This window comes from Lagenorhynchus albirostris, chromosome 6, assembly GCF_949774975.1.
Source record: "Lagenorhynchus albirostris chromosome 6, mLagAlb1.1, whole genome shotgun sequence".
Taxonomy (NCBI): Eukaryota; Metazoa; Chordata; class Mammalia; order Artiodactyla; family Delphinidae; genus Lagenorhynchus; species Lagenorhynchus albirostris.
This window is the reverse complement of record NC_083100.1, coordinates 104,180,182-104,324,360: the sequence shown is the minus strand read 5'-3', so window position 1 is coordinate 104,324,360 and position 144,179 is coordinate 104,180,182. Positions and strand designations below refer to the sequence as shown.

Here is a 144,179-nt window from a genome sequence, read left to right as displayed (position 1 = left end):
ATATTTTTTTAAAAAGCAACCTACAACTAACATCATACTTAATAGTGAGAAACTAGACATTTTCTCTCTAAGATCATAAATGAGACAAAGGTATCCCTGCTCATCAATGCTTTCAACATGATACTGAAAGTCCTAACTAATGCAATAAGACAAGAAAACAAAAGAAAAAGCATAAGAATGGGAGAGAGAAATAAAACTGTCCTTGTTCACAAATTACATCATCATCTACGTAGAAAATCTGAAAGAATCAACAAAAGACCTTCTGGAACTAATGAGCAATTATAGCAAGTTCACAGGACACAAGGTTAATATATGATATACAAAGTCAATCACTTTCCTATATACCAGCAATGAACAAGAATTTAAAATTAAAAATTATTATTTACATTAGCACCACTCAAAATGAAGTACTTAGATATAAATCCAACAAAATATGTCCAAGAGCTAAATGAAGAAAACTGAAAAACTCTGATGAATAAAATCAAGGAAGGACTAAATAAATGGAACAATGTTCTATGTTCATGGATAGGAAGACTCAATATTGTCAAGATGTTAGTTCTTCCCAACTTGACCTATAGATTTGATGCCAAAAGCTTGGCCTCTCTGCACCAGTGCTGAATCGAATCTCAGAGATAGAGTTCCGGGTGAAGTAGAAAAGAATGGCTCCTTCCCTCCTGTTTCAGACTCACAAAAATCTAGTCAACTGATCTTTGACAAACAAGCAAAGGCAATATGATGGGGAAAAGGTAGTATTTTCAATAAATGGACATGCACATCCAAAAAAATAAATCTAGACACAGACTTTACACCTTTTACAAAAATTAACTAAAAAGAGATTACATATCTAAATGTAAAATACAAAACTATAAACCTCTAGAAGATAACATAGGAGAAAAATCTAGATGGCCCTGGGGATAACAATGACTTTTTAGATACAACACCAAAGGTATGATCCATGAAAGAAATCACTGATAAGCTGGACTTCTTTACAATTAAAAATTCTTCTCTGTGAAAGACACTGTCAAGAGAATTAGAAAGGCAAGCCACAAACTGGGAGAGAATATTTGTAAGAGTCACATCTGATAAAGGACAAAATATACAGACTGTCATACAGAGTGAAATAAGTGAGAAAGAGAAAAACAAATATTGTATATTAACACATGTATGTGAAATCTAGACAAATGGTAAAGATGATCTTATTTGCAAAGCAGAAATAGAGACACAGACTTAGAGAACAAACGTATGGATACCAAGGGGAAAGGGGGGATGGGATGAATGGGAGATTGAGATTGATATATATACACTGCTCTGTATGTATAAAATAGGTAACTAATGAGAACCTAAAAAAAAAACACAAAAATGTACAAAGAATTCTTTAAAACTCAACAATAAGAAAACAAACAACCTAATTGAAAAATGGGCCAAAGACCTTAACAGACACGTCACTGAAGAAGATGGAAAGTATGCATGTGAAAAGATGCACCACATCATGTCATCAAGGAGATGGAAATTAAAACCATAATGAGATATCACTATGCACCTATTAAGATGGTCAAAATCTGGAATGCTGACAACACCACATGTTGATGAGGATGTGGAGCAACAGGAACTCTCATTCACGCTGGTTGGAATGTAAAATGGTACAGTCACTTTTGAAGGCAGTTCAGTGGTTTCTTATAAAATTATACATTTACCATTTGACCTAGTAATTGTGCTCTTTGGTATTTACTCAAAAAGAGCTGAAAATTTATGTCTACACAAAAACCTGCACTCAGATATTTATAGCAGCTTTATTCATAATTGCCAAAACTTGGAACAACCAAGATGATCCTTCAGTGAAGGTGAATGAGTAAATAACTGTGATACATCCAGACAATAGAATATAATTCAGTGCTGAAAAGAAATGACAATGAACTCATGGAAAAACATGGAGGAACCTTAAATATATATTACTAAGTGAAAGAAGCCAATCTGAAAAGGTTACATACTATATGATTCCAATGATATTCTGGAAAAGGCAAAACTATGGTGACAGTAAAAAGATTTCTTGTTGCCAGGGCTACAAGGGATGAATAGGCAGGGCATAGAGGAATTTAGGGCAGTGAAACTACTCGGTATGATTCCATAGTGGTGGATACCTGTCATTATCAATTTGTTCGAATACATAAAATGTACACCAGGAGTGAACCCTAAGGTAAACTATGGATTCTGGGTGATATGTACCACGGATGGGGGGTGTTGATAATGGGCAAGGCTACATGTGTGTGGAGGCTCAATTTTGCTATGAACATAAAGCTGCTCTAAAAAGTAAAGTCTATTAAAAACAAAAGCCAAAGCCTTGTCTTTGTGAAGCTGTCAGGAACTCAGCTGAGCTGGGAGAGAAAGCAAGCTGTCCTAGTAGCTGTTTAAAACAAGCTGAAAATCAGAGTTAAACCTTTAATCACTTCTTGTGATGGAATAAGCAAGAGTCTAAGACTGGAGAAAGCGCAGACTCCTTCCTCTTTTATTTCTCCCACGAAATGGTATGCCAGTGGGGGTCAGGTGGATCAGTGTAGATGTGGAGGTCTCCTGCAGTCTTATGGAAAAGTGGGGGGGATGGTGAAGTGAGGTAGGGGGCGCTGGGGTTAAGAGTGGAAAAGTAGCTGGTACCGAGTCTGAGTGAAGAAAGAGTATTCAAGGCTTTCCCCTCTTCCCCATAAGGAGGTCACAGCAGAGGTGCCTGCATATCTCTGCCCAAGGCCTTAGATAAAGAAATCTAGGAATGAAGACCCCAGAGCTAGGAATGAAAGAGCATGACTTACCGGGGGCTCTGCATCCTTGAGACTGTGTGGGGAAGGGCAGCTTCCCCCTACTCCCTCCCCCCACCCCGTGAGGCCTCCTGGCTTAAAGCATTTGTAATTAACTATGGTCAGGCCTGAAAAGTCACACATAGGTTTTTAATCAGGAGCTGGACTCCTCACTAACATGGTAGACCATAAATAGAATAAACAAGTAAAATATATGGCTATATTAGATAGTGATAAGTGCTGACCAAAAAATTAAATAAATAAAGCAGGGAGGCAGATAGGGAGTAAATGAGAATTTGCAGGTAAGTGTGTGATAGCAATTTTATTTACTTTTTTGAATTAATTTTTATTGGAGTATAGTTGATTTACCATGTTGTGTTAGTTTCTGCTGTACAGCAAAGTGAATGTTATACGTATACATATATCTACTCTTTTTTAGATTCTCTTCCCATGTAGGTCATTACAGAGTATTGAGTAGAGTTCCCTGTGCTATAGAGCAGGTTCTTATTAGTTATCTATTTTATATATAGTAGTGTGTGTATGTCAATCCCAATCTCCCAATTTATCCCTCCCCCCCCCATATAGCAATTTTAGACAAAGGAAGATAAACGAGGCCTCCCTGAAAAGATGGCATTTGGTGAAAGACTTTAGGAATTGAACCTTGCAGGTACCTGGGAGAAGAGTGGGTCTTGCAGAGGAACCAGGAAGTACAAATTGCCTGAGGTGGCAGCTTATGTGTTGTGTTGGAGGATGCCCAGTTGTCTGGAGGGAGAGCAGTAGGAGATGAGGTCATGGTACCTAGAGCTAATGAGGGGTCCAGTTCTGCAGGGCCTGGTAGCCTCTGTAAGGATTTGGATTTTTTTTTCTCTGAGTGGAACGAGAAGCCACTAGGGATTTTGAACAGAGGAATGACATGATCTGACCCTCTTGAGGATAGATTCAGGAGGAGAGGAGGGGACATTAAGGGCAGAAGTAGGGAAACCCATTAGGAGGCTACTATAATAATTTAGGAAGGAGATGGCGTTCACTTGGACCAGGATGGTGAACTGGAAAAAAGGAGAAATGGTTGGATTTTGTATTTATTTTTAACACAATGCTCCACTTTATCAATTCTAAACACACCATTTTTCCTTCACACTTTGACATATCTGAAATCCGAATGCAGCTTCTATTGGGGTGGCATATTATGACTGCTGTCAGCCACGTGGCAGTCATGATGTCGTTGTTAGCTAAAAACCCTCCAGTGAGAACACCTGGTAATTGCCAAAATCAATGCACAGATACGGGTATGTTGTGACAAATTCTGATTTTAAGTAAGGAAATTTTGAAGTTTAATGTATTTGCTCAGAAACACATCATAAACGTGGCTTCTCTACATAACAATACCTTTGTGGTCCTCATCCATTTGCACCTGGACATTAATTGTGTCCACATTTCTCCAGGCTTCCAGTCTGTGGCCTCCAATAAGCGTAGCTGGCTGGTGCCAGAGTTAACTTCCTAAAAATCAAAGTTAACCATGTTGCTCGGTGCATGTAAGTTTCTGATGCTGCGGTGGCTACAGAATCCATTCCAATCTCTTCAGCTTCACACAAGACCCTCATAATCTGCTTCTCACCTAGTTTTTCCAGGCTTGTATCTCACACTCCCTAACTGGTACTTTCTACTTAAGCTATGCTGAGCTCTCAGTTTTCAGTGTGGTCAGAACGTTGTCCTAGCTGCACCCCTTTACTCCTGTTTCCTCTGCCTTTCTTCTAACAGCTGCTCATCCTACAAGCTCATATGTCACCTCCTTTTCAAAACCTTTTTGACCATCCAAGCAAACTTAATTATTCATCTTCTCACAAAACATGCTGCATTAAAATGCAGGTCATCTGTTTACTCGTTTATCTCCTTCAGGAGGCTATGAGTTGAGGACCTCATTCATTTTTACCACACAAAATCCCCTGAACGTAGTAATATACTTGGCATGGAACAGGTATGCAATATTTGTTTGAGTCTATTTTTATTACGTTGGATTTGATGAACCAAGGTTCCCTTTTCTGCGTAATGTAGATAGTACCAGAACCTACCGCATAAAGGTGTTTTAGGAGTTTTGAAGTTTACGTAAGATAATATATACACTGGGTACAAAGAGCAGTGCTTGGTACGTAAGTCCTCAATAAATGCTTGCTCTTTTAAAATTTTGTACTGCAGGGACTTCCCTGGCAGTCCAGTGGTTAAGACTCCATGCTTCCACTGCAGGGGACACGGGTTCCATCCCTGGTGGGGGAACTAAAGTACTGCATGCCGCACGGTGTGGCCAAAAAGAAAAAATTGTATTGCAATGTGAATAATGTTACTATTACACTTTAAATCATCATAATGTATTTTTAATCTCACCTGAAAATTGTAACATCTATTTTTAAGTCTGAGAATGGGATCTGTCGCATCACAGAAACTTCTGGTGTGTTCAACAAGAAAGAAAAGCAGTGAAAAGAGGAGGTAACCCCATTCTATTTCTCTCTTGGTGACCAAGTGCTGGGATCTACGATTATTTAAAGATTCTAAATATAGAGTGCTGATGACCCAAAAGCTCTTCTCAAATTTCATTTTTTCTAATAGCTTCTGAAAAAATACTCCCAGGAGTATCAAGACTTAGTGTCAAGTTAGGTAGTTTATGCAATTTACAGTAGTGTATTACATTTTATCACGTTGACTTTATCTCACAGGAGTCTATTCATGTCCAGTCTGCTTTGGTCATGCGAAATGCATTATCCAATTACTTATTTAGTCTCTTTGCTAATTTAATTCATTTGGTTAAATCACTAGAACTGACGTCGTTGGGTCTCTGTTAATTCTGACTAAAATGCATGACCCTGATCAGTACTTTCATGTGTACTTCCTTCTATGACTTAGGGATTTTCCTGTTGCTGAATTGACACTGATGAATTTTAATACAAGATTATGAAATTCCCCTAAGGCTTTTAAATAAAACTCCTCAATAAATTCATCTTGACTGGTGCTCTATTGTTCTTGGTGCTTACAGAGGCTTGCCCTTCACTCTTTTTTTTTTAATATTTATTTATTTTTATTATTTATTTAGGCCGCGCCGGGTATTAGTCGTGGCACGCAGGCTCTTAGTTGTGGCATGCATGCTGGGATCTAGTTCCCTGACCAGGGATCGAACCCAGGCCCCCTGCATTGGGAGCATGTAGTCTTACCCACTGGACCACCAAGAAAGTCCCTCCCCCTTTGCTGTTTTTCTTGTTTGGGATCCTGAGAAACTGCAGAGTTTATTGGGTGTGTGAGAGTCTATAACATGTATAATTTTCAAATTAACATGATCAGCATGAGATGTAAAGTATACTTGGGGAACCTGTGTCTAATCTCCCCCTTCCTCCTTCTCCTTACTGATGGCTTTGATTCATGCTTCATGATAAATAGAAGTGAATAGGCAGTCTCTCATCTTCCTTCCACTGTGTCTCTGCAGCCTCTTGAATCAGGACCCACTGTCTTTCATCTGCTACTGTGGGAAGAAACAGCCCTGCTCCTAGCTAAGGCCAACCCTTCCCTCGTGCTGTGGACCTCATGCCCTTTTACCTCCTCAAAGACTTTACTCCTACAAATAGACCCCCCTTTCCAGCATCTTCAATTTCCCTCTCTCTGGGGGGCTGTTTGCATCAGCCAGCAAACCTGCTCTTCACCTCCCATTCCTGTCTTCTAGCTGCTGCCCCATTTTCCTGCTCCCTCCCAGCAAAACTTCTCAAATAAATGGCTTTCCCACTACATCACGTATTTTCTTTCCTCAATCCATTTCGATTAGACCTTTGTCCTCCCCACTACATGGGAAACTTCTCCTAAAAGATTCATCAGTGACCTTCATGTTACCAAATGCCGTGGTCACTTTTTGCCTTTATCTTTCATAACAGCTCAGTGGTATTTCTCCCAAGTGACCACGCTCTGCTTGAAACTATTTTCTTGGCTTCTGTGATAGCCCACTCCCCTGATTTTCTTCTTATACCACTGCCTAGTGACTATAGACTTGTAACTCTGAAGTGTATATATCCAGATCTAACCTTCCGCAGCATCCCAACTTGTGTATCTAAATACAATTTGACATCGACACTAGGAGGTCTAATGAGCATCTCATACCTGTTTATTATGATCACATTTCCATGTAAATAAATATACATTTAGAATCCTTCTGCTGTTCGCTCTGCCCCGTACTCTCTTCCCTCATCCTTTCCCTTTATTTCCTGCCCCTTCTCCTAAACGAGCCCTTAGTAGTTCAGATCCCTTGGTGATTCCATAGCACCCAGTAGTTTTCCTTTGTAGTAATTAGCACACTTATACTCAGTTAGTCAAAAGTATGATTATCTGTTTAATGTCAACCTTGCCCCTTTAGCCTTTAAGATTTCTGAGGCCAGAGATTTTCTGTGTTGTTCACTATCTCCTTAGGGCTCAACTCAGTGTCTTGCATATATTAGGACCACAATAACTATACTTATTTCTTATCTTTGTACATCTAGGTTGTATCCTGTTTTTCACCATTACAAGCAATTCTACAATAAACTTTCATGTAGCTAAATCTTTGACACGTCTTTACTCATGTGCTTAGAAAAATCCCCAGAAATAGAATCACTGGTTTTATAATGAGATGCACATTTTCAAGGCTTTTGTTAAGTGTGATAGTCTGCAAAATGACCATCATTAACTTCTCCCCTCCCTGTACAAGCAAGCCACTCATCCATCAAAAAGTGACATCTTTAAAGAACAGATTTGTGTTGACAAGGGAGAGGGGGGATGGGGGAGGGATGAAGTGGGAAGTTGGGGTTAGCAGATGCAAACTATTACATATAGAATGGATAAACAACAAGGTCCTACTGTATCGCATAGGGAGCTATAGTCAATATCCTGTGATAAACCATAATGGAATAGAATATAAAAAAGAATGTATGTATATGTATAACTGAATCACTTTGCTGTATAGCAGAAATTAACGCAACATTGTAGATCAACTGTACTTCAAAAAAAAAATTTTTTTTTTAAAGTGATGTCTCCTTTCCTTATCCTTGAATGACTCGCTTTGTCCTTCAGAATGTGGTGAAAGTAGGATTGCCAGATAAAATACAAGATGCCCAGTAAAATCAGAATGTCAAATAAACAGAAAAATGGGACATACTTATGCTAAAAAAAAATTTGTGATTTATCTGACATTCAAATTTAACTGGGCAACCTATACTTTTATTGACATATAGCTGATTTACAATATTATATTAGTTTCAGGTGTGTAGCATAGTGATTCAGTATTTTTGCAGATTATACTCAATTATAAGGTATAAAAAAAATGGCTATAATTCCCTGTGCTATACAATATATTCTTGTTGCTTATCTATTTTATACATAGTAGTTTATATATGCTAATCCCATATCCCTAATTTGTCCCTCTCCTTCTCCCTCTCACCTTTGGTAACCACAGTTTGTTTTCTATATTTATGAGTCTGTTTCTGTTTTTCCCATGCATTAATCTGTATTATTTTTTAGATTCCACATTATAAGTGATATCCTATAGTATTTGTCTTTCTCTGTCTGATTTATTCCACATTGCTGCAAATGGCAGAATTTCATTCTTTTTATGGCTAATATTCATATATATATATATATATATATGTGCGTGTGTGTGTGTGTGTGTGTATGATGTGGTATATATACCACATCTTCTTGATCCATTTTTCTGTTGATGGACACTTGGGTTGCATCCATATCTTAGCTATTATAAATAGTGTTGCTATGAACATTGGGGTGCACGTATATGTTTGAATTAGCATTTTCATTTTTTCCAGATATATGCTCAAGAGTAGAATTGCTGGATTATGTGGCAGTTCTATTTTTAGCTTTTTGAGGAACCTCCATACTGTGTTCCACAGTGGCGGCACCAATTTACATTCCCACCCACAGTGTACAGGGGTTCCGTCTCTCCACATCCTCACCAATATGTTATTTGTAGACTTTTTTTTTTTTTTTTTTTTTTCCGTACGCAGGCCTCTCACTGTTGTGGCCTCTCCCGTTGCGGAGCACAGGCTCCGGACGCGCAGGCTCAGCGGCCATGGCTCACGGGCCCAGCTGCTCCACGGCATGTGGGATCTTCCCGGACCAGGGCCCGAACCCGTGTCCCCTGCATCGGCGGGCGGATTCCCAACCACTGCGCCACCAGGGAAGCCCATTTGTAGGCTTTTTGATGATAGCCATTCCGACAGGTATGAGGGGATATCCCATTATGATTTGCATTTCTCTAATAATTAGCCATGTTGAACATCTTTTCATGGGGCATTCTGAATTTTTATTTGCTAAATCTGGCAACACTAGGTATGATGACACTATTTCAGTTCCAGGACTAGCCTTTAAGAGATGTAGCAGTTTCTACTTTTGCTCTCTGGAAACCAGCTAACATGCTGTAAAGAACTTTGGGCTAGACTCCCGAATGAAGAGAGGTCAACTAGAGAAGCCAGGGGGATGATAAGTCACTTGGGATATTTCAGCCCTAGCTGGGCTCCCAGGCCCGGGAGTAGAGGATTTCACAACTTATGTCCAGGTAGATTTCAGAATTGCTATAGACCTGTTCTCTGTGTTGTTGAATGGGAGCACCTATTGTGGCTTTCCTGTCCCTTTCTCACCATTGTATGCCTGGTAGGGATGGAAGAGTTGGGGGAAATTGGAACAGAAGGCAGTTCACAGCTCTCTAGGTCCAGAGGAGCTGCAGCGACATCTGGACATGATGCAGATTATGAAATACTGAACTTTGAGGCTGATGCTTTCATGGGAGGAAACTTTGAGGTACCTTGGGAGGAGCTCTGTTTTGTTTTGCCTCAGAAAAGAATATAAATAATTTGTGGCCAGAGGGAAGACTGTGATGGATTAAATATCACCACAAATTCTTTGCCACTCCTCAGATCAAGAGGTGGGGTTTGTTTCCCCTCCCACAGGGACTCTGGGCTGACCTTGAGATTTGCTTGAATAAACAGAATGTGATGGATAGGAAGCTGTGTGACTTTCAGGAAATAGTGTTCTGGAAATTCAGCTCTTTGAAAAAAAATTACAAGCCCTGATTTATAGCATCTAACAATTTCTGTGGTATAAATACACCCTACATGACTGATTTCAGGCTGCCAATGCGATATCACCAAGCATGGAGCAGGAAAGAGATACGCATAAATGGCCGTCATAAACTTGTACAAATGGGTTCCCGCATACCATCACTTCCAGACTTACTCCTTGAGAGATCTGTCAGCTTCCTTTTTTGCTTTCTTGGAATCTACCTGACACGAAGGATGCTTGGACTAGGCTCCTGAATGATGAGAGGCCAAATGGAAAGAAAAGTAATGTGGAGAAGAAAGGAAGCCTTGGGCATTCCATCCCTGGCTGGGCTCCCAGCATGCGTGAGTGGCCCCAGCCAACGTTCCATGACACGTAAGACCACATAGCCAACTCACAGAAATGTGAGACATAATACATGGCTGTGGATTTAAGCCACTACATTTTGGAATGCTTTAATTAGTCAGCAATAGGTAGCTGAACACATATACTGCCTAGTTGTCATAAAAAAGTTTCAAATTTTACTCCTGACAACAATGTATGAAAGTGCCCTGTTCTTTGCACATCAGCCTGCACTTTGCATTATCATTGCCAGGCTGATAAGTTAAAAAAAAAAGTATATTGCAGTTTAATTTGTATTCTTTGAAAATGAGTTTGAACATTTTTTCAGATGTTTATTGGCCATAAATTGACTCTGCTCTCTGCCCATTTTTCTATTGATTTGTAAGGGCTCTTTATATTTTAATAATAGTAACAGGAAATGGGCAATATTGTGCAATGTATGTGGCTACCCAGTTTGCATGTGTGCTCTTTGCAGTAAAAAGCTTAAACTATTTATATGAAAAAATGATGCCTAAGGCAGCTTTCTGCAAGTTTCTTATAACATGATTATATTCAGTTTTCGGCTTGTTTGTTTCTAGTATTCCTTAAAGTATTCTAATATCTTCACTGGATTTTCTTATTAGTGATATTCTTCAGATGAAATCTTCAGCTGAAACCCAGTACAAAATACACTCTCTCCATTCCCCTCCTCATTCCAGTTTGAACAACACTGGCTTAGGCCACTGCAGTAGGTTAATTCTTCAGCCATCCTTGCCTTAAACCCTATTGAAAGTCTTTGGATAAACAGCAGTTATAGTTCATACCAATTTCAATTTCACAAATTTGAAACAGTGTGACTTTAAAATGTTATCAGTTTGCACAAATTTTGAATAATGTGAATCCTTCCAAAATTAAAAAGTATTTCAGGGCTTCCCTGGTGGCGCAGTGGTTGAGGGTCTGCCTGCCGATGCAGGGGATACGAGTCTGTGCCCCGGTCCGGGAGGATCCCACATGCCGCGGAGCCGCTGGGCCCGTGAGCCATGGCCGCTAAGCCTGCGCGTCCGGAACCTGTGCTCCGCAACGGGAGAGGCCACAACAGTGAGAGGCCTGCGTACGGAAAAAAAAAAAAAAAAAAAAAAGTATTTCAAATTGTATTGGATTCTGGAGCAAAAAAGAAAGGAGCATTAATGGGAAAATTAACAAAAACTGAGTAAAATCTTGAGTTCAGTGAATAGTACCCAAGTTAGTTTCTTAGTTTTGGCAAATGTGCCTTAGTAATGTTAGGTATTAATGATAGGGGAAACCGGGTGAGGGGTATATGGAAACTCTCTATAGTATCTTTGCAAAACTTTTCTATAAATCTAAATTATTTACAAAGGAAATGTTTATTTTTGAAAAAAAAGCGCTAAAAACTTACTCTAAGAAATACTCTGTAATTTACAGGCTTATGTATTCTGAAACTGCTATTTCTTACATTATATTGATTCCTCTGGGGTAATAATCTGTTTAGAATTATGCAAGTTTTGAATTATGTTAGCTTTTTAAGATCTTATCCCATATGAATTATATATTTATATCCCGTTTTGAAAACTGAAATAGGAAAAACTGAAGATTTAAGTCTGAATCATAAGCTAAAAGAAATTCCTCCTCCCAATAAAAACCAAAAACAAAACTAAAACACTCTGTATTCCAGTTTCTGACATCAGAATTGTAGCAGCGAAGCCTTATCACTCTATGTGATCTTTGGACAAGTATGTGATTAAAGGCTTGGCTTTAAGTGTGGAATCTGGAAACTAGGTCACCAGGGAGGGCTTTGTCTGTCTCTGTAAGGCAGAAATGTAAGCATGGGCATCGGAACCTTGCAGGCACAGTAATAAATTTTTATTAGAAATTTGGCTTTTGCCCATGCAGTTGGTAGGATTTCCCACCTTCTCCCTGCCACATTTTTGAGTTCTCTTCCATCACAGCAAGTGTCTTGGGAGTGGGGTGTTTTAGTTAGTCATCATTTCACATTCCTCTGTAGGTTTCTTTGCAGATAAAAATTATCTTTTTATAGCCTTCACAGGTGTAAAAGAAATTCCAATAATTTAAATTCTAGATGTTTCCTACTGTTTTCCTCTATATTTAGAATAGATACCTTAAAATTCTATGATACAACCCCTGTGCCTCATTTCTTTTTTTTTTTAATTTATTTATTTTTGGCTGCATTGGGTCTTCGTGCGGGCTTTCTCTAGTCGTGGCGAGCGGGGGCTACTCTCTTCGTTGCAAGTGGGGTGCGTGGGCTTCTCATTGTGGTGGCTTCTGTTGTTGCGAAGCACAGGCGCTAGGTGCACGGGCTTCAGTAGTTGTAGCACACGGGCTCAGTAGTTGTGACGCACGGGCTTAGTTGCTCTGCGGCATGTGGAATCTTCCTGGACCAGGGCTTAAACCCGTGTCCCCTGCATTGGCAGGCAGATTCTTAACCACTGCACCACCAGGGAAGCACTGCCTCATTTCTTATAATAGCCTCTCTCTGATATTGAGTGGCCTTTGGATAAACAGTGCAGTTATATTTCACAGTAATTTGAATTAGCAAATTTGAAACAGTGAGCAATGAAAATTTTTTTTTTTTTTTTTTACGGTATGCGGGCCTCTCACTGTTGTGGCCTCTCCCGTTGCGGAGCACAGGCTCCGGACGCGCAGGCTCAGCGGCCATGGCTCACGGGCCCAGCCGCTCTGCGGCATGAGGGATCTTCCCAGACAGGGGCACGAACCCGCGTCCCCTGCATCGGCAGGCGGACTCTCAACCACTCTGCCACCAGGGAAGCCCTAAAAATATTATTAAAGTCTTACTTTATGCACACACATTGAAATATTGTGAATTCCCCTCACTAAAAACTATTGATTGTGCGTTAAACAGTAAGTTGGATATAAGAAATGCATTACATTGGCCGAAATTTATGTGCACTGAGACTGTTATTTCTCACATTACATTTATTCTTAAGGGAAAAATCTATGTGGATGTCTTATGCGTGTTTTGAGTTATGTGAGGTTTTCAGGAGCCATTCCCAGAGCAGCTCTCCAGTGACTTAGATGATGTAACTCCCCTGCTGTGAATCTGATGTGATTGCTAATGATAAAAGTTATTGATTGCTTAATCCTGTACTAGGTACTGTGCTGAGTACTGGTGTACTCAACAACGTGTATTACTCCATTATCTATGAGGTAGAAATCATTATATCATCTCCATTTTGTAAATGAAAAACTTCATGTTTGGCAAATTTAAGTAACGTGTTCAAGGGAATATCTTTGGATTCCCAAGGGCTGGAATAAAGATTTCTTTCTCTGTCTGTGCCAAGATCTTTGCTAACCAATTCAATATAAAATATTTCACAGACCCCTCCATTATTTCAGCCCTGTAGAAAGGTAGGTAAGTTTTGTTTCTGTGACCATGGTCTTCCAACTTTAAGTTTTGATATGCTTCTTGGTTCCCAGAGCACTTGTCTGCCTTTTAGGAAGGCAGGCCCACTCCACTGAGGTGGAGTTGACAAATAGAGTAAACCACTTTACCTCTAATTATTCAAGACTGAAGAAGCTGTTTAAACTTTTTTGTTTGTTCATTTCTTTTTGCTTATTTCTTTTCATGTTTGAATTTTCCAAATTAGTTGAAATTTCTCAAAATCTTTTTCTAAGAGGTGTTACTTACCACTTCTTTAAACAACAGTGTCTCTAAACATGATTTTCCCTTTTCCTAGAAGTAGTTGATGTTGTTGATTGTAAAATGACAATGAATAGCTTTTTTCTCCTTTTACGATTAAAAACAAACTACTCATCTTGAACAGAGGCTCCAGGTCATCTGAGGCATTCCATGGTCTGTGATGTAATTTCCTTCCATAAATCTTTCAATTCAAGGAGGCAGTGTAACCCCATAACAGGGAAGAAACTAAATCTTTTTAATGTTTTGTAATCTGTGGGTATGGTGAAACACCTGGAATGCAGGAAGGTGAGTTGAGCTGGAAATAGGACTTTCTCACTCCATGCAGTTTTATACTTTTTATTTAGAAAAGTGTTATCACTTTCATAAATTTCTGTTCACCAAAGAACCAAAGTCATGCTTCCATTACTACAATAATCTTCTAGAACCTTCATTATTAATTCATTTTCCGTCACTCAGCTGAAACTGAGCTTCATGATGGCAGGGGGTTTGTCGTAGAAGACTGTGTGACACGTAGTAGGAATTAAGTTCACTTTCAATGAGTGAATTATGGTTTAATAACTGAGATCTTGGGGATTCCCTGGCAGTTCAGTGGTTGGGGCTTGAGCTTTCACTGACGAGGGCCTGGGTTCCCACCTTGGTCAGGGAGCTAGGATCCTGCAAGACGCATGGTGTGGCCAAAAGACTCAACATAGTAAAGATGCTAATGCTCCCACAACTGAGATCTAATTAAAGAAGTTGCAGATGAATTTGAGGAAAGCTGTAAAGAACAGCAAGATAGAAGGAGCGCTAGAAGAGTTAGGAGGGCTGGGTTCTACTTTCAGTTTTGCTCTCAGTTGATGAAGGGTATAACTTTGCGCAAGTCCCTAAACCACTCTGAAAGGCTTTCTCCCTCTAATTAAACCTTTTCTATAGTGACTCATGCTTCACTTTACTTTCTAAATATTAGTTCTGATTCAAGGTTCTTACAGATTTAGTTGTTGGAATACTAACGTATAATGCACTTAAATAGTCTATATTTGATGTCATAGATTATATATTAGCATACTTAACTAACATATTAAGGATTGTGACATACTACAGACTTAGTATCTATTGAATTTAAAAATTAGTGTTGTATCAAATGTCACTTGTTAAATTAAATCCAATATCTTAAAAAAAATTTCCATAGAGCCTTCAATATTTATGATTGTATCTACATATTTACTTTATTTTATTTTTTTAACATCTTTATTGGAGTATAGTTGCTTTACAATGTTGTGTTAGTTTCTGCTGTATAACAAAGTGAATCAGCTATACATATACATATATCCTCATATCCCCTTCCTCTTGCGTCTCCCTCCCACCCTCCCTATCTCACCCCTCTAGGTGGACACAAAGCACCAAGCTGATCTCCCTGTGCTATGTGGCTGCTTCCTACTAGCTGTCTATTTTACATTTGGTAGTGTATATATGTTTTTATTTGCATTTCTCTAGGAGGTGGGTCAAAAAGGATCTTGCTGTGATTTATGTCATAGAGTGTTCTGCCTATGTTTTCCTCTAAGAGTTTGATAGTTTCTGGCCTTACATTTAGGTCTTTATTCCATTTTGAGTTTATATTTGTGTATGGTGTTAGGGAGTGTTCTAATTTCATTCTTTTACATGTACCTGTCCAGGTTCCCAGCACCACTTATTGAAGAGGCTGTCTTTTCTCCACTGTATATTCTCGCCTCCTTTATCAAAGATAAGGTGACCATATGTGCGTGGGTTTATCTCTGGGCTTTCTATCCTGTTCCATTGATCTACCTTTCTGTTTTTGTGCCAGTACCATACTATCTTGATTACTGTAGCTTTGTAGTATAGTCTGAAGTCAGGGAGCCTGATTCCTCCAGCTCCGTTTTTCTTTCTCAAGATTGCTTTGGCTATTCGGGGTCTTTTGTGTTTCCATACAAATTGTGAAATTTTTTGTTCTAGTTCTGTGAAAAATGCCATTGGTAGTTTGATAGGGATTGCATTGAATCTGTAGATTGCTTTGGGTAGTAGAGTCATTTTCACAATGTTGATTCTTCCAATCCAAGAACATGGTATATCTCTCCACCTGTTTGTATCATCTTTTTTTTTTTTTTTTAACCGGTACGCGGGTCTCTCACTGTTGTGGCCTCTCCCATTGCGGAGCACAGGCTCCGGATGCACAGGCTCAGCAGCCATGGCTCACGGGCCTAGCCACTCCGCAGCATGTGGGATCATCCCGGACTGGGGCACGAACCCGTGTCCCCTGCAACGGCAGGCGGACTCTCAACCACTGCGCCACCAGGGAAGCCCCTGTTTGTATCATCTTTAATTTCTTTCATCATTGTCTTACAGTGTTCTGCATACAGGTCTTTTGTCTCCTTAGGTGAGTTTATTCCTAGGTATTTTATTCTTTTTGTTGCAATGGTAAATGGGAGTGTTTCCTTAATTTCACTTTCAAATTTTCCATCATTAGTGTATAGGAATGCCAGAGATTTCTGTGCATTAATTTTGTATCCTGCTACTTTACCAAATTCATTGATTAGCTCTAGTAGTTTTCTGGTAGCATCTTTAGGATTCTCTATGTATAGTATCATGTCATCTGCAAACAGTGACAGTTTTACTTCTTTTCTGATTTGGATTCCTTTTTTTTTCTTTTTCTTCTCTGATTGCTGTGGGTACATATTTACTTTAAATGGTTTCACCTTGTTCCTTAACTAATCTAAGGGCTGCTCCTTTCAGGAGAGGTTTATTGTTGTTGGAAGGCTATGTCCAGTAGGGGAAGATTTATTAGATTAACCCTACAAACCAAAGAAGCTAAGTGTGTGATTCATACTGCCTATCTAGAATTGGAATTACATTTGTCAAGCAGCCAGAGAGACAATGTCCCTACTGGAATTCAACATTTTCTTATCTTCATGATCACCTGAAAATGCCAAAGGCAAAGGATAAGTTGGATCCTTATGCTCGAGAGATACAAACGTGTTTATTCGGCTATAAACTTAGAAGATGAAGTAACTTGGACTCTTGATATCTGTAATTCCAGCTGCCCTTATCCAACAAGTGCATTCCTAACAAAGGCAAAACATCTAAAGGCAAAGAGAAAGCAATCTTTGATACTTCTTTTATTTTTCATTTATTACATATTTTGAGGGAGATGCTGTCTTCCAGATCAGTGTTTTCCAAGTTTATTTGTAAGTTTACAAACTGTAAAATGTAAGAAATATACTTTCAATTTCAACCTAGTACACCTACGTATACACATGCAGGCATGCGCACGCACACACACGACTGAAGCTATGTTTCCTCAAAATAATGTCTATCCTAACCACAGTTGAGCCATCTTATATTTTTCTATACTATTTCATTTTTTAAAAAGTAGTTGTTTCGTTTTTTAAAAAGCACTGTGTTACTGCCATGACCTTCTAGATTGGAAGAAAACAATCTAAATGCTTTTAGGAGATTCAAAAATAAATTATGGCCCTTGACCAATAGAGAGGCATATAGTCCCACAAATAATCAACAGAAAGCCAAACATAATAAATGCTGTCCTGGGTGCTGGGACCAATGGATATCCTCATGCAGAAGAATAAAGTTGGACCACTGCTTACACCATATTTAAAAATTATTTCAAAATGGATCAAAGACCTAAATGTAAGAGGTAAAATTATTAAACTCAGAAGAAAACATAGAAGTAATCTTTATGACGTTGGATTGGGCAGTGGTTTCTCAGGAAAAACTAAAAACACAAGAAACAAGAAAAACAAAGAGACAAATTAGACTTCAAATTCGTTAAAAAACTTTTGTGCTTCAAAGGATGCCATAAAGAAAATAAAAAGACAACCCGCAGAACAGGAGTAAAATATGTATCAGATAAAGGACATATATCTAGAATATATAAAGAACTTTACAACTCAATAATAAAATGACAGCTCAACTTAAAAATGGGCAAAGAGGGCTTCCCTGATGGCACAGTGGTTGAGAGTCTGCCTGCTGATGCAGGGGACATGGGTTCGTGCCCCGGTCTGGGAAGATCCCACATGCCGCAGAGCGGCTGGGCCCATGAACCATGGCCGCTGAGCCTGCACGTCCGGAGCCTGTGCTCCACAACAGGAGAGACCACAACAGTGAGAGGCCCGCATACCGCAAAAAAAAAAAAAAAAAAAAGGCAAAAAATCTGAACAACCACTTTTATAAAAAAAAAAGATATACATATGATCAATATGGACATGAAGGTATTCTCAACCTCAGAAAAATACAAATCAAAGCCACAATGAAATACCACTTCATTCCCACCAGGGTGGCTCTAATAAAAAAAAAGACAGATGATAACAAGTGTTGTTGAGGATGTGGAAAAATTGGAACTCTGATATACTGCTGGAGAGAGTGTAGAATGGTGCCACTTTTTGGGAAAACAGTCTGGACATTCTCAAAAGGTTAAAAAGATTTACCGTTTAACCCAAGAATTCCGCTCCTAGGCTAGGGAAATGAAAACATGTGTCCGTGTAAAAACTTGTATGTAAATGTTCAATAGCAGCATTATTCATATCATCCAAAAGGTGGAAACAACCCACATCAACTGATGTGATGGATGGATAAATAAATGTGATATATCAACACAATGGAATATTATTTGGTAATAAAAATGAATGAAATACTGATTTGTGCTATAACATGGATGATAATGCTACGTGAAAGAAGCCAGGCACAAAAATTTACATATTGTATGATTCCATTCATATGAAATGTACTGAATAGGCAAATTCATAGAGAAAGTAGATTTGTAGTGGTTACCAAGGGCTGCAGGCTTAGGACAAACTGGAGAGTAAATTGTAGTTTGTTTCTTTTAGAGTGGATTGTCATCACATTCTTTTTTTATATAAATTTATTTATTTTTGGCTGTGTTGGGTCTTCGTTTCTGTGTGAGGGCTTTCTCCAGTTGCGGCGAGCGGGGGCCACTCTTCATCGCGGTGCGCCGGCCTCTCACTGTCGCAGCCTCTCCTGTTGCGGAGCACAGGCCCCAGACACGCAGGCTCAGTAGTTGTGGCTCATGGGCCTAGCTGCTCCGCGGCATATGGGATCTTTCCGGACCAGGGCACGAACCCGTGTCCCCTGCATTGGCAGGCGGATTCTTAACCACTGTGCCACCAGGTAAGCCCTGTCATCACATTCCTGATAGTGTTCTTTTAAGGATAAAAGTTTTAAATTCTGATGAAGTACAAGTTACCTATATTTTCTTGGGTTGCTTGTGCTTTAGGACCAGTGACTAAATGAAGGTCCTGAAGATTTAAGCCTATGTTTCTCATGAGTTTAGTAGTTTTGCTTTTCACTTTTTAGGTCTTCAACACACTTTGAATTAAATTTTGCATATGATGTTATATAGGCATCCAGCTTAATTCTTTTATATATGGATATCCAGTTGTCCCATCACCATTTGTGTTAAAGACTGATTTTCCTTCTTTGAATTGTCTGGGAACCTTTGTCAAAAATCAATTGACCATGGACATAGGACTGTAAAGTGTGAGGGTTTGTTTCTGTACTCTCAGTCCTATTTCATTGATTTATGTGTCTGTATTTATGCCAGTACCATACTGTCTTGATTATTGTATCTTTGTAGTAAAGTTTGATATTGGGAAGTATTAGTACTCCAATTTTGTTATTGTTTTTCAAGATTATTTTGGCTATTCTGTATCACTTGAATTTCCATATGAATTTTGGGATTAGCTTATCAATTTCTGCAAAAAAAGAAAAAGGGGGAGTTTTGATAAAGATTGTGTGAAATATGTACATGAATTTATTACTTTCCCTTTACTTAGGTGTTCCTTAATTTCTTTCAACAGTATTATAGCATTCGGTGTGTAAGTTGTGTGCTTCCCTTGTTAAATTTATTCTTAAGAACTTTATTCTTTCTGATACTTTTTTCTTTTTTCTTTTTCTTTTTGCAGTACACGGGCCTCTCACTGTTGTGGCCTCTCCCATTGCGGAGCACAGGCTCCAGACGCGCAGGCTCAGTGGCCATGGCTCACGGGCCCAGCTGCTCCGCGGCATGTGGGATCTTCCCAGACCGGGGCATGAACCCGTGTCCCCTGCATTGGCAGGCAGACTCTGAACCACTGCGCCACCAGGGAAGCCCCACAACTAATTTTTATATATTGATTCTGTGTCCTGTAACCTTGCAGAACTTGTTTATTAGCTCTAATAGTTTTTCTGTGGATTCCTTAGGAATTTCTATAGATAAGATCATCTGCAAACAGAGATAATTTTACTTCTTTCTTTCCATTCTGAATGCTTTTTATTTCATTTTCTTGCCTAATTGTCCTGGCTAGAATCTCTAGTACAAGGTTGAATAAAAGTGGCAAGAGAGGACATCCTTATCTAGTTCCTGACCTATGGGGAATGCTTTCAGTTTTTCACCACTAGCTTTCATAGTAGCCATGTTTTTTCAAAATGCCCTTTTCCAAGTTGAGGATATCCCCTCTATTTTCCAGTGTCTGTTGAGTGTTTTCATCATGAAAGGGTGTTGGATTTTGTCAAATAACGTTTCCATATTGATTGAGATGGTCATATGGTTTTTGTTCTTTACTCTATTTATGAAATTACATTGATTGATATTCTTATATTGAGCCAACCTTGCATTGCTGGGATAAATTGCACTCAATCATGGTGTATAATCCTTTTTATATGTTGCTGGATTCAGTTCGCTAGTAATTTGTTAAGGATTTTTGTGTGTATATTCTTAAGGCATATTGGTCTGTAGCATTATTTTTTCTTGTGATTTCTTTGTCTGGTCTTGGTATCAGGTAATGCTAACTCCATAGATTGAATTGGTCAGTGGCTCTTTCTATTCTTTCTTTGGAAAAATTAGTGAGGAATTGGAATTAATTCTTCCTGAAATGTTTGGTAGAATCCACCAGTGAAGTTGTCTGGGTCTGGGCTTTCCTCTGTTGGTAGATTTTTGATTACTCACTGAAATTTTTACTTGTTATAGGTCTATTTCAATTCTCTATTTGTTCTTGAATAAGTATCAGTAGTTTGTGTCTTCTAGGAATTTGTCCATTTCATCTAGGTTTTCTACTTTATTGGCACACAATTATTCACAGTATTTCATCTATTTCTGTAATGTCAGTGATAATGTCCTCGCTTTTATTCTGGATTCTAGTAATTTGAGTCTTCTATCTTTCTTTCTTGGTCTATCTAGATAAAGGTTTATCCATTTTCTTTAGTGTTACAACTAACCAACTTTTTCTTTTTGTTGACTTTTTCTGCTGCCTTTATAGTCTCTATTTCATTTTTTCCTACAGTAATTCTTTTTATTTCCTAACTTCTGTTTGCTTTGGATTTAGTTTGATATACCCTCTACCTGGCCGTTTCTTAAGGTGGAAGGTTGAGTTTTATTTGAGATCTTTCTTGTTTTTTAATGTAAACATCTACAACTATAAATTTCCCTCTGAGCATTGCTTTTGCTACATCCCATGCATTTTGGTATGTTGTGTTTTTGTTGTTATTCTTCTCAAAATATTTTCTGATTTCCCTTGTGAGTTGTTCTTCAACTAATTGGCCATTTAAGTGTGCTTTTTAGTTTTCATATATTTGTGAATTTTCAAAATTTCCTTATGTTATTTATTTCTAATTTCACTCCATTGTATTGGAAAATATGCTTTGTATAGTTTCAATCCTTTTAAATTTATGGGCACATCTAATGGCTTATATATGTTTCATGTGCACTTAGAATGATATGTATTCTGTTGTTGTTGTGTGAGGTGTTCTATAAATGTCTGTTAAGTCTAGTTGGTTTATAGTGTTGTTCAAGTCTTCTGTTTCTTTCTTTCTTACATCATAATATCCAAATCTTTATTGTTTATATTCAGAACTGCTGAGAGTTTGGAAGACTATTAGAATCTAGATAAACATGTCAAATACATTTTCTTTCTTTCTTTCTTTCTTTAATATTTATTTATTTATTTATTGTGTGTGTGTGCTGTGTCGGGTCTTAGTTGCAGCACGCGGGGTCTTCATCGTGGCATGTGGGATCTTTCATTGCGGCATGGGCTGCTTGTTGCCGCACGGGCTGTTTGATGCAGGGTACAGGCTTCTCTCTAGTTGTGGTGTGTGGGCTTTCTCTCTCTAGTTGTGGCTGGCGGGGTACAGAGCACATGGGCTCTGTAGTTTGCAGCACACAGGCTCTCTCGTTGAGGCGCACAAGCTCAGTAGTTGTGGTGCACAGGCTTAGTTGCCCCATGGCATGTTCCCCGACTAGGGATTGAACCTGTGTCCCCTGCTTTGGAAGGTGGATTCTTCACCACTGAACCACCAGGGAAGTCCCTCAAATACATTTTCAAAAACATTTTTCACATTTTTCTTCGTTTAATCGAAGTCTTCTATTTCTTTGTCAATCTGTTATTTTATCCATTATGGATAGTGGAGTATTGAAGTATCCAACCATTATTTTTATTTATTTTTATTTTGTTTTATTTATTTATTTTTTGGCCACATGGCACAGCTTGTGGGATCTTAGTTCCCCAACCAGGGATTGAACCTGGGCCCCAGGCAATGAAAGCGCCGAAGTCATAACCACTGGGCCATCGGGGAATTCCCCAACCATTATTTTTAATTGTGTATTTCTCCTTTCATTTCTGTCATTTTTGCTTCATATATGTTGGGGCTGTGTTTCTAGGTGCACGTTTAGTCTTCTTGGGAACCATGAGACTGGTCAAATAATGACAGTTCTCTGAGAGTAAGCTTTAGAAGGAGCTCCAACCCCCCAGTTGTTTCCTGGATACTGGTTTTCACCTCAGATACAGGCTCTTAATTTTCAACATTGCTTCAGAGGTGAGAGTAGAGAATGGGACTACAACAAGTTAAAACCCCACAAACTAATGTTCTTACCAAAATTCAACCACTTTTCTTGTGTGAATGCTGGATTTCTACAAGACTTTGGTTAATTTCCAGAGTTCTGAACAAGTTGATTCTGACAATTTTTCCAGTTTTTTTCATTATTTTTATGGAGGAGAAAATTTTCAGAAATCAATGCTTCACCATTTTTATTAATGGCATTTCATATTGTTTCTTTATTGTTTGTGTAACAGATTCTTAATGTTCTTTAATGTTGTGGTACTACTAAAATTTTCTTTTTTGTTTTTGTTGTTTTATTTTTAATTAATTAATTAATTAATTTTAGTTTTGGCTGTGTTGGGTCTTCGTTTCTGCACGAGGGCTTTCTCCAGTTGCGGCAAGCGGGAGCCACTCTTCATCGCGGTGCGCGGGCCTCTCACCATCGCGGCCTCTCTTGTTGCGGAGCACAGGCTCCAAATGCGGAGGCTCAGTAGTTGTGGCTCACGGGCCCAGCCGCTCCACGGCATGTGGGATCCTCCCAGACCAGGGCTTGAACCCGTGTCCCCTGCATTGGCAGGCGGATTCTCAACCACTGCGCCACCAGGGAAGCCCTAAAAAAATATTTTTGAAGTTACTAAGGTTGTGCCTTGGGAACATAATTTAATTTCTTATGGAAATATTTTTCATAAACTATTTTCCCAATAGATTTTCTGCAAAGTTTCTTCAGAATATAATAGAAAACCCAGGGAATACATTAGAAAATGCTTTGCTGTCGAATTTTTGGTATTACTGCTGTTTGTATTAATCTAATTTGAGCACCTTACATAAAACTGCAGCTCTCTCTAGAACACTCTATTTTCCCCGCTTTATATTTTTCCACAGCACATATCACCATTTAATAATATATTTCACTTGTTTATTGTCTGTCTTCCCCACTCCTATGCAAGTACCATGTAAGGATTTTCATCTGTTTTTGTTTGTTTATTTTCCACTGCTTTAGTTTCAAGACTTAGAACTTTGCCTATTTCATAATAGGTACTCAGTAAATGAATAAATGAGCTAATTATACCCTTATTTGGGGTACACGCTGAAGACTTTTTACAGCTCAAGTGCTAACTATCCCTCAGACCCACAAACATTTCCTGAAGACTTGTCTGCTAGGTCCTGATATACAAAGATACAATTCCTAACCTCCACATGCAAGCCAAGGATTGCAATACAAAATGAGTAAGGCCATAACATAGGTCTTTACAGAAACAGAAGTAGCTGGAGGAAGGGAAGAGAAGGAGGAAGTAGATAGTGTCTGAGGTCTTAATGGAGAAGGAAGGACTGAGATTTCCCTAGTTTGGTCTGAGAGTACAGGGCTGGGATAGCAGAAGACCTAAAATAATTAGCATTCATGTTTAGTGGCATTAGGTCACTGGGAGGGTAGCTGTTTGGATGTGGTAACAAATGAGGTTAGGGAATTCCCTGGCAGTCCAGTGGTTAGGACTCAGTACTGTCACTGCTGGGGGCCCCGGGTTCAATCCTTGGTCGGGGAACTAAGATCCCACAAGCCAGTTGGTGCGACCAAAAAGCAGAAAGAAAGAAATGAGGTTATAGGGTAAACAAAGGTAAAATGTTGAAAGGATTTGTCTGCCATTTTAAAGAGTTTGACCTTTATATCAAGAGCCACAAACACACCCCTTCTTTTTTAATCCCGGGAGAGTGATGTTTGTATTCTTTTATGAGATGGTCAGTCAGGTGTGGCCATAAGAGGAGATAGAAGAGAGGCTCAGAAGAAAACCCAACAAAGTTTATTTTACTCACCAGTCCTAGGCACAGGAGACACAGCAGACCATGCAGGGCCACATGGAAAAGCCCAAGATGGTCAGGTGGCAGAAGTCAGGAGTGAGGGGAAGGTTTAGGCCATGACCTTTATTGGGGTTTCCATGGGAAAGGCAAGCTAGGGCAGCGTAAACACTTAGGAGTGGCTAATTTGAATAATTTTGATGGTCTCTAAGCTATAGGAATTGTCCCTAGTTGTCTGGCACCTGGCCCTGGGATGGTTAAGGCAGAGGAATATTACTCCCTGGGGTACACAAACCAGATAGAGGAGGTATGGCTCTGGATTGGTTAGTTTTTGTATCAAAGATGTGGTCCCAGCTGGGCCCTTTGCTATCTCTAAGAGTTGACTAGCCCAGGGAAGGGCAGGCTCTTCCCAGCCAGAAAGGTTTTTCAAGATGTCAAAGCATCACAATATACAGGAAATACGAAATATTTACAATACAGTTTGGTTTGGGTTATGTGGAGAATGAGCTGCTCCAGATACATCTCTGGGGGTTGGTTGATGATTATTTCTACCCTTTCACTTGAAATTTTTTAAATTATTGTTTTCTAACCCCAAAAGGAGCTTTGTGCTCCCAAGTTCTTGAAGATCATTATAAGTAGCAGTTATATACATATAAAGTATAAGATACGTAAAATGTCAGCTGACCTGTTCTGGTTTTGTGGAAAGAGGCAACCACAAATCACTGCTACTGTTCAAAATTATTTTGCAAGTTTTGTATTTCAAAATGAAACCTATATTTATTGTGCCTTCAGGTAAGAGTTATATTAAGGAAGGAGCAAAATTTTGGTTAGGAAGAACTATCATTCTCATGCAGAAAAATTGGGTACCTGTATCTTTTCCTGTAGTTCAAAATGTGTTGAAGATCTTCAAAAAGGGTAGGTAACTAAGTGGGTGTTTGTAGCACCTGCTACACCCAAGAATTATGGTGTCTGTTCTCATGAACGTCACTGTCATCAGGATCAGGTGACTAGATGCCTGTTGGTCAGGTCACCGTCCCCAATACAGCACTTTATGGGCTCAGGAATTATTCCTGATCTATATTGCTATTCCTTCTGATGTTGCTCCAGCCTTTCCAGCTCTGTTCTTTCTTCCCTTTTTTTAAATTTTATCTTTTCTTTTCTTTTTCTTTTCTTTTTTGGCTGCGCCATGCGGCACACGGGATCTTAGTTCCCTGACCAGGGATAGAACCCACGCATCCTGCATTGGAAGTATGGAGTCTTAACCACTGGACTGCCAGGGAAGTCCCTATCTTTTATTTTTTTTATTGAAGTATAGTTGATTTACAGTGTTGTGTTAATTTCTGCTGTACAGCAAAGTGATTCAGTTATATATATATACATACTTTTTAAAATATACTTTTCCATTATGGTTTATCTCAGGATATTGAATATAGCTCCCTATGCTATACAGTAGGACCTTGTTGTTTATCCATCCTATATATAATAGCTTATATCTGCTAACCCCAACTTCCCAGTCCATCCTTCCCCCAAACCTCCACACTGTTGGCAACCACAAGCCTGTTCTTTATTTCTGTGAGTCTGTTTCTGTTTCATAGACAGGTTCATTTGTGTCATATTTTAGATTCCACATATAAGTGATACCATATGGTATTCATCTTTCTCCTTCTGATGTACTTCACTTAGTATGATCATCTCTAGGTCCATCCATGTTGCTGCAAATGGCATTTTTCGTTCTTTTTTATGACTGAGTAATATTCCATTGTATATATGTACCACATCTTCTTTATCCATTCGTCTGTTGATGGACATTTAGGTTGTTTCCATGTCTTGGCTATTGTGAATAGTGCTGCTATTAATATAGAAGTGTATGTTCTTTTTGAGTTATAGTTTTGTCCGGATATATGCCCAGGAGTGTGATTCCTGGTTATATGGTAATTCTGTTTTTTTGAGAAACCTCCATACTGTTCTCCATAGTGGCTGTACCAATTTACATTCCCACCAACAGTGCAAGAGGGTTCCCTTTTCTCCACAACCTCTCCAGCATTTGTCATTTGTAAACGTTTTAATGATCACCGTTCTGACCAGTGTGAGATTGTACCTCATTGTAGTTTTGATATGCATTTCTCTAATAATTAGCGATGTTGAGCATCTTTTCATGTGCCTATTGGCCATCTGTATGTCTTCTTTGGAGAAGTGTCTATTTAGGTCTTCTGCCCATTTTTCGATTGGGTTGTTTGCTTTCTTTCTTTTTTTTTTTTTTTTTGTTTGCTCAGCAGCCATGGCTCACAGGCCCAGCCGCTCCACAGCATGTGGGATCTTCCCGGACCAGGGCACGAACCCATGTCCCCTGCATCAGCAGGCGGACTCTCAACCACTGCTCCACCAGGGAAGCCCGGGTTGTTTGTTTTCTGTTGTTGTTGTCCAGCACTGTTCTTTCTGTACTCAAATCCCAGGAACAAGAATACTGGCTTCAGAATTAGCCACTTATTAGCAATAAAAATAATAATAAAATCTCAGCTAACAATTACCAAGTTTTCCCCCGTGCAAACCTCCTTAATAAGCCTTATCTCATGCAGCCCTCATAACTCATGAAGTAGGTGCTATTATAACCCTCACGTTTTAGGAAACTGAAGCATAGACCTTGAACTTTGGTGAAATTTTTACCTTTCATTTTTTTCTTTTGTAAAATGGAGATTATATTTATTGTCCGCTTACTTCACGTAAGTGAAGAAATGTGTGTACAATTCTCAGCACATGCTTTATGAAACATAATTGCATTGGGTAGTAGCCTTTCGGTGTAACCTTGATATGCATGATGGAATTACTTTTCAGATGGATAAAAGCAGTTTCCTTTCTAGGCTCCCAAGAATTTCTTTATCTTTTCATTGCTTTCTTAATTCATTATCCACCCCAATTGCTTCCTGAAGTGCTTCCCTGCCATATTTTTACTTTCTTCTCACTGAAAGGTAAAATGTTGTCAAGAAGAGCTCAGAGGACCTCTCCAGAATGAAATTACACCTAAAAACACAAGTTATTTGACAGGAAACAAAGGAAACCCATTGCTACCAGGACCTCTGAATCCCTAAATACCATTCTTTTCTTCCCAGTGGAGTCACACAGATGACATTTACACATGAGAACTCTAGACTGTTTTTAAAAAGTGGTGGCTAGAAGTGGATAAGGATCAGAGGAGAGTAGACAAGCACTTCAGTGACACTGAACCCCAATGAAAGGCGGAAGCCCAGAGGACAGCTCCCTAGGGTAAGAGTGGCTCTGGGTTTTAGTCTCCAGTCCCACAATGGCAGATGTGGGTGGAAGGGACTCCATGGTTGACTCAAAGGCATGTTAACCAAGCCCCCTTCAATGAAAACGTGAGTGGCTGTCCACATGGGTCCCTGCCCACATTTGTGTATTACAAACCAGGCATCCTGAATGATTCACTTTCCTGATGTTTACCGGGAAGGAAACTCCTCTTTCCCAGGTTTGCTCTTGACAGATCCTCCTGAAGGACTTTGATTATGGGCGTGTAATCGACAGACATGGACAGTTGTCATTTTTCTCACTAATAAAGAGTCAGGAAGACCAGAGGTGAATTAAACTAGAAATACTATTAATAAATAAACAATATTAATAGCTATACAAAGGAAGAAAGAAAAAAGAAAGAAAGGAAAAAGGAAGGAAGATAACGAAAGAGGGAGGAAGGAAGGAAGAGAAAAAGAAAGAACAAGAAAAAAATCTCTAGACTCAGATACGACTCTCTCAGGGTCCTCGTCTGGGAGCCAGGTATTTTTTAGGTCAGGAAACAGAGGCACAGGGAGAAGATCCTTGAGTGAATTTCAAGATCAGTCTCTTATGGTAATTCATTACCACAGAATCTCAGTATGTTGGAGTAGGAGAGGACCATGGTCCGGTTATTTCACTGAAGAAGGGAAAGGACAAGTCCCAAGATGTGCAGTAAATTTCTCAAGATCACTTGTCCAATTTGAAAGAAGCTAGGCTTGGGACTTCCCTGGTGGTCCAGTGCTTAAGACTCCAGGCTCCCAATGCAGGGGGCCCAGGTTCAATCCCTGCTCAAGGAACTAGATCCCACATGCTGCAACTAAGAGCCCACATACTGCAACTCAAGACCCTGTGTGCCGCCTGGCACAGCCAAATAAATAAATCAATAAATATTAAAAAATAAAATAAAAGAAGCTAGGCTTAGAAGTATTCAAATCTTAAATGTCAGGACAGTTTTGGACTTTTGGTGGTTGAAACTGTTCTAAAACAAGAGAAAATATAGAGAATAGAAAGTCAAAGAAGCAGGAAGTAGAGGGATGCTAAAAACACAAAGTGTACATTTGCCATGATGACAAATTGTCTCTTGGACAGGCATGGGTTTTGCAGTGTTGTAAAACAGGGATTAGGATGGGAATAGCATGTGTGGATGTGAGGCCAGAATCACTGCATGAGTGCCATGGGAATTCGTTAATTTAAAAAAATTGTAGTATAAAATACTCAGTATTCATTTAGTGCCCTCTGCAGTTCTCTTCAGAATCAGCTTAATATCGAATGGTTTCTATCTGTTGTACCCTTCCTCATCGTCATTTCCTCAATAAGCCACTTCTCTACATTGCTCTACCACCACCAGAAACCTGCCATCCTCATTTTCTATTCTGGGAGAAAGCCTATTCTGCAAGAATAGGCTTACCAATAAGATTACCGGGCTTCCCTGGTGGTGCAGTGGTTGGGAGTCTGCCTGGCAATGCACGGGACACGGGTTCGTGCCCTGGTCCGGGAGAATCCCACATGCCGCGGAGCGGCTGGGCCCGTGAGCCGTGGCCGCTGGGCCTGCGTGTCCGGAGCCTGTGCTCCGCGGCGGGAGAGGCCACAGCAGTGAGAGGCCCATGTACCTCAAAAAAAAAAAAAAAAAGATTACCATGCCTCCTTCCCTCCAATTTTATAAATATATGTAACATATATATATATATACACACACACACACACGTGTATATATGTGTTTATACACAATTTATGACAAAAATATGTGTATTCATTGAAAAAAATTTAGGAAATACAGAAATAAAAACAATATTTTAAAATCACATTTATGTAGAGATGTGGATGGACCTAGAGACTGTCATACAGAGTGAACTAAGTGAGAAGGAGAAAAACAAATACGGTATATTAATGCGTATATGTGGAATCTGAAAATATTGGTATAGAAAATCTTATTTATAAGGCAGAAATAGAGACACAGACATAGAGAACAAACATATGGACACCAAAGTAGAAAGGGAGGGGTGGGATGAACTGGCAGATTGGGATTGACATATTTACACTATTGATACTATGTATAAAATAGATAATAATGAGAACCTACTGTACAGCACAGGGAACTCTACTCAGTGCTCTGTGGTGACCTAAATGGGAAGGAAATCCAAAAAAGAGGGGATATGTGTATACGTATAGCTGATTCACTTTGCTGTACAGTAGAAACTAACACAAAGCAACTATACTCCAATAAAAAAATTTTTTTTAAATGTAAAAAAACCCAACCTAACACAACTAACACAAAAACCTAACACAACTAACACAAAGCAACTATACTCCAATAAAAAAATTTTTTTAAATGTAAAAAAACCCACAGTGATTTACCACTTCGTACCCACTTTGGTGGCTGTAATAAAAGTCAGATAATAATAAGTATTGATGAGTCCGTGCATAATTGGAACCTTCACACACTGCAAAGGGTATGTAAAATGGTGCAGCTGCTTTGGAAAAATTCAGTATTTCCTTAAAATGTTAAATGTAGATTTACCATATGACCCATAAATTCTACTCCTAAATATATACCCAAGAGAAAACTTGTACAGGAATGATCATAATATTATTCATGATAGTCCCAAATGGAAGTAACACAAATGTCCATCAACTGATAAATGAATAAACAAAATGTGGTATGTCCATACAATGAAATATTACTTGACCATAAAAAGAACAAAGTTCTTATACATGCTACAGAATGGACGAACCTTGAAAGCATTATGCTAAATGAATGAATCCAAACACAAAAGGCTACATATTATATGGTTCTATTTATATAAAATGTCTAGAGTAGGCAGAACCACAGAGACAAAAAGTAGACTAGTGGTTGTCAGGGACTGCAGTTTGGGAGGATAAATAGTGACTGCTAATGACAATGGGGCCTTGCAGGGGTGGGGAGTGTTGATGACAATATTCTGGAATTATATAACATTAACTGACATAAAACTTTGTGAATATACTAAGAGCTACTGATTATACACTTACAAAGGGTGAACTGTAGATTTCTGACATATATCTCAATAAAACTATTATAAATTAAAAAACAATAATATCACATTTAGTCCCACTACCTTGATATAAATACTGGCTATATTTTACTGTATTTCTTTTCTGTTTTGGGGGGATTTTTTTGGATATACACACACAAAGATACACATTAAAAATAATAATTAGAACCAAGCTATATACGTTATATTATCACTTGCTGTTTTCACTTAGCAGTGTACTATTACCACTATCCTATGTCATGATTTTTTTTTCATTTAATTTAATCTTTATTTTATATTGGGGTATAGTTGATTTACAATGTTGTGTCAGTTTCAGGTGTACAGCAAAGTGATTCAGTTATACATATATCCATTCTTTTTCAGATTCTTTTCCCATATAGCTTATTACAGAATATTGAGTAGAGTTCCCTGTGCTATGCAGTAGGTCCTTGTTGATTATCTATTTTATATATAGTAGTGTGTATCTGTTAATCCCAAACTCCTAATTTATCCCTCCCCCCCCATCTTTTCCCTTTGGTAATCATGAGTTTGTTTTCTAAGTTTGTGAGTCTGTTTCTGTTTTGTGAGTAAGTTCATTTGTATCATATTTTTAGATTCCACATATAAGTGATATCATATGATATTTGTCTGAGTTACTTCACTTAGTATGATAATCTCTAGGTAATTTTCTATAATATTATTTTAATTGTCTAAAATACTCCATTGTCTAAAGTACCACAATTTATTTAAATCATTCATTAGCATGGATATTTTTGTGGCCTACAATATTTTGCTAATATAAAAAAAATACCACACAATATCATTGGAGCTAAATCTTTGCACACTATTTACTCAGTACAAATTCCTTGAAATAGGTCAAGGTAATCACATAATTAAACATGAATAGGTAGTACATAATTAAGGGTTTTGATAAATGCCATCAAATTGTATTCCAGAAGGGTTGTGGAATTTTATATTCCCATTAGCAATATAAAAAAGAAATGAGGCTTCCCTGGTGGCGCAGTGGTTGAGAGTCTGCCTGCCAATGCAGGGGACGCGGGTTCGTGCCCCGGTCCGGGAAGATCCCACATGCCGCGGAGCAGCTGGGCCCGTGAGCCATGGCCGCTGAGCCTGCGCGTCCGGAGCCTGTGCTCCGCAACGGGAGAGGTCACAACAGTGAGAGGCCCATGTACCGCAAAAAAAAAAAAAAAGAAAGAAATGAAAATTGTGTATGTGTATTTGTATATATTTTGGTTTGTGTGTATATAATGTGTGTGTATATGTGTATGTGTTTCTCCTAGTAAGGTGGAATATTACTTATCTTAGGTAACTATATTGAAATAACTAGCTGCTATAATAAATAAAACCTAAAATTGTAATGGCTTAACATAATAAAAATTTATTTTTTGCCGATATAGCTGTTCAATGAAGGGTTCCTGGTTGAGGATGGCTTTCCTTCATGGGGTGATTTAGGGATTTGGACTCTTGCATCTTGTGTCTGGGAATTTTCTTGTGCTTCACCATTGTTATACCCATCTGGTGGGGACATAGGGAAAAGAGAAAGCGTGATGGAGGTATAACTTCACAGTCCATTGAACTCAGTCACATGGTCTACAAGGGAATCTTCACAGTGTAGTCAAGGATTGCTGCCACAGTGGCGAAAAAGGATAACCTTTTTCGGTAGAACAATAGAGCAGGCTCATAAAATATAAGAAATGCTGACTACATCAACAGAAGAGACCAATTGCAGTCATTAACAATGGCATTCCCAGGTACACACTGAAGCTGAAATCTTTAATTTTAATTAGGGCAATTTAAGTTCTCTAAAGGCTTTCCACCTGCATATTTGCAAATATATGACAGCTTTTTTTAATGCCAATTTTATACTTAAGAAGGCCTTCCCACTCAATACCATACTGTCAGATTTTCAATATAGTACATTTATGTGATAATGAAAAGATGTTAACTGCCTAGTTAAAATAATTAATCATGCACTCAGAAGACTTTTCATCTGACAACATTCAGTTTATTGATCTGCTGTACTGCTTAGAATAATCCTCAGGTAGGTGAATTTGCAGGTCCACTGAACAACCATGAAGGCTGTCCTTAGATTTCATAGATGTGTTTCCTTTTGTCTTCTTCAAGAAGACAACCCATTCCTTCACAATGATATATTTAGGTCATCTTGCAGTAAAATGAATGGCTTTATATTTTTCTTCCTTTCACGTTAAGTGAAAGTGAAGCAGTCTGCCCGGAGGATCATTAAATAATCCCAAAAATGTCCTTGTAGGAGATCCAGTGAGATTTTCATAGAACTTGCAATACCATACCTTCTTTCCCTAGGTATTATCTTCACCATATTCTGTTTACATAGGAAGACTTGTAGGAGTACAATTTCAAGAGACAAACATTGATAAGTGTGTCAAAGGGAAGGAGCTACATAAGTTCAAAGCATGATTCTGAGTTATTTTACAGCAAGTAGTAATATATACGCGTTAAAGAGCATGCTATTCATTGAGTGCTTTGTTCACCATTTTTACATTTATTGTTTTTTGAGCAAAAACAGTGTTTTATAGAAGGTGTGAAACAGACAGTGAAATAGGCATTCGTACTTGCTTCATTGAAAGCAAAGGGAGCTCTGATAAGAAAATATTCAATAGGGTTACTTCCCAAACATTAAACAGGAGATAAAGACAAGAGTTGAGCCCATTTGGAAAACGTGGAGCTGGTATTAAAATATTACTAATGGAGCAAGCGTCAAATCATTGCTTTCAGATCTTCAACAAATATGCTAAGCAGCCATGGACCAGCAAACTCAGTAAATATAAATAGGCAGTGGTCAGAATAAGGGAGATAAAGAAAGGTAAATGGAAATGAGGTGAGATAGAATACACTGAACTATTTTAATGCATTTTAAGATAAATACATAGATTAGAAAATTAAAAAGCCCTATCCCAGAGTATGTGCCAAGATGTTAAAAAAAAAACCTCTTTTCAACTTCTTGCCCTGGTTGCCAGCCTCTGATTCTTTCCCCTTCAAAAAATATTTTATTTCTGGCACTTTAAATAAAAGAAGCTCATGATACACATAAATGACCCCTTCACATGTATTCCAGAAAATAGCCACCTCTACTCAAATCCTTGTCTGTTGTTAATTCAGGGTTAAGCTCTGATAGGTATCAGACAAAATCCTTTTACAAAGATTGTGTTTTGGCTGCCCACAGGATTCCTGAAAGCACGAACTTCCATCTGGACTTATCTTAAATGTTACTTGAGATGGGATAACCTTTTCGATTTTAAATGCTTAAAATCTTCCAATGATTATTAATAAGTAATTACACACAGGAGAAATGTGTAACAAGAGCACATTAACACTATAAAATCCTTTGGCTTTGTATCGAGCTCTTTGATTTCTTTTTTCTTTTTTTTTGGCTGTGTTGGGTCTTCATTGCTGCGCGCAGGCTTTCTCTAGTTGTGGCGAGCAGGGGCTACTCTTCATTGCTGTGCGCGGGCTGCTCATCGCAATGGCTTCTTTTGTTGCAGAGCACAGCCTCTAGGGGCGCGGGCTTCAGTAGTTGCAGCACGTGGGCTCAGTAGTTGCGGCACTTGGTCTCTGAGGTGCACGGGCTTCAGTAGCTGTGGCTCACGGGCCCTAGAGCACAGGCTCAGTAGTTGTGACGCACAAGCTTAGTTGCACCGCGGCATGTGGGATCTTCCCAGACCAGGGATTGAACCTGTGTCCCCTGCATTGGCAGGCGGATTCTTAACCACTGTGCCACGGGGGAAGTCCAAACTCTTTGATTTCTTAAATTAGTTTTATGATTTGTTTAGAATCATGTTTCATGCTTTGTGATTTTGAAAGATGCCGTGAAGCTCCTTGGCTTGGCATTTGTGGTGTTCCCTCATAGATTCAACCTTTCCTATCTTTTCAGTCCTTCCTTGTTCTCCTACAAACTATAATTTTGCATCCCTCTCTTTGATTTAATTGCCTGGACCAGAGCTGGAAGATACCACCCCCAAAACTATCTGTTATTTTTGTCTTCAAGGTATGCGTTGAGTCTCATATCCTCAGCCTGACTGCATGATTTCATCATGACCCTTTGCTGACTTTTAATTTCCTTCCTCCCTTCAAGAAATATTTACTGAATGCCTACCATGGGACAGACACTGTTCTCAACCTTGGAGATACAGCAGTGAACAAAACAAATCCCTGTTCTCAGGGAGCCTACATTTGAGCATGGGGGTACAGATAGTAAACAAATAAACATATAATATGTCAGGTGGTTATAAAGACCAATGAAGGAAAATAAAGCAGAGAAATGGGGACCAAGCATGATGTCGTAGTGGGGGGAGGGTGCTGTTTTTACATAGGCGGTCAGAGCAGGCCTTCTTACAAGGAGATATTAGAGCAGTATTAAGGGAGTATAGAAGACATGTAGGAATTTTGAGATCAAGTTTTCTGAGGAAGGCATGTCAAGGGCCTGTACTATCTATCTATTGCTGCAAAACAAGTTATCCCAAAACTTAGCAGCTTAAAATAACAATAGATATTGATTATCTCATAGTTTCTGTGGGCCAAATTTGGAAGTGACTTAACTGGGTGGCTCTGGCTTAGAATCTCTTAAGAGGTTGCAGTCAAGATGTTAAACAGGCCTATAGTCTCTGAAGGCTTGACAGGGGCTGGAGGACTCAGTCCCAAAATGGTTTAACCCCTTGATGCTGGTCGTTGGCAGGAGGCCTCAGTATCTACCCACGTGGACCTCTCCATGGGCTGCTTGAGTGTCCTCATGACACAGTGGCTGGCTGGCTGCTCCCAGAGCAGAGAGTCCAAAATGGGGCAAGGTAGAAACCACATGTCTTATAGACACAGCTCAGAAGTTACACATCATCATCTCTGCAAAATCTGATTGTTTCACAGGTCACTCCCATCCAGCATAGAAGGGGACTCTGTAAGGACATGAATACCATCAGATGGAGATCATTGGGGATCATCCTGGAGGCTGGCTGCCACAAGGCTCTGATGAGAGGGGTCGGCAAGTCCAAGGAGCGTAAATAAGCACAGTGTGACTACAGTGGAATTATGAGCAGTGCAAGGGAAGAGCCGGCGTCCAAGGGGGAGCAGGAGATCAAGTCGTATTGGACTTATAGGCCACAGTAGGGACTTCCAGTTGTTTGCTCAGTGAGAGGGAAAGCCATTGGAAGGTAGCAGGATAATTTCCTGAATTACTAAATTCTGTTTGTTCTTCCAGCATTTTCTCTTCCCCCTCATTTTCATCAGGTTTTGCCATTCTCTGCCTCAGGGCTCATGACTGGGCTGAAAGCAGGAATAGCCTAAGGCCAAGGGATCCTGTGGGGTTAGAAGAAACCTAACTCCTAGGGCTGAGGAGCTCTGAAGGGCTTCTGCTAGGTTTCCTTGAGGAGAAAGGGAGAGGCATTTCTTTGAGATGTCCTAAGGCGGGGAGAAAATGTTCCCTGAGGCACTGAAACCTATTTGCAACCCTGAGCTGTGGATACCCTGGCCTTGCTCCCTTGCAGTGGCACTGGGAGAGCACAGGAATGGTTTTGTGAGTACTTGGGTAGGAAGGATTGACTCAGAAGAGCCACAGGACATGAGTGTGGTTTGTGAGATGGGTGAAGCAACAGTAACTAGTATTTCGCTATGTCAGCCCCAGGACCTTTGCACAACTTTCCTTGGAAGATAAGTCCCGAAGGTCATTGAAGTTGCATTCTTACCAGGCTGGTAGACTAAAGGTTCATAGTGACAAGTAAGTTTGTTTAAAGAAATGTGGTATTTCTTAGACACCTCATTTTGTGCCCTGATATTCATTCACAACACAAAGTCAATGTGTTTTACTTAATTCCATCACTGTTAAGGTTTGCTGGTTAGGGCTGAGATGAAGTTCTTGACTTACCTTTAAATATATCACATTGGCACAGACATTTTGAATGCAGCCGGATTTCCATAATAGTAGGTTGTCCACATGGTCATAATGAGTGGCCAGTCTGCCACTCTTAGGTTGTAGCAGCTGAGTCTCTCAAGCTTGAGCTTTTGCTGCAAGTATTAAAGACATCTCCATGAAGATGACAACCTAAAACAGCCTGAAACAAAACGCAGGCTTCTGACTCACATAAAGCCATCTTTGCCAAGACATCTTGTCTGATGGCCACATCCACTCTAGAAGGGCATCCTTGTATCCGTGGACTGAAGCATTGGTTTCTATGCCCTGCTGCAGTTATACCTTCACTGTCTCTATCTGGCCAGTGATACTACAGGCTCAATGTACCCTGGCAAAGGCAGCTGAGAAGGTTGTGGCTGCGGTTATGAGCCATTGCCTGTCCCTGGAGATATTTCCCATGGCTGTACTGGTGGACATTATTGAGGTTGAGCTGGCTGGACTCATTAGTGCTGATGACTGACTTGCATTTGGGAAGAGGAGCTTGACAGCTGTTAACTTAAGCCTGGTAGGAACTTTCAGAGATGTTGGTAGAAGGGTGACAGAAACAAGCCTTGGCCTAAGAACCAACGTGTCCTTTGTTTTAGGTTGTGTTCCCAGAGAAACAGACATCCATTGGTAATCTGAGATTTGCATGTAGGACGTTTATGGTGGGGGAGAGGGGAGTGCTCTTAGTATTAATACCTATGGTGGAGTGAAGAAGCAGAAGGAGAAGACGAATCGTTGTCCAGTCCCAACAAAGGACTCAACTGATAGCTTGTGGAGCTCTGGACCTATAAATTGTCCCGATGGAAGCAAGGGTGCCTTCACTCTCATCCCCCTCCCACTGCATCTTTAGATGAGGGCTGCTTCCAGGGCAGTGACCTTGAGTGAGGCAGTTCTCCAGTGATTCAGCTGAGAGATGTCAGCCTTCAATACTCCTGTAATTAGAGAAGTGAAGGCTGTATTCCTGAAAAGATGGTGTCAGGGGTGGGGAGAGATCCATCTTGCAGCACACGACCACATCCCACAATCTGTTACATGTTGGAAGGAACAAACGTGTCTCAGATAAGAGACGTTTGAAATAAGTTTACAAAATTATGCAACACAGGCAACAAAGGAGACCTCTGGGCAGTTGCATGTACTGACCCCATCCATGCAGAACTGTCCTTCAGCATTCAGCAGTAATTGTGTTGCCCAGTGAGCTCGTGGCCACCTCGGAAGCAGGCGCACTGCCCCTGCTCTTTCTTGCCACTCCAGCATGATTGCAATTTAGCTTTTCTTTCTGAATGTCTCGCTCGGCTTGGCCTCCTTTTCTACTGTTCTCTCTTTCCACTCCTTCCAAGTGCTCTTTCTTTTGCATTCATATCTTCCTAAGAGAGGATCTATTTGGGTTCATTAGTCACCCTCCAATATAGATTGTCCTAGTTGAATTGATTTTGAGGCAAGACCTCCTCAACCTACATAAACTGGTTGCCTTTGGTCAGCGAACCAATTTTTGTTTTGTTTCATCTGTGGTCACATGACACAAGAGCAAGTCAAGATATATTCAAGGAACTACCTAGAAGTCCCTCTGCTCAGAAGGAACCAGGATCCTGGCAAGTATTCATAGTGTTTGAACTCTTGTTACACAATGGCTTCCAACTTCTCTTCAATTTAATATCTACACATGCCTTTTTAAAAATGGTTAGCAGAAGTAGCAAAGGCTTAAAGGTTTAGAATAGTATAGAGGACTTCCCTGGTGGCGCGGTGGTTAAGAATCCGCCTGCCAAATAGAGACGCGGATGTAGAGAACAATCGTACGGACACACCAAGCGGGGAAAGTGGCGTGGTGGCGGAGGTGGTGGTGGGATGAATTGGGAGATTGGGATTGACATGTACACACTGATGTGTATAAAATAGCTAACTAATAAGAACCTGATGTATAAAAAATTAAATTAAATTAAAAAAAAAAAGAATCCGCCTGCCAATGCAGGGGACACAGGTTCAATCCCTGGTCTGGCAGATCCCACATGCCACGGAGCAACTAAGCCCATGCACCAAAACTACTGAGCCTGCGCTCTAGAGCCCGCGAGCCACAACTACTGAGCCCATGTGCCACAACTAATGAGCCCACGTGCCACAACTACTGAAACCTGAGCACCTAGAGCCTGTGCTCTGCAATGAGAGAAGCCACCGCAGTGAGAAGCCCGTGCACTGCAACGAAGAGTAGCCCCCGCTTGCAGCAACTGGAGAAAGCCCGCACACAGCAACGAAGACCCAAGGCAGCCAAAATTAAATAAATAATATAAATAAATTTAACAACATCAACAAAATAATTAGAACAGTGTAGAAATGATCTGTTCCTTAAGAAAAACAATAGGACTCTGCCTCTACCTCAGCACTCTTCATTCCGTGCTTGTAATCTTTTAGCTGTTTCTTTTGTTTGTTACAGTTCATACTACTGTTTCTTCATTTATCAGTTTTAGACATTATCACATTTTTATTATGGTATATGGTGATTGAGTTATCTTAGTCTTTCTTTTGTTTGGGGAATTGTATTAAATTCAACTGCCCTTAAAGAAGTTCGAACATTGAATTACTATAAGCTATTAACACTTTAATACGAAAGAGCCCTTCAGGTTTTTCCACGTTTGATGGCTGGCTGAGAGCACTTTGGAGAAAGTTTGGTGTTTACACAGAAAAATAAACCTAGCAGAGAGACACATGGTGAAGAGAGAGTTGAGGGGTGATTTCTACTCTTTGAATTGATGGTTTTCATGTTTGCCTCCAAATCTCTAAATAATCTGTCACAGTGTTCGGCATAGTCACAATATCATAACTAGCTGTAATATGGGACAGGAAATACAATCTTTTAGCTGGGCACTTTGTCACTGTGAATAAAGTCTTGGTTCTATTGGAATGGAAAAAGGAGAGAGGTGACCAGTGGTCACTTCCATGTCTATGTGATTTAAATATTTTTCCTATTTTTAAAAATGATGGCATCTGGGGCTTCCCTGGTGGCGCAGTGGTTGAGAGTCCGCCTGCCGATGCAGGGGACACGGGTTCGTGCCCCAGTCCGGGAAGATCCCACATGCTGCGGACCGACTAGGCCTGTAAGCCATGGCCGCTGAGCCTGCGCGTCCGGACCCTGTGCTCCGCAATGGGAGAGGCCACAACAGTGAGAGGCCCGCATACCGCAAAAAAAAAAAAAAAAAAAAAAAAAAAAAAGATGGCATCTGATTCTCTAAAGGAAAAAAAATGGTGGAGAATACTAAAAGGATTGGAAACGAAAATTTCTTTTTGAATAAAATAACTCTAGATTTCCTTAAATTTTTTTTTCATGTATGTAGAATAGTAGTAATTCTCTCGCAGAGAGCTATAAGGTTCCAAAGTTGTTTCAGAGAACATTGTAGAAGTTGATGGTCCTAATAGTTTTGCGTGGTAGATGGGACAGAAATTGTAATCTTTATCATATAGATGATGAAACCGAGGCACAGAAAGAATGTGTCTTCCCCAGGGTCCCATGACTATGAGTTCTAATTCATTCTTTAGTTTTCCTACTTCAGGATTATGTGGGAGCATTGCAGAAGGGAGAATCTTCCACGAAGGCCCTTGGTAGTTTTGGGATGGAGAGGGAAAGTCATTCATGCAAACATGGTACAAATGTCAAACCCATTTGCCTTTTCCTCAAGCATTACTTCTTCAGAATCACTGCATATTTGTCAAATGAGGCTGAACTTCCAGCCTTAATATTTGTCAAATGAGGCTGAACTTCCAGCAATCAATCTTGGCATCAAGTCTTATTGTACAGGTACTGTGTGGATTTGGGATCCTCCGTAAGGCACAGTTAACAACTTGGTAGTTATAGAGTTTTGGCCATATAGTTAGTAATGTCAATGTTAGTGGCCTGGCCTCTATGTTTTTATATATAAAGAGAGATCAGGAGGAATCTGATTATTAAGGGTTGCAGATTGTTCAATAATAGACCTAGTAACTACGAAAATAAGTAATGCAGAGTTTGGGAAATGGAAAATCCTAGGTACCTTTTACACATTCAGATGTCATGCACTTCTTGTTTTCCTTTAGTTATTCATTGAGTTGTGCTGGCGTTAGAGAGTTTTTAAGCAACAGATCTAAATGGAAGGAAAAAATTCAGTCACAGTATTACGCCTAAAGGGAAAAGGTAGTTACTAAAGCATGTTAATTTTTAACTGAAAAGTAGTTGACCGTTTTCCTGGAAGGATTTTGCCACTATAACTATTTAAAAGTAAACTTTTAAAAGTTTGTGCTGTACTAGGTATTGAAAGCTCTTTACAGACCGCTAAAATTATTGACAGTATTTCAAATATAAGACATCTGTGAATTCACATCATACATACAATTGTACAACAGTAATCTAAGGAAATAAACTTTCTCCTTCAAATTCCAAATACCTGAGTTCCTATCCGTAATAGTAATTTATATAGGTTTTCTCAATATTTAATATCAGTAAAGATACACCAAATGCATAGTACAGAGGTGTTTCCAGTGATCTTTTATTTTATTATTACGTAGCTTTCAGTTAAAGGAAAACTTAAACTTTTAAAAATAACTTTCTTTTGGGAATTCCCTGGTGGTCCAGTGGTTAGGACTCCACGCTTTCACTGCTGAGGGCCCGGGTTCAATCCCTGGTCAGGGAACTAAGATCCCACAAGCTGGGCAGCACGGCCCAAAAAAAAAAAAAAAAATACTGTTTGAAAAAAATAAGATACCTTTCTTTTTATGGACAATTTCAAACATATATGAAGATAGAATAATACAGTGAACCCCACATAGCTGTCATGCAGCTCCAATAATTATATATTCATGGCTTATCCTATTTCATCAATACCCTTATCCTCTCCTCACCCCAATTATTTTGAAGTAAATCCCAGACAGCATACCTTTCATCTATAAATCCTTTGGTATATATGTCTAAAAATAAGGCATCTCCTATTAAAAACATAATTGCTGTGGTAGACTATAGATGGTCCCACATTTTTTAACCACTCTGTCCGTTGAGAGGTGGAATCTAAGTCCCTGCACCTTGAATCTCAGCCATAGAGATTAGCTTGACCAGTAGAATGTGGCAGAAGTGTCAGTCTGGCATTTCCAAGGTTAGGCCTTAAGAAGCTTTGAAGCTTCTGTCTGGGTCTCTTGGGACCTGAGCTGCTAGGTAAAGTCTGACAACTTTGAAACCTCCACAATGAACAGCCAGTGAACACACAGGTGCGCTGGTCAAAAGTCTCAAGAATCCAACCTTTCATTCTTCCTCTTCAAGCACCAGATATAGGAATAAAATCACTTTGGACCCTCTAGATTTGCCCATCTGCCAACTGAATACCAGTGCTTGACCTCAGATGGTACCACATGGAGCAGACAACTCACACAGCTGAGCCCTGCTCAGATTCCTGACCTACAAAGTTGAAAGATTTAATAGAATGGTTGCCCCTTCAAGCCACTGTTTGCTGCAATAGATAAAATGGAATAACCACAAAACCGTTATCACTTCTGAAATAACTAGCAATCATTTGCTGAAATATCAAATATCCAGCATTCAAATAATAAATCATCTTTATTGTCTCATAATTTCTTAAGCTTTTGTTTTAACCAGGATCTAAATAAGGTTTATACAGGGCAATTGATTTTTATGTCTCTAAATCTCATTCAATCTATTGATTTCCTTCCTTCCTCTTTTTTTCCCCCTTTCAAATTATTTGTTTAAGAAACTGGATTTTTCTCATCACTTTCCCACAGTCTGGACTTCAGTATTGTTTAATATGTCCTCCCATCACTTGTGTTTTCTGTAAATTGGTAGTTGGATCTAGAGGTCTGATCAGTTTCAGCTCTGATTTGTGGCAAGGCTGTTTCATGGGTGGCATTGTATACTTTTATCAGGAGGCACATCATATCTGGTTGTCTCGTTTTAACATTGGCAATCACTGCCTAGACCCATTAATTAACCCATTTTGGGTTGCAAAATGGATACTGTATCAGTTAGCTATTGATATTACTATATGAGAAAGGATCAAACAATCTCAGTAGCACATGATAATAAGTATTTATTTAGCTTATTTACCACCACTTTCACCTCATCTTGTTCACCACAGCGAGTCATATGCCCCAAGTCCCAAGTCAAGAGGTAGTAGTCCTGCCTCCAGTGGGTCGTGTATGACGTTTCAGGCCTGACCATAGGCCACTACAAGGCTTTGCCTGGCAGACCTCAGGGGGAGAAGATGCCCTCCTCACGCCAGACTTGGTACAAAGTCCACGACAATCTCTGGAGGTACAGTTGAGGATCCAGGCCCCCCTCCCCGCACCAGTCATGTTCTCACACATGGTGACATTCCTGGCCCAAGTACCTCCATTCAGAGTTCTTTTCATTGGGGACCTCAGCGAGGCTCTTCCCAGGTGTATCCTCCAAGACCCCCGAATTGGGGCCTTGACTGAGGCATTTGTCTCCACTTGGACTTAGGACTTTTGCCCTCTGAGCCCTTCTTTCTTTCTTTCCTTCCAGTCCCTGGATCCACAAAAAAAGGCCAGAAGTTCAGGGATTCTCAGAAGTGAGATGATTCTCCCTCTCTGCAAGGCATTCAACTGACCCTAGTCCAGTGTCATTCCACGGGGAAAACTGGAACACTGGGGAGTTGGTTCCTTTCTCTTTTGCCTCTTACCTACATTTCTGCAGTACAGTTAAGTCCCCTACATACGAACCTTCAAGATGTGAACTTTTAAAGAACAAACGTGCATTCCCATGTCTAATCACGTAAGTCAGTTCATGTTTCTGGCATCCACTGTCACATGCGTGCATCCTCTACAAGTGGTTGTGCTTTTGTGTACTTTACTGTATAGAGTATAGAGTACAGCACTGTATAGAGTACAGCAGTGCAGTTTCTTTATTTCAAGCCCAGGATGTCCGGAAGCAATTGTAAAAGCAGCAGTGATATAGCTGGTACTGTACTGTACTTTTCATGGTACTGTACTGTAAGATTAAAAATGTTTTGTTTATTTCTTGTTTGTTTTTTATGTATTAATTGTGTGAAAAGTATTATAAACCTATTACTGTACAGTACTATATAGCTGATTGTGTTTGTTGGGAACCTAAGCTAACTTTGTCAGACTTAAGGAACAAATTGGACTTAATGAACGGAGCTCTCAGAATGGAACTCATTCGTATGTAGGGGACTTACTATGAATGAAAAAGCCTTAATTGTTGTCTTCCGTTTGGCTGTTGTCCTAATCTATCAACTTGACACCTGGTAGCTCAACAGGAGGGCATTGCAAAGTTACAGAGAAAAGGGTGTGGATTCTAGAAGGAGTGAATAATTGGGTCAATAATACAATCTATCAGGGTGATATTCCATTATTATTCTTCCTTTATTAATTAGCCAGAATATTTCTGTAAAAAGAAATGTACCAGTTTTTCAAATAAATTAGTTGACACTTGGCATTTTTTTTAATTAATTTTTTTTACTGGAGTACAGTGGATTTACAATATTGTGTTAGTTTCTGCTGTATAGCAAAGTGAGTCAGTTATGCCTAAACATATATCTGCTCTTTTTTAGATTCTGTTCCCATATAGGTCATTACAAAGTATTGAGTAGAGTTCCCTGTGCTATACAGTAGGTCCTTATTAGTTACCTCTTTTATTGATATATATAGTAGCGTGTATAGGACAGTCCCAATCTCCCAGTTTATCCCTCACCCCTCCCCATCTCCCCCTTGGTAACCATAAGTTTCTTTCCACATCTGACACTTGGCATTTTCATAAGGTAACAAATGAACTTTATAAGATTTTAAAAAACTAAGTTATGGATTTCAAACACGTTTGGTAAATCAAAATTTATGCAATTACTATTCTGATTTTGCTGAAATTATCCCATCTTTTGTTAGTAGGAACTTTGTGAAGTTGCTCTTGACTCTTTTTGATGTGACCAAGTAATCTTTTGTGTGTGTGTGTGTGTGTGTTAGGCGGGCCTCTCACTGCTGCGGCCCCTCCCGTTGCGGAGCACAGGCTCAGGACGCGCAGGCTCAGCGGCCATGGCTTACAGGCCCAGCCGCTCCGCGGCAGGTGGGATCTTCCCAGACCGGGGCACGAACCCGTGTTCCCTGCATTGGCAGGCGGACTCTCAACCACTGCGCCACCAGGGAAGCCCTGACCAAGTGATCTTTAATAGCTTTCTTCTGGTGGGATGAGATTCTCCAGAGCTGAAATGAAGCATTCAACATTTAATTTCATGATGGATAGACAGTTCCAGTGATGGAAGGTCAACTTAATTTTTAATATATCTGGAGTTTGTTTTTAGTTGAAAGATTAAATAATTTTGTTACCAGGATGAGTTATGTAAAAAACATGCTTTAAAGATTCAAATTATTTAATATGGTGGTGAGATTTTTTTTCCCTGTATTTCAGAAAAGGAAGCCAAGCAGCATTTGGTGAGGGCTGACTTCAGGAGAATGAGGGAGGAAGGGCACCATCATGTCTTATGAGCCTTCATATGCCCTTCAGTCTTGAAACAGGGATCTAGGATGGGACATCTTGTTATTAATGCTAAGACCTGGAATTCATCTTTGACTTTATCCAAACCATTTAGAGAGCAGTTACATTTCTCCTGTGGTAAATGTATTTAATTCATACGCTATGCAATTCAGCAAGTACTAACTGAGCTCTAGCATTGTGTAAAAGCAACCAGCTGGGCTCTGTGTGAAATTTAGAAGACATACAGGAGAAAAATAAAATATGTTCCCTGATTATACAATCAAACTGGAGAAACAAGATAAATGCAGGAAGAATTAGATTGTGATCCAGGATAATATGTAATTATGTGTTCAAACAAGTGGTACTGGGCTTCCCTGGTGGCGCAGTGGTTGAGAGTCCGCCTGCCGATGCAGGGAACATGGGTTTGAGGCCTGGTCCGGGAGGATCCCACATGCCGCGGAGCGGCTGGTCCCATGAGCCATGGCCGCTGAGCCTGCGCGTCCGGAGCCTGTGCTCCGCAACAAGAGAGGCCGTGACAGTGAGAGGCCCGCGCACCGCGATGAAAAGTGGCCCCCGCTCGCCACAACTAGAGAAAGCCCTCACACAGAAATGAAGACCCAACACAGCCATAAATAAATAAATAAATAAATAAACTTAAAAAACAACAACAAAAAACCAAGTGGTACTAATACTTATTGCTATAGGATTTCAGAGGAAAGCGAGACTAATTAGCTTAGCATGGTCTGAGATGTTCTTTGATCCAAACCCTGAAGAATGAATGCTACTTCCATGGGCTGAAGGAAGCAGAGGGTGGAGGAACACGTAAGCAGTTATAAAGGTGAGAGTAAAAATGACACAGAGGACAGTGGGGAGGCTAGCCACCTCGCAATGAGGGGCTCAGGGTGGGAAGGCAGGCAGGTACCTTTGGAACACGTGGGCCAGAATCAGTCCCTTGGCAAGTTTGAGCGGTAGGCTGAAGTGATTAGGTTTCAGAAAAGCATCTGTGCCCTTCATCTCAGATGCCAAGGACTTTGCTGTTAACCAGTAGCTAGCGTATTTATTTCTGGAAAAAAATCCAGGTGTATAATTAAAGTTAGAAAGGAACTATCAGAGTTTGAAGTGGTAAAGGAAAGACATGCAGAATAGGGACAAGTGCATGGCAAGGAAAATGAGGCAGTAAACTCAAGGAGAGTCTGTTCATTTATTCGATATTTACTGAATATATACACGTGCAAGTCATGTGCTAGGCATGGAGGATAGAGAAGAACATCTTTTATTAAGAATTTGTTAATGGTCTGAATAATGGAAGAAGAATCAACACCTTGATGTTGATGACTTGATAATTTAATCCTTAAGAGTAGAATTTCAGGATATGTAATAGTCTAGTAGAGAAGGTATTTTTTGTCACAGTGGCCTTTCCTATCAGTACGTGGGCACCTACTCTACTACCAATGTGTAATGCCAAACCTGAAAAGTGAATGGATCTTTTCCACACTGTTACTGTCTTTTTCTACCTTCTCCTATTCCTGGCTTTTTTGTGTGTGTGTGTGTGTGTTACGCGGGCCTCTCACTGTTGTGGCCTCTCCCGTTGCAGAGCACAGGCTCCGGACGCGCAGGGTTAGCAGCCATGGCTCACGGGCCCAGCCGCTCCATGGCATGTGGGATCTTCCCGGACTGGGGCACAAACCCATGTTCCCTGCATCGGCAGGCGGACTCTCAATCACTGCACCACCAGGGAAGCCCCTATTCCTGGCCTTTAAGAGCTCCAAGGATTGTAAATCAACTATACTCCAATAAAATTTTTAAAAAAAGAGCTCCCAGGAGGACAAGGGAAGAGTTAACAGCAAGAATTCTGAGGACAGTGGTTCCAACAACATTAACTGTAGGCTAGCTACTCTGGAACAGGGAGCTTTGTCTCGAAAATTGGTCAGAGAGCATTAGTTATGCATTCATTCCATCAAGAAATATTGATTTTGCTCCTTCTCTGCTTTAGACCCTTATCTAGAGGCTGGGGATGCAGTGGTGAACAAGACACAAAAAGTTCCTGCACTCATGGAGCTGATATTCTGATGGAAGACAAACAAATGCATAAATATATACTGTATTTTCAGTTCATGGTAAGTGCTATGAAAAAAAGTATATACTAAGAAGAATGAAAAGTGATGGTGGGGTAGCGTGGGGAATACTTTTAGATTGCATGGATTGGGGAAAATCTCTGAGGAGGTGACTTGGAACACTTCAGGAATAGTGCTCCAGGGGAAAGAAATGGCAAATACAAAGGCCTGAAGGCAGGAAGCGCTAGGGGATGATGGAAGAACAGCTAAAAGGTAGTGTGGCTGGAATCTTGTGAGCTAGGTGGTAAATAGTAGGAGAGGTAGGAAGGGGTCAGAGTATTTAGGGCCTTGTAGGCCCCAATAAGAACTTTGAATTATTCAGTGTGATGGGAACGGTGGAATGGTTTTGAAAATGGAAGCGATATGATTTGATTTCTATTTTGAGAAGTTCATTCAAAAGGCTTTTTGAAGAATAGACTGTCTGGGGTAAGAGTGGAAGCAGCTCCGTAAGATGGCAATTTTGGTTGTCAAGGTGAGAGGTGCTGGTGGTTAGGCTGAGGGTGTGAGAAGTGGCTGGACTCAAGACGTATTTTGAATGTGGAGCTGGCAGAACTTGCGGATGTCCTTGCGGATATAAAAAAGAGGTGGGGCTTCCCTGGTGGCGCAGTGGTTGAGAGTCCGCCTGCCGATGCAGGGGACGTGGGTTCGTGCCCCGGTCCGGGAAGATCCCACATGCCGCGGAGCGGCTGGGCCCGTGAGCCATGGCCGCTGAGCCTGCGCGTCCGGAGCCTGTGCTCCGCAACGGGAGAGGCCACAACAGTGAGAGGCCGCGTACCGCAAAAAAAAAAAAAAAAAAAAGGTGAACAAGGTTAACACTGCTCCAGGCCCCAGGGGCAATGGTAGGTCCATTTCCTGAGATGGTGAGAGGCTGGGAGAGGAGGAGGTTTGGTACTACTCATTAAATATTTGTTGAATGATCCAAGAAACCAAACAATCAAGGATGTTCCAAACTTGGGGCAATGGGGCTGATATGTTGTTTACTTCTTCACTGTTAGCAGATGATAAGAGTATATAATAGTCTGGAATCACTCTAGATCATGATGGAGTTTCTAGAGTTTCAGGTGTTGGGGGTGTAGAAACCTTTGGAGAAATGCAGGGTATTTAGGAGCGCCATAGCAGAAAAAAATTAAACTAGTAGTCTAAAAGAATTAGCACTGGACTGGAGTCAGAATATTTCCAGTAGTTGAAGTGAGGGATGGAAAAAAGAGAATTAGGCCTCTGACATTTACCTTGACCATGTTCTTCCATTGATCTACCATGTTAGAGGTTCAAGGGGAATGGAAAAATAAATTTTTTCTTGACAGTGTAGGAATAAGCATTTGGACATTGTCCCTTCAGCTGGAATAGGGAGCTAGAGAATCTCTCCATCCAAGTTTTACAGGCTTTCATCCAACTGTAGCTTTGGCATATGTTGCCTAATCAGAAAAGCATGCCACGTCTTATAACTGGCTTAATTCCATCTCACAATTGAACCTTGCTCTTTCCACTGTAGCCAGATGGCAAAGGTGTAACTTCCAGGAAAGTATCTTTCACTCTTATAGCAGATGGCAAAGGTGTAACTTCCAAGAAAGTATCTTTCACTGTTCTTTGATGTATGCATTCAAGCAACTGCCCAGCCTAAATTAATATTCATCACAGTATTTTTTATATATATGTAAATTGTAAATTCTTTATTTTGAAAAATTTATAGAAAAAATGCTGAAAACAATACAGTGAACACACTCTTCCTCCAGTGTCTAGTTTTAGCACTCTACCATATTTGCTTTGTCACCATCTGTTTATATCTGTATATACATGTAAGTGCACATACACATACATTAGTATTACTATTATTTGTGTTGTTGAACCATTTAAGTTGCAGATATCTTAACCCTTTACCCTTTCCTGATGTATCTCCAATGAACAAGGACACTCTCTTACATGAACACAGAACAATGACCAAATTTGGTAAGTTTAACTTTCATACCATAATACCGTCTAATGTACAGTCCATATTCAAATTGCACCAGTTGTCCCAGTAATAGTCTTTATAGCGTTTTTCCTGTCTGATCCACTGCATTGTGCTTAGTTGTCATCTTATGACACATTTGATACCCCTCTCTCTTCCTATCTCTACATTTGAAGCTTTTATGAGTCTTTCCTTCCTTTGTTTAAGTCACTAAGAACCAATTATTTAGCACCTGTTAAATGGTTAGCATTACATTAGGCCAAGGAGGACAAAAAGAAGTAGAGATGAAATTTCACATTGTGTCATCTCTTGGGAAGACAATATTTCCATTCATAAAATGATCAGACTATAGCTTCAAAGCTATACATAGTAAAGTGTGAAATAGAGTTATCTAAATGCTCGAGGAATTTAGAGAAGAAACGAAGGAAGGAAAGAAGGCAGAGAAGAAAAGAAAGAAAGGAAGGAAGGAAGGAGGAAGGAAGGAAAGAAAGAAAGAAAGAGAAAGAAAGAAAGAAAGAAAGAAAAAACAAAGAAAGAAACAAAGAAAGAAAGGAAGAGAAAGAAAGAAAAGAAAGGGAAAAGAAGAACACTGTAGGGTCTGGGCTAGCCCAACTCTCTGTTGGGCTCTACATTTCTCTACTGGATACCTAAATGCTCAAGGAATTTAGAGAAGAAAGAAAGGAAGGAAGGAAAGAAGGCAGAGAAGGAAAGAAAGAAAGAAAGAAGGAAGGAAGGAAGGAAGGAAGGAAAGAAAGAGAAAGAAAGAAGGAAGGAAGGAAGGAAAGAAAGAAAGAGAAAGAAAGAAAGAAAGAAGGAAGGAAGGAAAGAAAGAAAGAAAGGAACGAAGGAAGGAAGGAAGAAAGAAAGAAAGAAAGAAAGAAAAGAAAGGGAAAAGAAGAGCACTGTAGGGTCTGGGCTAGCCCCAACTCTCTGTTGGGCTCCACATTTCTCTACTGGATACCTAGTAGAAGTACAAACTGGTCACCAAAAGTTTTTAAGACTCTATGTGGAATTCTACATTGGCCCTTAGATTGAGAATCATTGCACTGGAATCTGAAAACATCACAGTGAGCAAAACCATCTGTGCATCCTTGTGCCTTCTTCTGATGTTGGCTGGACCTATTTCCCTTTGCAGGTTTGAGATGTCTATATCAATCCCAAACAAACTGTTCATTAAATCTGTAACATGTTTCCATTCATAAAACTAAAGTATCTCAACCTCAGCACTATTGACTTTTTGGGCTGTGGCTATTTGGGGAGCTATTGACACTCTTTGTTATGGAGCTGTCCTGTGTATTAAAGGTGTTTAGCACCCTCCCTTGCCTCTACCTGCTAGAGGTCAGTAGCGCCTTTCCTATTGTAACAACCAAAAAATGTCTCCAGATGTTGCCAAATGTTCTTTGCAGGGGGATAAAATCAGCCCATTGAGAACAACCACATTAGACAGAGCTCCTCAAGAATAGGGACCACTGCTGATTTATTTACTATTGTGTGGCAAGCACCACATCTGGCTCAAAGTACAATAAGTATGTGATAAAGAGCAAACTAATGAATCAAAGCACTGGATTTCTGCTAATTTGTTTAATTATCCCTACTATTACATGTTTGTACTGAATTGTCTCCACTACAGTTTTTCCCAGGAGCTGCATGAGAAAGGGTTGGGTTGACTCCATGTAATCTTTATGATGAAACTACATTTCAGTCAAAGTTCAAAGCCCTAGTTGACCAATGACAAGACACAGACAGATAAATCCAGTGTGATACGCAATTAGTTTCAGAAGGTTTATTCTTTTCATTTACTTGAGGGAAAATGATCATGGACAGTTTAAGTCTGGCAGGGAAGGTGGTAGAATGAAGGCAGCTGACACATCGCACCAACGACAGGAAAGCCTGTGTGAAATAGCAGAGGAGCTGCTTTTGGTGCCCGTGGGGCAGTGATCGACTTGGTCTTCAAGGAAAATTGAAGGGTAATCATGCTGAACTATCAGAAACTTATCTTAGCTGCCACAAACGTACATTGTGCAAAACAGTCTTTTAACTTGTTTGTCTTTGTCAGACAAGAGAGTCATGAAAAACTGTGTACATGTAAAATCACCACATTGAACATACTGTCTTAATCTGAGAGGCATTGGTAGAGGGGGAAGTTGGGTGGGAGGGATACAGGGAAATTCTCTGTACTTTCCCCTTAACTTTGTTGTGAACCTAAAACTGCTCTAAAAAAATAAAAATTAACCTTTGCTAAGATGTGAATGCTAAGTTTAGTGGGCTCTAACCACATTTTTCAGATTTTCCTTGTTCATGTGTCCCTCTCATACTTAATGACCTCGAAAGGCTTAACTGTTTCAGTGATAACAGCTGCTCCAAGGAGACATTAATAGGCAAACTCCTAGCAGGAGGGGAAGCTGAAGTTAAGGTCATTCTAAGATGAGGATTTTCTGAGAGTTTTGGCTGCCTCGTCTTCTCACCACCCACAAATTTCTAATTTTGAAATTACCTATTTTGGGATTTCCCTTGTGGTCCAGTGGTTAAGATTCCATGCTTCCATTGCAGGGGGCACATGTTCGATCCCTGGTCAGGGAACTGAGATCCCACATGTCGCATGGTGTGGCCAAAATAATTTTTAAAAAAAGAAAGAAATTGCCTATTTTATATCTTAATTCTTAAATGAACTGCAGTTCAAAACCCTGGAAAGCACAATACCGAGGACCTGGGAAGGTGAAGCAAGACTCTGGGTATTTTATTTTATTTATCTATTAATATTTTATTTATTTATTTGTTTGTTTGTTTGTTTGGCTGCACCGGGTCATAGTTGCAGTATGCAGAATCTTTAGTTGCAGCGTGCGGGGTCTTTAGTTACGGCACGCGAACTCAGTTATGACATGTGGGATCTAGTTCCCTCCTGCGTCGGCAGAGTGGAGTCTTAGCCACTGGACCACCAGGGAAGTTGGGTATTTTAAATTTCGCAAGGTTTAGCTTTCAAAATCTAGCCTAACAATATCCATATATGCAAATAGCTCACTGCTTCAAAAGATTTCGACCTAGAGTTTTAAATGTATCTTTTTAAAAGGCAAATTAAGGATATTTTCAACAGGATGTCTACTCCCTACCTCCTGCAAGGCAGTTTTTTGGTTGCTATACCCTGTCATTAGTTGGTTCTTGACTCACCCCATTTTCCAGCTGAGACAATTCTCCGCTCCACTTTGTCACTTATTAATCCTATTCTGTCTCACCTGCCCCCAACCTGGAATAGCTGACCACTAGTTTTATCTTTTATGTTCACTAGTGGCTCTTAAAGGTAACACACAAAGTAGGATTTGATAACACTATTCTGTATTTCTTGTTTGGTTCCTACATTTCTACATGTTCAGGAAGTTTTATTGATTCAACAAATACATGTATGTTCAAGGTAATCTTATAGGCACTAAAGACACAGTCTCCTCTGTCAAGAGGATGTTTAGTGCTCTTCATGTCAATACCACATCCAGTTGATCAGGAAGTTCTATTTCTAAAACCTATCTCAAATCTGCCCATGTCTCTACATTTTCCTGACTCCTTATCAAATCCAAGACACTGTCATCTCCCTCAGGACTTCCAAAAATAACCTTTTAATTTCTCCGTTTTCCCTGTATCCACCCTCCTATTCATTCTTCATATGGCAGCCAGAGTAATTTTTTAAAATATGTCACCCAGAATTTTGTCACTCCCTTGCTTAAAACTGATCAGTGGCTTCCCATTACACTAAGAAGGAAATTCAAACTTTTCCCACGAGCCTCAGGACTCTGTGTGTTGGCTGGTGTTTACCTCTTCAGTCCCATCTTATACCTCTTCTTGCACACCAAGGCCTCAGCCACACCTGGTCTTCCTTCTTTTGCGGTACGCAGGCCTCTCACTGTTGTGGCCTCTCCCATTGCGGAGCACAGGCTCTGGACACGCAAGCTCAGCAGCCATGGCTCATGGGCCCAGCCGCTCCGCAGCATGTGGGATCTTCCCAGACCGGGACACGGACCCACGTCCCCTGCATTGGCAGGCGGACTCTCAACCACTGCGCCACCAGGGAAGCCCAGGTCTTCCTTCTTAAACCACCTATTGTTTCCTCCATTGGGTTGCTCACCCCACGGCTATTCACATTACTGGTTCAATCTCAGCGTTCCGAACAAAAGTTACCTCCTTAGAGAGACCTTCCTTAAGAGATCCATTGGAAACTGGTCTCTCCTAATTACTATCACATTTCCATTTTTATTTCCTTCAGAGCACTTATCACAATCTGTATTTACTTATTTTTGGTTTTGTTTGCTTATTTATTGTCTACCTCCCACCTCTGGAAAATAAGCTCCAAAGTATAAGGGCTTTATTTATTTTGTTTATTGCTATATCTCCAGTGCCTTGAAGTTAAGGTCATTCTAAGACAGGCCAGTGTCTTGAATAGGGGATGGGGCATAGCAGGCACTTAAGAAATATCTGTGGAGTCAATGAATATATTCCCCACGTTGTCTAGCAATGGTCCTATACGAGAGCATCAATAAATAATTTTTGATCAATTGCCATTTGAGGGCCTATGATATGAAGCAATACCTTTTCAGACTTATAATATGATTTGAGTTATAATTCTAGAATATTTTGTTCCTCAGAATGACTAAGAATTATAGTGTTACGAACCTATGGTGTAAAATATTTAGTATAGTAAATAATATATATACATACATCTGTACAAACCTGTATCGCACACTTTCTAAAGGCCGTCCTGCGCATACAAAGGCACTTTTAAATATTTTTAAATTATTACATTATGAATAAATTTTGCTTACGTCTTTTGTGAGCTCCAGAAGAAAAACGAGGCCCTTGGAGTCTTGCCTGAAGCGAAGGTCCCAGAGTCATCTTAGGGTTTCTCAGGGAAATCCTAACTGTGGCCACGGAAGCAAGGCCCCTTCCATAGAATCACTTCCCAGGAAGCACTCTCTAGCTTGGTTTGGAATAAGGTAAAGAGGTGAGATGTTTGTTCCTGTAGCCACTGAGCACTCTTGGGAATAAACCAGGCAAATTAAAGTGGTGAGCAGGCTAGCAGAGAGTTGCTAGCTATTGAGGAAAAGGCTCAGTTATTTTAGGTCACCACGCATTAAAAATCTCCTTTTCTTCTTAGGGTTCCGAGCACCAGTAGGCTGAATCTTTTCATGAATGAGTTAATTTCACCAAAGGAGAGAGGGGCTCTTTCCTGGCTCCAAAACATATAATCCTGCCTCCGCCTGACAAAGGGCTCTCAAAAGTCAGATGGGGACTGGACAAATTGAGCTTCCATGACGTGAACTACTAAGCGTGGACAACTCATGTTAAGCACGTTATTCTTGGCACCTACTGTTAGAAACTTGAATTTGCCCAGGCTTTCAAGTGGGTCCAAGTTCATAGTAGCAGCTCTACTTCTAGTTTCACTGGCTTGTACTCCCACCCATGCACACACGTGATGCTGGGTCTCATGCCCTGAAAGATCTCCTGTGCCCCCTCCAAAGATTTCTGGAGTCTCTAGATGCTTCATACCTGTGCTCACATACAAGCCTTCTCTCTCTCATCAATTTTTTTTAATTAAGGCAAAATTCACATAACATAAAATGAACCATTTTAACGGGAACAGTTCCGTGGCACAATGTTGTGCAGTCACCACGCCCATCTAGTTCCCAAACATTTTCATCATCCCAAAAGGACGCCCTCTACCCATTGATCAGTTGCTCCCAATTCTCTCCTCCCTGAGCCCCTGAAACCACCGATTTCTGTTCTGTCTCGAGGGATCTACCTATTCTGCATATTTCAGGTAAATGAAATCATACAATATGTGACCTTTTGTCTGACTTCTTTGACTTAGCATAATGTTTTCGAGGTACATCTATGTTGTAGCATGAATCAGCACTTAATTCCTTCAATCAGCTGAGTACTGTTCTGTTTTATATATAAATATATATACCAGATTTGTTCATGCATTCATTTGTTGATGGACACTTGAGATGTGCTATAGTCTGAATGTTTGTGTCCACCCAAAATTCATATGTTGAAATCCTAAAGCCCAATGTGATGGTATTAGTAGGTGGGGCCTTTGGGAAGTTCTTTAAATCATGAGGGCGGAGCCATCATGAATGGGATTAGTGTCTAATAAAGGGGGCTCCAGTGAGATCCCTTGGTCCTTCCACCATGTGAGAACACAGTGAGAGAAGGTGCCAGCTATGAACCAGAAAAAGGGCTCCTGCTAAAACGTGACCGTGCTGGTGCTTGATCTCGTACTTCCCAGCCCCCAGAACTGAGAAATGTCTGTTGTTTATAAGCTGCCCAGTCTGTGATATTTTGTTATAGCTGCCCAAACGTACTAAGACAGTTTGCTTCCGTTGCCCATTGTGAATAGTGTTGCTAGGAATATGCATCTACATGTATATTAGCCTTCTCTTGCTCGGGCACCACAGAGGGCTTCCACCTCTCAGCATTATTGTTGTCCCGCAGTGAGGCTGAGATGCTAGAAATGAGACTAATACCATGTTTTACTTAGAATTGCTCCTCCTTTCTGAGGGCCAAGACTTTCTTTCAGGGCCACAGGATTGCTCTCTGATTATTTCTTTCTTAGGATCAGTCATTTTCCTGAAAAACCTCAGCTTTTTTTTTTTACCACCAGCTTTTTTATTTTGTACCACCAGCTTTCAGTTTGCCACCGGTTCCCAGATAATTCTAAATGACTCTAAGACTCAAGCTAGCGCTCCTGTCACATAAAGATAAAAAGAGTCAGTTCAATGAATTACCTTCAATAAATTCGCAATGGCTACATCCTGATTGGAGATAACTTGACTACAGCAAATACATATGTATTTATTCATTTAGATGTGTTTATTGGTTGTGGTGGTTTTAAAATACGTCCACAAGTTTGACACTTCCCCCTACAAAAGGCGGAGCCTCATCCCTCTGCCCCACCCCGTGTGTGTGGGGTAGATTCAGTGACTTGCTTCAAATGAGTAGAGTATAGTGAAGATGATGGTGTGTCATTCTGGCTTCTTCCTTACTCTCCCTCTCACACTGTTTAACCTGGGTAAGCCTGCCATCTGCCATGTCATGAGGACACCCAGTATGTGGAGAGGCCCACCTGGGGAAAAGTTGAGACCAGAAGCTAGCAAGAAAAACTGAGAGCAACAACTAGCAGGGAAGCGAGGCCTCCTGACAACAGCCATGTGAGTGCGCCACCTTGGAAGCAGATTCCCCAGCCCCAGTCAAGCCTTCAGATGATGGCAGCCCAGCCAACATCTTGACTGCAACTTCACGGAGAGACCTTGAGTCAGAACCACAGAGCTAAACCACTCCCAAATCCCTGAGCCACAGAAACTGTGAAATAATTTTTAAGATGTTAAGTTTTAGAGTAATTGGTTACACAGCAATGCATAGTTAGGATATTTGTTTATTGAATGACTGAAGGATACACACATAAAATGACATTATGCTTTCTCACCTTTTCCCCTATAAAGTTGATTTTTCTCTCTGTTCTTTGCTGCCCCAGGATGAAATAGTAGGCATGTTGCTTAGCTTTTCTGGATACGTTTAGATGTTTAAAAGTTAATTTTAGTCTAATAATCATATAATTCCTAACTCTCATTCAATTTAAGCTTCACCCTTCTGCCAGCCCAGGGCTATTTCAGGCCTGAAAGCCTGCAGCTGGGAGGGAAGCTTGGCTAGTTTCTTTATTCCCTATCTTATTTTACTTCCTTTCTGCCACTCACCAGGCTGTGTCTGATACCTCTGTGGATAGGGGATACGGCAGAGGAAGGATGCCAGGGAAGGGACAGAAAAGGTCTTACCTGACTGGTTTGGCTGTAATATGACATCTCTGCCGTCTGGGAATGGTACAGTGGCGTATGCTAAGTTTGCCTGTACCAACCCTCAAGGGCTAATTGTTCAATTATCAGGAATTTTGTGCGGTTGTTAAATCCAGACATCATTAAAAATTAAATCATATACAAACTTACCATTAAATAAATGTTTTAAAATCAAAGATAACAAATACTCATTATCTTCTAACTACTTAGCTACATTTTACTGTTTTCTATGTTCTTGTCTTGAGTTTACTTATGTCTACCGTATATGCACGGTGGAAGCACTTTACAGTGGTGTCTTGTGCATCTTTTCCATGTTTAGTGATGTCACGTTGGTACCCCGAAGTTGGCTGCAGCAGAAGCCAAGGAATCTTACCTTGGAAGTCAGAAATGCTACAAATCTGACTCTTTTCCTGGAGGTCTTGTTGTTAAACCTTTACTAGAACACCACCGGCATGGTGTATTCCAAACGCAGATCTTCATTCTCATGGAATGCTTCTGCTGGGACATATGTTTCCTGTAGTTTCCTTGGCAAGGGCCTGTCTCATCTCTTTGACCACTTATAATTTTCCCCCGAGTAGTTCTCTGTTAGAGATATCGCATCCCTCGAGGCAGCCCTTGTTGGTAGAGTCACTCTTAAGAAACCCAATATGGCTCCTTCCTATGTGGTCCACCTCTAGCCCGTGAGAAATTCATCTTCATTTTTCTTCCTGTAAATATAGGCCGTTCCCATCAGAATTCTGTTTCCTTATCATGCAGACAGAGCAGCAAGGCTCCAGTAAGCCCTAGTTGCATCTTCTTGCCCCAGACTCAGGCACCAGCCCTTGTGTTCCTTAAACTCAAGAGAACATGCGCTAAGACCTTTGAATACTCTCTAGAAGTGCCTACTTCCTCCCTTGCTGGTCCTGAGGTGGGGAGAAGCACACATCCCGAATCCCTAGGGGGATGCTGATGGGAATATTCAGATAATGTGACAACGCTCTTCAAACAAATGCATAGTTTCCCATTTTTAGACTCTTCTCATGGATTCTTAGTCTACATATACAGCCTGGATATGAGCGGTGTGCTGACAGTAAAACTGGGTTAGGACACTCCCGTTACAGTCTAATCCCTTACCTTAGAACATGACTGTCTTCGCTACTTATTGTTTATTCTGTTTCGGGGCCTCTGCTCAAAGCAGAATATAACACAAAGAGTCACATCTAACAACCTGTTACATATATCATAGCCTCAGTTTTGCTTTTTTCAAATTTTCTCATTTGGGAGTTGAGGCAACCTGGGCTGTTCATGGGCCACATGGGCTGTAGAAGTGTTCCAGGGACTGTGAGACTCAGGCCGGGTTGTTCATTTACTGCCTCGCAGCAGATGGGAACGCAGGTGTTGGTGCAAATGATAAGAGAGGAAAGGGCCAAGGTTGTACTGGGCGCGTGGTGTCAGGTATCAGGTATCAGGAGCAGAGCACAAGACCAAGATGGGAGATGAGAGAACAAGGGAGAGGCTGAGGAGGTCAAGAGCACGTTGGGAAGTGGATGTGGCTGTCAACGAGCTCCCCGTTGCCATGCTGTGACCTGCTGGCACGGGCCCCTCAGCTGGCAGGAGGCCGATGGGCTGGCTGAAAGCACAGGGTGGGCACGGGCGGCGCCACTCTTAAACTCCTCAGCATCAATTAAATGGGGCTCTTATTTTCTTATCTTGTTCCTCACCAATTATGCCTTCACCGGTAAGATATAAAAGGAAGTAACACTCCAGCGAGACCATTTTCAAAAAGAGCATCGATTTGGCGTCCAGCGTGGTACATAGTGCTAAAAGGATACTAGCCAAGTAGGTTTAGATTCAGTACTTTCTAGCTTAGCAAATGCCTGCTTTAATTAGATAATCAGTTTTGTCCATAACATGGTTTTCTTGAGGGCCATGTCTTACATAGTGCCCCAACAATACTACCATACTGGTAGCCATCAAGTGGACACTTAATTATTTCTGCCTTACTAAAAGTGTTTCTCTCTTATTTAAAAGCTCTTCGCTTCTCCTCACATACAAATTATAAGTCCAAACTCCCTGAACTAGCTCCCACAACACGCTGCAGCCTCCCCAGAATTCACCTGATCTGTCTTAATTCCCATTCCTTCCCTCCATATATGCTGTGTTCTGTCAAGTGTTTTACCAGTTGTCTCTGGACACACCTTTCTTTCTTGCTCATGTCAGAGACCAGAATGTGCCACCCCCCAAAACTGTCACTTTGGCATAAGGATTATTTTGAGCTGGAGGCAAATGAGATCAACAGATGCAGAAAGAAGCCTTGCTGACTAAAAGCGGAAACTTCTGAAAAATTAAGGACTGCCATACTTAAATCCCCTCTCCTTGGGAAGATTTACGGCCACGAAGAAGACAGAAAGCCAAGGTGGACCTGCACAGACCAACCTTATTCCATTAGCTGCCCCTACGTATTTACCTTCTCATGGGTTGCTGCACCTGAAAGTCTGAAACTCTTTTCCTTTGTCACATCTCTAGAAATTATTGTTTTGTTAAGATGCTACATTAGCCCAAGCTCTAACCGCCCATTTGAGTTACTTTTCCTTGAGATTTTTCCCTAACGATATGCCCTGTATGTGTTGGTAAACCGTTTGTCCTTCCCTTGTTAATCTGTCTTTTGTCAGTCTAATTTTATAGGACCCCAGCTGGAGAACCTAGGAAGATGAAAGGAAAAAAGAATTTTTCCTTCCCCACACTCATACTCTTTTACTCTCTTAGAAAAAAAAATCATTCCTCTACCCTGCCCCCATCAAAGTTCTACCCATCATTCAAATGAAGCTCAGATCCATCTGTTTTCTAAAGCCTTCTTTATATTTACCTAAAGAGATCATGCCTGCGGAACTCTGGCCAATACCCTCAAGGGCATGGCAATGAGTGGCCAGCAGTCAAGCACTGTCCTGGGATGCCTATTCTATATATGTTTGGAACTTTTATTCAGATCTCTTGCTATTTTGCTACTCCAACCTGCCTGTAAACCCTTTAAAGTCTAGGACTTGAGTGTACACAATAAACCCATAGGACCTTAGATATCCCAGACTCTCCCAAGGTAATGACTTCCATTACAACATATTATTTACCCCGTAAAATGCAGTAATTCAAATTCAAAAGCAGTCTCTTGTGTACAATAAAAAAAAAAAATTGTGAACCTCCATCCAGTAGGCCATGTGTTAGATACAAATCAAATCAATTATTTATTGAGCTTGTGTACCCAGCATTCTGGTAGGTACTAAAGAGAATATGATGATAACATACAAGCTACAAGAGTAGACTGTTGGCCAGGACTTGATCAGTAACTGCCAGCTTCCTAAGTTTTTGCCCTGTTTCCAACTTAGGACCAACCAGAGAAAGGCAGATACGCACCCCTGACCAACCACATAGAATGCCTTGCTTCTGGTTAGGCTTTCTCGTTTCCCCATGCCAACAATCAAGGCATCCTGAAGCAGTTCCCATTTTCTACTGTAAAGTTTTTACACTTCCCTGCCTGTCTTTGAGTCTCTGCCAAATACAAGTGATGGGAGCTGCCTGCCTTCCTATCACAAGCTCTGAATAAATGTCTTTTGCTTGTTCTCCTTAGAGTGTTATTTATTTCCGCACTTGGAATTCATAGAACTATTATAAGTGGTTTCAACTATTAACTGGGGGCTCCAAAGGCTCATGACATAGCCATTTGTAATTTTACTGAGGCTTGAATTTAAAATGTAATCTTTGATACCGGTGTACAGGAGTTAGTTAACTAGTGACTGCCCTGTACACTCACATACAACTTTGCTTTCATATTCATATTGTAACATAGGTACTTACTGAAGAAATTATATTCTCTATATTTCGGGGGATTTTTTTTTTTTAAGACTTAAGTGATGAATCTTAAGGGTCTACTATTGAGAGATTTCAAAAGGACTTGAAGAGTGATCGACTTTGAAGAGTAAAAAGGAAATTAATAAAAATGAAAGATCAATCTTTTTAAGCCTGTGAGACTACGAAAATAGTACTACCAACAGAAAAGAATATATGAGGAAGAAAATTGGCTTCAAAAGGTCAAGAGACAGCAGGATGTTCAAGCTCATTCAACAAATATTGACTGCAGTTCTGTGTTAGGCACTATTCTAGGTGCTGAGGAGATAGTGGAGGACCATATAGGCAAAAATCCTTGCTCTTGTGTAATTTATATTTGAAAATGTAGACAGCTGGGATTTGGTAGGAAGGGAAATGTAAAGATACCTGCTTTTAAGACTTAATCACACAGAGATGAGTTAAACATATCAGAAAGCAGCTTTCTAAGACTTTGAAGTTTCTGAGGACTTGGCCTTGGACAAGACATATGGGGACAAAAGAAAGAAATGCCTGAGGTCAGGATGCCACAGCACAGAAACCACACCAGGGCCTGTTGACTCAGAGTAGTCCAGTGGAATTTCCCTCAGAGTGTGCTGGGAAAAAAATGTTAAGGGAAGATTAACCTAGGATTAGAGGCACTGTCCTTTAGCAGATGCTCTGGAAATAAGTGGTAATAATGGTAATTTATATACATTTACAAAGTACTTACACTTGCATTATTTATTTAAGAAACACATAAGAATATCAGCATATTTATAGATGGAGAACTGAGGTAGAATAATAGTCCTCAAGATTACACAATAAATTGTGGTCAGATTAAGAATTAGAACCTAATTTTCCTGACTCTTAGATCCTGGGAGGTATTCATAATGCTACTGTTTTTTTCAGTCTGTGTATCAGAAATGTAGCTTAAAACTTCTTAAGCATATTATGAGCCTGACACCCTAAAGAAAGGATAAAGCAGGTACTGAAATAATTTGATTAATGTCTACAAACAAATTTCCCCTAAGTAGTAATTTTAAGTAAATGGTTAAGGTTTTTCTATTCTGCGTGGTACGTTTCTGAATAATTTATTAGAGGAGCTTGATGCTGATAGTTTATTAGAAATTGACTAGATTAACACAAAAAATGTCCATTGGTATTGTTTTATTAGTCAACTGAAAAAATTCAATACATTCAATTTCAATAAAACGAGAGATTAAAAAGGTAAGAAATGCACTACATTTGACTATAGAAGAAAATTTCATTTCTTCACACCATCTCATAAAGATGTTACAAATGCGCTGGTGGTAGACAACTCCATACAGAACCTCGTAGTATTGTTTTTGTTTTCTAAATGCAAACCAGCACGCTGGCAAGCCATTTTTCTTATGGGATACTGAAGACGATTAAGAAAAAGTCTGTACAATGTAATAATTATTAACATTTGTGTTCTACCTGCCATGAATTATCTAAGCCCTTCGCATTTGTACGCTCATGTAATCCTGGCATATGTACAAACGAACAGATGAGGCTGGTACTATTATTATGCCCAGTTTTCAGATGAGGAAACTGAGGGTCAGGGAGGTGAAGTAGCTTGCCCTAGGGACACAGCTTCTAATTCCCAGAGCTGGGATCTACTTTACATACAAAAAGTTTCCAGAATGCAGAAGTTCTCCCAAGCCATTTTGCTTTTCCGGCCTCTTCTCGAGAAAGGAATATCGAGAGTTGCCTGGAGTTGCTATCTCTTCTTTTAGTGCGGGGCCATCTGGAGGCTCGGCCACCTCCCTTGACCTTCGCTCCAACCCAGCCACCCACGCCCGCTTCCCTCTTCTCCTTCCACCGCGCCCCACTTCCCTTCTTCCCACCTCCGCTCCTCCCTGCCGCCCCAGCCGCACCTCCTCCGCGCTCGGTGCCCAGCGCCGCCAAACCACCCTAGAGGCGGACCCTCCCGCGGCCGCCTTTGCGCTTCCGTGACGTAACCCGCGCGCCACCGCCCTCAGGCCGTGGGGCAGGGCCGCAGGCCAGGCTGGCTGGCCGGGCTCGGGGGCGGGGCCGGGGGCGGGGCCAGGGCGGGGCCTGGATCCAGCTCCAGGCCTCCGCGGCCATCGCTGTCTGCGCGGTTCCTCAGTCTCACCCGCTCCCCGCCCTCCCGGGCCGAGTGGAGCCGGGTGGCGTCGGCAGCCTAGCCCCGAGGGGCACTGCGGCTTCAGGGGCTGGGCCTCCAGCGCAGCGCAATGTCAGGCGCCGCGACAGCCCTGTGAGTCCGAGGCCGCGGCCGTGGCCCTGGGCGGCGGCGGGTCCGGGCCGGGTCCGCTCATGGTGCCGCCACGACACCATCGCGGGGCAAGAAGGCCAGGTAGGTAGGCACGGGAGGCCCGCGAAATCACCCGGCACCGAAGCCGGGATCGAGGGTCCACCAACAGCCCCACCTCCAGCCTTTGGTAGCAGCCGACGTGCTTTGACCGAAACGGCAACGGTGTCTGGGGAAGCTGCCTGGGCGCCGCCACTTCAGGGCTTTACTCGCCTTCCCAGGGGAGGCGTCACCGGCTTAACTTTTTTTTTTTCCTCCGAAAAAGGAAGATTCCCTTTAACAGCTGTTTTCCCCACCCATCTCGTGAATGACTATTTAGAGCTAAAATAAGTGGACAGGGGTGGGTGGGGAAGCCTGGAGGATCCTTTCCCTTTACCACGTGAGGTGCTTGGAAACGTGCCGTCGAGACTCACAACAAATCCCTTCCTCTCACATCACCCAACTCCGCTCGAGATCGGGGACGGAAAAGACACTTAGGAACAGGCGCGTGTCTAGACGCTGTCCCGGGAGTGGGTACCTCCGGAGAGAGGCACGGGAGGCCAATGCAGTTCTGTATTTATGAAACTCGGAGAAGCTATTTTTCAGTAGCTAACTATTCTTAAATATGCCGTTTGTTGAATACTGCTTTTTTTTTTCCTGTACTATGTTCTTTTCTGAGTATAATTAGAAATACACAACGGATAACATGAAAGTCTAGAGGAAAGTGTCAGTTATATTTTACACACTTTGATATTCTTTCATTTGGAAGGTGAAGAGTGAAAAAGAGCTTAGGAAGCTTATGTTGGGTGGTTGATGTTTTCATAAGCATTGTTTTGTGGTGGTTTTTAGGTGCGCAGAGTTTTTCACCTCCGTTTAGGCTCAGATCTGACCAGTTTTCAGGCGCTGCTCTTGAAGACCTCAGAAAGGCCTTTAAAATAAGGTAAATTACACACCTTTTTTTTTTTTACCTGTATGACTTTCAACCTGAACGTTAGCTTAACAAATGTAAGATATTTCCGTGATACTAATTTTCTCATTTTTTAATGGTTATTTAAAAAATATCTCCTCTAATGTGATCTGTATTTTCACGAAACAGACTGCAAATGGTGTGTGTATTTATCATGAACCGAATGAATTCCCAGAGCAGTGGTTTCACTCAGCGCAGGCGAATGGCTCTTGGGATTGTTATTCTCCTACTTGTTGATGTGATATGGGTCGCATCCTCAGAACTTACTTCGGTATGTAATTCTTGTCTAGGAATGATGTTGCGTTATAGAAATATTATTATTGTCATAGTATCCCTCGTCATTACTCTCTCTCTCATCTTAAAGCAGTATTTTGAAGATTGTTGAATTCTTTATCTTTTCTTTGATAATGAATTAGTATCAATTCAAGTTGAAACTGAAAGGATACTCTTTTTGTTGCTTCATACAGTTTTCTTATATCTTTTAGGGAGGTTATTTAGAAAATGAGGTACATGCATATTTTCTTAATATTTGTGGGTGTTTTTGTTGTTTTTTTCCTAAATTAATTTCTTTCTTTAGAAATACTATCTTCTAGTGGAACAGCCATCTAGGATGCGAATCCATTTGTCACCATTTAGTAGAAAGTGAGAATGCTTTAGGACAGATGAGTGAAAGTGATATGAGTTTTCATGTACAGGGCACTGTCGTACACATACACGCGTGCATGGACATTTATATGTTTGCCGATTCAAACATTATTATGAAGTATATGTATACAGTGATTGCCTTTAGTTAAATTTTATGTTGTTTTTATTGATGACCTGTTGGTAGTAATGTGGTATTTTGAGTTCACAAGCTAGTTTTTCTTTCAACTTGTACAGGTACTTTATTCTGTTTGGCTAATGATCTCTGTAAAAACCTATTTTCAGAAGTTACTGCATTTCAACTTACATGTTGCTATCTTAAGGCAAAAGGAAGACTAGCATTTATAAAATGAGCTTAAATCTCAAAAGAAGCAGTGTGATACTGCTGGTCATCTCACATGGTAGCTAAGTAAATAGTTGACATTGACATTGTATCCGATGAATGAATAAATGTTTAGCCTTTTGGGACTTAGGCTCTGGAATACAATAGGCCATTTATTTTTCACTTTTCTACAGCCTTTTTAGTTTTTAGATTAACACTCTGTAGTTTAACTACAAAGAACCCTCTTTAATGTTGACAGGGAAATAAGCCTATCTTTAAATTTTTATTTTAGTTTTAAATAAATAGTTTGGTTTTTATTTATCCCGTAATAAATTTAGGACAAAAGAGCACCTGATTAAATTATAATTTAACAATCCATATCTAAGCGAAGTAAAAAGGAAAAACAAAAAACCCAACAACAAACTTGTCCCTATTTTTGAAAAAAGTAAAACCTGTTGATAAGAGGATATTTTATAATTTGGTTATCCAGGAGCATATGTAATGTGTCTAATTCCTCAGCCACATATGCTCTTCAAACTTAATTTCAATTTCAAAATTGAAAATCAGTCTTCTTATTGTGGAAATTTTCTGACATATACAAAGTGGAGAGAATGGTGTAATGGATCTTCACGTACCCATCACTTACCTTTAACAGTTATCAAATTTTGCCAACAGTTTTTTAAATAGATTTATTTATTCTATTTATTTATTTTTGGCTGTGTTGGGTCTTTGTTGCTGCACGCGGGCTTTTCTCTAGTTGCTGCGAGCGGGGGCTACTCTTCCTTGCGGTGCGTGGGCTTCTCATTGCGGTGGCTTCTCTCGTTGCTGAGCGCGGGCTCTAGGCGTGCAGGATTTAGTAGTTGTGGCTCGCGGGCTCAGTAGTTGTGGCTCGTGGGCTCTGGAGCACAGGCTCAGTAGTTGTGGTGCACGGGCTTAGCTGCTCCGCGGCATGTGGGATCTTCCCAGACCAGGGCTCGAACTGTTGTGCCCTGCCTTGGCAGGCAGATTCTTAACCACTATGCCACCAGGGAAGCCCCAAATTTTGCCAATCTTATCAACCCCTTCCCAAACATTTTTTCTTCCAGTGTTTAAAGCAAATTCTAGCTACCTGTCATTTCACCTATAAATTCTTTCATATTCATCTCAAAAGGACTTCTAATTTTGTAAATATAATTACCATGCCATTAATATATCTCACAAAATCAATTACAATTCATTAAAATCATCTGATATTCAAATTTCCCTGGTTGTCGAGGACGTCTTTTTAGGTTAGGATCTAGTCAAAGATCACACATTACATTTGTTGGAACTTTTAAGTCACTTTTAGTCCTTAACCGTATTCCCTCCCTTTCTTTTTTTTTTTTTGATTTGTTGGAGAAATTGGATCATTCTTCCTGTAGAATATATCACACTGTCGTAGTCCATTTGGGCTGCTACCGTAACAGACAACCGTAGACCGGGTGGTTCAAACAACATTTCTTACGGTTCTGGAGACTGAAAAACCCAAGATCAAGGTGCCAGCAGTTTTGATGTCTATTGTGAACCGCTTCCTGGTTCTTAGATGGCAGTCTTCTCACTGTGTCCTCACAAAGCATAAGGGGCAGGAGAGCTCTCGGGAGTCTCTTTTATATGGAACTAATCTCATTCATGACTTAGCCTCGTGAGCTAATCACATCCCACAGGCTCCTGCTTCCTCATACCATCACATTGGGGGTTAAGATTTTCACCTAAGGGGATACAAACATTCAGTCCACAGCACACATGTTCTGGATTTGGCTAATTACTTCCTTGAGATTTCATTTAGCTTGCTCCTTTTTCTCTCTTATTTCCTGTAAAATGGTAGATGTAAAGTCTTGATTTGATTTAGGTTCAGTTTTTAGGAAAAAATGCCTTGGTGGTATTGGGTACTTCCTTGGACATCACAACATGAGGCCCATAATGTCTGCAAGTCTTAGTTTGGATGATGTCAATTTGAGCACTGTAAGTTCCTCATCAATCTTTAGATAATGGTTGAATATCCATATAATTATTGCCCAGATAGAGTATTTCACAAGGGTTGTAAAATGGTGATTTTTCTAAGGGTCGTTCCTTCTGCGTTTATTAGCTAGAATTCTTTCAGGAGAACTTTTCCACAACTACTCTTTGGTTATCCTGATACACGGGTCATGTAGGAAAGGTTGGATAAATCTTGATTCTTTCCCTTTATTCATTTTTTTCCCCTTTATTCATTTTAAACTAATGTTGCCTAGCAACTTCCGGAAGTAACCATTGAGGATTTTTTGCATATCATTATACATTTATGGATTTTTGTATATTTGATGTGTTTTAAGCAATTGGGGTTATTATCCCTTTTTTTTTTTTTTTTTTTTTTTTTTTGTGGTACATGGGCCTCTCACTGTTGTGGCCTCTCCCGTTGCGGAGCAAGGCTCCGGACGCGCAGGCTCAGCGGCCATGGCTCACGGGCCCAGCCGCTCCGCGGCATGTGGGATCTTCCTGGACCGGGGCACGAACCCATGTCCCCTGCATCGGCAGGCGGACTCTCAACCACTGCGCCACTAGGGAAGCCCTATTTCCTCTTTTATAGCTGTTAGCAGTTCCCTTATGTATTGTGTTGCTCCTTTGGCGGGTACATATGTATCTATAATTGTTATATCTTTTTCTTGGATCGATCCCTTGATCATTATGTACTTCCTTCCTTATCTCTTGTAACAGTCTTTATTTTAAAGTCTGTTTTATCTGATATGAGTATTGCTACTCCAGCTTTCTTTTGATTTCCATTTACATGGAATATCTTTTTCCATCCCCTCACTTTCAGTATGTATGTGTCCCTAGGTCTGAAGTGGGTCTCTTGTAGACAGCATATATATGGGTCTTGTTTTTGTATCCATTCAGCAAGCCTGTGTCTTTTGGTTGGAGCATTTAATCCATTCACGTTTAAGGTAATTATCGGTATGTATGTTCCTATGACCATTTTCTTAATTGTTTTGGGTTTGTTTTTGTAGGTCCTTTTCTTCTTTTGTGTTTCCCACTTAGAGAAGTTCCTTTGGCACTTGTTGTAGAGCTGGTTTCGTGGTGCTGAATTCTCTTAGCTTTTGCTTGTCTGTAAAGCTTTTGATCTCTCCATCAAATCTGAATGAGATCCTTGCCAGGTGGAGTAATCTTGGTTGTAGGTTCTTCCCTTTCATCAGTTTAAGTGTATCATGCCACTCCCTTCTGGCTTCTATTTCCTTTCCTATGTTAGGGAAGTTTTCGACTATAATCTCTTTAAATATTTTCTCGGGTCCTTTCTCTCTCTCTTCTCCTTCTGGGACCCCTATAATGCGAATGTTGTTGTGTTTAATGTTGTCCCAGAGGTCTCTTAAGGCTGTCTTCATTTCTTTTTATTCTTTTTTCTTTATTCTGTTCCACAGCAGTGAATTCCACCATTCTGTCTTCCAGGTCACTTATCCGTTCTTCTGCCTCATTTATTCTGCTATCGATTCCTTCTAGTGCAGTTTTCATTTCAGTTATTGTATTGTTCATCTCTGTTTGTTCTTTAATTCTCTTAGGTCTTTGTTAAACATTTCTTGCATCTTCTCGATCTTTGCCTCCATTCTTTTTCCGAGGTCCTGGATCATCTCCACTGTCATTATTCTGAATTCTTTTTCTGGAAGGTTGCCTATCTCCACGTCATTTAGTTGTTTTTGTGGGGTTTTATCTTGCTCCTTCATCTGGTACAAAGTTCTCTGCCTTTCCATTTTGTCTATCTTTCTGTGAATGTAGTTTTCCTTCCACAGGCTGCAGAATTATAGTTCTTCTTCCTTCTGCTGTCTGCCCTCTCTGGGTTATCATTTTTTTCTAGGCCTTTTCAATGCATATAACTAGGGTTTTTGGGTTTTTTTGGAAACAAAAATTATGAGTTCATTCTGATATTTTCAATTTAAATGAGGATTACAAGGATCTACTATATAGCACAGGGAACTATATTCAATATTTTGTAATAACTTATAATGGAAAAGAATCTGAAAAAGAATATATATATATATATATATATATATATATATACACACACACATAAAAAACTGAATCACTTGGCTGTACACCTGAAAGTAACACAACACTGTAAATCAACTATAGTTCAATTTTTAAAAATCAAACCGAAAAAAACAATGATTACAGGTTGTTGTATAACTTCCTAATAACATTAAACTTCATGCAGTTTTCTTCATACCCCATACTGTTTCATTGCCTCCCTTTATGCTATTTCCTCTGTTTGGGCCTTCAGGTACAGATCAAGAATAGCTTCTTTTGGGAAACTTCTGTAACGTTCAAAATGCTGTCTTTCTTTCGTACTCCCATGGTACCCCGTATCCCCCTATCATGGTATTAGCACATTACACTGTGTATTCTTCATACCTATATCTATGTCCATTAATCTGTATCTGTATCTATAGATCTCCTCTCAGGAAATCCTGTCTTATTTTTCCTTAGCTGCTAGTATAGATACTGTTGCATAGTAGGTTTTCAGTGAATATTGAACAAAAGTTGTTTTGCAAGTTGTTGCTGCTTTGTTTTGGAAATATTTTCCTTTGTATGCAAGGCAAATACAATATTCAGAAATGAATTCAAGTTATTTTTAGAATCCCTTTTGATCTTTCTCTTCCAAATGAACTTCTAGAGTTAAAAATCATGTAATAACTGTATTTTATTGGAAATGAGTAATAAGGTTTGTCTCATAGTTTCTGTAACTTTTTCCTCCACAGTATGTTTTTACTCAGTACAACAAACCATTCTTCAGCACCTTTGCAAAAACATCTATGTTTGTTCTGTACCTTTTGGGCTTTATAATTTGGAAGCCATGGAGACAGCAGTGTACAAGAGGATTTCGAAGAAAGCATGCTGCTTTTGTAAGTTTAAAATTTTAAGTGTTTGTTGGAGTGGGGGTAAATTTTTTCAAACTATTAGTTTCTTGAAAAACAGTCAGATTTTAACTTGTTCTTTAAATGAGTGAAGATAGCATGATATAAGAAAAACTTGCTTTTGTCCATACTTTTAAATTTACTCTTCTAATCAGCTTGGCATCAGAATGTTTTGTGAGAAGTCAGAGGTACATAATCACTTTCTTTCCCTTACCTCATGACACGCTCTGAGTTGTTAAGACTTACTTAACTAGTCCAAATCAATTAATGTGGAGAAGTTGATGGAAGATAAAGGATAAGAAGAATATCTAGAGTCTATGGTCATTTGCAGATCAAATAAATATCATCTAATTAGTTGTAAAGTTGATTGTAGAAGCAAACTAATTCAAAGTTTATATGTTAAAATGAAAATAACATATTTCAGGGCATATTTCAGATGTTTGGCTAATCAAATTATATTCCATCATTAATGTCACATAAAATGCTTGTTTTTAAGTGTTGAAAGAAATGGCAGTTTATGTAGTGATGTATCTTCCGTGTAGTAGAAACTGAATTTTTGATAATAAAGAATATAAAACTCTTTTTTTAAAATTTTTTACACATTTATTTATTTTTGGCTGCATTGGGTCTTCGTTGCTGCGCGCGGGCTTTCTCTAGTTGCGGTGAGCGGGGGCTACTCTTTGTTGCAGTGCGCGGGCTTCTCATTGCGGTGGCTTCTCTTGTTCTTGTTGAGGAACATGGGCTCTAGGCACACGGGCTTCAGTAGTTGTGGTATGTGGGCTCAGTAGTTGTGGCTCGCAGACTCTAGAACGCAGGCTCAGTAGTTGTGGCACATGGGCTTAGTTGCTCTGCAGCATGTGGGATCTTCCCAGATCAGGGCTCTAACCTGTGTTCTCTGCATTGGCAGGTGGATTCCTAACCACTGTGCTACCACCAGGGAAGCCCATAAAACTCTTTTTTACATTAATCCTTTTCCTTTTTTTTTTCTTTTTTAATTCTCTATCCTTCTCTCTCTTTTTAAAATTGTGGTAAAATACACATAACATCAAATTTACCATTTTAACCATTTTTTTCTTTTCCCCAATTATTTTTTAAATAAATTTATTTATTTTTATTTTTGGCTGCGTTGGGTCTTTGTTGCTGCACGCAGGCTTTCTCTAGTTGCAGCGAGCGGGGTCTACTCTTCATTGCAGTGCATGGGCTTCTCATTGCGGTGGCTTCTCTTGTTGTGGAGCACAGGCTCTAGGTACGTGGGCTTCAGTAGTTGTGGCATACAGGCTCAGTAGTTGTGACTTACGGGCTCTAGAGCACACGCTCAGTAGTTGTGGCGCACGGGCTTAGTTGCTCCACAGCATGTGGGATCTTCCTGGACCAGGGCTTGAACCCGTGTCCCCTGCATTGGCAGGCGGATTCTTAACCACTACGCCACCAGGGAAGTCCCTTCACTTTCTCTTTTGTTGTAATTCAATAGGAATGTCTTTGTACACATCTGTAGTTATTTACTTAGGATAAATTCCTGAAAGTATAATTGTTGGATAAAACAGTAATGTCATTATATAGCTTTTGATTCCTTTTGCTAAATTATCATCTACAATAATTGTACCTGATTCATGTCTGTTAGCAGTGCATGAGATTGAACTGTTAGCAAAACCCTAATGCTTTGCCAATATGATAGGTAGACAGTGGTATCTTGTTTAATCTGTGTGTTTTTGGTTAGTTTTTCATATATTTGTTGCACAGTAGAATTCTCTTGTGAGTTTTCCATATCTTGTCCATTTTTCTACATAGACTCTTTCTTACTGATTTATAAGGGTTTTTTAAGGGCATGGGCTTCTGGTGTTTGAATCTTGTTCTGTCACTTGCTGATTGTGTGATCTTTAGCAAGTTATTTAACCTCTTCAAACTTTAAGCAGGGATAAATGATAGGGTAGTTGTGGGTGTGAATAAAAGCATACTTTTACAGCACTAGCACAGTGGTTCTCAAAGTGGTCCAGTGTCTGAATCCATTTAGGGGATTCTTGAGGTTAACACTGTTATCATGATAATGCTAAGATGTTGTCTTCTTCACTAACCCACCCATCCTCTCCCTGGTGAGCTGAAATGTTATTATAATATTGTGAAAAGGGCTTAAGTTCAGAGTTAGACTAAACTGGGCTTTAATCCTAGTTCTGTTACTTAGATGAAATTTCTTATCCTCAATTTCTTCATCAATAAAATAAAGATGATAATACTCACCTTACATGGTTGAGTACTTGGCATTAGCTGCTGTTATTATTAATAATGATTATAGGGCTTCCCTGGTGGCGCAGTGGTTGAGAGTCTGCCTGCTAGTGCAGGGGACGTCGGTTCAAGCCCTGGTCTGGGAGGATCCCACATGCCGCGGAGCGGCTGGGCCCGTGAGCCACAACTACTGAGCCTGTGTGTCTGAATCCTGTGCTCTGCAACAAGAGAGGCTGCGATAGTGAGGGGCCCGTGCACCACGATGAAGAGTGGCCCCCGCTTGCCACAACTAGAGAAAGCCCTCGCACAGAAACGAAGACCCAACACAGCCCAAAATTAATTAATTAATTAATTAATTTAAAAAAAAGTAACAGATGTTCAAGTACAATTGGTGTCTTTAAAAAAAAATAATGATTATACCCTTATAGGTCTGCTCGGATTTTTGGTTTTGTTCCTTTGAGCTGTGACTCACATTAGTTCTACTTTATTTCATGAGGTTAATTGAATTTTATGTCTCATTATTTGTAGTTTGCAGATGCTGAAGGTTACTTTGCTGCTTGTACAACAGATACAACTATGAATAGTTCTTTGGTAAGTGTTTCTTTTCTCCTCAGGAAGAGAGCGGGTGGAGTTGACCATGGCGGGAAGGACTGAAATAGCGTTGATAGCACCACAGCTATATTAAAATAAAAATATATCTCAATGTTGGCTGCTCTCCATGAGAGTTGTAATTTGGTACTTTCTTAGAGATACCTGAGACCTAAAAGTAAGCAATTCAGCCACCTCTGGGGAGAGAAGGGAATAGGAAATTAGTTAAGGACTGAAAATAGTAAAGGAAGTCCTTTGTCCTTTGTTTCTTACCAACTTTGTCACTTCATGTTTGTTATTATATTATTACCACTTAGAAACAAATACATTTACTTGACACTGAGACTCTATAAGCAGTTTGCTTATTCATTTCACAGATTTTTAAGAGCACTTAATGTTTGTTAAACACTTGTTCTAGACTCTCAAAATACAGCTTATGTTCTAGTGTGTGAGAGTGTGTGTTCGGGGAAGGGAGGGAGACAGATAATAAGCAAGCATATGAAGGAATTATCAGTCACTCTATTTAAGCATTTATTATCTTGTTGGAGAGAGAATATGTAAAAATCTATTCTTTTTACACCATTACTAAGGTGTCTCTTTAAAATATATTATTCCAAATGTGGCATTCTATCTGGGAAAAATTTTAAAGTCAACTCTAAAATTTGATAACCAATTTATGAAGCACTAGCTTGGTGACCTTACTGACAGTACAGTTTTTTGTTTCTCTGACTTTTAGAACTACAGTTGCTTGCAAGGTAGCTTACCGGGTGCTGTGAATGGTTTGTGAAGCCTAGAGAAAATTTCATTTCTTTTCTCTGGGATCCTAAGGATCAACAAGACTAATTCCCTGGTGGTTCAGTGGTTAGGACTCTGCGCTTTCACTACCGAGAGCACGGGTTTGATCCCTGGTTGGGGGACTAAGATCCTGCAAGCCTCGCTGTGCGGCCAGACAAACAAACAAAAAACAAAAAACAAAAACAAGACCAGTATCAGTTGTCTCTATCAGTGTAGAAGACAGAGTTGAGATGGCAGCCTACTCTTCTACTATTTTTTTCTATTATCTGTAAGATGGACATGTCAAATTATTCTAGGCCAAATGCTATGATGAAAAGTTCAATGCAACAATGAGACTCCATCTATTTCCAAATCCTATTGTCTCTTCATTTACTGAATATTTTTCATTGGCAGAGTCTGTATCAGGAGTTAAAGATAAATTAAAGAAATAAAAAATACTTTATGTTAATTTAAGAAACAGCCTTGTTTCTTAAATTAACAGAGTTATGCCTTAAATACAGATCATCTGAAGAACATTTACAAAAACATTTGGGAGATTTAGAACCACTTAAAAATGTAGACTTTTAGAGCATGGTTAGACAAACCTGGCTTTAATTCTGTTGTCTACCACTAGATTATTTTATATCACTGAGGACAGAGACTTTGTCTCTATTCGCTCTTATATCCCTAGGACCTAGAACAGCACCTGACATAGTAGGAGCTCAATATGTATATGTTAAAAGAATGAATGAAAAGGAATGGGAGATAATCTGTTAGCTGAGAGAGGTCTGTTTTTATGACATTTAAAAATTAAATATCATAATGTGCCAGTGCTGTGTGAGTACATTTCTAAGCTTTAAATTGATTATTTCTGTCATTGTACCTGGGTGGATCATTTGAGTTTCCTATATAAGTCTTGAAAATGCATTTTGGGAAAATTATGCTGTATAAACATGGTGGTGAACAGTCCTGTTTTGGGTGGTATCTGTGTCTATATACCATCCACTTAAATTTAGCCAGTATATCAGCTATTATACTTGTTTATATTTGTTCCTGTTTTTGCTGCATTCCAGAGTGAACCTCTTTATGTTCCTGTGAAATTTCATGATCTTCCGAGTGAAAAACCTGAGAACACAAACATTGATACTGAAAAATGTAAGCAAAACTTAGAAGTGGGTGGAAGTTTTAGCTTCATTCAAGCCATCCCAAAACTTAGTGGTTCTGTGGGTTGCCTGGGATCACCTGGCAGTTCTTCTGTTCCATGTGGTGTTGGCTCAGCCTGTAGTTGTCCAGTTGACTGGACGTTTTTATTAATTCAATGGAAATAACTTCCAAATACCAGAAATCTCTATGGTGTTATTATGTATATATAGATATATTTATTAATGAACAGTATCCTCTTCAACCAGGCCATCAAAGACCTTGATAGCAAATTACAGGAGTTTTGCTGGTTCTTTGAACATGGTAAAGAATGCCAGCTTCAATGTAACGCACAGTATTCATCCATGATATTCTCTTTCAAGGAATGGAACTACAGAAGAATGTTCTGCGTGCTTGACCAGGAAAATAATTCTCATAAATTGGATATCTATGAGGAAAAATCCAAATACTTTTACTATAAATGCTAAAATAATAATCATACTATAATCCTGAACCAGGCAGTTGTTTGAAACTTTGTTGAATATTGGTCTCATTTTAAAACCTTCAAAATTTTTTATAGATGGAAACATTTTTCCCACCAACTCTTTTGAATGAGCAGAGCTGTCCCATGTAATAATTTAACTGTTTTTTTTTGACTGTTCAAATATGATTATAGATGGGTTAAATAATATGCATTTATAAGTAAATTAAAACTTGTGACATTTTTTGGATGCGAGGGGAAACATTTAATGATTTTATACTTTACTTTTCCTTTCAAGCTCCCAAAAAGTCTCGTGTAAGGTTTAGTAATATCATGGAGATTCGACAGCTTCCATCAAGCCATGCATTGGAAGCTAAGTTGTCTCGCATGTCATATCCTACCGTGAAAGAACAAGAATCCTTACTCAAAACTGTGGGAAAACTAACTGCAACTCAAGTAGCAAAAATTAGCTTTTTTTTTTGCTTTGTGGTAAGTCTTCTCTTTATTATATGTTTGGAATTTGACTTTCAAGACAGTAGACATACCAACAATATAGTATTAAAGTTTAAGACTATTAGATTGCTTTAGTCATGACTTTAAACTCTGTTATCTGCTATCATAGGGAAATTAGAGTGTTAAAAGTAATAAATACTAGGCATACATAAAAGAATTCAATAAATACTATACACTATAACCACTCATGTGTATTTAGAATTTGACATTGCCTCATGGTCAGAATAACGAATAGAGTTATTTCACACTATGATATATACAAGCACTAGTAAATGTCCAGATAAGAGTTTGCATTGATTGCATTAATTTCTTCAAATAAGTCCTTTTGAGGTTTTATTTTAAATTCATATAAATGTGGTCAAATATTTTATAAGTACTCATAGTAAACATTTTTTCATTGTTTCTTATAATTTTGTTTATGGCTTCTTAATTATTTTAATATAGAAACAAAAATATGCTTAATGTTTCAATAAAATATTCATATAGCAAATAAAATATTATTTTGGGCTAATCTGGGATTAGATAACTTGTCTGAGTTAGTAAACTCTGATTTACAATTAAAAAAATGAATTTCAGTGCTCTTTTCTATATGTATCATTGGAAGTAGACTATTCCAAGGTGGTTTAGTATGGGCCTTTAAGGTTCAAATTTATACTGAGCATTTTAAACCACTAGGAGATACAATGCTAATGTCAATATTATTAGCCTGATTATAAGATTTTTTTACTTTACAGTTTTACCTCTCATATTTACTGCATAGCCAATTTTTCACCATCCTCTAACTGAATAACCTCTGTTTTAGTGATACCTTGATTAATATATTCAGGAGTACAAATAAAAGAATCTTTGGGAGTTGTAATATGATAATTACATATGTAATAAAGTTAATTTAAAGGCTCATATATTTGGATTATGCTATTGTGATTTCAGTTTGCTTGTTTTAAATAAGGCAAGACTAAGATTTATTAATTATATCTCCTAATTTTTAAAGGAGACTTGAGGGGAAACACGATAAAAGGATCTATAAAGTAAAAGTTTAAAAAGGAGGGGTGGATAAGAGCCAGACTAAACAGATAATGTCTGTGTAGGGTGCAAACTGGCTGTGGAATGGGTTGATTATATCAGGAACTTCCATTGAAAGAAAGAAAGAAAGCACACAATTCATCTCTAGACAAATGGGCAGAAAGGAAAAAAGGAAAACTTCCTGAGTTACACAGTTTGTCATCTATTGGTAAAATAAACTTTTCCTAACTCAAAACTGAGAGAATATATTTCATACGTTCTTATGTAGAAAGGCACTATTCTGTATAGCAGATTTACAGGTAGATACGTACAGATAACAGCCTTTTAGAAAAATTGTGGTAAAATATACCTACCATAAAACTTACTGTTTTGACTGTTTTTAAGTGTACAGTTCATTGGCATTAAAAACATTCACACTGTTTTGCAACCATCACCACTGTCTATCAGCAGAACTTTTTCATCTTGCAAAACTAAAACTATACCCATTAAATGACAACTTCTCTTTCCCACCTCCCTAGCCCTTGACAGCCACCGTTCTACTTTCTGTCTCTGTGAATTTGACTGCTCTGTGCACCTCATATGAATGGAATTATACAGTATTTTTCCTTTGGTGACTGGCTTATTTCACTTAGCACAGTGTCTTTAAGGTTCATCTTTGTAGCATGTGTCAGAATATTTTTCCTTTTTAAGGCTATGTAATATTCCACTGTGTGTATATACCACATTTTGTTTATCCATTCATCCATTGATGTACACTTACGTTGCTTCCACCTTTAATAGTCTTTTTTGAAAAATCAACCTTAAGTAAGTTATAAGAGCAGGGAGCTCTTAATCTTAATCTTAATTAATCTTAATGTTAATCTTAAGTAAAGGCATTTCTGTAGAAAGTCAGAGTAATATAGTCCAGGTATATATCTTTTTGGAAACCTGACTTAATAGAGTGATAAGCTTGGATGAGCTCTAGAGCAATGCTGTTCAATAGAAATATAATGTGCAAATGCAGGTCACATAGGTATTTTTAAATTTTCTAGTAGGCACATTAAAAAAAAGAGAGAGAAACAAGTTACTTTTAATACTATATATATATATTTTTTGATTAATTTATTTGGTTGGGTTGGGTCTTCGTTGTTACGCGCGGGCTTTCTCTAGTTGCGGCGAGTGGGGGTTACTCTTCGTTGCAGTGCGGAGCTTCTCATTGTGGTGGCTTCTCCTGTTGCGGAGCACGGGCTCTAGGCACGTGGGCTTCAGTAGTTGTGGCATGCAGGCTCAGTAGTTGTGTCTCGCGGGCTCTAGAGCGCCGACTCAGTAGTTGTGGCACACGCGGGTTAGTTGATCTGGGGCATGTGGGATCTTCCCAGACCAGGGCTAGAACCCATGTCCCCTGTATTAGCAGGCATATTCTTAACTACTGCGCCACCAGGGAAGTCCCTTAATACTATGTTTTTATTTAACCCACTATATGTAAAACACTTCAAAATATTATCAATATAAAAATTATTGATGAGATAGTTTACATTCTTTGTACTAAAATCTTCTAAACATTTCAATTTTTAAGCATTTCAATTTCTATTTCATTTCAATTTCTTTTTGTGTTTCATTTCAATTTCAGTTTTTATTTCAATTTCTAAACATTTCAATTCAATGTAGCCACATTTCATTTGCTTAGTAGTCACATGTGGCGAGTGGCTAATGTATAGTACATTGTAGGTCAAAAGGAGTTAATGATTACTGTATTTGCCAGTCCTTTAATTCTTGTCTCATTAGGACTTACGGTGTTGTAATTTTTTCTGTAAGATGTAATTTAGGTCATACAGGCTTTTATGCTAATTTTAAAATGAATTATCACTCATGAAATAATGAAATACTATATAAATTATTTGTGACAGCTTAATTATTAGTAAGTGGTTGTCCTCAACTCTGGAATAATGAAAGGAAACATTGTAAAGATAATTTTTACCGGAGGGCAGTTGAGATGGTCTTCTTTTGTGATGAGGCTGCCTTGGGTTTGAAAGCCAGAGAATGGAGTTTGGGGAGAGCTGGAGAATGGGAAGATCTTTCTGGAAAGAGTTCATAGCTAATGATGAGTAGTTATACTCTTTGAATTCCTGCAATCTAAGTTGTCTGTTTTTATTTCTTTATCTCACATTAGCAGAGACCAGTAAGATTGTTTGGAAAATGAGCACAGTATTTAAGTATTAAAGTGGTAAGGAAAGTGGGTCAAGAAAGCTAATTATCACCCCACAAGCATGGCCTATTCTTGTAGAGAATCTCCAAAAGATAATTAAGGGCAGAATCTTCTGCTGCTTTTTTTTTTCAGTACGCGGGCCCGTCACTGTTGTGGCCTCTCCTGTTGCGGAGCACAGCCTCCGGATGCGCAGGCCCAGCGGCCATGGCTCATGGGCCCAGCCGCTCTGCGGCATGTGGGATCTTCCCGGACCGGGGCGCGAACCCGTGTCCCCTGCATCGGCAGGCGGACTCTCAACCACTGCGCCACCAGGGAAGCCCTCTGCTTCTTTTTTAGCACTTCAACTGCAAGCAGATTGTGGCCCCTTTTGTCATATATATTTGATATTGCCCATCTTACCAGTTGCTAACCTCATTTTCTTATTTAGATAGTCAAGTGAAATTAGGAAGTCAGAGGACTACAGATGGAATCAGAGTCTGGCTTTAGCTTTGAGTACAGTGTATACTGAATGAAGACTTCTAGACACTCAGCCATCTGCTGCCTCCTAGCAGTAAGATCTAGCTCTAAGATCATGTGTCTATACTGCTTCTTTGAAATATAAATGCTAATAACTGTACTTCTCACTTAACTACAAGTTCTGAGAGATATCAAGAGATGTCCCTCCCTTAATAGAGACAAGTCATTCTCCAGTAGAATATGATTATCCAGTCAGTCTGTTTAAGTAACAGAAAACAGTTAGACAAGCAGTTAATTTACTTTGACCCAGCAATCTGCTTCTTAGTATATACTACATTAGGGGCACTCATGCACATATGCCCCAGGAGGCATATGCTAGAATATTCTTGGTAGCATTGTTTGAAATAGTCAAAAAGTGTTCATCAACAGAAAAATGGATGAGTTGTGGTAAACTGTATTAGATTATCTGATAGCAGTAAAAATAAAAGAACTTTGGATGCACGCACACACACACACACACACACACACCAGGCTTCATCAAAAGAGGTCCTATTTCTTATTCTGTAAATCAAAGTAGGCACAGGGTTGGGAATATAAGAATAACCTAGCCTAGACAAGCAAAAGGGAAAAAAGAAAAAAATCCTCATAGCTGGAAAACTTCCTTCATTATATTCAAAGTTATGAGACCTCTTTATATTATGTCTCAAAACTGAGAATCAGAGAAACAATCACAGTTAGCCAGTAAATTCACAATTTCTTGAATATTTAAAAATTTCCAAAGTGAAGATAACCTTTTGTCTATCGATCTGGCTAGTTCCGTCTATCCCCTTAGGCATCACCTTGTTCAATCGATTTCTCATCATGTTATATTCATCTGTACATATTTTAATGTTTGAGAATTCCCCCCAACCTAAATTTGATTTAGATAAACTTAATAGAGTACTATCAGTGCTTGGATAAAGCAAATTTCAATGTTGATTTGATATTAAATTTACCCTAATTTTTAAAAAAGCCTGACCAGTGCTAATTTTTAACCAACCGTTGTTAATTTCTTAAGGGAAATTGGATAGCAAAGATATTAGGTCTGATATAAATGTTTGTCTTCTTTTTGGGCCTGTGACTTTTCAGTACAAAGCAGATTTTAAAACTTATGATAGCAGTATTTAGAGGGAGAAAAAAAGGAGGGGACTATAAATTATAATGACAAATATAAAAAGTCATTTATTAGGTTTCACTTTATTTTCTATTTCTTTAGTGGTTTTTGGCAAATTTGTCATATCAAGAAGCACTTTCAGACACAAAAGTTGCTATAGTTAATATTTTGTCCTCAACTTCTGGTAAGAAATTTGTCTTCAAAATCTGTATTATAACTCAAGACCTATTTCTGATATATATGTGTACATATACATATATTTTTATCTTGTTTTAAATTATTTCATTCTTTCTAATGTGTATTGGTATAACTACTATTTAATCTTTAAATTTTGTGCCATAGCCTTGTGCTATTTATATTCCTTCCAATACTTTACAGTATTTTTTATACAACAATATATTAAAGTTTTATAGGCTGACTCTGTATTGTAGCTATCTTTCCTTTCACATATTCTTTCTAAAGATCTTTTTTTCAACCCTTTGGCTAAATGTAATTGCTTATTTCATAACTATAATTTGCCCTATGAAAGGTGTTTTATTTTTAAAATTGAATCACCTTCCAAATCTGGAAGATAAAAAAAGTATTTTTGAAGCTGTAAAAATAACTTTAGTTCACATGCTTGATTATGATGAGGTCAGAATGTTACTCTGAATGCTCAGTTTAACTCTCTTATTAGTTTTAAAATAAATAGGACTGTACTTGATTTGTACTGTTGAAATAAACATGGTTTCATTTGGAGGCTGTTTTTATGTGTGATCTCTGAACATTTCAGCCTAGGTAACTGCAGTCTTATTCTTAGTCATTTAAAAATGACAAAAATTAGTTTAAAAGTTAGGTGTCTAATTAACTTATTTAAACAGTCAAGTTGGTAATAAATAATTTTGACAGTATTTAAGCTAATGTATCTTTTTTTTTATCCTTTTCTCTCCATAGGACTTTTTACCTTAATCCTTGCTGCAATGTTTCCAAGTAACAGTGGAGATAGATTTACTCTTTCTAAACTATTAGCTGTAATTTTAAGGTAAGAATATAGTGTAATAGCTAGTTTATTCTGCTTAAAAATGCAATGTTTAAAGCATTTCTGGTAATGATAGATGATAGTTTATATTATAATATACTGTATAGGCAAAGATAGATGAGAATAAAAGGTTTTAAAGGGACATGATGCTACTCAGCTCTGCATCACATCGTTGGCTAGTTTTTGAAACCTTCCTGGGGAGGGTAACTGGAGGGAGGACCCCAGAGCAGCTTTGGTTCCCGTTCATGCGACTGTGGACTGCTAAGTATTGTACTGACATTCACGTTTAACTGCATGTTAATCCTCATAAGCTCCCAAGTTTCTGTTTCCTTTTCCTAAAACAAGTTCCCCTTTTTGTTTAGTTTTTAGTTTTCACTTCTCCCACTTCTAGAAATCTGACATGCAGTCTTCTCTGATTGTCTCAGCCTCAATCTTTTAATTATTTCTGTATAAATTATCTGGCAATTTTGTATTACTGTTTGTAACACAATACATAAGTATCATTAATGACTAACTTAAATCTTTTACTTTATTTAACTTTGTATCCCTACGAGATTATAAACCGTTGAAGGTCAGAACCTTGTTTTCTACTTCTGTGTGTCATCAAAGGCCCAGCATAAAGCTTTGCTCACAGTCAGTACTCAAAAAAGACATGTTGGTTTGATGAAGCTGTTGTTTTTGTGAGAGAAAATTAGAAATCAGAGAAGGTAGCAGAATAATTTACCAGAAAGATTAGTGTTTCTGAACTATCAGAGCTGGGTTTGAATCAGAGCTCTGCTTTTTGCCCCTGGGCACTTGCCCTAAACTCTCTGAGAGGATTTCCTAGATGACAAAATGATGATAATATCATCTACTACTTTGCAGTCTTGTTTTAAAGTTTGGAGGGATGTATATAGAAAGTGATTATCGTAGAGACTGGCACTTGGCAGTCACATAAGTGGTGTTTCTCTCTTTTAAATATAAGGGTAACTTGACCATGGTAGTTTCCATGGGCAATCTGGTTGAACCAACTAATTTACCATTTAGACTATGGACACTAGGAATTTATTCTTTTTGCATGATTGGCCCATGTTTTAGCCAAACATGTTTTTGCATTAGGGAAATACAGTATATTTGTCATAGGGAAGTGATGAGGTTTATCCAACTTTGTTCAAAATTCATGCCTATTTCTAACTTTTCTTTTCATTGTCTTAATAAAAGTAGAAAGATACATAGAAATAGAAAGACAGTAAAAGGCTGCATGAGGACAGGAACCACATCTCTCTTGTTCATTGCTTAACCTGAAGTTTAGCTCAATAAGCAACAGTTGAATGAAGGAATAACCTCTTGATTTCTCTACATCCTTAATTTGGTCTTATTTTTACATTAAAATAATGGGATTAATTTAATTATTTAAATATTTAAGGATAGTTTTACCATTAATTTTGGTTTTACCAGTGAGAGTTAGTGCCATTGCTAGGTTTATATGGGTTTTGATATTTGTACATTGCCAAAAAAGATTGGAAGAGGGATGACAAGTTGTTTAATTTTTTCCTAATTGAAAGGCAGAAGATAGCATAGCAGGTAAGAACACTGAACTCTGGAAGTAGACTGCCTGCGTTTCAATCCCAGCTGTGTGATTTTGGTCAAGTTACTTCATTTCTTTGTGCATTATGTATAATTTTCTCATGTGTACAATGGGAATGATAATAATAATAATCCCTTCCTTATAAGGTAATATTGGGCATTTTATGTGGATTAAATGAGTTAATATAAGTATAGCACTTATACTATACTGATAATATTGTTAGATATTATTAACTAAATCATTAATTCTTTGATAGTTTTACCCAAAGTTGAGATTAGTCTTTATTACTTGTAAATAATTTTGATCTTTGAGGTTAGTCTTTTGAAGGAATTTATTATTTTACTTGTCAGTAATGACTGTTATTCTCATAGCATCGGAGGTGTTGTGCTGGTAAACCTGTCAGAGTCTGAAAAATCTGCTGGAAGAGACCCAATAGGTAAGTATCTGATTCTGCATTCTTTCTGTTAGAGTATACAAGAAAAGTTCTGTGCATGTCATCATGCATGTGCATGTCCACACACATGCGTGCATACACACACACACACACACACACACAGGGTGAGCACTAACAAGGCCTTTTTTTTCTTTAACTTTTCCTTTGGAAATAATGTAAAAAAATTAAAAAATATTTCACAGAACTCTCATATAGCACTCCCCCCGATTCTCTTAACTATTTACAATGTACAAAACTACAGTACAGGTTTAAAAATCAGGAATTAACAGTGATTACAATAATTTTTATTTAGTCTGTAGATCCTTTTCAGGTTTCACCATTTTTTCCACTAATGTTCTTTTCCTGGTCCAACATCACTTGTTGCATTTAGTTGTCATGTTTCCTTAGTTTTCTTTAATCTGGAACTATCCCTCAGTCTTTTCTTGTCTTTCATAACTTTAATATTTTTGGAGGATACTGTCCACTTGTTTCGTAGAATGTCCTTCAATCTGAGTTTGTCTGATATTTCCTTATGGTTAAATTTATGTTGTGCATTTTTGGCAAGAATACCATGGAAGTGATATTGTGTCCTGATAAGTATATCATATCAGAAGGCACATGATGTTGATTTGTCCCATTACTGGTGACATTAATTTTAAAGTGGTGTGTCAGGTTGCTCCAGTGTAGTTACTGATTTTTCCCTTTGTAAGTAATAATCATCTTGTAAGAGATACTGAGGCTATACATATATCCTATCCATCATGCTTGTACCTGCCTGCTAATTTTGTCATTCACTTTTGATTCTTGCCTGAAACAGTTACTACTACAGTAAACACGTCGGTTTTGATCCATTGTTTAGATTTAACAAAAGAAGGGTAATCAAAATCTAGCTTAACTGGTTTCCTTTTGGATACTTTCTTTATTTTTTATTTATTTTTAAAAATATTCATTTATTTATTTACTTGGCTGCGCTGGCTATTAGTTGAAGCATGCAGGATCTTAGTTGCGGCATGCGGAATCTTTAGTTGTGGCATGTGGGATCTTTAGTTGCAGCATGCAGGATCTAGCTCCCTGACCAGGTATTGAACCTGGGCCCCCTGCATTGGGAGCGTGGAGTCTTAACTGCTGGACCACCAGGAAAGTCCCTCCTTCTGGATACTTTCTTTAGACATTTAAAGTTTATTAAATACAACAGTGCTTTCTAAACTATTCCTGGTTACTGCCCAGGGAGCTGTGTCTTGAACTGCCTTACCTCTTTCTCACCCAGAGCAGATCTGTATGTGTAAAACAATATATATATTTGTTGTGTGTGTGTGAGAGATTTTGTTGACAGGCTTTCCCTTTGCTTTTTAAAAATAGTTTAGTACTAAGAGTAATAATAAATAGATTTAATGAAACACTGGACTTTTGGATAATTGATTAAAGTATTGAATAAGGTCACCTGGCAGATAGCACCTTTAACAGCTGTTTTTATTGTTTGTTTGTTTTGTTTTTTTGCGGTACGCGGGCCTCTCACTGCTGTGGCCTCTCCCGTTGCGGAGCACAGGCTCCGGACACGCAGGCTCAGCGGCCATGGCTCATGGGCCCAGCCGCTCCGCGGCATGTGGGATCTTCCCGGACCGGGGCACGAACCCGTGTCCCCTGCATCGGCAGGCAGACTCTCAACCACTGCGACACCAGGGAAGCCCTATACAGCTGTTTTTAAAGGCTTACTTAAATGTTCTTGCGAGTTAATATATTAAAGAGAATCCATATTTATCATGCAGGTACTGTGAGCCCTACATTATGTTAGATATTTTAGAACATTAAAAAGTATACATTATGTGTTTGCAGTTGTCAAGGAGTTTTTGCTTTTAATCAATAATATATGATTAACAAAATGAAGCCCCTAGAGAATAAAATAACACTATATTTAACTATAGTAAGTATTACATTATCTAAAATAGAAGACAAGGATGGAAATTCAGTGGAGTAGAAAGAGGATGCTTGGTGGCAGTGGTGAGACTTTAATAGGGTCTTGAAAATGGTGGTAGAATGTATACTAAAAATTATACATAGGGGGGAGAACAATATAAACAACAGCTTAGAGAGGGAAGGAAGCATTGTTAAGTTGGCTGTGTCAGGTGTCATAATTGCTTATGTAGGGGACAATATGAAGTATGCATTTCAAAATTAAATACCAAAAAGTTGGTAATATAACATGTATAACATTGGTTAGATCATTGAGGTGAATGTTTTTGCATTTATTTGTATATACTTTAAACTCCTTCCTATATTCCTGGAGGCCATGGATAAGGTGGGTTATACTTTATCTTTTCATATTTGAATACTAATTTCTTGAAATAGGAGCTGACTGTGTCAGATTTTAAATAAGTGTGTGATAAATGAGTTAATGAACAGATGCTTTAAATTATTATCTTGATTTTTACAGGTTCCATTTGGTCTCTTGTTGGAGCCATGCTCTATGCTGTCTATATTGTTATGATCAAGAGAAAAGTAGACAGAGAAGATAAATTGGATATTCCAATGTTCTTTGGTAAGACTATGTTTAACTTGTGAGGCTATTTACTCTGAATGATTAACTTAGGGTTTTCATTTTTGTTTTTTGGAGGGAATAGGGAAGTCTTCCTCCCCACTCCCCCATATGATTCTTTAAAACCATTAGATTTTAAAGATTATGAAGTCCAATCTCAATGTTTTTCTCTTACCTTGTTCTGCATAGTTGTGCACCTGTGAGGAAACGCTCATTCCCTCAGTGTGAGGTAAAGAAATTCCTTCTAACACCTTTTTCAAATTAATGTCTTCAGCCTGTGAATCAGATATTTTCCTCACTGATACGACAGGTTATGCTGTTATAAGTATGTGAGTGTATACCTGTTGTATTATACATTTTGCCTTTTTTGAAGTGTAAGATTGGGGAAACTGCCCCAAAATGATACGTATAATACTGTTTCAGTGTATGTACTTGTTTTTACTAAAAATTGTAGGTCTTTTGAAGGTTTTCCGTTTGCACTTTAAGACTCAGATTCTTTTATGACATAGATTTTCAAATTATCCAGTTATAGTTTCTGGCATCAATTCTTAATTTTGGTAAATGCCTAATATGATTTATAAATTCTCCTTTGCCTGAAATCAGCTCAGTAAAGAACTTGTGATATCTAGGATTGCAAAAGAAGAACACATTGACAAGATATCTTACAAAAGATATCTGAATATCAATAGATAAAGAAGCATGGTGATGAGAATTCAAAGTGCAGCTTACAGGGAACCAGGAGACATGGACTCTAGCTGTTATAACTTCATTTATCTCATACTCATCTGAAAATGAGAAGATTGGACTAGGTTAGTAGCTGATTTACGGAGGATCCTGGGAAGGTTGGAAGGAGGTGGCGTTGCATGTGTGAGTCTGGTTCTCAGACTCCTTTGCTGCTTCTGCTGGAGCAATTCTGCTTTGTTGGTTTTTTAGCATTATAATTTAATTTGTAGAAATGATTTTTCTGCTAAAAATAGTTTGTATATCTTCACCTAAAAATGAACAAAAATAAAACCTTTGAAAAGCCGCTAGACTGGGTGATCACTCAAGTTCCTTTCAAGTAGAGAATTCAATAAGTATACTTTAAATATGAAGATAATTTTAATGATGTCTTATTTTAAAGTCATAGAAAATTCCATCTGGAATGGATTAAAATGTTAATGTTTTACAGTGTTCTTTTTTAAGATTGGCAGCTTTCAAGAAAAATTGCTTATTTACTCTTATTGGAGAGTAGTAACAGACATATAACTTGGTTAATCTTCATATGTGCCATGATATGGAAAGCAATATGAATTTGACATGGGCTTTAGAATAGATAGGATTGGAGAAGTAGTAGTTAGGGTTGGGACGTGGAGGGTTCTTTCGGCATTGGGATGTGAGCAGAGCATAGCAGGGAACAGTGAGTAGATCCATTGTGCTGGAGTGTTCACTTTAGGGAAGAGCAGAAGTGCATGTGGCTGCCTTCTGGAGGGTCTAGAGAACAGGTGAAGTGATTTGGATCTTTTATCTCTAGATCCAAAAGTTGTTACTAAATATGGGTTTTCATGGTTTCATAGTTCAGGGAACAGAAAAGAGATTTGGTTCTTGATAATGCCAAATTTTGCTGTTTTAATTAGAACAGCTTTTTAATACTATACAAGCCTTCTGTACGTGTGGTGTTTTGTTCCTTTTTATTTTTATTTTATTTTATTTTATTTTTATTTTATTTTATTTTTGTTTTATTTTTATTTTTATCACTAGGTGTCTTAAGTTGGGTTTCCTAGAAGCAGGGTATGAGACGGGGATTTGAAGGGGTGCTCTGCAGGAAAGACTGGCAAGGGCGTGAGAGGAGCAGAATAGAGAAGGGGAGAGAACCACGCGATCTCTGGTACAGTTGAGGCGTGGCCCAGCTCATTGCAGGTCCCTGGGCAGGGAGCACAGTGGGAGCAGGTAATGTGTCTAGGCACTCCTCAGAGCTGTCCTGGCCTAGAGCCATTAGGATTCGGCTGCGCAGGGTGTGGAGTGGGGAGGGGTGGGAACTTCTGGGGAAAGGCAGACTTGGTCGCTGTCCAAGACAGTCCTTCAGAGAAGGCAGGTCTTGTGAGTCTTCAGCAGCAGATGAGAGTAGGTGCTCCAGCCCTATTAAGATTTAACTAGGCATCCTAAATACTAGTTTATTATTTAGCAGCAAATATAAAATACATACCTACTGTAATTTAATTTTCTTTTAGGAAAGCTCTGTAATTACCTCTGGATCTCATAGTGGAATTGTGGTGTTAAACTATATACAAAGTCCAATAAAAACTACTATAAGATTATAATATTTTTTTCTTTACATTCACATGTTGTAGTCTTATATAAGCTTACATTTCTATAATAATAATAGCTAGCCTTTATTAACTATTTACTCCATGCCATGTACTGTGTTGTATTTTATGTTTGTCTAATCTTCCTAGTAACCTAATTAAATATTGTTTTACACTTATAGATTGGAAAACTGAGGTTTATAAGAGGTTGAGCATCTTGCCTAAAGTTTGCCTAAAGATTACAGTACTAGTGAATGGTAGAGCTGGGATTGGAACCCAGGGCAATCAGACAGCAGAGCACACACTTAACCACTAAATATTATAGCCTTCCTTTACACATAGTCCATGCTTAGTTCATACTTGAATAGCTATTGGCATATGTGTGTAATCTCACAGACTAGCTTATGAGCTCTTGGGAAGGCGGGAAGCAAAAATTTTATCTTTTTAGGGGACCTTCCTCCATTATTCCTAGCATAGCACGGGTGCTTTAAACATAAATATGATTCGAATCAGAGAGTAAACCATCTAGTTCCTCTTAATAATTTAGGCTGAATACACACACACATACACGCACCAGTTATTCCTTTAAGTTCTAGGACGCTACATTATTATAATCTAAGATTAGCAACCCTTCTTTCTGAATTGTTCTAAGTGGTTTGTTCTGCAGTAGTTGCTCCATACAGTGGGATAGTTGAACCTTGAAGACTCAGTGATCACCAGTTGCTTGATAAAGTTTTTTCTTGTGTTGATCTCTCCGTAAGACTTACTTAAAAACAAAAGTAACAGGAAAAAAAGAAAAGTAACAAATTTCAGTTAAGGAAACCTGTTGAAGCCCTTTGTGCAAAATCTAACGTTTTCTTATTGTAGAGTTATAAGTTTGGAAAATTGAAATAAATCACAGTTACTAACTTTTCTCTCTTCTATACATGTTTAGGTTTTGTAGGTCTCTTTAATCTGCTGCTCTTATGGCCAGGTTTCTTTTTACTTCATTATACTGGATTTGAGGACTTTGAGTTTCCCAATAAAGTAGTATTAATGTGCATTATCATTAATGGCCTTATTGGAACAGTGCTCTCAGAGTTCCTGTGGTTGTGGTATGTACTGTTTATTACCCTATGATTTATTAGTTATGAGTTTATTGACTTTTGGCTAGTTTAAGCATTTCTGTTTCTTCTGTCTTCTGATGGCCCCTCCTGTGCACCTTCCCACCCCACACACTTATAGCTTAATCCAGTAACCCCATTAGAGCAGGAACTGTGTTTTGTTTTTTTAATTTCTGTGTACCCATTGCATAGAGTAGTGGCTTGCACATAGAAGGAGCTCGTGAATTTTGCTGAACGAATAAATGAATATGAATGATCTGAATTTATAGAATGTTTTAGAAAGTAGAGTGTTATGCTAATTAAAGGCATCATTATCTAATGGACAGTCACACTTAGGAGATGTGTATCCCAGGTATGAATACATGAATTCTAAGTGAGAATCTGGGGACTTTGCTTATTCAGGAGACTTTGGAATGTCTGTTTGGTTGCTCATAGACTTTTTTGTTTTGTTTATTCTCAGGACTTTTCATATGAGTGAGGCAGATATATAAACCCTAAGCTCTGATTAACTTGAGATTTTAACGTAGTTTGATATGTTGTAATATCAACTATGTTGATATATGATAATAATCTTAAAATAGTTTGACAGCAGTATCATATATGGAGTTTAAGAAAACTTCAAATAGAGAGCTTAATACTTACTCCTGTTTCCATCTAATACGAACTTAAAAAGAAACACAAATTGTACCTAAACTCCTAAATGTATTTTATTATATACCATTTAAGACTACTGACTAGTTTTCCCTTGCAAAAGACTGCAACAAAAATAGCCTTTTCCATCAAGTCTTCCTTAATGCTCTGCCTACATTTCTCTCCCCTCTCCAATTAAGGAAATATCTCTATTTTCTTGATATCCTCTGTACTCACTCCCTTTCGTGTAGTACTTAAAGATTTACTTTGTATGTAGTAATTTGTGTAATTAAATTCCTTTGCTGATCTAAAACTCTTTGATATCAAAATCTGCTCATTTTGTACAAATTATTTGAGGTGCTCATTTTTTTTTAACCAAAAAGAATTATATATTTTATTTTATATATTAATATATACCATATGTCTCATTCTTTTGTTCTATCATTTCTCTTGCCTCTTTCCACTCTTGGTTCTGGGCAGATGAAACTGCTTACTGGTAGTGTTTTGATGGAACTTAGTTGCACCATAAGGAATTGTTGATCTTAAACCATTTTTGATGGCAGTTTCATAGGGTTCAACCCAGTGAACCATATGCTTTAAACAATTATGCACTCACTGTATTTTAACAGAAGGTTGTACTCCCTACTTTTCTAAAAGTTTAGCTTAGATTAGAAAATTTCAAAGCAAGGAGTTTTTACATATTTGAAAGAAGTAATTTAAAAAAATTTTTGGATATTAGACGAGAGAAAGGTTTAGTATGGTTCATATTACATTGAGACTCATAATGAACATGGACTATACCACAAATTTACAAATATTAAAATTCTCATTCTTTATCGAGAGAGTTATTTTTAATATATACACTAGAGTTTCATTATGTCAGCAGATTTTAATGTAGGCTTTGGGGTTTAATGAATATGAGTTGTGACATATATAATCTCTCTGTTATGTGAGCTTTCCTGAGTTTGCTCCCTTGGAAAATTTTATAGTTAAATAATAAATAACATGTTTTGAAATATTTTTATTCTTTTTGTATTTAACTTTTTTTAAATTAAGAGAGTAATCCATACAAAAGTGTACAAAATTGATTACAATGAAAAGGTAATCTCCCTTCTGCCCCACATTTTCATTTCTTTTCCCCAGAGGCAACCACTATTAACTTCTAAGCCTTCTGCAAAATTGTCTGTATATACAGAAGTGTGTTATCAGTCTCTTAATCCTCCCCACTCCAATTTGTTTTATTTTTAACATGCAAACTATGGATATCATTCTATACACAAATTACTGTCTTGTAAATCTTTACATATCAGCCACTAGATTCATTTTTTTAAAGCCTATGTAGTACTCTAATCTGTTATGCTCCAATCTATTATGTAATGTAATGCATAGAACATAATGTGTTTTACCAGTTCCTTCCTGAGAGACATTTTAGTTTGTAGTCTTCTGCTTTGTAAATAATATGGCATTGAACATCCTCATATATGTTTTTGCATATACATGTAAGTATTCTATAGGATAAATACTGAAAAGACTGAATCAAACGTGTAGACTTTTTTTTTTTTTTTTTTGCGGTACGCAGGCCTTTCACTGTTGTGGTCTCTCCTGCTGTGCAGCACAGGCTCCGGACACGCAGGCCCAGCAGCCATGGCTCACAGGCCCAGCCGCTCCGCAGCACGTGGGATCCTCCCAGACTGGGGCACGAACCCGTGTCCCCTGTATCGGCAGGCGGACTCTCAACCACTGCGCCACCAGGGAAGCCCCAAACGTGTAGACTTTTGATTTTGAGAGAATTGCAAAGTTATTCTCTACAGAAGGAACACAATGTATATTCCCAACTGTGTATATGAGTGTTTATTGTTGACTAAACTGGACACTCAAGATCATATATTATGATCAAAGCTATGTTTATCCTTACCTGGGGTGGATTTTGCAGGACCTCAAAAAGGTTTATTTTTCAGATATACTTCTACACTCAAGCATTTAAGAGTACTTATGGTTACAACTCAAAAGCAGTAAGTTAGTCAGTAATGAAACAAACTTCATATCCCTTCAATTCTAGGTGTTGTTGGTAATTCAAAACAGTTATAAGGAGCATATCTATGTATTTTATACCTTTTTAGATCATTAAAAATAGTTAAATCAGAAGTCATAATCTTTGCGTGTATGATGATTTCTTTCTAGGAAGGCAAGATTATTGTATATTTAACTATAAATAGACAGCAAACTTCAGCATATATAATCAGGTGCTGAGTAGTATACTAAAGGTTTAGAAGTGCAGTTGTGAATTTTTTGGAAATTAAAGATGTGTACTTGTCACTCATTGTTTATTGGAAAAAAAATTTTTTAAGTGCACTGTTAACTCCATATATTGTACTGCTAGTATAGATGTGAGATTATCCACCTAGTCCTCTGTCTTAGCATTTCCTGGAGCATGTTGAATGAATAATAGATCAAATGGGGAATTCCCTGGTGGTCTGGTGGTTAGGACTCTGCGCTTCCACTGCAGGGGGCACAGGTTCGATCCCTGGTTATGGAACTAAGATCCTGCGTGCCGCGTGCCTCAGCCAAAAAATAAATAAGTAAATTAATTAATTAAAAAAAATAAATCAGATGTATTCAGCCATCAGCTAAATTGGGAAAAGCTGGTATAAGTCAAACAGGGTTTTTAATACTTCATCTCAGACTCGGTGTGATTCTACTTTGCATTATAAATCTCTAAGAACATATACTGCATTAAAAAAAAAAAACAAAACAAGAGAATTCCCTGGTGGTCCAGTGGTTAGGACTCAGCGCTTTCCCTGCGGGGGCCCCGGTTTGATTCCTGGTCCTGGAACTAAGATCCCGCCTGCAAGTCTTGCAGTGTGGCCAATAAATAAATTAATTAATTAAAATTTTTTTTTAATTTTAAAAAATGATATTTGATCCCTGAACCCTCTTTTCACAGATCAGGTCATGAATAGTGGACTAGCGCTTGAGTTTTCTTTACCACATCAATAAGAACTAATTGTCCAGCCTCTGGTGAATACTTCAAGTGACACTTTATCAAGAGATAGCCTCTTTTATTGTAGGACAGCATTGTTAATCTTAACATATACTGAGCTAGAATTTACTTGCCTATAATTTCCATGGGTCTGTAGTCCTAATTATATACATTATGGTTTTATCTTGGCCTATAATTCATTTTCTTCTTATATACCCAAATATCTATTCAATATAATGCTTTCCTTCATTTTTTTCCTTCAATTATATGAAATTATATGCAATTGGTATGTCAAAATTTGATACCAACATTGATAGTTCAAGGTGAAAATAAAATGAAGAGCTTAGGTTTTGGTTAGGACAATTGCTAGAAAAATGAAAAACAACAAGGAAATATCCCTGAAAAATACTCAAGTTCTTTTTTTCCGATATTAAGCCAAATCAAAAGAGCAGCACACATCTAAAGACTACTTTAGTTTTTAATGAGGGTGAGATATTTTTGCTTTAATGACAGACCCACCTGTTGGCTTATCACTTTGTTAAAGTCTGTGTTATGAGGTATTGTCCTGAAATTTTAATATAGCTGTTTCCTTTGTTAGCTGAGTATCATTATCACAAAACTGTAACAACTCTTTTGACAGTTTTATTAAAAATGTTAATAAAATATAAGCTATACATCAAAAGTTGAATAACGTCTGTAAGCAGATCTAGAAAATAGCATAAAGTCTTTTGAAATTTGTATACTTATATATTGAATTTTTAATATTTGAAGATAAACTGTAAGAATGATCTTAGTAACTTCATTTTTCATTATGTCTTAGTCCATTCTGAGCTTTTATTTTTACTCCTGATCTCTCTTGCCTATGTTGTAAGATAGATAGTTTTTGATCATTGTTTTTCTTTGGTTCTTTTACTTTTTTGATATGGAAATGTATATTTTCTTTTTTCTTTTTAGGGGCTGCTTTCTTACCTCATCACTGATAGGCACACTTGCACTAAGCCTTACAATACCTCTGTCCATAATAGCTGACATGTGTATGCAAAAGGTAAGGCAAACTATTTATTAGATATTTTAAGTGTATTATTAAAACAGAGCTAATGAAAGGTAAGGAATGTGACTAAATTATAAAGACGACCATCAATAATACATGATGCCTTCTCTTCCAAGCTGTTTTACTACAAAGAGATATAAAAAGTACCAAAGAAATGGGTAATGTGTTACATTTTTTAGCCTTTCAATATTTTTCCTTAATTTCTAAATTAAGGGCAGTGTCTTTATATATAGTTCTCCAGTTTTGGAGCTGATTATGTTCCAGATGTTCTTTGGTGAGTCAGTGGTATGGAATAGGGGATATAGTTTAATCATATAAATAGTAGTGTTTTGATTTCTAACGTAGACTCCAAAGGTTTCTTAACACTATGTTAATACTCCCATAGATGTGAGTGGCACAGGAATAACGTCGTTTCTCAGTGATTGCTCATTTCTGTCTGGACTCACCAGGGCGGGTGCTCCTTTCCTCGTCTGTGAAGTCCTGGTCTGAATGTGAGGGTTCTTTTGATAAATGCTGGCCGTGATAACATTGCAGAAAAGAGAATTGGGGTGGAGAGTCCCTCCCAGCAGCCCAAAGGGAGAAGTTTCTTTAGTGCTTCTAGGGGTACTAGGGAGAAAGAGATGTGCCACTGGCTCACACTAAAAGATGTGTAGCCTTTTATCACTCAGTTCAATATTTGTAAGCTTTTAATGACAATATTAAGTAACAAAACAATGTGTGTGTGTGGTTTGGTTTAATATAGTTTGAAGAAGAAATACTTGAAAGCCCAAAGACTTATAATGCGTAGAAGTTAAAATCAGATTTTTATTTTTCTTTAGATCTTCATGCAGTTTTTAGGATAAAGGCAAAATACTCTCAGTGATATGTATCCTCTTTATTTAAAAAAACAATTCTGTGGTATTTAATTTTGTTTTATGATTCAATAAATTCTAATTTATCTGTCATGGTTAAGAATGGAAATTTTTGTAATTGAGAATTACTTATCTTACATATACCATGCATTTTCAAAAAATGTGAATATTATAAAATATATGTAACACTAAATTCATACATCATTAAATCCTTTTATAGATTTAAATAATATCCAGGTCTTTCCATATCTCAGGGTCATAATCTTGAATATCAACCAAAATTATTCTAGTGAAACTAGGGAAGTGCTGCTTATTAGAGGATTTTGGTAGATTGCTGTGTAAATGAACTTTACCATACTGATATTTTGAAAACATCGGCTTTTTTGCAGATTTGAAAAATAAAAATTGAAGGTTAATTTTACTTTTGAATTTTTTAAAAAGAACTGTAACAGCGGATTTAATTTGATTAAATGATTATGTCATTTGTTCAAATATTTTAAGATGAAAGCAAAACACAAGGGAAAAATGTATGTATATATAATAGATTAGAAAAACATACCAACAGTCATTTCTTGATTGTCTTTGCATCAAGATTAGGGAAACAGTTAAATGAGTAGGCTGGGCCTTTGGTGGGAATTGAGGGCAGGAAGATACCTTCTGGTAAAAGTAGCAGGGTATGCCCCAGACCTGTAATAGAAACATGGTAGGAGAAACCTACTTTCCTGGGGTTTTTTTGTTCTAATATCCAAGCATATTTATATATAGTTTCTGAAATTTTAGCATTTATCAACTTTATTTATTGAGCTTAAAATGTATATTTTTTTTAACCTATTGGTATTTGGTATAATAGGAAGCATCCCTGATTGTTTTCAGGTTTATATTCAGATATATTCAGGAGTTAGACTCTTTTTGTTTACTTAGGCAGTTTTCATTGTTAATAAATGTCTTCATTTAAAAAAAATTGTCTTCATAACTTGTTGGAAATCAAATTAAAAGGTTTTTTTAATAATAATTTTATTATTTTTTTTATTTATTATTATTTTAATAATAATTTTTTGCGTTCCGCGGGCCTCTCACTGTTGTGGCCTCTCCCGTTGCGGAGCACAGGCTCCGGACGCGCAGGCTCAGCGGCCATGGCTCACGGGCCCAGCCGCTCCGCGGCATGTGGGATCTTCCGGGATCGGGGCACGAACCCGTGTCCCCTGCATCGGCAGGTGGACTCTCAACCACTGCGCCACCAGGGAAGCCCTAAAAGTTTTTTTTTTAATTATTCAGCAGCATATAAATAACTGCATTGTTAAAAGTGAACTTTGCCTTTAAAAGTCATCTAGAGTTTTACTTACCTTTATAAAGTTTGCTTTTTTCAGTTCTAAAATAGGGTTTTTAGTTGAATATTCATGAAATCATTCTATCAACTATATCTGCATTTTTAACTCTCATTAGTCAGAAGTTCTTTATACTTTTTCCTTTCTTCGGTCATTGAAGTTCACCGTGGTTTTTCTAGATTATTAAATATTCTGGCAAATATTCCAAGAATATGTTATACCAATACTTTGATAACAGTGTGAAGGCTTTTTAGTACTTACTGCTGGGTGTTCTTATCCTGACTCAGCCTGTGTGTGTGTGTACCATACAAGCAGGACGTGCATGTTAAAAGTTGTCAGTGGTTTTTCTTGTGTTACGCATTATGAGTCCCTCATAAAAGAAACCATTATTCTCACAAAACCCCTTTACTCTGACTAATGGGTGGTATGAAATGGAATAGTATATGTTTTCCACAAGAGGGAGTCTTGCCTTTGATTCTCAACCTCATTTTTTTAATGTTTAGAGAGGGCAAGCAATTTTTCTTCCCTATTTTAAAGATAGGAGTTACTGTTTTTGTCATTATTTTGAAAGCAAACCACCAGTGAGTGGGTTGCAGCTGAATCTCAATAGTTAATCAGTGCAGGCTCTTTTTAGCAATTGTTTTTGATCCTTAGTTGAATCTAGATGGTAAAGGAAAGAATGATTTTTTTTGTTTGTTTTGGTAACTTTATGGTGTCTCATTTTTAATTTTCTTGACGACCCTGATAAAATGATGGATTGGAGGGTCAGGCTTGGCGATCTGAGGGCTCCTCACCCCTGAAAGTATTTCTCTTTGTAATCTTTATTTTACTTAGTTATAATTTCCTTTTGAAAATTTCTGTTTCATTTGTTACTAGATAATCAAGCTATATTTCATCAATAAAATGTTTGCAAAAGTTTTACTTGAGTTTCATCTGTTTTTAGTACTGTCTTAAGAACCATAACATAACACAACATATCATAGCAATAGCGTAACCTAGTTTTTCAAAAGTGGGAGTTTTTAAAAATGACATCAGGAACTAAAGGGGAAGAATCAACTTGAGAACAGGCAGTAATCAGTAAAGAAAATATGGGCAATGTGATGTGTAAGGCAAATGCTTAAAATTTCATAATTCTGTTTCTTATGTACTATGCCTGTACTTATTAGTGAAAAGCATGCTTTCCTTTAGGCTATTTTCCAAGCAAGAAGTATTTTTGTTGGTAATTTAAGCAAGTGGTTAATATGTTGAAGTCCTGAATCCTTATATTTAATAATAACATACTTAAAATGTTGTCAAAGATTAGTAGTATTTTCTTGGTGTTTTACTTTATTCCTGCAAGTTATCATAAGTGGAAAACTTACGTTAAAGGGAAAATTGTCTTAATGGTAATTGTGGGTGTTTTGTTTTTCTTCTGTCTCTTACTTTTAGGTGCAGTTTTCTTGGTTATTTTTTGCAGGCGCTATCCCTGTATTTTTTTCATTTTTTATTGTAACTCTCCTGTGCCATTATAATAATTGGGATCCTGTGATGGTGGGAATCAGAAGAATTTTTGCCTTTATATGCAGAAAACATCGAATTCAGAGGTAGGTTAAGTTCTAATACAGATTTTTTAAAAATAATGTTTACTAAGTAAATTAGGAATCATATCATGCTGGCCTAGCTTTTTAGAGATTCTGTGAAGAATTTTTAAAAGATTATAATTTTATATGTACAGTGCCAGATAAAAGAATTTGTTCAGACCCTTCAGGTGATAAGATAGTTTCTTCCCAACTGCTTTTTTTTAAAAAAAAAACATGTTTTGATTCACAGATACAACCAAAGTGTTTACTGCTTTGCTAAAACAAATTTAAATGTAGAAAACATTTGTTTGTTTGAAAAAAATTCATAATAAAATATGATAACATTGCCTCCATTTTTTTTCAATTTCTTTCTTTTTAAGAGAGAGAAACCTTTTTACATTCTACTCTAAAAAGAATTTGGGACAATTTGTTGGGGAATCTTGACCTTGTCTTAGGTCTGACCTCAAGCCTCAGCCAGTGGAGTAGATCATTTCTAAGGGTTCCTTAGGTCTAAAGCTTTCCTAACTATTGTCTTTTTTTAAGGGTTCCAGAAGACAGCGAACAGTGTGAGAGTCTCATTCCTATGCACGGTGTTTCTCAGGAGGATGGAGCTAGTCAGCTGTAGTCCAGGTTTGTATGTTAGCTGACAGTAGTATTGAATAAGGTTCTTATTCTTGTATTGCTCAAATACAGAATCGATTTTCCATTATTAGTTGTTTGAGAGGCAATACAGCTTAGAGGCTAAGGGAGTCCAATTCTGGAGTCAAACCTCATGGGTTCCAATTCCAGCTTCTCTATGTACTAGCTCTGTGACTTTATGCAACATTCTTAACCTCACTGTGCCTCAGCTTTCTTATATGTAAAATGGGGTTGCAGTAGAACCTCCCTCACAAAGTTGTTAGAAGAATTAAATACTTGGTAAGTTTAAAACACATACAATATAGTACCTGAGTCGAATTAAGTGATTCCCAAGTTTTGTTTGTTTGCTTTTTGAAAAGGAAGAAGTAAAATTGTATTCAGTTGCAGATTGCATGATTATATTTAGAAATTCTAAGGAGTCAGCAAAAAAAGTTACTAGAATAATTGAGTTTAGCAAGATCACATATACAGTGTCAATATAAAAAAATCTTCCTATTATTTTTATATGTAGCAATGAACAGTAATTAAATGAAATTAAGAAAAATTCCATAAACAATGAACTTTTAAAAATACCTACAAGTACATTTAACAAACATTGTACAAGGCTTGTAGATGGAAAACTAAAAAATAATTCAGAGAAAAATTAGAGATATGAGTAAATGGAGAGATATAATAATGTGTTCATGGGTTGAATGACTCAACCCATTAAGTTGTACTATTAAAAAGCCAGTTATCCCTAAACTGATCTATAGATTGAGTGCAATCCCAGTCAATATTCTAACGAGCTTTCTTGTGGAAATTGACAAGATGGTCCTAAAATAAGGCAATTAAAAATTTTTTATCTATTTTTTAAAATTAAATTATACTTGAACTACAACGCTGTTAGATCCAGGTACAAAACATTGTGATTTGCTATTTCTATACTCTACAAAATAATCACAAGTGATTCCAAGTTTTGTTTTTTTTTTTTTTTGTGGTACGCGGGCCTCTCACTGCTGTGGCCTCTCCCGTCGTGGAGCACAGGCTCCGGATGCACAGGCCCAGTGGCCACAGCTCACGGGCCCAGCTGCTCCACGGCATGTGGGATCTTCCCGGACCGGGGCATGAAACCGCGTCCCCTGCATCAGCAGACGGACTCTCAACCACTGTGCCACCAGGGAAGCCTGTGGTTCCAAGTTTTAACTATTACTTATATTCTTGCTAATGGTCATCATTTTACTTAATGATACACTTTAGAAAAATATTTTTTTCTGAGTATAAAATTAAGAAAAAATGTAATACTTCAGCGTATATCCAGTCTCTTCTCCATGTATGTGTGTGTGTTTACCACAACTCGCACAGTATATATCCTGATTCTCTGACTATGCTTTTCACTTAACAATGTTTCGAGAACATTTCCACATTTTTTTTTAATTTTAAGAAATAGTATCTTGTATATTTCTTACATGACAGAAAGAGTACGTGATAGTTTATGTTTCTCTTAATGAGTCCTTGAAATATATCCACCGTATATCTTTGGTAGGTAGGAAAGCAATTATTTATTTAGAGCAAGAGATCACAATAAATTACTGAAATTCTGGAAATTCTGGTCCCTTTCTTCTGAGATAACTTTAGACGATTTATATTGAAATGTTTCTTGGTTACACCTGGGCTTCCCCTCTTCACCTAGAACATTGAACAACTCCTGTCAACTCCTTGCACTCACATTGGCCATGAAGCTTAAGTTTATCTTCATGGTAAATTCACCTCTAACCCAAGGCTGTTTGTCTTGGTTTTATGTTTTTCTTTGATTGGTCTTTTTTTATTCTAGTTTTTCCTCTTAGGATGGTTATATATGCACATAGTTTGAAGAGTTAGAGTTCTACAATTCTTATTGTACAATGGAGCTATCCCCTGCCCTGCACTGCCTATCCTGCTTTCATTCTTTTCCCACCCTGAGGAACTCCCACCCTTTAAACTCTTCATTGATTTGTTTCATATTTTCCTCTCCATCTAAGTACCATGCTTATACTTCTATTTCTTGATTTCTCAGTTTCAGGCCTCTTCAGCTGGTTTTCCCACTATGGCACATGAGGACAGGTTACTTTCAGTTTCCCCCTCCTCTGCTCCCACTGCACTTGCCTGCCTTCCAGCCCTGTATCATTCCTACCTCCTCATCATCCCAGGATATTTATCCTGTGATTTTGAATAGATGTGTAATCAGTGTTTACATTGTTATGCCTATATAAATGTTACTTTTACCTGAGCCATGTAGGATTGTGCCTGGCATTTCCCCAGTCCAGAGACCCTCTGTTACTACCCTTTTTGGAGAATGAACCTCAGATCTTCTCCTGGGATAGAGAAGAGGCACTTGACCAGCTGTGAAACGTGAGGGGCGGGCATCTGAGTGTCTGACTGCTTTTTCTATAAACTTTGTACCAATCTGCCTACTTTTAGTCATTTCTTCACCCCTCCTTACAGAGGCATCTGGTTGTATTTCTTCATTGCTAGCTAAGAGTTGGCTGCTCTTTTCTTGTCTCTGTTCTTCTCTATGTCCATGTGGTTTATACTTTTTTTTAAAAAATCCCTTTATTATCTTTTTACTGAGGTTTTGGGGACAGAGTAGAACTATGTATATTTTGCTCTTTTAAAATTGTTTTAATTTTTAAAATTAAAAAAATGCAAATAGTTATCCTTTAAAACTTTTTAATGCTATAATTTATACATTTTCCCTCCCTAGTATGCTGTGCATTATTCCCATACTCACACTCATACCCACCCTCACCCAGATATTTTTGGAAGTGAGAGCTGGATAAAGAGGAGATAGTGAAGACTGAAGAAGGTGGACTACAATAGAGCAGAATAAAGTAGGGCAGGTTGGGCAGCAGTCTTTGTCTTGACAGGGGTAATGGTGGAATGTACCTTGAATAAAACTGTTATTATGTGATCTTAAAGTAGTATTGGATGTCAGCCTTTGACATTGCTGTAGAACTCACTTTCATGAGTTCTTAGAACTCACCTCAAGTTCTGGTATCCAGTTATTAAGTATATAGGCTGTGTTTGATATATATTCCAATGGTAAGATAATTTTCTTTTTAAAATATAAACTATAGAAATTAAAGCTATGACAGTTGTAATCTAATGATGATCCCGTGTTTGTTTTTATTTTTAGCTTGATAATGGAACAATATACGGTGAAGAGACAATCTCTGGCAAGTTTTTGTAGAAAAATGTTTCAGTGCCTAGTCTGAAAAATAACAGTTTCAGTTCTTTGGAACTCTAAAACATATTTTCCTCTTGTCTGTTTTCTTCATTTTCTTAATGAAGTACTTTGCTATGTAGCTGTGTACATATCACTACAGTTATAGGAAGTTTCAGTCTACAGTCCATCTAAAGGACCAACCTGCCTTACACATCTCAAGGAATTCAGCTGATGAAATAATTTGGACTAATCAAGGGATAAAATTTTAATGTTCTGGAGACTTTATTTTCACATATTATTTGTTAAATGCTGGACTATATTATGAAAATGTTTTCAAGAAATCATTTTAAGTATATAGATTGGTGTTTCTTACAGGTAAAATGCTAAAATAAGCTGCCTATAATAGGTACGGGTTATATTTTTGAGTTTTGTAGAATATTACAAATTAACAACACGAAAAATGTTTAATTTATGCAGCAAATATATTCACACAAATTTGGTAGGACTTTAGAAAGAATCGATATTTGAGAGAAGATCTGGTTCACTTACACTACATATACTGTATTATCCTTTCATAGCATTAGGTGCCTTCTACTTTAAATCTGTGACAAACCATGACAAATTTTTAAAGGAGAAGTATTATTGTAAAATGAAGAATCATGTACTTCTAAAGACTGTATTGCTGTAAGTTTAATTGATAAAGCTCTGCTTATTTAGAGTTTTGAAGAAATATCCTCTCTTCAATTAAACATTTTCATAATGGAATGATGTAAATTGAAGTGATAAAGAGTATTATTAAAATAAAATGTTTATATATATGTGTGTGTATTATAGATCTATCAATTGGTTTCTGGTTTTTTTCACATATAAATGTGCCAAATTATCCTAGAACTGGATGCCTCTTCTTTAAATAATTTTAGTTTTCCTAAATAAATTTTTATGGTTAAAAACCAAAGAAGGAAGGCAAGAAGAAATTCTACTTTAAAAATTACATTTGGAGATTTCCTTTACCAAGTTTAAATTAAATATAAATACTCCTGATTTTAACTTTTAAACTTAGGTCTTATATGTCCTTATTGTGCAGCAGCTCCTGGACTCTACTCACTGTAGCCCTCAGAGGATGAATGTATGTCTCAGGATTCATCCAGGCTTTTGATTAATCAGAACGTATTTCCTTCTCAAGTTTTGTGAGATTAGTTCCTTTCTCTTCAAAATTTCTTAACACGTCTGTTTTTTAAAAATTCCCTTTGCAATGTTTAGCTTCAGTTCGTCTTATTCACGTTCTTAAAATTGCTTCGATGTTACCGTAAGTCTAAAATGAAGTTTAGCCATCTTTCTGCTTGTCCTGAGATTTTATATTATTTTAATTTAAAAGATTGTTGATAACATTAAATTTTAAAAATAGATGTTATCCTATTTGGTGCCACCAATAAATCTTAAACCGAAAAGAATCCTGATTTTGTGAGCTTGGCACAGGTTAAAGGCATGTAAAGAATGTGGACCTCGAAGAAATTTTCTCTTGAAAAGAACTAATGAAGTACATTTCAGTTACTCAAAGACTAAGTTTGGTTGACGTTCCCTATCTGTATAGCCCTCTACTTCATGTTTTTGCTGTTTTGACAGTTCGCCAGTACCTTTCCGCAGTTTACGGGATGAAATAGTTGAAACAGTGTCAGTGAAATTCAAACTTTAAATTTTTCTGTAAATATGGTAGGAAAAGAGGTTGAACTTAGAATTTTTTGGTTGTCCATGTGCTCTATGTTCACATGTCATACAGATCATGTGTTGTCACTCAGGATTCCAGAAGTAGTCAGCCTTGTTAACACACTGGATAAATCTTGAGGAGGTCTTCCACTAGGCTATGCTTTTTGTCAAAGAACCTCTTTAGAAGGAAGCAAAATTACATTGGTTAGCTGAAAGTAGGGATTACTGCTGCTTTGCCAACTTACATATTGTTTTTTCTCCCAGGTTATATTTATCTAAATGATTTTGGTGTTTGAATACTGTAGCCACGGCAAGTGAGCAGTTGAAGCCTTCCTTTCTGCACCTTGTAGTTAAGGGTTCACCTTCTCAGAAAATTAAGTTACGGTAGATTACTTTCATTCTGTGATTACCCAGAAGTCTAAGTATCAGGGCCCTAGGGTCAGAGCAACCACACTGCAGGCCTTTGGAAATGTTGGGAGAGGTTACACTCAAGTAACTGCTAATGTCCTTCATCTCTGTTGGAACAGTGTTGGCCTGTGATTATATTTTTCTGAATCTAAAGACCCAAATAGGGATTTCTAAAACCTTGTTTCAGTCTTCTACTTTTCTTCCCATACATAATTTAAATTCCATTATTGTATAACGTTTCAAATTATGACCTTGATGAAAGGGAGTCTGCTGTTTTGTCAGAAACACTTTCAGTTAGATGAACATCAGAATCTCTACTAAAACAAAACTGAAAAATGAGGCAGCCTTAAAAGTGCTTAGATGAACGCTTTTTGAAGCTCAGAAAAGCCATTAGATATACGTAAGACATTCCGTTAAATAAATTTTGATTTTTAAAAAGTTGATATATTGACTTCTGTCAGCCTGACTTAATTAATTCCTTAAATTAAACTGATTTTCCCACTGGCAGCCAACGAATAAAATTAATTGTTTCTATAGAAGTGAGCTCACAAGGTTAAATGAATGTTCTCAAAGGTATACAGTCTTATTTCAGGAAGAATGCTCATGCCCGCTTCACAATGAATCATGCAGAACCAATTTGGGGTTGCAAGGTGTGACTTCTCTGGAAGCCAAGGCTTTTCATAAGGCAGTTTGGTAAGATCTGTAGCACTAATCCTCAATGTGCTGGCTGAAGAAACAAAATATCTCTAAAGAAAGATAAAGTAGGAAGTAATTTTAAAATATATTTCCCAGAATCATATCAGCAAATAAATGAAATGTCATTTTTATTTTAAGCAATTCTAGTTGTTAGAATCCTGCCTCATTTCTCCCTACTTTCCTTTTGAAATATTCTCTATTACTAAATAATATTATAGGAAGAATTCAAAGAATTAAGAGATGACTGTTACCTCTGACATCTGCAAATTTAACTTATACAGCTAACATAATTGTGTGCTGATTTTGTTTCTTCGATGGTGACAGGGCATATATGAGATTCTCAGTCTATAGAGTTTGAAGGTAGGGTTCTATTTTATTACATCATGTACCAAAAATTCCATTTGGCTAAATTGAGGTACATTTTTTTACATAGACTTGCAATTTTTAGATGCCCCACATTTCCTTTTTTATACTATCAGCCTCATCCATCTGTAGAAAAACTAATAGTACAGTATTTCGTAGTCTGTCCTGTATATGTACATAGGAAACTTCCCTTTAAATATTAAGAGCCTTTTAAAACTGGGGACAGAAAAGGAGTTCATTATAAATCCAAAGCAAATAATGACCATTGGGAATTTATTGTTATATTAACATGAAGCTTTTTTGTTTTGCCATTAGGCGTCAAGAGGACATGATAATTGAAATCTTTATTTTAACTTTAACTCTTATTATAATGATTACCTTATTTTCATTCTGATTTTTTGGTTTTCTAAAAAAAATTGTGTTTTATATATCTTAGGAACTAAGCATCATTTTTTAATGTCATTGCATTTAAAAAACAAGACTTTCCTATAAAATTTCCTATATGATAACTATACATACTAGAATGGCAACTAATGAAATCATTGACAAAAATTTAAGGAAAAATTACATATGAAAAGGAATTAGTATTCTGCAGTTAGGCATTCTTGCTGAAATGCTAAAGTGAAACCGCAAAATATCCAATGAGAACATTTTGAATTTTTGGTAACATGAATTATTTTATTTTTCATTTGGGGGTTTGGAGTGGAGAAGCACTCAGATGAAGACAGCATTTCCTTCTTGATATTTTAAAGTTGGAAAAGAAAACCTTCCAAATGGAAACTTTTAACAAGGTACTTCATTAAATTCTTAGTTTTTAATTTAATTTTACATGTGGTTTCTTTCTTAAGAGCTACTTTTATTAACTTTAACTTAGATCCTTGTATGCTAAACATTCAGTATATCCCTACTTAGTTTTCCTATACCTAGTTTTAATTATGGCAAGTAATACTAAAGTCAGTCAGGCAAGGGTATTTGTCAATTTCAGTGGATCTCTATAAGGCAGGCAGAAGATTTTTGTTTCAAGTCTTATTTATTTGGGACATAAGATGAAAACAGTTCTTCAGAATCTTACTGGCAATATTTGTTTATTCAGAATAGCTCTCACTTATTTTTTTCTTATGAAAAAATTCAATGTCAAGCAGTTAGACCGTAACATCAAAAGCAAAATTTTGTTGAAGGCCATCCCTGTCATAATATTCAGGGATAAGGGGTAATACACTAAGTTCTTCTGACCTCTGCAGTAGCTCAGTGTAGAATTATATGTATTTTAATATGTATGCTCCAGGTAAGGCTTCCAAGAGGCAACATGCTAAAGAGCAGTGGCTCTCAAACTTGAGGGCCCACCAGCATCATTTGGAGGGCTTGCTGGGCCCACCCCAGAGTTTCTCATTCAGAAGGGCTGGGCAAGGCCTGCGAATCTGCATTCCTAACAAGTTTCCAGGTAATGCCCCTGCTGCTGGTCCTAGGACTGCGCTTTGTGAATCATTACCCTCAGGAAAGAGCAGTGACTTTGAAGTTGGAATTCCCCTGTTCTCCATTAGTGGATTTACTGGGGGGCAGGAGGGGGGGCAGGTATTTAATCCAGGTAGGCCTATATTTCCTTAGCTGTAAAATGGAGGTTAATGCTACCTACCTGGGACTGTGAGAATTGAGGTAGTAAAGTTGGAAGTGCCCAGTCCTACATGCCTGGGGGGCTTGATAAATGCTGATTCCCTTGTTCCATCCTCCCCTTCCTATTCTCAAATGGAAAGGGAGGAACTAAACTTAACGCCTTCTATGTTCCTGTCACCTCTCAAATTCTGTGATTCTAAAAGTTCTCTAGTTCAAGAGAGAATGCCAAACACTGTATGTGTGTTTGGTGCTTTACAGAGAGTGGTGTGGTGGTAACAGTGCGATTGCATAGACCATAGTTTCGCTTCTGCTTTCATTACAGCTTAGCATCCAGACTCTGTAAAGAAGTTTTCAGTGAGATTTTAAAGCAGCATTGAAGAAATTATATTTGAATTCATGACAGTTTCTGGAGGCTGAGTGTATCAGATAAATAGGCATGCTTTTCTCAACGACTGGCCTTATTAGAGTCTCCACTATGTTGCCTCCTATAATGCATGCTCAAATGTGTAGTTTTCATTACCTGCTTGATTTTCAGACAGCATTAAATAAGCTGCAAAACAAATCCAAGCTAAAATTGTGAGCATATAATTTTTTAAAATTTTATTTATTTATTGGCTGCGTTGGGTCTTTGTTGCTGCGTGCGGGCTTTCTCTAGTTGCGGCAAGTGGGGGCTACTCTTCGTTGTGGTGCACGGGCTTCTCGTTGTGGTGGCTTCTCTTGTTGCAGAGCATGGGCTCTAGGCACATGGGCTTCAGTAGTTGTGGCACACGGGCTCAGTAGTTGTGGCTCGCAGGTTTTAGAGCGCAGGCTCAGTAGTTGTGGCGCATGGGCTTAGTTGCTCCATGGCATGTGGGATCTTCCCAGACCAGGGCTCGAACCCGTGTCCCCTGCACTGGCAGGCGGATTCTTAACCACTGTGCCATCAGGGAAGCCCGTGAGCATATAATTTTTATAGCATGAAGTTATTCAGTGTTTTATTTAAAAATAGTCACTAGTGTATTTACTCTTGTGAATTTATAATCTAAAAAATTGGGGATGCTAAAAGTACTGGGCTAAAATACTATTAGATTTTTTTTGTTTAACTTCATCTTGTTAAAGAAAATAATCACAACCAGGGTCCTTTTTCTTTACCTCGCCATCTAAATCTATACAGTATGTAAGCTAACGCACATATATGGTATCTAAGAAAACGGTACTGAAGAACCTAGTGGCAGGGCAGGAATCAAGACGCAGACATAGAGAACAGAGACTTGAGGACGCTGGTGGGGAGGGGGAAGGTGGGACAAAGTGAGAGAGTGGCATGGACATATATACATATATACATTCCCAAATGTAAAATAGATTATAGTGGGAAGCAGCCGCATAGCACAGGGAGATCAGCTTGGTGCTTTGTGACCACCTAGAGGGGTGTGATAGGGAGGGTGGGAGGGAGACACAAGAGGGAGGGGATATGGGGATATATATATACATATAGCTGATTCACTTTGTTATACAGCAGAAACTAACACACCATTGTAAAGCAATTATACTCCAATAAAGATATTTAAAAAAATAAATCTATACAGTAAATTTGGGGATGAGTATGTACAACAAAAAGCACATGCAGCTAAGTGATTGGGGTTTGGCGACATATGTGGAACTTGAATAAAGCATTTGCAGCCATCCAGGATGATCTCCTTAAACTACTGACTGCTGGGGGCCTGCAGGATGTGCACTGGAAACATGGGTGGGAGAGCTTTTCCCACACGCTGGAGGCTCTGACTGCATTTGAAATACCTATTTTTAAAAACCTGAGCAGAAGGAGGCTAGAAAGAATGCAGACAGGACATTGAAAATGCTAATTCCCTTTGTTAGTAGAACATGAAATACCTGATAGTGGCCAAAAAAAAAAAAGTCAATGCCAGGATACAATGTAGGGTAAAGTTCAACTAGTATAATCTGAAGTGGGTCTTAATATTCAGATTCATGTTAGAGGTTAGGCAGCAATATTTTTGTGGAACCAGGTATATATATTTATTTTGCCTTTCTTTATAGTCATACTGGTAAATTCTTGGGAAGGTTTGTTTTGCATCCAAGATATTTTCTATACGGTTGACCCTTGAACAACACGGGGGTTAATCTGAGTATAATTTATAGTCGACCCTCCATCTCCCATGGTTCCTCCATATCCGTATATTCAACCACAGGCCTTTATAGTCCTGTAATATTTACTGTTGAACAATATCTGCATATTAGTGGACCTGTGTAGTTCAATCTGAACAGCTGTTCAAGGGTCAACTGTACTAAAATTTTATAGTATATTCTTAATCCCCTTTGGCTAGTAAATTAAAGCTGAAATTATCAAGTGTCAACATACTGTGATTTGTATTTTAACATAAGACAAGAGTGCATCATTTTGATCAAGTCGCAACATTTTAATTTTACCTGATGGGTCTATATTGAGTAATCAGTAGCTAAGTGCAAATACTCCCATCCCTGTAGTAGAGATCATTTTATATAAAAGTCACCTTAATTACTAGACCCAGAAGGCCAGAGGTGATGAAAGAGTACTTTAGAAAGATGAAATGTTAAATAAATAAACAAATTAAGGAAACAATCTGAGATAGATTTGCCTAAGTGTAATTTAATGCAGATATTTACCTCAGATTTGTTTTTAAATTTTATTCTTCCATGTGTTTAATAAAATGAATATTTTCCGATTTTCAGAACCTGGCATATTTAAATTTTAAACACAATTATAAAATTAATTCTAATTACTACTTATGGTACAAATTCTATTCTAATTTGGGGCCAGAACTATCCCAGTTTTGGAGGCAATTTGAAACTGCCTTTTTTTTTTTTTTTTTTTTTTTTTTTGCTGTATGCGGGCCTCTCACTGTTGTGGCCTCTCCCGTTGCGGAGCACAGGCTCCAGACGCACAGGCACAGCGGCCATGGCTCACGGGCCTAGCTGCTCCGTGGCATGTGGGATCCTCCCAGACTGGGGCACGAACCCGTGTCCCCTGCATCGGCAGGCGGACTCTCAACCACTGCACCACCAGGGAAGCCAGGGATACTGTTTATTTTTATACTATATGATTTGGGAAAGATTATTTTATAGACTATGAATAACCTAATGTAAAGTATGTATGATTTATTTTAATGCATTTGTGTAAAACCATATGTATATTCTACTTATAGTATGTACTTCTATTTCAGTAAAAATACATGAAAAATTCAGATCTGTCCTTGTGCAAACAAGTATTTGGTGGTTCTTTTTTTTCCGGCCACACCGCGCAGCATGCGGGATCTTAGTTCCCTGACCAGGGGTCAGACCCACGCCCCCTGTGATGGAAGTGCTGAGTCTTAACCACTGGACCGCCAGGGAAGTCCCAACAAGTATTTGATTTCTAAAGTTTCCTTTTATTCAAACATTTGCACTCATTCTTTCATGCCTGAGTCTCCAAGATGTATCTCAGGTATTTGATAAAGCAGATCTTCCTGTAGAACAACGAGAAGAGCAGAGCCACGCACACGATGCAGCCGGAGACGAGGACGACAAAGAAGGGCCCTGCTTTTCCTTTTCTTCCTGCCGTTGACTCCCATTGCAGGGCGTATCCGGGAGCTTGGGACTTGGAGCCTCCGGATGTCAACTCTTCCGAGCTAGAGAGCAGAGGTCAAGCAGGCCCAGAGCTGGCATAGGCACTGGCTTGCGTTTGGAGGCCCGATTGTGTGGAAAACACGTTATCTTTAAACAGCAGAACCACAGTACGTGAAGATGTCACAGTACAAGAAATACTCTGGGGCTTCCCTGGTGGGGCAGTGGTTGAGGGTCCGCCTGCCGATGCGGGGGACACGGGTTCGTGCCCCAGTCCGGGGAGATCCCACATGCCGCGGAGCGGGTCGGCCCGTGAGCCATGGCCGCTGGGCCTGCGCGTCCGGAGCCTGTGCTCTGCTAAGGGAGAGGCAGCGACAGTGAGAGGCCCAAGTACCGCAAAAAAATAAAAATAAAAAGTGTTAACATGAAAAAAAGAAAGTTGGTTTCATCTTTGGGCTTCCCTGGTGGCACAGTGGTTGCGAGTTCGCCTACCGATGCAGGAGAAATGGGTTCGTGCCCCGGTCCGGGAGGATCCCACATGCCGCGGAGCGGCTGGGCCCGTGAGCCATGGCCGCTGAGCCAGCGCGTCCAGAGCCTGTGCTCCGCAACGGGAGAGGGCACAGCAGTGAGAGGCCCGCGTACCACCAAAAAAAAAAAAAGAAAGAAATACTCTGAAGCCAGGATTGGTTTTGTCCATCTCAGGTCCACTCCAGAAAGAGGATTTGGGGGGAAATGCCTGCCCTGGACTTCTGTTATCATTCCCAGCCCTCCTCCTCTACTTCCCACCGCCATCCTTTCCCTTTTCCTCTGCTCCTCAAAAATGTGGCTGCTTTAAAGCCAAACATAAAAATAGAACATGAAAAATATTTTTTAGTGACTGAGAGGATGAGAGCTAAAGCATTCAGGATAGTGTATTCACGGAAGTGTTGAAAAAGAGGAACTAAGAACAATAGTTTCTTAATATCTTGGAAGACTCATGAAAGACTGAAAATAGAATCTTAAGGAGATAGTGTTCTCAAAACTTTGCTCTAATTATTTAAAACTCTTCATCTTAATTATTTTGAAAAGTCATTAAGCATTTGTCAATTCTAACCATTAGAGATAAAATTTTAAACTGGTTCATTAATCATAGGTTCATCATTTTACAGTTGGAAGGGTCTCTAGAGAGTTTCTAGTGACAGAATTAGGATGGCCATGTGTCCCAGTTTGTGGAGGACAGTGTCAGTTTACATCTTGTTGTCCTGGTATAATCATTAATAGTGCTCCAATAAAGAATGTAATTTATATTCATTCAATTATATGTCCACCCTAACGTACTCCAAGTTTCCTGACAACTAGGCTGCTGACAAATTTCACATTCTTTGATTCCCAATCTAGTGTTTTTTACTCTAGACCTGTGTGCTTGCATAAAGGAAGCCATATGAGCCAACAATCTTGGGTCTTTTGATCAGGATGTTAACTCCTACCTTGAATCAATCTTCCTCCTGGAGTAGAATGCTAGGATACTTCACAGAGGTAAGTGAAGAGCCAGATTATCCGGTTTGCTCTGTTGGCCCAAATTTTCCTTCCTGGGGCCATAAACCAGTTATTAAGAAACAAATTAACAAGCAAATTTTTATTTTTCAGGTTTATTGAGGTATAATTGACAAAATAAGTTGTAATATGTAATATGATTTGATACACGTATACATTATGAAAGGATTTCCACTATAAATTTAATTAACACATCCATCACCTCACATACTTACTTTATTTTTTGGTCAAAAAGCTTAAGATCTACTCTCAGCAAATTTCAGTTATACCATAAAGTATTCTCAACTATAGTCACCATGCTATACATTAGATCCTTAGAACTTTGCTCACTTTATACCTGAAAGTTTGTGCCCTTTTACCAACCACTCCTCATCGCCCCCAACCTCCAGCCCATGGCAACTTCGGTTCTACTCTCTGTTTCTAGAAGTTTGACTTTTTCCTTTTTAGATTCCACATGTAAGTGGTACCATGCAGTACATCTTATTTCACTTAGCATAATGCCTTCCAAGTTCATCCATGTTGCAAAGGGCAGGGTTTCCTTCTTCTTAAAGTCTGAATAATATTATATATTATAAATGTATATTATATATATTGTATATATCATATATATATATGATCTTCTTTATCCATTTGTATGTCAACAGACTTTTAGGTTTACCTTGGCTATTGTGAATAATGCTGCAATGAACATGGGAGTACAGATATCGATTTGAGATAGTGATTTTGTTTTCTTAGGATATATAGCCGGAAGTGGGATTGTTGGACTATATGGTAGCTTTGTTTTTTAATTTATTGGGAAACCTGTTTACTATTTTCCATAGTGGCTGCTATACCATTTTACATTCCTGCTAACAGTGTACAAGGGTTTCCTTTTTTCCACATATTTACCAGCTTTTGTTATCTCTTGTCTTTTTTATAAAGTCATCAGGCTGTGAGGTGATATTGCAGTTTTGATCTGTATTTCCCTGATAATTAGGGATGCTGAATTTCTTTTCATATACCAGTTGGACACTTGTATGTCTTCTTTGGAGAAATGTCTATTCAGGTCCTTTGCCCATTTTTAAATTAGATTATTTGGTTTCTTTTGCTATTGAGTTGTATGAGTTCCTTATATATTTTGGATATTAACTCCTTATTGATATGTGGTTTGCAAATATTTTCTCCCATTCTATAGGTTACCTTTACATTCTGTTGATGTTTTCCTTTGCTGTGCAAGACCTTTTGGTTTGATTTGGTCCCAGTTGTTTATTTTTGCTTTTGTTGCTTTTGCTTTTGGTGTCAAATCCAAAAATTTCATTCTTTTGCATATGGATATCCAATTTCCCCAACACCATTTATTGAAGAGACTATCCTTTCCTCATTTTGTATTCTTGGTGCCTTTGTCAAAAATTAATTGACTAGGGCTTCCCTGGTGGCGCAATGGTTGAGAGTCCACCTGCCAATGCAGGGGACACAGGTTCGTGCCCTGGTCCGGGAAGATCCCACATGCCACGGAGCGGCTGGGCCCGTGAGCCATGGCCGCTGAGCCTGCGCGTCCAGAGCCTGTGCTCCACAACGGGAGAGGCCACAACAGTGAGAGACCTGCGTACTGCAAAAAAAAAAAAAAAAAGTAATTGACTAGATGTGTATGGGTTTGTTTCTCTTCTGGGCACTCTATTCTGTTTCATTGATCTATGTGTCTGTTTTTATGCCAATGACATACTGTTTTGATTACTGTTGCTTTGTAATATAGTTTGAAATCAAGAAATACGATGCCTCCAGCTTTGATCTTTTTGCTCAAGATTGCTTTAGCTATTCAGGGTCTTTTGTGGTTCCAGATGAATTTAGCATTGATTTTTCTGTTTCTGTGAAAAATGACATTGGAATTTTGGTAGAGATTGCATTGCATCCATAGATGGATAAGTATGGACAATTAATTTTTCCAATCCATGAATATGGACTATCTTTTCAATTATTTGTATCTTCAATTTCTTTCATCAGTCTTTTATAGTTTTCAGCATATAGATCATTCACCTCCTTGGTTAAATTTATTCCTAAGTATTTTTACCATATTTGATGTTATTGTAAATGGGATTTTTTTCCTTAGTTTCTCTGTCTGATGGTTCATTGTTACTGAGTAGAAATACAACTGATTTTTATATATTGATTTTTATGTAGTAATTTTTGTACTCAGCGACTTTACTGAATGCATTTATCAGTTCTAACAATTTTTTGATGGAATCTTTAGGTTTTTTTTTATATATATGAGATCATGTCGTCTACAAACATAGACAGTTTTACTTCTTCCTTTCTGATTTGGATGTCATTTTATTTCTTTTTCTTCCTTGATTTATCTGACTAGGACTTCTGGTACTATGTTAAATAGAAGTGCTAAGAGTAGGCATCCTTGTCTTGTTCCTGATCTTAGAAGAAAAGCCTTTAGCTTTTCATTGTTGAGTATGGAGTTAGCTGTGGGGTTGTCATGTGGGGTACATTCCTTCTATACCTAATTTGTTGAGAGTTTTTAATCATGAATGGGTGTTGGATTTTGTCAAATGCTTTTTCTGCATCTATTTAGACAATCATATAATTTTTATCCTTCATTCTGTTAATGTGGTGTATCATATTTATTGATTGGCATATGTTGTACCATCCTTGCATCTCAGAGATAAATCCCACTTGATAGTGGTGTTTGATTCTTTTAATGTGCTGTTGAATTTAGTTTGCTAATATTTTGTTGAAGATTTTTGCATCTTTGTTTATCAAAGATATTGGCCAAGGAAATTTTCTTGTAGTGGCCTTTTCTGGCTTTGGTGTCAGGGTAATGCTGGCCTCTTAAAATGAGTTTAGAAGTGTTCCCTTCTCTTCTATCTTTTGGAAGAGTTTGAGAAGGATACGTATTATTTCTTTTTAACTCTTTGGCAAAATTCACCAGCAAAGCCTTCTGGTCCTGCACTTTTCTTTATTGGGAGGTTTTGATTACTGATTCAGTCTTCTTATTAGTAATTGGTCTGTTCAGATTTTCTGTTTCTTCATGAATCAGTCTTAGTAGGAATGGATCCATTTCTTCTAGACTGTCCAGTTTGTTGGCAAGTAATTGTTCGTAGAAGTCTCTTTTGATCCTTAGTAGTTCTGTGGTATCAGTTGTAATGTCTCCTCTTTTTTCTGATTTTAATCATTTGAGTCTTCTCTCTTTTTTTTTAGTCCAGCTAAAGGTTTGTCAATTTTGTTTGTCTTAGTTTCATTGATCTTTTCTGTTATGTTTCTAATCTATTTATTTTGGCTCTGAACTTTGTTATTTCCTTCCTTCTACTAACTTTGGGTTTAGTTTGTTCTTTATTTAGTTTCCTTCAGGTGTAAAATTAACTTGTTTATTTAAGATCTTTCTTTTTTCTTAATGTAGGCATTTAATGCTATAAAATTCATGTTTAGAACTGCTTTTGCATCCCATAAGTTTTGGTATGTTGTGTTTTTGTTTTTGTTTAAAGATATTTTTTGATTGCCCTTTTGATTTCTTCCTTGATCCATTCAGGAGCATGTTTCTTAATCTTCACATATTTGTGAATTTTTCAGTTTTCCTCTTGTTATTGATTTCTAGTTTTAAACCACTGTGGTCACAAAAGATGCTTGCTAAAATTTCAGTGTACTTATATTTGTTAACACTTGTTTTATGGCCTAACATATGACCAATCCTGGAGAATATTCTGTGTGTGCTTGAGAAGAGTATGTATTCTTCTGCTTTTGGATGAAATGTTCTGTATATGTCTGTTATGTTCATCTTTAACATGTAGTTCAAGTCCAGTTTGGTTACTGACTTTCTGTTTGAATGATCTCTCCATTGTCAAAAGGGGGATATTGAAGTCCCCTGCAACTACTGTGTTGTTATCTATTCAGTTGGATGTTGGGCACATTAATATTTATAATTGTTATATCCTTCTTGATGAATTGGTCACCTAATCATTATATAATGACCTTCTTTGCCTCTTTTTACAGCTTTTCGCTTAAAGTCTATTTTGTCTGATGTAAATATAGCTACCCTGCTCTCTTTTGGTTCCCATCTGCATGGAATAGCTTTTTTCCCATCCATTCACTTTCAGTCTATGTGTATCTTTAAAACTGAAGTGAGTCTCTTTTCAGCATTTATGTGGGTCTTATCATTATTATAATTTAAAAATCCATTCACCCACTCTATATCTTTTGACTGGAGAATTTAGTTTACTTACATTTACTTTTTGATATGTATGGACTTACTATTGCTATGTTGTTAATTGTTTTCTGGCTTTTTTTGTAGTTCCTTTGTTCCTTTCTTGCTCTCTTCTTTCATGATTTGATGATTTTCTGTAATTGTATGCTTTGCTTCCTTTCTTCTTATCTTTTTTTGTATCTACTGTAGGTTTTCACTTTGTGGTTATCATAACAACTTCATATGCATACAAAGGCTCTACATATGCTTACTCTCCCTCCCACATTTTATGTTTTTGATGTTACAAATTGCATCTCTTTAAATTATGTATCTATTAACAAATTATTGTAGCTGTAGTTATTTTTAATGCTTTTTTCTCTTATCCTTTATACTAGAGTTATAAGTGATTTATGCATCCTCATTGCAATATTAGAGTATTCTGAATTCACGTATATATTTACCTCTACCAGTGAGTTTTATGCTTTCATATATTTTCATGTTACTAATTAGCATCCTTTTGTTTCAGCTTGAAGAACTCCCTTAAACATTTCTTATAAGGCCATTCTAGTGGTAATGGACTCCTTCAGCTTGTGTTTGTCTGGGAAATCTTTATCTCTTCTTTAATTCTGAAGGATAAGTTGGCTAGAATATTCTTCGTTGGCAGTTTTTTTCTTTTAGCATCTTAAATATGTCATCCCACTCTCTTCTGGTCTACAAGGTTTCTGCTGAAAAATCCAATGATAGTCTTATGGAGGTTCTTCAGCTCCCTGATGCAGGCTAACTGGAAGCCTGACCTTCAGGCAGCAGCTGGGAAAGTCAGGACGTTAGCTATGTGGTCTAGCCCCTATCGGGGAGAAACCAAGAGCTGGGTGTTTTTGCTTACTCTGTGCCAAGCCAAAGGGGGAAGTCACTGGTAGTGCTTGTGCATCTATATAGAATGGCCTGTTTTCTTTGTTGGTTTTTTTGTTTTGTTTTTTGCTGCGTTGGGTCTTTATTGCTGTGTGCAGGCTTTCTCTAGTTGCAGTGAGCGGGTGCTACTCTTTGTTGTGATGCACTTCTGTGGAGGGGAAGTCAGGAGCCTCTTATCTAGCCTTCTCGGTGATATCCTCCATGTGACATTCTTAAGGGGCCTTTGGGCTGCTCACACCTTCCTCTTGTTTGAGCATCTCCACTTGCATCTTGCCACACACATTTAGTTTTAAATTGGCATTGAGGAGAAACATCTGGAATCAAATCTAGCCACATAGACCCAAATCACCCCAAGAGCTAAGGGAATATAAAATATACAACAGGTACTGCTTTCATAAAGATTAAGAAAAAACCTTAACAGGTAAGTGACTATACCTTCAAACCAAAAAATAGCAGGTAATCATGCTTTAGTTAAATGATCAACTACTACATCATCTCTAAGTGTCTGTACTATTCCATAATGACCTGGACCCTAATCAAGATGACGAGTCCTTTAAAAAAATATGACTTTGATGGGTGCATTTAAAAATTGCTTTAATGAGAGAGCAGTTATCACTTCCTGCTCCAGGAAACATTTCTGGTATATACCCCAAAAGAATGCAAATAGTTAAGCCTAATGCAGAATGATATGCTCCATGAGCCTATGTAGGCAAAGAGCCTTACAAGTAATTTATTTGGTGAGCAGTGTGGAGAATGTGATCAGGTGCTTTAAAGAACATCAATTATGAAACTTCTATAAATATAATGGAGAGAAAAAGAAGCCTGGCCTTGACCATCAGCATTCGTCTGAGCTGCACTAAACCCAATCTGAAAAGATAATCCCAGAAGTTCAACCAAGAATGCATTGAAGTATTTCAACCATCAAATTAAGGACATAACTATGCGACCTTTTCTTTTGGGTGCTAATTCAGGACTATTAACCCTATTTTCTTGGACAGTGTTGAGAAACCACTCAATCTTGGATGTACTTGTGTAAACCTGAATTTTCAACTCAGATCTTTTTCTTTCCTGACACTTATTTTAGATGGATTACTTAAGCATACCTGCATGAAACTATTTCTTAATTCAAGTCCTGCTGAATACCAGTGTCCCATGAGATTAACTCAATGGGCGTTCCGAAACAAAACAAAACATAAAACCAAAAGCTGATTCCATGGTTGAATAAATTGGGAAACATGCTTACATGTTCCTGCTTTCACTGCAGGATCACGTGAAAGATTTAATATCCTTTGTAAATAATGACTTCCTAGAAAGGTTGGGGTCCAATTTGCAGTCTTCTTCAAACTTATTTGATCAAGGATCCCCCCTGTAAACTCTTACTTTTTTTTTAAAAATAAATTTATTTATTTATTTTTGGCTGCTTTGGGTCTTTGTTGCTGCGCGCAGGCTTTCTTTAGTTGCGGTGAGTGGGGGCTACTCTTCCTTGGGGTGCGCAGGCTTCTCATTGCGGTGGCTTCTCTTGTTGCAGAACACAGACTCTTGGCGCACGGGCTTTAGTAGTTGTGGTGCGCGGGCTCAGTAGTTGTGGCTTGTGGGCTCAGTAGCTGTGGCTCGCGGGCCCTAGAGCGCAGGTTCAGTAGTGTAGCGCATGGGCTTAGTTGCTCCGTGGCATGGGGGATCTTCCCGGACCAGAGCTCGAACCCGTGTCCCCTGCATCGGCAGGCGGATTCTTAACCACTAACCACCCAACCCTTGCTTTTTGGGCTAAACATTTATCCGTGCGTGTAGAGATGTTTCTGTTCCATGGAATATGGTTTAGAAATTGCTGCTATTGAAGATAGCAAATGACTGAAAAGAGGTCAGGAATCTTTACGCATTTTTGTGTCGTTTGAGTTTTTGGTAGAAGAAATGTTTCCCCTCCTGTGATAATGAAGGGGCTGAATACATGGCGTATTTTCCTAGCACAGGTGGCCAATTTGAGGTGCTCTGGCAAACGACGTGGTGTCCCTAATAAGTACAAAGTATTTTTACCTTCCGCTTAGAGTAAAACCTCATACAGCATGAGATAGATAAGCAGTTCAAAAATAATGTCTCCTATACTTTTTTTTACATGATAAATATTTTATTTATTTATTTATTTTATTTATTATTGTTTTTAATTTATTTTATTTTTTGGCGGTACGTGGGCCTCTCACTGTGTGGCCTCTCCCGTTGCGAAGCACAGGCTCTGGACGTGCAGGCTTAGCGGCCATGGCTCATGGGCCTAGCCACTCCGCGGCATGTGGGATCTTCCCGGACTGGGCACGAACCCGTGTCCCCTGCATCGGCAGGCAGACTCTCAACCACTGCGCCACCAGGGAAGCCCCAATATTTTTATTTTTAAACAATGAATTGTACATCTTTCATATAAAAGATGAGATTCTAGCCTCTGTTTTTAAAAAATTATACTTGCTAATACTATCTTTACATTTTTTACAGAAGCTAATTTTCTCTAAATTTGCAGCTTCATTCCATAGCTTTTATAGACTCATAGTCTCGAATATATTTCCCATATCCTTTAAAAAATAAATTCATACAAGATAATTTTAACACAATAAAACTTAACAGGTTACAGCACAACTGCCTAGCCTTCCAGCTACCACTGAATACTTTTCCAGTACAGAGAAGCCAACATGTTGGAGTAATTAATTCTCTGTATTTACCTTTATTAAAAAGAGCTTTTTGGTAGTGAGAACAAATAATCTCTCATTTGTTGCTTGAAAGCCTAAAATAGGATCACTGGTTTCTAGGCTTGCTACTTGCTGCTTAGCAACCTGCCCTACTTGCCTGCCTTCCTTCCTATTATTGTCAAGTACAGTGGACATGGGTGTGGGCTGACGATAGATGAAAACTCGTTGAAGGCACTCGCAAAGGGCTGCATAAGAATAATTTGGAGCACAGGCAAAAAAATTTTTGGGTCTCTTTCATACTTGGACGTAGCCTAAAGCATTGAAAATTGCGATATGCTCCCACGTATCGTCTTGGTTGCTGGAGTGTGGTTGCCAGTGTAGAGCATCAACATCATGGTGCAAACAGAAGCAGGGCATTTCTTTAGGATCCACTATGACAGAGAAAAGTTACTGGTTGCTTCCAAGATTCACCCACTTATATGGCAATCCTTTCTTCTCCCCATGTTCAGATGAACCAGCTCTCCTATCCAATCTCTCCAAAGAGATTACCATCCAAAACAGGTGGTACCTGTTTTTCCTTGGATTTTCAAGCTAGTTGATTGCCCTGTAACCTCAGATCTCACATGAGTAGTTTTTAAATGTACTGCCATCAAATCTGCATAAACTGGAGCTCTCTTCAAAGAAAATACCACATTATTCTCACCAACTCTTGAGCGTTACAAGGAGGTCTATCTGGATTTGGCTTCAGTTCATCAGAGGTCAAATGCATCAGACGTTCAGCTATTGCAGCACATTGAGCTGAGTCTCTTATAAATTCCCCGTTTATCACCGACCACTAGTTCTGGCCATGTCAGTCCTTCATTCTTCTTAATTAAGGAAATCTCCAAGCTATTGTTCTCTTTAATTATCCATATAGTGCTTTCTTCATGATCCATAGATGAATAGAGATTTCCTTCCAGAAACCTCTGACCCTTCAGCACAACGTTGACATGATCAGGCAAAAACTGTATTTGAATGTCTTCCTTAGTACAGTCTTCTGGAAGCGGTATTGTTACTGTCAAATCATCTTCAGTCTGTTGCCAGTAGTACAGAGGTTCTTTGATTATCTCTGACATGTCTTCATCCTTACTTTCTTCAAGCTCTTGACCAACTTGAACAAATGTAAAGGACTTGTAGGAGACAATCATTAGACCATTCCCATCGGGCTCAAAAGTGACATAATGGGGCACTGACTTTCCACAGAGAATATTATGCTTAGTAATTTCATATTTTTTATTATCTTTATTTTTCTTATTAATAGTGACCCACTCCAAGGAAACATAGAAACCACTTCCTTCCATATCCAATTCCTCTTTCTGTGTTCGAAGAAGCAGCATAGTTATCGAATGTTCTTCAGCTTTCAGCAATGAGATACTGTGATTTATGATAAAAGGACTGCCAAGCTCTTCATTAAACATAATATCCCATTTTTCAGATGCACTATTTCCACGTTCACCTGTTCCAATGAGACACAATCTTCCAGTTCCATCTGACAAGGTAACCCAAGTAGAAGATGTGAAATGGATGGATGTGCAAAGGCGCTTATCATATGCTGTCAAATCTGTAGGAAGTCGAAAACACCTCTCGTGGTTTTCCTAAGGCAGTGTCCAGCATCACTGTTTTTTGGGTTTTGTTTTATTTATTTATTTATTTAGAGGTGTTGGGTCTTCGTTTCTGTGCGAGGGCTTTCTCCAGTTGCGGCTAGCAGGGACCACTCTTCCTCGCGGTGTGCAGGCCTCTCACTGTCGTGGCCTCTCTTGTTGCGGAGCACAGGCTCCAGATGCGCAGGCCCAGTAGTTGTGGCTCACGGGCTTAGTTGCTCCGCGGCATGTGGGATCTTCCCAGACCAGGGCTCGAACCTGTGTCCCCTACATTGGCAGGCAGATTCTTAACCACTGCGCCACCAGGGAAGCCCAAGCATCACTGTTAAATTCGTAATTCTTCCAACGTTATGAACGTAGTAGACACTGTCTTGATACCATGAATCACAATGTAGGTAATTATACATTCCAAAAGCATGCATGTGTTCCAGTGTATACTGATCATCTTGAAGTTTTACTTCTGCCACAGACAAGGCTGTCTGTCACAGGAGCTGTCACTGTTCCCACTAGGCAGACCAGAGAAAACTCCTAATTCATAGGCAGAGTACACAGAAAAGTCTTATCTCAGTGGTGAGGAATAATCAGACATAGACTGAGCATCGCTCCAGACAAGCCTGCGTCAAGCTCCAGCTGGTAACAGGGCAGCGGCTCGAGGGACAGCTTATAACCCTCGAAGCGGGGATCCAGCAGAGGTCTCTTCACCCACAGGGAGCAATTAGCGGCCACCTCCATCGCCTTCCAGGGTCCTAACATGAGAATTAATAAAGTTCGTGTTGAAAGGTCTGCGCTTCACGCGTATCACCGTGGCTGGGAGGCGGCATGGTTCCCATCACTGTCTCCTGTACTTTTAAAATTAGATTCAAAAAACGAAATTAGATTCAGAAAAACCTGAAGAACCATTGCAATTACTGCCAAAATGTTTCAGAGGGCATTAGGTTAATGCCTCCTCTCCTAGGAGAGGAGTGGAAAGGAAGATAGATGCTCATCACCAGAGATAGGACTCTATTTGTTACGAGGATTTGTAGGGGCAGCACTTTGTTATTGGGTATTTGTTTTGAAATTGGAATTATATTTGTTGAATTTTAATCATAAGCAGGGAAATACATCTTCCTGAATGTAAGAAAATACATTAGCTAATTTGGGCCATAAATGTAAAAATTGCCCTTAGCATGTAATCATAGGAATACTAACTTTATGATACATTGTTTTTCTTTGATAAAGTTTTAGTTTAAAACCTGTTGGATTTAGCAAGGGATGAAGGTCAAGACCTGGTCATTTTTGCAGATAACACACGTACACACACACACACACACACACACACACACACACACACACATGCACACAAGTTCATTAAACTTTGACCTATGTTTCATTCAGCAGTAATGTTGGCTATTAGAAATAATTCTACTTGCATCTTAATTTTGCTTACTCAATGAGTATGTTAAGTGTTTCATAAAGTCTACCTTTAAAAACATCATAAATATACTAAACAGCAGTTCTTTAGTTGAAAGTGCTAATTTAATTAAACAAATACTTGTGTGGATTCCTACTATTTGCAAAGCTTCATTGAACACATTATGAATAAGATAATCTTTAATCTTTAAGGAACTTATGGTGTTTTGAGGGGACATGATAAGAAAAGTATCAAAAAAAAACCAAAAAAAATAAACAGGTTATAATAGTCGCCATTATATAGGGTTGAAAGGAGGCCCATCAAGGGATGAGGAAAGGCTTTACACAGAAAGTGGCAATTGAGATGGACTTTGAAGATTGAAGTCAGATTTTGAGAGGTAGGTTCGTAGGCAGGAGATAACAAATGGCTGCATAGAATTGGAGTAATTTGTGAATGAGGAAAAGCAAGTCATCCAGTTTGGCTGGAGTTTAGATGGAATAAGTATTAGAGAGTAATGGGAAATAGAGTTAGGAAAGCAGCCTGTAAAGTATTCGTATCAGTCAGCTTAGGCAAAGCAGCAGTAACAAAGGACTCCAAATCACAGCAATGCAATAAGCTTATTTTTCACTTATATCAGGTTTCCATTATGCGTTGCCTGTAGCTCTGCTCCTTGCATCTTTGTTCTGGGCCCCAGCTGAAGAAGCAGCCCCTATGTGGAGGGTATCAGTTCTCGCTGAGGGAACTCTGCAATAGTTCTCCCAGTGACTGCTTGAAAGAGGCATGTGTTACTTCTCACATTGATTGGCCAAAGCACCTCATATGGCCAAACCTGCCATCACTAGGGTAGGGATATATAATCCACTTACAGGAAGGGACAGGAAGTAGATTTACCAAAAGGCTTGAAAGCCAAGAATGGGTCATTTGCAATTAATTCTTTAAATGGTTAGGGGGTGTGGCAAGTTTCTGGATAAGAGTGTATGGTTTGGTAAAAAAAAAAAAAAAAAGATGGTTTTTATATTGCGTGTGCGTGTGTGTGTGCGAACACATAAGAATTCACTGGGGTACTTGCTTGTTATAAATGTAGGCCTCAGGATTCTAGAAGGTTGGATTCAGGGGCCCAGGAATCTGCATTTTAAGCAAGCAGTCTGGGAATAGTATGTAGATGGTCCACAGACCTCCTTGTAAGAAACCCTGGATTGAGGAATGAGTGGGGAGTGGCCAGGTGCAGATAAGGTGGGGCAGTGAGTGAGGGGATGGCAGGTTGTTGGTGGGTGCGAGGCCGCCGTGCCCTGCGGGCACATGGTATGTGGCCAGTACAGAGGCAGACAGACACACTGAAAGAGGAGAACAGGTAGAACTAGAACTACCCAAGAGGAAACAGCCAGGAAAGAGTAGTGAAAGGAGCAAATCTCTTTAGGAGGTGAGATATCAAGGGATCTTGCTCTTCACTGAGAGGTAGGAGGCAAGCCTATCTGATGCAAGAAAGAGTTGAGAGCTAGAGGAGAGCAGAGGTAATAATCAGCAAGTCGCAGGAGACGCCCTGTTTTTAGAGCAGCTATTGAAGAAAACGGTTGACTAAAACCCACCACGTAAATTTGGTTTTGCATCGGGCCAGCAGGGGGCGCTATGGTAGCACATATGCTGATAATTGGGCTCAGCTTCCTAGGCCCAGCAATGCCAGCTCTTACTGAATAGGATTCTTAACCCGACCTACAGTGCAGTATTTTGGGAGCTTCATTTATTACTTTTATAGCTGTGAACCTTCATAAAAAGAACTTTTAAGGTTTCTCTTTAATTATTAAGGCATCTAGTGTTTGGGTTTTTTTTTTTTTTTTTGAGCTGCCAATTCCTACAGTCAAAAAGAAATTAATTCTGTAGAGTTTAAGGGCATTATCACCCATTTATTGACTTCACTTGAGGCATAGAATGGAGATTAGAAGAGGAGAAAAGACAAAGGAAAAAGAAAAGTGTATTCGTAGCATCACTCCTAGAAGGGGAATCTCTGGATCACAGGATATGGGCTTTGTACTTTTTGTTAGATGCTATCTGATTGCCTTCCAGGGACTGTGGCAATTTATTTTTTCACCAATAATGCAAGGATCTTATTACTCTCTGTGAAAACCCACTGTATGCGTAAGCTTTTTAGTATTTGCCACTCTGACAGAGGAACTATGGGTAGTTTTAACTTGCATTTTTCTCCTGTGGGAGGAGAGACACTTTTTCACATCTAAATCTTATTTTTATATTTTTTTAATGCACTGTGTTTTCATGTCCTTTCCCCAGTATATTACTGGCCTTCCACTTATTGACTTGTAGAAGCTCTTTATGAGGTCAGTCAAAAGATTTAGTTGACAATAGAATAAATAAATTGTGCTCTTCCATAGATGAATGATGAATGGCTTTCAAAGCATTCCCTTCCCCTATCTGCTCACTTGATTCAGTAATCACATAACTTGTTGACCCGTCTCTGAAACTACTGTGGGTTTTTTTTTGTTTTTTTAAACTTCTGGCCACGTTGTGCAGCCAGGCCCTCGGCAGTGAAAGCATGGAGTACTAACCACTGGACTGCCAGGGAATTCCCTAAAACTACTGTTTTAAAGCACCTTTGGGTAGTCTGTAGAATTATTTTCCTAAAAAGTGCCCCATTTATTTCATTTTATAGTTCATTTCAATATGGAGAAAAGCCAAGAGTTAAATGATGACGAATCAGGTGAAAGTGGTGGTTAGCACATTTTTACTGGTTGAAAATTACCAAATGTCAGGTGGTGCTCTCAGATCCCAGTGCTTCAAATGGAGCATTTGCAGGGAATGTCCTGGATGTGCTGGACCGGTGATGACTGTCAAGATCAATAGGCTCAAGTGAGGATAATCATGAAAACCTGACCTTTGATATCCCACCACTATCAGGTAACCAGATTCCTTAGTAATTAGATGACGTTTGTTTGGTAGCAGCTTGAGATATAATTCATATACCACCCAATTCACCCATTTGAAGTATGCAATTCAATGGTTTTTATTTAATTCACAGAGTTGTGCAACCAGCACCACAGTCAATTTCAGAATTTTTCATCCACCTCTTTGCTGTTACTTCCCACTCCCCCGACCACCCCAGCCCTAAGCAATCACTAATCTACTTTTTATCTCTATATGTTTGCCTATTCAGGACATTTCATATAAATGGAATCATATAATATGTGGTAGTTTGTGACTGGCTTCTTTCACTTCATACAGTGTTTTCAAGATTCATCCATGTTCCAGTGTGTATCTGTACTTCTTTCCTTTCTATGGCCAAATGACATTCCATTGTATAGATACACTACATTGTGTTTATCCATTCAGCAGTTGATGGACATTTGGGTTGTTTCCACCTTTTGGTTATTATGGATAATACTACTATGAATATTTGCACATAGGTTTTTTTTTTTTTTTTTTTTTTTTTTTTTTTTGCGGTACGCGGGCCTCTCGCTGCTGTGGCCTCTCCCGTTGCGGAGCACAGGCTCCGGATGCGCAGGCCCAGCGGCCATGGCTCACGGGCCCAGCCGCTCCGCAGCATGTAGGATCTTCCCGGACCGGGGCACGAACCCGTGTCCCCTGCATCGGCAGGCGGACTCTCAACCACTGCGTCACCAGGGAAGCCCCTGCACATAAGTTTTTGTGTGGACATATGTTTTCATTTCTCTCGGGTATAGGCTTGGAAGTAGAATTGTTGGGTCAAATGGTAACTTGAGGACGGTTTTCTAGAGTGGCTGCACCATTTTACATTTTGACCAGCAATGTACAAGTGTTCCAATTTCTCCACATTCTCAATACCACGTGTTTTTCTTTCTTTTTATTTTCCATTATAGCCATACTGGTAGTTTGAACTGGTATCTCATTGTGTGTGTGGTTTTTTTTTTGTTTGCTTGTTTGTTTTGTTTTTAGGGTCTATGTTTTAATTTTTTTTAATTGTGGCAAAATATGTATAACATAAAATTTACCATTGGAACCATTTTCAGTGTACAGTTCATGAGCATAAAGTATATTCAATTATTGTGCATTACTGTGGCTTTGATTTGCATTTCCCTGATGACTGATGACGTTGAGCATCTTTCCCTGTGCTTGTTTGGCCATTTGTATATCTTCTTTAGAGAAAGGTCTATGCAAGTTCTTTACTTATTTTTTAATTGTGTTATTTGTGTTGTTGAATTGTAACTATTCTTTATATAGTCTGGATAATGGATCTTTATCAGATAAGTGGTTGGCAAATATTGTCTCCCATTCGGTAGGTTTTCTTTTCACTTTTTGGGTAGTTTTCTCTGATGCAGAGAAGTTTTAAATTTTGATGAAGTTCAGTTTATCTATTTTTTCTTTTGTGGCTTGTGTTTCTGGTATCATATCTAGGAATCCACTGTCAAATATAACAGCATGAAGATTTACCCATGTGTTCTTCTAAGAGTTCTATAGTTCGGCTCTTACATTCAGGTCTTTGTTCCATTTTGAGTTAATTTTTTTTTTATAGCGTGAGGTAAGGTCACATCCTTTTTTAAAATTCCATGTTATATGTTAAAGAAATAAGGCAATTCCTATGAAAAACAATTTGGTAAAATATCTATTACAAATGTATATCCCTCCCAGTTCTACTTCTAGGACTTTATCCTACAGAAACACCCTAAGGATGGATGTATAAGGTTATTCATTGACCCTTTTTTAAAAAATGCAAAGCACTGTGAATAGCCCAAATGTCTACCAATTGAGACTTGAATAAATTGTGGAACAAACGGAATACTACAAGGCCATGAAAAAGAATGAAGGAAGCTCTTTATGTGCCAATGTGGAAGGCTCTCCAAAAAATATTATGCATTGAGAAAAAACAAGGTTTAGAACAGAATATTTTTTGTGTGTGAAAAATTGGAATAAATATCTATGTGCATATTCCTAACATACATAGAAAGAAGCTCTAAGTTTTCATAAAAATCAAGAACAGTAGATTCCTGCAGTGAAGGTGGACATTGGATGCATAGGCAAGTGAGGGAGACTTATTCCTGCCTATGCTGAATGAGGTTAAAGTTGTGGTCTGTGGCAGTGAAACAGAGCAGCAGATTGGTCCCCAGGATGCTGAACTAATGACCTTGACCTCATTCACACAGTAATGAGCCAACATCACACGGAAGGATTCCAAAGGGAAAAGCTGTTTAGATCTGTCACTGAAAGAACACAAACGTGTATGAATACACAGCATCATTGTTTTACAAGTAAGGACCTTATGCTAAACTCCGTTCTCTAGGCTATGGGTGGTAGGTGCCCTTGAAAAGCATAACCCTCCCTACCACAATCATATCTGTCCTTTAGCCTGGAGAAATCAAACAGAGATGAAAACCTCACCATTGGTGTTCCACCCAGGTTGACTCTAATGACAATTTTGGAGAGCTTGCTCTTGTCTTGAAGCATTTCTAAAATTGTCTCTTGGTGTTTCTTTCTCAACTCGTTGAAGAACATTTGCGGTCATATTCTGTTTTTGCTGAAAGAGTGCTCTCCTCTTCGATGTGAAGTTCTCCATTGAAAATACATTTCCCCTTTCTAACTCTGTGGTTAGTACCGCAACAGGGGCAAAACTGGTCTCAGACACACGAACTTGAGGCAGGAAACCCCAAAACACACCATGGTGCCCATGTGCCTTTTAACTCTTTTGATGTGTAGTAGACCAGATGACCTGTGCTCTCATGTGATTGTGAGGGATTCTGTAAACTGGATTGGCATTCCGGGAACTAATGTCACACATGGCAAAAGCTGGAGGTGCACAGTGTGAAGAAGGCGTGAGCCAAATTCCTTCTGCTTTTATTCTCCTTTGAGTATGAACCAAAAATATCAACTTCTTAAGTGGGAAACCATGAAATCCAGTCCTCAGAGAAGTGGTTGGGGAAGAGGGGGCATATCAGTATAATAAAATCAAACTTGAGAAAGCAAAATCTTTATTATAATAAATATAATAAAATACCACGCAGTCCTTTTCTAACTGGATAAAGATACATCTTCAAAGAGACAAACTCCAGAATAAATCTGAGTCGTCAGAGAAGCTCTCCGCAAATGAATGGCTTCTTTAAAAGACCTAGGATGAGTGAGCCCACTTGTAACCAGCAGCTAAGAGGAAAGCTGTCTAGCTAAGCAGGAAGATACCCACATTTTCATGATGGAAGTTCTGGATACTCTCCATCCCCGCTCAGGTGGCAATGAGGTGAAAGGAGTAGTAGGAGACTTTGAAGTCTTGGATTGCTGCTGCCCAGAATCCCTTTTCGCCTCTAATAGCGTAGGAGCTGTGAAGGAAAAGGGAGCCTCTATGAGCCAGTTGGCAGTTGGAAGCTCCATTCTGAAAATCGGGAGTGAGCTCTGGATGGAAGTGAGGCATGTAACCCCACCGTGTTGCTCCCATCTTGTGGTTGATGTAAGACACCGTAGGCATCCTTTCTACTTCAAGTGGAAGTAGAATCAGACTTCCTACTTTATTGTTTAAAAAAGGGCCAATCATTACATTTTCACATTGGGGTCAGTTTTACCAACTGCATTTTACCCTCTGTGTTTGAAAACTTGAAGGCAATTGAAAATATTTCTTCACCCCTCATCTCCATAAATCACTAAAATGTAGCCAGTTTTTTCTTGGTGGAGTTAAGCTTTTCTTTGCATTTTTACAGAGGACTTAAAAGGAAGATGGAAGGACTCTTGTTTAACCTTCTACTCATTGCTGGCTTTCTCTTATCTTTAATGAGTAAGCCACCAGCCTCTTCTGAAAAATCTTCAGGGATATGAGCTCACCTCTGCCAAAGAGAAGTCCGATTCATTGTTGGATAGCTCTCTGGTTTAACGCGTTTCCTTGCATTTCACTGATGTTTGCTTCCTTGGTGTTGCCCCGCTGAACAAGGCCGATTCCTTTTTCTCATGACGGCCCTTCAGATAGGAAAGATGGTTCTCATCTTATGAACACTCTGTGAGCTATTTGCAGTCTGGGCAAGTGGTGCCTTTCCCTGGGATTGTGGCCCCATCTGCCATACTGGTCTTCAAGCTGTCAATCTCACCTGCAATTAGTCTTGTACCTTGTTGCTAGATTTATCCAAAAGCAGCTTTACCTTTATCAATCACTCGCTGAAAATCAGCACAAGGTCCCTGTTTTCTTAAGACCAATTTCAAGTCAAGGTTTTTTTCCCAACCAGCCTCACGGGTCTATTAAACCTCGTGTCTCTATTTCCCAACAAAGCCATTCTGCTCTGGTGAGGCCAACATGAGCAATGGTTCCCCAATCTACTTTGCCCATCTATGCTTCTGACCTGAGGCTTCCTGATGGTTCGTTATCCAGCAAGCTTTAAGTTGGCTTCTCCCAAATTGTAATTCTGTGTGGACTTAAGGGTTTGCCTTTTCCGTAAAGCCTATCCTAGACAACGCTGGTTTACAACGATGTGACGTGTATTTTGAGTTCTTTCTCATAGGTGAACGTCTCAGGTCAGGTCCCCTAGGAAACAAACGTTGAAATGGAGATTTGTGTACAGAAAGTTTACAGGAGATGTTCTCAGACATAACATCTGGGAGGAAATAAGGAAAGCAAGATTGGATAAAGGGAAACTTTGAACTGTGATGCAGTTTGAACAGAGTCTTTAGCCAAATCGTGGGGCACCCTGGAGCTGGGGTGGGCCTTCAGAGTCATCCCCCACTGAGGCACGGGCCAGCCTTTTTATTCTGTCCACACCAGTCACTGAATGTGAGCTGCCCCAGGAAGAAGAATAAACCAAGCGGGCAGCTTCATTCTACCGAGAACAATTTCTGGGAAGGGACTCTCCTGAGTCCTGAAGAAGTAACCCTCCCTGGAGCTGGGAAATGAGTGCCCCAGCCCTGAGGCAGAATCTAGGTGGCAATCCATAGCATCTCGGCAATGTACAATTAATAACAACCTAGCTCACACTCGCCTAGATGCACGTGAGTTTAAGGTGATTGCAAAGTACCACCTGGTAAGAACCACTGTTCTAGCTTTTGAGGGGCGGCTCTATGGGCCGACGATTGGGATGTTCTTTACTACTTAACACAGTGCCTATGGAGAGGGGACAGGCGGATATGGGTCATAATAGCTAAAGAGGGTTAAAAATGGAAATGCCAGGGGCTTCCCTAGTGGCGCAGTGGTTGAGAGTCCGCCTGCCGATGCAGGGGACACGGGTTCGTGCTCCGGTGGTCCGGGAAGATCCCACATGCTGCAGGGCAGCTGGGCCCGTGAGCCATGGCTACTGAGCCTGCGCGTCCGGAGCCTGTGCTCCGCAAGGGGAGAGGCCACAGCAGTGAGAAGTCCGTGTACCACAAAAAAAAAAAAAAAAAAAAAAAAAAGGAAATGCCATTAATATTGTATGCAGTCTGGATGTAGGTTTTGCCTTAAATATTAGGAAATTCCTACCATTAGATTGTAAGAAAAAAATGTCTGAATATAATCCAATTGATTCCAGGCTTTGGAAAGTTGATTCATTTCATTTTATTGGTAGTATTACTGTGTATAGTATATGTATTGGCATGCTATATACAGAAAAATACATGGATCCTAAGGGCACAGCTGGTTAAACTTTAGTGAATACACTTCTCTAACCAGTACCCAAATCAATAAAGACAAGTTTACCATTGCGCAGAAGTCCCCATGTGCCCCCCCTGCAGTCCCCATCCCCTGAGAAGATTAACCTCTATCCTGACCTAATCATGGTTAGTAAACTTGCTCTTGATGTTGTTATAAATGAGTTGCACCGTGTGTAATCTTCTGTGGCTGGCTTCTTTTTCTCTATGTTATGTTTGTGAAAGTCATCCATGTTGTTATGTGTAGTTGGAAGCCATTCATTCTCACTATTGTATAGTATTCCATTATAGATATACTACAATTCACCTGTTACCAACCAGGGTTTTTTTTTTTTTTTTTTTTTTTTAATCATTTCATGTGCTTCTTGGCCATCTTTCTTTTTTGAGGGGGCTGCATTGAGTCTTCCTTGCTGCACGCGGGCTTTCTCTAGTTGCGGCGAGCAGGAGCTACTCGTCATTGCAGTGCACTTGCTTCTCATTGCGGTGGCCTCTCTTGTTGTGGAGCAGGGGCTCTAGGTGCACGGGCTTCAGTAATTGCGGCGCATGGGCTCAGTAGTTGTGGTGAACGGGCTTCGTTGCTCCACGGCATGTGGGATCTTCCCAGACCAGGGCTCGAACCCATGTCCCCTGCGTTGGCAGGCGGATTCTTAACCACTGCACTACCAGGGAAGTCCCCCAACCAGGGTTCTTGGACTCTTTAATTAGTAGAAATCGATAAAAGAGGCCAGACAAGAAATTCAGGCAAGGCTTTATTGAGACTGGTGCTGAAGCAGGAGGGAGCACAGAGAAGTAACAGTTTCCCTTGCTCACTCCCTGAGTGTGTGTGGGGGGTGCAAACTAGTTCCTTATATGGGGTGAGGGTAGAGGTGTGTCCAGAGGTCGGGCTGAAGGGGTGGCTTAGGGGGTCTGCCCATCCCTTTGGTGGTGCTGTGTGCAGGGATCATGCAAAGTTCCCTGCCTTTGCTCCTGGCTCCTCAGAAGTGGCAGGTGGATTTGGTCTTTTTGTATCTCGTTGTTCATAATTTGCCCCAACTGGGCATGAGCACAGTTATTTTGGTCCCTTATAGTTTCTTTGTATTCTGTTGCTTGAGGAGATGTTTGTCCAGGGGCAAGCACTGCAGCAAAGGGTCCCAGGTCCCAGCCTGTCTCACATCTGTTCTACAATACCTGGACATTTGGTTGTTTCCAGTTTGGGGCTATCATAAATAGTGAGGCTATGCACATTCTTGTACCTATGTTTCAGTGAAGACGTATATGCACGTCTGTTCTCTCTTTACCTAAGACTAGAACTGCTGAACTCTACGTATACGTATGATTAGTTTTCGGAGATATTGCCAAACAGTTTTCCAAAGTGGTTGTACCAATTTACAACCGACCAGCACTGCGTGACGGTTCTAATTGCTTCACATGCTTGCCACCATGTGCTTTTATCTGTCTCTTTCACTTTAGCTATTCTGGTGGGTGACTGTGGTTTTAATTTGAATTTTCCTGATGACTAGAGCATTCTTTTAGTGTTTATTGGGCATTACCCCCAAAGACCGCTAAAGTCTTCTGCCCATTTTTCTATTGGGTTGTCTGGGCAAAGGATTCTTTGTGGTGTGACATCACGAATATATATTTATTAACATGTAAAGATGCCCATGATAGAGTAAGAGGAAAACAAAGATTATAATGGTTATAATGCAGCTAGTTTACTATAACCATATTTTTATTTATAATTATATAAACTTGAAGGATAATACACTAAATTATGAACCATAGCTCTCTCTGGTTGGGAAGATTATAGATAATTTTTTTTTAAATGCATTATTTATTTATTTATTTTTAGCTGTGTTGGGTCTTCGTTGCTGTGTGCGGGCTTTCTCTAGTTGTGGCGAGTGGGGGCTACTCTTCGTTGCTGTGCACGGGCTGCCCACTGTGGTGGCTTCTCTTGTTGTGGAGCACGGGCTCTAGGCGCGAGGGCTTCAGTAGTTGTGGCTCGCGGGCTCTAGAGTTCAGACTCAGTAGTTGTGGTGCACGGGCTTAGCTTCCAGCACCAGGGATCGAACCCCTGTCCCCTGCATTGGCAGGCGGATTCTTAATCACTGTGCCACCAGGGAAGTCCCTATAGATAATTTTAACTCTCTACTTTATAACTACCCTTATTTATTTATTTATTTATTTTGCGGTATACGGGCCTCTCACTGCTGCGGCCTCTCCCGTAGCGGAACATAGGCTGCGGACGCGCAGGCCCAGCGGCCATGGCCCACGGGCCCAGCCGCTCCGCGGCATGCGGGATCCTCCCAGACCGGGGCACGAACCCGCGTCCCCTGCATCGGCAGGCGGCCCCCCAACCACTGCGCAACCAGGGAAGCCCCAACTACCCTTCTTTGTTATTGTCTAAATTTGTTTTAATAACAAGCATGGATCACTTTTACAGTCTGGAAAAACAACGGAGCTGTTTTCATTGGGAAGCAAACAAACCCGAAGAGGAAACAACAGCTTGTCAGCATGTGCTGGTTTGGTTCAGCCATCAGCTTCTTTCCATCTGGGACATTGAGAGGCACTGAGGTAAAGTGTCCTCTCTGAGCATGCTTTGAAAGTTTGGGTTAGAAGAAGCGAGTGTGAAAATGAAGGATCGTTTTCCTCCCCCCAACAGCTATGTGCTCCCTGGACCCCGCTGAGCCCAGGAGATGATCCTGCCGTAAGACTGGCTAATTACTTAAATTGCCTTTCTTTGTGGGAGCGAACCTCCCCAGCGACAGAGACTAAACTTATTTGTTCTGATTGCGGGAGCCCCTGCTGTTAGCTGGGATGAGGAAAGCACATTATTACACTGTTTAAGGGTAATGTCTTTGTTTACATTTTGCAAGGCAAACGGTTACTTCCAGTCTTTCAACCCGGAGGTCTGCAAAAACCAGGACTGGGAAACAGGCGACCCAGCCACCCTCCTTCCATACCTCCCTCGCCGGTTTCGTTCTGTTTGGTCCTACTAACCCATAAACCAAAAACATAACGTCAAACCAACCTACCCGCTAACATACAGCTTTAAAATTTTTTGGAAACGATTTCAAATTTATAAAAAAGTTGCGAGTATAGTACAAAGAACATTTTTTCCCCTGAACCACTTGAGGGTAAGTTGCCCACATGATTCTCCATCACTCCAAATATTTTAGTGACTACAAAGAGGGGCATCCTCCTTCATAACCGCAATACAATCATAGATTGGGAAATTAACATCGACATAGTACCACCATCCAGATTCAGGTTTTTTCAGTTGTTCCAATAATGTCCTTTATAGCCAAAAGCTGTGGTTACAGGCGTACGTATTGCATTTATCGCTGGGTTTTTGATGATTATATCGAGGACCTGCACCTCTTTAAGATCCGAGGAGCTGTTGGCCGGGCCGCCCTCCTCCCCCTCCCCCACCCGCCCCGCCCCACGAGGGGAGGGAGGCCACAGGCAGAGCGGTGGGTGCTTGCTCCGGAGGGGTGCAGATGCAAGAAGAGGGCTGTGTCGCTGTCCCAGCAAACAAGGTCAGGCTCTGGACGGGAAGCAGGGTGGAGACAGGGATGAGGGCCAGAGAATCCTCTTGGGGCAGGGACAGCACCCAGAGAATGTCAGCTTAGCCCCACATAAAACTCCCCATCTCCCCCTTTTTCTCTTCGCCATGTACAGTAATCCCCCCTTACCCATGGGTGATACGTTCCAAGGTCCCCAGTGGATTCCTGAAACCCCGGAGAGGGGTGAACCCTACATATGCTGTGTTTTTCCTGTACTAACGGGCAGGTAGCGTTGACGCCCTGTAGACGGCTGGACAAAGGGGTGATTCTCAAACGCTAGGACATAGCAGGACTGCAAGAGATTTCATCAGGCTACTCAGAACAGCTCGCAATTTGAAACTTCTGTTTCTGGAATTTTCTATGTCACTGAAACTGCAGAAAGCAAAAACGTAGCTGAGGAGGGACCACCTTTGTCTCTCCTTCCCCTGACTGTTGCCAAATCTGGCTCCCTGTGCATTGATGCCAAATAAAAATACGGAGACAGAGAATTGGAAGATAAGAAATGGAGAGGCTTTTTATTTTCTTTGCCAGGCAAAGGGAAGACACTAGGCTAACGCCTCAAGAACTGTGCCCCCCTCCTTGGGGAATCAAAGAAGATTTTATACGTGGGGCTCACAGTCTGGGGTATATGATAAGGATCAAAAGTAGTGAAGGTCTTGCATTTCTTTTCTTCTGCAAATTCATGGCCAAAGCTGGCATCAGGTGGCTCAGCACCTGTGTCTGGTGTCCCTGAAGATGTTGGCCCGTGACCTTCTTTCTGAAATGAAGAGTGCTACAAGGGAGTGTAGGGGGAGAAGGAATGCCAGGTGCAAAGGGTAATTTGTATGGAGTCAGAGAGTAATCAGCTTTGGGAAGGACAAGTCTAGCTACAAGTGCTTGTTGGTAGTAACAGCTAAAGAATAAGGTAGTAACAGCTAAAGAATAACCAAGATTGCTTAACTCTTTCAGGCCTGTTTATGTTGTTTCCCCGGCCTGTTCATTGTTTCCTTATTTTTCCTGGTTATCATGAAAAAAACCCCTCATTTCTATTTTTGTTGGCAACATGACCCTTTGTTCACCCTCCTCTTTTTAAAAAAAATTTATTTATTTATTTATTTATGGCTGCATTGGGTCTTCGTTGCGGCGAGCAGGGGCTACTCTTTGTCGCAGTGCACGGCCTTCTCGTTGCAGTGGCTTCTCTTGTTGCGGAGCATGGGCTCTAGGCGCATGGGCTTCAGTAGTTGTGTCACACGGGCTTAGTAGTTGTGGTTTGTGGGCTCTAGAATGCAGGCTCAGTAGCTGTGGCGCACGGGCTTAGTTGCTCCGCGGCATGTGGGATCTTCCTGGATCAGGTCTTGAACCCATATCCCCTGCATTGCCAGGTGGATTCTTAATCACTGCGCCACCAGGGAAGCCCCATCCTACCTCTTACTAAATCTGTTTTAAGGAGTGAGGCAAAAACGGCAAAATGTATCATGTTTCTATATTTTCTAGAAATACTACAGTCTTGGTGGATTTGTTGCCTCCTTCCTGCCTGTGTTTCTTTGTGAGTTGGCCACCACTGCGACTTTCTGGCAGGTGAGTCTCATGAAGGCATAGGAGATATTTCTTTCTTTAAATTCCTTCTAACTCTTCCTTCTCAGGCTCCTTGGGGATGTGTATTCTACAAGGTTCTGTCCTGTCCCACTTGCTCTTAATTTTCTCATGATCTCATTCAGTCCCATGATTTCAGCCCTGTGCATGATTTCCAAATCTGGATCCTTCAAACTGACATCTGTCTGAGCTCCAGGGTTGCATTTCCAATTGCCTGTCAAACTCAACCAAACTTCCTAGTGATATTTTACACCCTGAGAGCAGCTCAGCCTACCAACTTCTGATGTGAAAACTCGTGGTACTTTTGATTCCTTTCTCTCCTTCACCCGCCCCTTCCAAGCTTCAGCAAATTGTCATTATTCCTTTAAAATGTTTTTTTTTATCTTTCTGTGCCCATTCCCACATCACTTGTTTCTGCAGCATTTAATACACATATGTTAACTTTTCTATTTCTTTTCTAATATTTTTTACTTTTAATTAGTTTTAAGGCTTTCTTGAGATTTAGTGTTCATGCAAAAAAATTCACCCAAGGTAAGTATACTGTTCAATTATTTTTGCAAATGGGGAGAGTCACGCAACCATCCAGTTTTAAGACATTTCCATCAACTCAGAAAGTTCCTTTGTGTCCCTTTACAGTTACTTCTCATTCTAACCTCAGGCTAAGGCAACCAGTGATCTGCTTTTTAGTTCTGTAGATTTGCCTTTCCTAGAAATTTCATATAAATGGAACTATGCAATATGTTGTCTTTTGTGTCTGGCTTCTTTCATTTAGCATAATGACTTTGAAGTTTATCCATGTTGTAGTATTAGTAGATTGTTCCTTTTCAGTACTAAATAGCATTCCATTGTATAGGTATACCACATTTACTTTATCTGTATACCAGTTGATTGACATTTGGGTTATTTCCAGTTTTTTCTTATTATGAATAATGCTACTTTGTATATTCACGTGTAAGTCTTTGTGTAGACATATGCCTTCATTCCTTTTCAGTAGGTACTTAGGAGTAGAATTGCTATATCATTTGTGAAGTATATGTTCAACTTTTTAAGAAACTTTCCAACTATTTTCCTAAATGTTACACCATTTTAGAATCTTGCCACCACTTGGTATTGTCAGTTTCTTAACTGTAGCCCTTATAGTGGGTGGACAGTGAGTTGTATCTTATTGTGATTTAATTTGCATTTCCCTAATGAGTAACGATGTTGAGCCATTCATATTTTTTCTTGGGTGATATGTCTACTAAAGTTGTTTGCATATTTTTTAATTGCCTTCTAATTATCGAGCTGTAAGAATTCTTTTCTTGATCAGGATACAAATCCTTTATCAAATACATGATTTGCTAATAATCTCTCCATGTGTATGGTTTATCTTTTTTTTTCTTAATGGTATCTTTTGAAGAGCAAAAGTTCTAAATTTTGTTGAAGTGCAGTTTATCAATATTTTCTTTATGGATCTTGCTTTTCATGTCAAATCTAAGAGCTCTATGCCTAACCCAAGGCCACAAAGATTTTCTCCTGTGCTTTTTTAGACATTTTATAGTTTTAGATCTACACTGAAGTCTATGCTCCATTTAAGTTAATATCTGTGTACAGTGTGAGGTAAGGACTAGATTTTTTTATTTGCATATTCATATTCAATTGTATTAGCACTATTTGTTGAAAAAACTATCTTTTCTACAGCAGATTGTCTTGACATCTTTGTTGAAAATAGAAATAAATTGTCCATTAATGTAGGGGTATATTTCTGTACTCTCTATTCTGTTCCATTGATTAATATATCTATCTTTATACCAATACCACACTTTCTTGATTACTGTATTTTATAGTAAATTTTGATATGAGGTAATGTGAATCCTTTAATTTTGCTTTTCTTATTCAAACTTATATTGGCTAGTTCAGGTCTTTTGCATTTTCATATACAGTTTAGCATCAACTTGCTAGTTTCTATAAAAACAATCCTGCTGGGTTTTGATAGGGATTGCATTTGAATCTACAGATCAGTTTGGGCAGAACTGCCATCTTCACAATATTGAGTTTTCCAACCTGTAAACATGATATGTCTCTCCATTTCTTTAAATCTTTTGAAGTTCTCAGTGTATGGCTCTTACACTTATTTTGTTAGCATTTCTCTAAGTGTTTTATTCTTTTTATGACTATTGCAACTGGAATTTTTTCTTAATTTCATTTGTAGATTGTTTGTTGCTTGTATTCTGCAATGTCGATAAACTTATTACTTTTAGTAGGTTTATTGTACATTCCATCAGATTTTTGACATTCATATTTTGTGAATAAGGACAATTTTACTCCTTCCTTTCCCAATCTGGTTGCCTTTTTATTTATTTATTTTTATTTGGTTGTGCCGGCTCCTTAGTTGCAGCTCGTGGGCTCCTTAGTTGCTGCTCATGGGCTCCTTAGTTGCAGCATGCAGTCTCCTTAGTTGTGGCATGCATGTGGGATCTAGTTCCCTGGCCAAGGGTCAAAGCCGGGCCCCCTACATTGGGAGCTCACAGTCTTAACCACTGAACCACGAGGGAAGTCCCCTGGTTGTTTTTTATTTCTTGCTCTAGCGTATTCCTGGGTAAAGGCTTCAGTAACTTTTTCAATAGAAGTGGTAAGAACAGACATCCTTGTCTTGTTCCTGATCTTAGGAAGGAAGCTTTCACTCTTTCACCCGTAAGTATAACACAGCTGTAGGATTTTTTAGAAGCTCTTTAACAGGTTGAGGAAGTTCTAGTTTTTGTCTAGAACTTTGTGGAGAGTGTTTTTGTTTGCTTGTTTTTTAATCATGAATAGGTATTGAATTTTGTCAAATGCTATTCCTATAGCTGCTGAGATGATCATGTGATTTTTTTTGTCCATTCTATTCATATGATATATAATATTAATTTATTTTTAGATGTTAAATCAACCTTACTTTCCTGAAGTAATTCCCACTTGGTCATCATGTGTAGTCAAAATATATGTATTTATATATTTAGTTTGCTAATATTATTTTCATAAATTTTGTATCAGTTTTCATGAGGGATGTTGGTCTTTAGTTTTCTCTACTTCTGATATATCTGTCTTTGATATCTGGGTGATAATCCCGGCCTCATAGAATGAGTTGCAAAGTATTTGTTCCTTATCCATTGTTATAGGTTGAATTGTGTCCCTTCCTCAAATTCATGTGTTAAAGTACTAACCACTAATACCTCAGATTGTGACCTAATTTGGAGATAGGATCTTCACAGAGGTAATCAACTTAAAATGAGATCATTAGGATGGGCCCTAATCTAATATGACTGGTGTCCTTATAAGAAGGAGAAATTTGCACAGAGACACAGACAGAGGGAAGACAAGGTGAAGACATAGGGAGAAAACAGGCCATCTACAAGCCAAGGAGAGAGGCCTGAACATACCCTTCCCTCACAGCCTCAAAAGGAACCAGCCCTGCTCACACCTTGATCTCAGACGTCTAGTCTCCAGACTGTGAGACAATACATCTCTGTTGTTTAAGCCATTCAGTTTGGGATACTTTGTTATGGCAGCCCTAGCAAACTAATACATATATTTTCTGAAAGAGTTTGTGTAGGATTGGTATATCTTCTTCCTTAAAGATGTGAGAAGATTTACCAGTAAAGTCATCTGGGCCTGGGCTTTTCTTTGTGGGAAAATTTTTAATTACTAATTCAATTTTTAATTTGTTATTGATCTTTCCATTTCATCTACATTGTGTAATTAGCTGGCCTAAAGTAGTTTATAATGCTCTCATAATTCTTTCAATTTCTGTCAGATCAGTAATTATATCCCCTTTTCATTCCTGATTTTAGTAATTTATATTTTATCTCTTTTTTCTTTGTCAGTCTAGTGACAGTTTTATCAATTTTATTCTTTTCAAAGAATCGACTTGATTTTGTTGATTTCTTTCTCTATTTTTATTTTATTGATTTCCACTCTGATCTTTATTGTTTCCTTCCATGTAATTACTTTAGGTTTGATATGCTCTTCTTTTTCTACCTTGGATTATTGATTATAGATCTTCTAATTTTCTCATTTAAGCATTCAGTGCTGTAAGTTTTCTTCTAAGCATTGCATTACCTGCACTCATACATTTTAGTATGTTTGGGTTTTTAAAAAATATTTTCTAATTAACCTTGTGATTTCTTCTTTGACTCATGTGTTACTTAGAAGTATATTTTTCAAAATTTTGAAGGTTGCCCCAATTTTTCTGTATCTGATTTCCAATTTAGTTCTATCATGGTTGAAGAATATATTTTGTATGGTTTTAATCCTTTTAAGTTTACTGAGCTTAGTTTTATAATTTAACATATGATCTACCTGGAAAATATTCCATGTGGATTGAAACCATTGTGTAATCTTCTATATATGTTATCAATAATTGGGTACAGTTGGTTGGTTGTTGTTTATGTCTTCTATATCATTATTAATTTTATTTTTAGTTTAACTGCTGAGAAAAGGAACTTGAAATCTCCAATTATAATTACTAAATTGTTTATTTCCATTCTGTCACTGTTTGCTTCATGTATTCAGTACTCTGTTATTAGTTCCTTGTATATTTATAATTCTTATAGATTCCTGATGTTTTAGTCCTTTTATCATTACTTGATGTCCCTCTTTAGTAATATGTTTTTGTCTTAAATTCTATTTTTTTCTGATATTAATGTAGGTATTTATAATTGTTTGCGTGACATATGTCTTTCTCCCATTATTTTTCTTTCCATCTATTTGTGTTTTTGAATCTAAAGTATTTTTCTTAAAGGTAGCATATAGTTGGAACTTGCTTTTCTAAACCAGGTTGATAATGATTGTCTTTTGATTAAAGAGTTTAATTCATTCACACTTAATATAATAATAGATATGGTCAGACTTACATCTGCCATTTTGCTGTTTGCTTTCTGTTTGTCTCATGTCTTTTTTGTCCCTCTGTTCCTCTTTTGCTGGCTTCTTTTGTGTTAAATATTTTTAGCATGCCATTTAAATTCCTATGTTGTTTTATTAACTATTCTTTAAAATTAATTTTCTAGTGGTGCTCTAGGTTACAATATATATGTAAACTTACTACAACGTGCTTCAGTTTAATAATGACCATTCTGGTAAAATACAGCAACTTGGTTCCAATATAGCTCTAATTCTTCCTCTCTCTTTTGTGCTATTATTATTATTATTATTTTTTTTTTTTTTGCGGTACGTGGGCCTCTCACTGTTGTGGCCTCTCCTGTTGTGGAGCACAGGCTCTAGACGCGCAGGCTCAGTGGCCATGGCTCACGGGCCCAGCCACTCCGCGGCATGTGGGATCCTCCTGGACCGGGGCACGAACCCATGTCCCCTGCATCTGCAGGCGGACTCTCAACCACTGCGCCACCAGGGAAGCCCTGCACTATTATTGCCATATATATTGTATCTATATACAACACAAATCCAACAGTACAGAATTATAATTATTGCTTTATGCAATCACTTTTTAAAAGAAATTAAGGGAGAAAAGAGAACAATACCTGTTTATAGAGTCTTTTATGTTTACCCAATATTTATAATTTCCAATGCTCTTCATTTCTTTTTGTGAATTCAAGTTATCACCTCTATGTGTGCATAGCTTAGTGATCAACCAATGATTTAGGCAGAAGTTGTGCTCATGTACCTTGAGTCTATAAAAGTTCTACCCTCTGCTAATCAATCTGTTTGTGGATTGAGGAGTGCATTCAAAGTTAAGCCAGTTCTCAAGTCTGCCTTGACTTTCACTTTATATTAAGCTCTCTCAAGTCTCCTCTGCACATGTGTAGTTTGCCAGTCAGCCAAAGATGTGTGGAGAGTGTATCTAGCCCTTCTAAAGCTTTCTCATTTCTAGGATCTTCCTATAAACTGGTTGGTCTGCCACAGCTAACCACAGCCTCAGGCTAGCAGACCTACAGGTTTTCCCCATTCTATTTTTTTTTTCTAGTTTTGCTACTTTAACTAACAACACTACCAGTGAGAGTTTTTTCTCTCTGCCCCAAATAAAGTCTGCACCCAGGCAGCAAGGCTGTAGATTTTCTCACCCAGCACTGCCCTAGTAGTAAAACCTACTGTCATTGCCAGCTGAGCTAGGTGGGGGATCAGAGCTCCTCAGGCAAGAAGCCTCAGATTCCTGCTGTTATTAGCTATAATTTGAGCAGGTTTTCATGAATAAACACTTTTCAGTTACTTGTTTCTTGGGGAGAGGTTCTTCCAACCTTTTCCGGTCACCATAGCTAGATGTATCATCTGTAGTATGTTTATAGTTTTTTTGGGGTTTTTTTTTGCTTAAATCTTTAATCCTCCTGGAACTTTAATTTTGTTTATAGTTTGAGATAAGCGTCTAAGTTCACTTTTTTCCCAAATGAGTAGACAAATTTCCAAGCAACTTTTGGCTGATTAAACCCAGACCCAGGCTCAGTTGGTTTGTATATAATTTTTGAACGAGACTAATGTTGTTTGGGTATGTGTATGTGTATGTTGGTGCAGTTGTAGAAGAAAATGGCATGTAGGTCCTCAAAATAAACTGAATCAACTCAATACGTCAAGATAAGATATAAGAATCTGTATGTGATAGATGAAATTAACCTGCAGAAAACTTCCCAGAAATTACTTATGTTTAGACTGTATTTAGAGCTGTGTCATGTCTGAGTTTGGTCCATTTATGACTCTAATGACTTGGCTTTTACATCCTGTCTACATCTTTTCCTGTATATAACCTCAGCCAACATTTTGGTTTTAGCTTTTCTACTATCTGGGTGTATAGTTTTGACCACAATGCAGGGCCCTTATCATGAGTGAATCCAGCAGCTCCTTCTCAGCTAATTAGCTGTGAGTTATTGGCTCAAGAAGAGGAATGAGATGGAACCTATTCTTTTTTAAAAATTTACTGAAGTAGGGCTTCGCTGGTGGTGCAGTGGTTGAGAGTCTGCCTGCCAATGCAGGGGACACGGGCTCGTGCCCTGATCCGGGAAGATCCCACATGCTGTGGAGCGTCTGGGTCCATGAGCCATGGCCGCTGAGCCTGCGCGTCCGGAGCCTGTGCTCCGCAACGGGAGAGGCCACAACAGTGAGAGCCCCGCGTACCGCAAAAAAAAAAAAAAAAAAAATTTACTGAAGTATAGTTGATTTGAAATGTTGTGTTAATTTCTACTGTACAGCAAAGTGATTCAGTTATACATATATATACATTTTTTTCATGTTATTTTCCATCACGGTTTATCACAGGATATTGACTATAGTTCCCTGGGCTATACAGTAGGACCTTGTTCTTTCCATTCCATTGGGTTGGCCAAACAGTTCTATCAATATATGTAATAGTTTACATCTGCTAATCCCAAACTCCCAATCCATCCCTCCCCCACTCCCCCATCCCCATTCGCAATCACAAGCCTGTTTTCTATGTCTGTGAGTCTGTTTATGTTTTGTAGATAAGTGCATTTGTTCATATTTTAGATCCTACATATAAGTGATATCATACGGTATTTGTCTTTTTCTTTCTGACTTACTTCACTTAATATGATAATCTCTGTGTCCATCTATGTTGCTGCAGATGGCATTATTTCATTCTTTTTTTATGGCTGAGTAGTATTCCATTGTGTATATATACCACATCTTCTTTATACATTCGTCTGTCGATGGACATTTACGTTGTTTCCATGTCTTGGATATTGTAAATAGTGTTGCAATGAACATTGGGGTGCCTGTATCTTTCTAATTTTTATTTATTTATTTTTTTAAAGATGTAATACTCTTTTTAAAATGTATTTATTTATTTTTGGCTGTGTTGGGTCTTTGTTTCTGTGCGAGGGCTTTCTCTAGTTGTGGCAAGCGGGGGCCACTCTTCATCGCGGTGTGCGGTCCTCTCACTATTGCAGCCTCTCTTGTTGCGGAGCACAGGCTCCAGATGCGCAGGCTCAGTAGTTGTGGCTCACGGGCTTAGTTGCTCCGCGGCATGTGGGATCTTCCCAGACCAGGGCTCGAACCCGTGTCCTCTGCATTGGCAGGCAGATTCCCAACCACTGCGCCACCAGGGAAGCCCACATGTATCTTTTTGAATTATAGTTTTCTCTGGATATATGCCCAGGAGTGGGATTGCAGGATCATATGCT

The 144,179-nt window shown here is 38.8% G+C and overlaps 1 protein-coding gene and 1 pseudogene across 6 annotated transcripts; one reads left to right on the top strand and one right to left on the bottom strand.

Moving 5' to 3' along the window:
• The first annotated feature begins 35,717 nt into the window (after positions 1-35,717).
• On the top strand, positions 35,718-103,081 carry SLC35F5 (solute carrier family 35 member F5). 6 transcript variants are annotated; one of them, XM_060153004.1, is made up of 17 exons: positions 35,718-36,540; positions 37,317-37,529; positions 38,221-38,310; positions 47,181-47,304; positions 69,885-70,028; positions 72,789-72,851; positions 74,696-74,777; positions 75,542-75,732; positions 80,676-80,757; positions 81,507-81,594; positions 83,530-83,594; positions 86,023-86,127; positions 89,344-89,503; positions 94,077-94,167; positions 97,778-97,932; positions 98,452-98,538; positions 101,699-103,081. In XM_060153004.1, exons 3-16 carry the CDS (start codon positions 38,231-38,233, stop codon positions 98,531-98,533), a joined length of 1,512 nt encoding a protein of 503 aa, XP_060008987.1. In that variant the 5' UTR covers positions 35,718-36,540; positions 37,317-37,529; positions 38,221-38,230; the 3' UTR covers positions 98,534-98,538; positions 101,699-103,081. The 6 variants fall into 6 exon arrangements, 3 of the variants coding, with proteins under 3 accessions (XP_060008987.1, XP_060008986.1, XP_060008988.1); XM_060153003.1 differs by lacking the exons at positions 35,718-36,540; positions 37,317-37,529; positions 38,221-38,310; positions 47,181-47,304 and adding exons at positions 63,024-63,277; positions 64,061-64,151; positions 64,308-64,449 and having other exon boundaries at positions 101,699-103,080; XM_060153005.1 differs by lacking the exons at positions 35,718-36,540; positions 37,317-37,529; positions 38,221-38,310; positions 47,181-47,304 and adding an exon at positions 63,024-63,277 and having other exon boundaries at positions 101,699-103,078.
• A 16,067-nt stretch (positions 103,082-119,148) lies between these two features.
• LOC132521551 (nudC domain-containing protein 1-like) lies at positions 119,149-121,731 on the bottom strand (annotated as a pseudogene).
• Positions 121,732-144,179: the final 22,448 nt, after the last annotated feature.

Coding starts and splice junctions, on each gene's coding strand:
- SLC35F5 (XM_060153003.1), top strand. CDS start 63,238: ATGGTGCCGCCACGACACCATCGCGGGGCAAGAAGGCCAG. Junction 64,152..64,307: donor AGAAAGGCCTTTAAAATAAG/GTAAATTACACA, acceptor TTCACGAAACAG/ACTGCAAATGGTGTGTGTAT. Junction 64,450..69,884: donor CATCCTCAGAACTTACTTCG/GTATGTAATTCT, acceptor TTTCCTCCACAG/TATGTTTTTACTCAGTACAA.